Source organism: Acomys russatus, chromosome 26, assembly GCF_903995435.1.
Source record: "Acomys russatus chromosome 26, mAcoRus1.1, whole genome shotgun sequence".
In the NCBI taxonomy this organism is placed as follows: Eukaryota; Metazoa; Chordata; class Mammalia; order Rodentia; family Muridae; genus Acomys; species Acomys russatus.
This window is the reverse complement of record NC_067162.1, coordinates 46392864-46537042: the sequence shown is the minus strand read 5'-3', so window position 1 is coordinate 46537042 and position 144179 is coordinate 46392864. Positions and strand designations below refer to the sequence as shown.

Here is a 144179-nt window from a genome sequence, read left to right as displayed (position 1 = left end):
CCATGCGGCTTGGGCAACAGGCATGTGCCACAACACTTATCTGAAACTGTGATTTTTATGGCTCAGGTTTTACTTCCTTGGGTTGCCTTACACTCTCTGTCTTCACTTGGGGTGTGAGGCCATTTGCATCTAACCAACAGCCTGCGCTCAGGACGTCTAGATGCTATTTGTTTTCTGTCCATCCATCTGTTCTTTGTCTCCTCGTTTCATCCTTCTAGGTTAATTCCAGTCTTGTTTTACTAGTTCTCTTTTATCTCCACTACTTTTTTTTTTTTTTTTTTTTTTTTTTTTTTTTTTTTTTTTAACTGACAGGGCACTTTCAGGAGAATAGCTGATCTTCAGACAATGTTATCCCAATCTGCAGCATCGGGAACAGTCAACAGCACACTTCCACCCCTCCATCTTTTGAACTAGTCTTACAGATTTTGCTTCATGTAAGGTAGACACTCAAATGACACATTGCTGCTACTGGTTTTCCGGGGGAGGGGGGCTGGGCTCTTTTGCTTTGGTTTAAACAGTGGATTATCTCATTTAAAGAGATCTCTAAAAAGAGAGAGAGAGGTCACCTTGGATTCCATTTTCTCCTCCCTCTCGCATCACTCTTCCCAGCCCCTCTGCAACTCTGCATAAATGGAGATTTCCCATCTGGAATCGTTTTCCTTCTCTGGGAAGGGTTCCCTTTAACATTTCCAGTGCGGCTGATGCGTTGACAAGAAGTTCTATGGGTTTTTATTTGTCCAAAATAGCCTTTATTTTTTTCCAATTTTGCATATTACTTTTACTGGGTGGAAGACAAATCACTCTTGATGGCTCCTCCCCAGGTGCTTCAGGAGCCCAGGGTTCATCTTCTCACCTGCGCGGTGTCTGGCCGCATGTCTGTCTGATCCTGGTTCTTATACATGGACTGTGTGTGCACATTCATGTGTTTGGAAAGGTCTGGGGCATGTGCACATTTGTGCGTTCATATGTGTATGTGTGCACGTGTGCATGTGTTTCCTTTTAAAAATTCTGGCTGCTTCTAGGCTCTGCCTCTGACACAGCTCTCAGCAGTGTTTGCATCATGTCATCACGAGGCTCCTGTCATGTTCACCATACACAAAGCCTGCTAAGCCGAGTGGACGGAAGAGTTTAAAGTTTCATCAGATTCAGATAAATTTCAGTCATTATCAATAAACGACAGATGGTTAATAAGAGAACTGCCTGCCTTCCGTCTTTTTCTAGAAGGCACACCGCACAGTGGCCGGAGGACTTGCTGTAACTTCAGGCAGCCACTGGCCTATTTGTTTCATGCCTTACTTTCATTCTTTCCCCATTTGGTTTGAGGCCGAAATTTCTGCAGAATTCTGTAAAGCTTCAAATTCTGGTCTTCTATTTTATTTTCCAGTGAACTTCATCTAGTGTATTTTTTCCATATATTTTTTCATCTCCAAATGTCCAAGGTTTTCTGCACGTTTCACTTCTCTTTCCACATGACCTCTGTTTCCTCTTTGCTGAGCACACAGAGTGTGTTTCTAAAGCTGTTTTGGCATTTTTGTCTGCGAAATTCTGTCACTTAATGGAGTTCTAACCGGCTGGTCTCCCATTGTGAGTCTTCATTTTCTGCATGTCTGGTTGTTTTTGATGGAATGCCAGATGCTGGGATGTCTGTCCCAGCTCGGCAGCTTCTGTCATCCCCCTGACAGCTCTGGGTCTTACCCTGTTGTGCTGTCACTTGGCATCAGGTCCTTCTGGATCTTGTGAGGAGCTAGAGCAGCCTTAGGCTAAAACTATGTTGCTGCCAACACTGAGACAATAGTCCCTGAAGACTGAGGCCCACCCCTGTGTGTTCTAAGGTCTTGCCACCTCAGCTGGTGGGAGCAAGCCACCTCACCCCTCTTGGACTGCTCCTTCTCAGCCGTCAGTGCTTCATCACCCAGAGGAGCGGTCCTCAGAACATTCAGCTTCTCTGAAGATCCACGGAGCTCGCTGCTCTCCCTCCCCAGGACTCTGAAGTGTCCTTCTTATTTGGTGTCAGAGACTCCAGTTTCGGTGAGCTCTGCCCATAGCCTGGATCCTCTATCCCATTGCCCTCCCTGTAGAAATGATGCAGTCATCTGACAGGCCTCTCCTCAGCTACCAACCTTGCGCTGTTTATTGGTCAACACCAGACAGGGGTTGCACCCCATGTCACACTCACAAGAGAGGTGCCACATCTACTCCCCATCAGGGTCACGACCTCTGTCCCTGGGTCAGTGGGATGTTTAGAAGGCTCTGCAGGCAGATACAGGGCTGATGGTCCTTAGTCCTTGTGTTTCAAGAATAAGCCTTAAAAGCACGTTTCCCTGTTCTGCAATGATAATGTCCTTCCTCCATTCATAGGAAGGACACAGACTCAGGGCAAAGGTGTCCTCCAAGGCAAGGCGGTGGCAGGCCTTCACTATGGTGTGTGTGCTATGCAACTTTATCTACACAGGGGTACAGGTGCTTTCCACAGGTGGCCACTGGGGACAGGTACCGACCAGAGAGAGAGAGAGTAAGAGGCACAATGACTGGAAGTGCACATTAAGAAGATTTTTCATGAGGCTGGGAGCTGTCGCAGGCAGCAAAGTGCTTGCAGCATAGGCATGATTACCCGAGTTTGATCCCAAAGACCCATGATTTAAAATAAGGGGGTCGGAGTGGGGAAGAAGCATGGCCATACGTGCCTTAACTCCGGTGCTGAAGAGGTTAAGACCGGAACAAACTGGAGCATGCTGACCAGACAGGCCAGCCTACTTGGTGAGCTCCAGGTTCAATCAGAGACTCTGCTTCAAAACTAATATAAAGAATGATAGAGGAGGGCTGGAGAGATGGCTCAGTGGTTAAGAGCCCTGCCTGCTCTTCCAAAGGACCCAGGTTCAATTCCCAGCACCCACATGGCAGCTCACAACTGTCTGTAACTCCAAGATCTGACACCCTCACACCAACACACATACATTAAAATTAAATAAAAATATTTTTAAAAAAGAGTGATAGAGGAAGACACATGATGGAGGAAGATACGTTGGAGAAGACACACAATGTCAACCTCTGCCCTCCCCGCCCCACACACATGTGCACATGCCACTACACACACATGCCCATATGCCCACACAAGCATGATAATATGGTCTGTTTATGCTTGTTTATCTGAAGCCGAGATGGCACCTGACCTTCTGCAAGATCCCAGAGCCGAGGGCTGCTGGTGGGGGCTTTCTGAGGGGTGCCACAGGCGCCTTCCAGGGATCCATCACCACCATGCCTGATCCTCTAACCACTGCACCCATAATGACCAGGGTCCTAGTTAGCTTAGCACAGCCTAGAGTCTTCTAAGAGGAAAGCCTGGAGCAGAGCAGACTGGCCTGGAAGCAAGTCTGTAGGCACAGTTTTGTTGTTCATTGATGCAGGAGGACCAAGCCCACACTGGGCAGCACCATTGCCTGAGGCTGTGTGAGAACACCAGATGAGCGGAATTCTACGAGTGAGCCAGCAGACAGTGTCCTGTAGTGTCTGCTTCAGGTTCCTGCCCCAACCTCCCTCAGTCATGAACCGTGACCTGGAACTGTAAGCCAAATAAATCCTTTCCTTCCTGAAGTTGTTCTTGCTCATGGTGATCGTCACAGGAACAGAAAAGCAATTATAAGCCCCAGAGAGCAAACAATGTGTCCACTGACACACAGCACATCCACGTCACAGCGGGGCCAGCAGCCTCGGTGCTTACCCAGGAACTGGGTTCAACTGGGGTGACCCCACGCCCACAGTGACAATCCATGGCGGCACCTCCAGGCCAGCTTCCCCTTTAATAACACACGAGGGTGAAGAAAGCTCTGGATCCAGCTGAAGAAGTTCTACTGGGACTTGGAGACAAGATGACCTTCCAGGCCCACACCTGCTGTCCCCACGGGACACCACGCGACCTAGCGTGTGAGCTGTCTCATGGCCACACAGTGACCATTTAAGCACTTCCCATTTCACAGTGACCTCCGCCTTCACAGCAGCTGTGAGACGCAACACTGTTAGCACTGTGGGCGGAATAGAAGCCTGGCACACTGTCTCTGTGATATCGGTCAGGTTGGTCATTCTGGAAAACAGTATGGAGAATTAAAGTAAGAGCTACACATGGCCAGTGATTCCCCCTACTCTGTTCAAGATCTAAACCAATGGGTTAGAAATCCCAGGGGTCACTTTGACTAGTCTATGGAAGGGACATGCATCCATATCCAGCATTGTTCACAAGAGCAAAGAGCCACACCCAGGTGGCCATGAGCAAATGAAAAGGCAACGAAGACATGGGGCACACACCATGGCATACTTTTCAGCCTTTAAAAAGAGGGGGAGTCTGCCATTGTAACAACTCTGCTGAACTTGCAAGCACTGCACTAACTGAAACAAGCCAGACACTAAAAGACAAGCATGGTGGAATATGAAAGTCTAACTCATTGAAAAAAAAAATGGGATGGCAGTTTCCAGAGGCTGAGAGTGGCTAGGTCACAGGGTGCGAAGATTCAGCTGCAAGATACCAAGCACGTACTGGGGTCTAACACAACGATGTGACCCTAGTTAATGCCCCTGCATTTCACACTTGGAATTTGGTAGAGGGTCAGATGACATGTGTTCTTACACACACACACACACACACACACACACACACACACACACACACACACGAGCACGTGGAATGGTGTGAGGTGGCTCAGGGGTCAGTTACCTTGATTGTAGTGGTTATTTCACAATGTATAAACCAATGTGCCTCCAATAACACAGAAAAGCATTGCCAATTGCATTTCTTTACAAAAAGCTAGAAGAGCAAAACTCTAGCAGGAAGAGAGGTTGAGAGCCTCGACAAGGCCACATGGGGCTCAGAAGGTCCAGAAGGAAGGTCTCTGGCTGCCAGCCAACTATCTCCACCACACTCAGTGCTGGCATTATAAACTCAGCCACTGAGGCGCAAAGAACATGCACCCGAGTCCCCACACCATGCGACTGCATACCATCAGGCCCACTGAAGACAAAGGGACATGGAGGACACATGTGGACAGATTGAAGCCTCATACTTTTTCATGAGGACAGCGTCCACTACTTTGGAGTAGGGTCTGAAATTTCTTAGAAAATGGCAATGTGTGCTTCCCGAAATATCTACGCATGCTTAGAATCACAGGTAGATGCTTGGCAGAGAGAGAAAGCAGAAATGAGCATTGCAGAGCTCACAGAGGCGCTGGTGACAATGGCTAAGAGCTGTCATGGCTGAGACCAAGCAGGGGTGACTTTGATGATGATGAGGTTGATGATGTTGGCTGTGCACAGGGTATAGTGACTGAGCCACAGAGAGGGCAGCTCACTGGCATGGCTTATATCTCAAGAAACCTAATTTCAGAAGCAAAAAGGCCACACCCCTCTCCCACCCATGAACCCCGCCCCTCCCTCTGCATGCTCACTGAAATGCAATTTCTTTACAGGATCTGACATTTCTTGGTCACCCTCACCTAACTCCCCACTTGCCAGTGTGTGAGACAACAGCTACGCATCCCCCTTCTGGGTCTGATAGTGTCTCGTCATCCTGGATAGGCTGTTCACACTCAGGGTGCCCTCCCCCTCCCCACAGAGTCCGAGGCCCGGTTGTCCGGCTGCCTGCTATAGGGTGTAGGAAGTGTGTCCCTGTGTGGATGAGCACTCATGACATGAGCACAGCCATGTCAAGGATGCCAGCACCTCAGACTCGGGAATGACCGAGGCTCCTCCTGGCCCAAGTACAGATATTGAAAAACTACCAGCCTTTGGCTAAAAACTGTGTGTACAGAAAGTACCAACCCCAGCTTCCTCAGCCCTAATGGCCGCATAGCCGTGCCCTGAGACTGCTGTCCTACAGAGAAGCCTCCTACCAGGATTAGGTAACCCACCTCCTAGTTCATGCTATATATAAATGCTGGCATGTCTCTATCTGAGTACACAGGTCCCTGCTCACTTTATGTTACTGTGTCTGTCTTTCTTAGTTTCCCAGCACTCCCAGTCAGGTTTTCAGGACTCAGGCTAGTGATCTGCCCCAAGGGAACTTTCTACTTGTCTGTCTATCAGTTTCTTTCCCTCTGAGCAGCACGACTATCTGTCTGTCTGTCTAGCTTTTAATGTTCATTTGGATTTTTGGTTTTTGTTTTGTTGTTTGAGACAGGGTTTCTCTGTGTAGCCCTGGCTGTCCTGGAACTAGCTTTTTAGAGCAGGCTGGCTTCGAACTCACAATGATTCACCTGCCTCTGCCTCCCGAGTGCTGGAATGGAAGGTGTTTGCCATCACCCTGCAATATTTAGTGCTCTGTCTGGGTAGGAATCTCTCTGCTCATCAGAAAAACTGTCCAATGGCTTCATTGACCCCTGATGTCCGGTCACCATAGCTCAGCTATGCTTGTCGAATGGCAGCTGGTCAATAAAAAGTGACTGGAAGATGAACAAATTAGGTTCTGAAGAGAGAGAGTTGAAAACACTTCTCAAAGTCACATTCCTTAGCGAAATAAAAACTCAGTCATTACAAAGAAGAAAATTACCCAGAGCCTCAAGATCCCATGCCAGCCACATGTCACACACAGGACCATCTCAAGCCCCCAGGGACGGAAGGATGTGAGTGGGGCCCATCCTAGCAAAGGCTCCCAGAGTCCCGGCTCAAAGCCCGCATTAGCCCGCAAGGGGGGAGCTGCTAACAGCTTAGATGGCCCCTGGATGTGCTCCGTTACTAAGCTGATTGAACATGGGTCCTCTTAGTGCTTGGCTCACAACAAGAGGATTGGGACGAGGCCTATAAACCAGCTTGAAAGGCTGTCCCGGCGCCGATCAGCTCTTACAAAACGGTATTTTGATCAGCAACGTGTAAATGAATCAGCAACACATGGCTTAAATTTCCCTAAAAACACACAGGGCTTGGAAGTTACAGGGTGGCTGGGGAGGAGGGGGGGATCTGAACAACACACAAGTTTCAGGATTCGCCCCATTCCAAACAGATAATTTAAGACGTCTGGCTGACTTGGGAGCCCTGCTGGGTTCCTCCCTCTTTAGAGAGAGTATTATTCTCATTAAAACAAAATCAGATCATCTGCCTTGAGGGCCAGCCATCCTGGATAGCAAGAGAAGACTCCTTCCGCTACACGCAGCTGCTTGTAGAGCTCCATGAAGGAGGCAGGCAGGACACTCACTACCTCTCACCCACTGCCATCCTTCAAGCTTATGTCTGCTCTACTTCTTATCCCTGAGAGCCATTTGCCCATGGTCCCATCAGAGCCGGGCCAGAGGGCTGAGCTTGGAGGCCATAAACACACTGAGATTCACTGACACAGCTAGCTGTTGAAGGTGTGGGACAGAGGCATGTTTATCATGAACACTTGCAGCTTCTCAACAGCCACACTGCTCTGCCTCACCCCACAATCCCACACCCTAAGGACAAAGCAGGTTTCAAGAGACATCTCACTGGGAAGGCGCTCACAATGTCGGGTGAGATGGCACTTCCCTAGCCTCCTTCCAGACCCACTGTTCCACCCAATGGACACTCTAGACCTTCCACTTGGAAGGAAGACCCAGCTGCTTCCTTGCAAGGATCCCTGGGGCTTATTTTGAGCAACTCTTCTCACTCATTTCCCTGGTGACAAGCTCTGTGATCCCCATCACAGAGCTGGGAAACCCTAAAAAGTCATGTGCCAGTTTGAGGAACATGCTGCCACAACCTAGAACCTGCTCACTCCTGTGTATCACAAAGGCTCTCTTCTAGTAGCTAAGCTCAGTCCTCAGCCTTTGCTCCCCTCCAACCATTTCTCTGCATATGTATCCATCTGTCCATCCTATCTGTATAGACACATGCCATCCATCTACCCACAAACTCACCCATCCATCCACCTATCCAATGCCTGTACATTTACCTACCTACCTATCTACTCATCCATCTGCCCATTCTTCTATCTGCCCATCACCCATTTATTCACCCATCTACCCATCCATCCACTCACCATCCATCCACTCACCATCCATTAACCCATCCATCCATCCATGAATCCTTCTACCTAGCCATCATCCTTCTAGCTTTCACCTACTCATGAATCCACCAGGTGGCCATGTGTCTATCTACTCAACTACCATCCACATATCCATTGTGGCACGCATTTAGATATCCACGTGTCAACCATTTGTTATCTGTCTACACACTCATCTACCCACACAACCATTTCTTAAATTGCTAACCATCCACCTGTCCACTCACCTGCCATTCCTCCACCTAAGTGACCACCCGATGCTCTTGCTGCATGCTGGGTGTAGGTCATCCATGCCTTGCATAAAAACAGGAATTAAGTATTGAGTAACTAGCCAACACAAGAATGTGAGTCATCTGTTCCCCTAAGTAGCAAGGACAACAAAAGTAAATAAAGCCATTGTGTCACACATAGGATGAAGGGTTCATCAGGTGACAGTGTAGCTTGTCAATCAAACCAAGACACTGTGAGAGAGAAAGTCACTATCAACACAGGTACCTTTTCTGCAATATCAACTTTTCAAGTTTTGGTTTTCTTGAGATGGGGTCTTACTATTTATTCAGTCCTGACTGGGCTTGACCTTACTTTGAGTCTCCCACCTCCAGAGTGCTGAGATTGTAGGCATGAGCCACGGCAGTTGGCTGAAACACCAGCTTATTGACCAAAATGACATATGTGCTTCATTGGTGGATCTATCAAATAGCTCTATTTCAGATCTATTATCAAGCTGGGTGTAGTGGCCTTTAGTCCCAGCACTCAGACACACAGAGTTCTCTGTGAGTTTGAGGCTAGCCAAGGCCACACAGAGAAACTTTGCCTAAAAAAACAAAAACAAAAACAAAAAACAAACCACACACACACACAAATCTATTATCAAAAGTAATTTTAATAATTAAAGACTGTCTGTATATTAAAGCAAAAATTTTGAAAGTCATTGTCTCGGTGATCTAGACAGTGAAAAGATAATGTTTCTTATTTCATGTTCAGACATTTAAATTGTTTCCCAAGCCTGCTTTGCCCTGACACTGTTTATGGTAAGAATGTCTCGTCTTCACTATCACCTTTTCTTATAAAAAATGTCGTCCTTCTCCATCCATGTTCTACTTTATGATTGGCAACTCAAAGTTCCTGACCTTTGATGGACAGCATAGGCAGAGTATTAGATGCTGCTGAGAAAACACAGTCCTTGTCTGGGGAACTGGTCACCAATTCTAGTTTCCCACATGGGACCATGTGGCTCTTTGAAGAAGATGCCTTGCTGTTTATACAGATGCAGCACGTGTGTCTGTTGAGAGCTTCCCGTCCACTAACATTTTACAAGCCAAAATAGCCCGACACATTGCTTCGCTTAGTCTCCTTAGCATTTTTACCAAATCTGAATGCTTCGGCATCTCAGGCTGTCTCAATGACATTCTATTTGGGTACAAAACATAAATCCACCCAATTAAAACCATGGACTTCATCAAGAAATTATCTACATGTCCAGAACAGAACTGAAACATCGCCTATCAAGCCCTCAAGCCCACAAACCAAGCAAGGCTGTGCACTTGACGCCCATCCTCCCATCCCAGGCTTGGTGGACTGCACAGAGCACCTTGCTTTGAGCCCTTTTTATGAAGCACAGCACATCACTGCAACGAAGCTTCGTACACTGGTGCTGTGACACAACCCTCAGAGAGTAGTTGAAATTAGTATTGTTTTAAGTATGTGTATGCATGTGTGTCTATATGCGCACATGAGTGCAGGTGTCTGTGGAAGCCAGAATACGGTGTCTCTGGTCCTGGAACTGGAGTTACAGGCAGTTATGAGGTATCATGTGGGTGCTGAGAACCAAACTCGGGTCCTCTGAAAAAAGCACTCAGTGCTCTTGTGGTGGTTTAATAGGTATGGCCTCCACAGACTCATGTGTTTGTATGCTTGGCTCACAGGAGGCGTGGCCCTGTTGAAGTGGGTGTGGCCTTATTGGAGGAAGTGCGTCACTGTAGGAACAGGCTTGCTCAAGCTATGCCTAATGTGGTACACAGTCTCCTTCTGCGGCCTGCAGCTCAAGATGTAGAAGTCTCAGCTCCTTCTCCTCCACCACCGTGTCTGCCTGCATGCTACCACGCTTCCCGCCATGACGATAATGGGCTAAACCTCTGAAACAGTACACCAGCCCCAATGAAATGTTTCCCTTTTTAACAGTTGCTTTGTTTATGTCTCTTTGCAGCAATGGAAACCCTAAGACAGCTCTTAACTGACGCATCTTCTCTGCAGCCCCTTGTAGCAGAAATGCCATCAAAATGTTGGGAGTTCATGTATAAAAAGGCCCAGTGCCACGTGGCCACTTGACTGACTTACAAAGGGACGCCCAAGCCATCGCAGCTTGTGGCCCTATGTTCTGCTTTGTAGTGAGGCACGCTGATGGCCTTGGCTTCTCTTTGGATAGAGACACTTCTGACGCAATTATTGCTTATAGAAAGCCTTAACCACACTCTCTGCCCCTTCCCCAGGGGTGTGCCACCAACACCAGGCTTGTACCACCAGAGTTTGTGTCTGAACCAGCACCATGAAAATAAGTTGCTGTGCGTTAAATATGGAAAACTGTATTGTGTGCATGCGTGCATGTGTGCCTGAATACTATCTTGGGTGTTGTTACCTAGGAACCATCTACTAAGTTTTTTTGTTTGAAACAGGGTCTGTGGCTGGTCTGCCACTTACTGTTGGGCTGGACTAGGCTGGCCAGTGAGCTCCACAGATCCAGTCTGCACCTCCCCTTCTCTGGGATTACAAGCGCACACCACCACACCTCGCTCTTGTCTATGTGCATTCTGGAATAGGACTCTGATCCTTAAGCTGGCACACGGCAAGCACGTTAATGGATGGGCCATTTCCCCAGCACTGTGAATGTTTCAGATGGAATTAACAAAAGCCGCCATCACATTGGTATCCAAGGTTGGTAGGCAGCGGTCTCCACACTGTCCCCAAGTCCTACACTCGAGAGCCAGAGTCCTAAATGCCATCAGACCGCCAGATAAGACAGAGGAGCCTCCTGTGAAGCTCACACCGTCCCTCACCACCCCCATTCTGATGCAAAAGAGACATCCTTGTCTTGCCTCCACTGGCCCACTTGTCTGTGGACATTTGGGGGGGAAACCACTATTGTGTAATAAGGGGAGTGAAGTGTCCCCTAGCACATAGCTAAGGTCTTAAGTCACAGGAAGTGGGCTGGGGGAGGTCATCAGTGTTTGGATGAGATGTCTGCTTGGAAGGAAAAGCCAAAGTCAGAAGCAGGTCAGCCATTCCTTTCCTTCAGACAGCGACGCTGGACCAGAGACCGCGGGGAGAAGTCATCTATGCTCACCCTCTCCCCACACCCACTCCCGCCTCCCCACACTCATTCATTCATCCTTCTAATCCCAGCAGCTCACAAGCTCCGTGCACATGGTTTCCTGGGAAGGGCTCCATGATCCCATGAAGAAGAGGGCAGACAGCCTGAGCCTCACCTAGGACTGCTGCCCAGAGTCCTCCCATTGTGCACTGCACCAGTTCACACAGGGATCTTAACTCTTAGTCCACAACCCTCTGCAATTTACCTTCATGGCCATACTCTCAGGAAAACTGAGACCAGACAGGACCCACCTACAGCTTGGCATCACACCAGTGAGGGGTAATCGCCTCACATCCTGTGGTATCCTGGTTCTAGACAGGCCATCCGGGGCAGTCCTAGGATAACGGACCAGCTGCTTACTGCAGCCCTGGATGGAAGGGAGAGCCTCCTGACCAGTAGTGAAGGCAACAGGAACTGGTACAGCGTGTGCAGAGATATGGAGGAGTCAGTGGCAGGGCCAGTTCACCAGAATGGAGTGAAGGGGGAGAGCTCAGAAGCTGCCCATCATCCTGGGGAGTGAAAGGGAGGATGAGGGACATGCTCACATGCTCAGGGAAGAGGCACCACTGGGGGGAAAAATCACAGGAGCCTCTGGAACATGTGGTCTTCCTACCCAGGCTTATGTTCCCAGTCATGTCAGCATACAACTGCTATATACATGAGGGACCCAGGTACTGCCCCCAACAGTTGGCAGCCAGCAGCAACAATGCCAAGCGTGGATGCCAGATCAGGCATCACCCCCTTGCTAGAGTATCTGATGCTAAATTCCCTGGTGCCAAAAGCTCTGAGCCCAACCACCGCCTTCCATTGTTCTAGTAGGAGGTGGAGAAAGCCCACCTCAGTGTCAAACTGGGCCAGTGGGTGAGGCAGGGCTAGAGAGTCCTCATGGCCCCAAAGGACGAGACCCCAGCAACATGAAAAACTGTGACAGAGAGGTGACCTGAGCAAAAAGGCTCAAGTGATCCCTGGCTCACTTCAGTGGCTGAGAGGACCTGTTTTCTCCCTTTGTGGAGACACTGACGCCTAACCACAGGTGACACTGACAGTCATGGTCTCGGAGCACACACCTGAAATTGCCTGTGAGGCACAGATTCTACAAAACCACACACACACAGCCACCAGCCCCAAGCGGCCCTGTTGTGAGACATATCTGGAGCTGAAGGTACTGCCTAGTATGGAAGGCACTGTTTGGGACTGTTTTCTCTGAGGCTTTGTTACCAAGGATGTCCTGTTCCAAGTCCCTGCCCCTCACCTGAGGTCACCGTCCATCTTTGCAGAAAGACAGTCATCATTTCCATCCCTGCTGGCCAGGTTGGTGCTCATGGGCCAGGCTGTGGTTGGCATGGTGACAAGGCAGGGATGGAGAAGGGAAGTATGAGATGTGGGCCGTGTGCCCTAGCGCTTCCATGGTGGCTGCACTGTACTGTGCATGCAGAGCCTGTCCCTGCCTTCTCGTCTCCAGCATGTTTTCTGCGGTCAGCCACACTGAAGACGCCCTGCATGTGAGTTGTGGCGTTGAAACCTCCCTGCAGTGGCCTGCAGCTCTCCATGCTCACCCTAATTATAAAGATGTAACCCTGGCAGTCAGCCTTCGTGTTTGCGCTCAGTGGGTTTTCAACACATCTGTCAAAGGATGTTCTGTAGAGAAAGGACACACTTCTACAAAAGGTGCGGGATGCCTGGTTCTCCCTGTAGGGAAGAAGGAGCCTGGACCCTGCCTCGCACCATACAGAGGTCAATATATATGGAAGACTTGACTACAAGACTTGAAGCTTTAAAAGCCTCAGGAGAAAAAAGAAGACACACATTTTCATGACCTCAGATTAAGCCACTGAGATAAGACCAAAACCAAGATGAGGAAAACAGATCGCCACATCAGAACCAAAAGGTCTGCGCTAAGGACGTCTGCACGAAAAGAAAAAGACACACGACGGGAGCCTATGCCTGCCCATCATCAGATATGGGGTGTGCTTCTAGAACATGTAACGGATCCCTGTAGCCCAATAATAAAAGAGAAACCAGATTAAAATATGGGCAAGGGGGGTGAGAAGATGTTCAGTATGCTTTGGAGCTCTGTGTTCCGGCTGCTGTTCCAGGTTCCAGCAGCAACTTTGATTGAATTGCTGGTCTGCTGAAATCCTGATGACTACACCAGGGGAATCACTCCCAGGAATTGAGTCCAACAAGGTCTACTTCTCCTGTTCCCATTAACCTCTTTTCTCTCCAATCTAGGGTAGGTGGGTTGGAAAGAACGTATAAGCATTAAAGAACCCCAAATAAAGTAGGTTTGGAAAAGGTCGAAGCCTACAGGTGGTGCCCAACATGCTTTGGGCATAATAGGTAACTTAACTTCTAATGCTGTGGAGGAAGATGCAGGTTTGAAGATGCAGAGATGCTGTTTCAGGGTGTCAACAAAATCGCAGCTGCTGCAGCAAAGTTCTTTCCTGCATTATACCAGAGGGAATGTTCTGGTTTTTTCTTTGTCTTTTTACTATATTACATTTTTTAAAAGATTGGAAGAAAGACCAATAAGATATGATAACCAGAAGGGCCAGTAAATTCTATCGTTCTGGAAAGGATTGCAGAGTTGGCTGTACAACTAGAGAATTTGTGGGTAGAAGTTGGCATTTGGAAAGCAAAAAAATGCCATTGGTAAAGAGAAGACACTTGGTAACTGAGGGCCAGTGTCTCCCACAATTGCCACTCTGCCCTTCTCCACGTGCTAGGTGTTCAGAGCGACCAGCATGCAGAAGAGGGTGGAGGAAAACAGGAAGCCAGAGAGGCTGTAAAGACTCTAGAGGAACGGGAAAGCAGACGGGCCAAAAGGCCTTTGGAGACAAGTGCTGTGACAGAGGAATTCTCTAGGGCTGCACAGACACCATCAGCTTTTCCAGTCTTTGTGCAACATAGCCCTGCTAATGATGGTGGTGAGGCTTGTGGCATGGCGTCCAGTAGATATGCTAGATTTAAAGCATTTTAAAGAGGCTATTGTATGGTATGGAATGCAATCATCTTTTGTTAAACAAATGTTAAGTAACTGGGCTATGCAGCATAGACTTATTCCCCAAGATTGGAAGGGACTGGTGTCAGCTGTGTTAGAAGCTGCTCCACAGTTACGGTGGTTATCGTGGTGGAGAAATGAAGGCACGAGAATAGGACAACAAAATATGACAAGAGGGACAAATGTTGTTAAAGACCAATTGCTTGGTGAAGGGCGTTATGCTGACTTAAGAGAACAAACCCGATCTGAAGATGTAGTAATTGAAAAATGTCATGTTGCAGGCTTAAGAGCTTGGGACATGGTTGAGGAGCCTGGTAAAACAACCAACTCATTTACTGAGGTATTTCAAGGCCCTGGAGAAGCCTTCACAGAATTCTTACAGAGATTGAGTTCAGCTCTAGACAGTGCCACACCAGATCCTGAGACCAGACAGGCATCAACACTGATCATGGCGTATGAGAATGCGAATACTGAATGTAAGAGAGCAGTTAGAGCATTAAAAGCATGAGGAGCCCCACTAGATGAATGGGTAAGAGAGACAGTTAATGCTCTCCAGAGAATCAAAACAATATCATAGGCCAAGCCGTAGCTAGAAGGTCTTAGATGCAAAACACCTGTGCTTTGGGCCATTTACAAAGAAACGGTAAGATTAAAAGTTCCAGACCTCAGAATAACAGGAGCACTAACTTTGGAGCAAATGAAACTCATAGAAGACTACAAGGAGCTTCTGGCCATGGTGACAATGATATGCCAAGACTTCCAGGGTATTGTAGCCATGGTGGTAAGGGAAAACATTGGCCTAGGGATTGTCAATCCAAGAGAGACATACAAGAAATCTTTTGCCATCAGGAAACAAAAGGAGGGGCCTATTAGTTCAAGGCCCTGCAGCAAACAATATGAGCCATCTTTCTTTGGTCAGTCAGGAGGTAACAAACTTGCAGGAAAATGAAGACTAGGTATCAATGATTTAATGCATGCTATGGAAGGCAGCACAGCTTTGGATCTGGCCTCAGATAAATCTCCTACATTTTCCCCACAGGTTAAATGTTACAAAATAACAGAGACAGACAATGATAAAATTAGGGGTGATATGGTAGATGCTTCTGGGGAAGGTATTGACGTGTATAATCAAGGACAGTCACAAGCTGTGCCCATTGTCCAGACACAGAACTTCACAGGTACTGAATTTACAAATTTATAAAAAGGGTCACTGCTGATATAGCAACAGCCTTAGCGCTGAAATGGGTATCAAACAGACCTGTGTGGCAAGAGCAGTGGCCTATAACAAAAGAAAAATTGCAGGCTCACATATAGAAGAGTATATTTGTTGTAAAAGAAGAAGAAGAAGAAGAAGAAGAAGAAGAAGAAGAAGAAGAAGAAGAAGAAGAAGAAGAAGAAGAAGAAAGAAAGAAAGAAAAGAAAAGAAATCATGAAAATGGAGGATGGTAATGGATTTAAGAGCAGTGAATAGAGTAATTCAAACCAATTGGTCCTTTACAGCCTGGAATTTTTTTTTACCTTCTTTGTTACCTAGGTCATGGCCTATAATAGTAATTGACTTAAAAGATTTTTTTCACAATACCTTTGCATGAGCAGGATAGGGAAAGGTTTGCTTTCTCAAGAACAGTAGTGGTCCAATGAAGAGATACCATTGGAAGGTACTTCAACAGGGAATGTTGAATAGTCCAACTTTATGTCAATATTTTGTGCAACAACCGTTAGAAATAATTCATAGGCAGTTTCCTCAATCTATTATTTACCATCACACAGATGATATTTTGTTGGCTGATTCTGATACAGATACTTTAGAGAAAATGTTTAAGGAAACACAAAGAATTCTGCCATGCCAGGGGGGTTACAGATTGCTCCAGAAAAAAATACAAATAGGAGATTCAATTACCTTTTTGGGCTATAAAATAACTCAACAAAAAATTTGATCACAAAAGTTACAGATCCATAGGGACCAGTTGCAAACTCTTAAATGATTTTCAAAAATTGATGGGAGATATTAATTGGCTAAGGCCTACAATTGGATTAGCTACTTATGAGTTAAATAACTTGTTTCAAACATTACAAGGGAATTCAGATTAAACAGTCCAAGGTGTCTAACAGCTGAAGCAGAAAAAGAGTTAATTCTGGTAGAACAAAGACCACAAGATGCGCGGCTGGAAAAGATGGCTCAGAGGTTAAGAGCACTGTCTGTTCTTCCAAAGGTCCTGAGTTCAATTCCCAGCAACCACATGGTGGCTCACAAGCATCTATAATGAGATCTGGTGCCCTCTTCTGGAGGACAGGCACACACACAAGCAGAATATGTATAAATAATAAATAAAATCTTAAAAAAAAAAAAAAAAAAAGACCACAAGATGCATATGTGGGTAGAATTGATCCTAATCTTGATTGTATTTTGGTTATTTTGCCTTCAACTCATTCTCCTACTGGGCTCATTATGCAAAGGGAAGATAAAATCATAGAATGGATTTTCTTAGCACATAAAGTAAAAAATTGAAGACATACATAGAAAATTTTTCTGAATTGATTATAAAAGGTAGAATAAGATTGTGCCAACTGTCAGGAACAGACCTGGTGGAAAGTGTAGTGTATTTTACTAATGCTAAGATAATGTCATTATGGGTAATAAATGTAGATTGGCAAAGAGCTTGTAGTAACTACTTGGGAGAAATTAATAACAAATACCTGAAAAGCAAATGTATACAGTTTGTAAAAAGAACTAATTGGATCCTTCCTCATATTGTAAAGGGAACACCAATTCCAGAGGCACCAACCTCCTATACTGATGCAAACAGGATGGGCATGGCAGGTTATAAGTCAGATAAAATAACTAAGATGATCAAAAGCCTATATGCCTCAGTACAAAAAAAATCAGAATTGTTTGCAATCCTTATGGTACTGTTAGATTTTCCTGAATCTCTTAATATAATTACTGACTCTCGATATGCAGAAAGAGTTTTTTTGCATATTGAAACTGCAGAATTTACTCCTGATAACTCAGAATTGACTTTGTTATTTATGGAACTGCAATAGGCCATCAGAAGTAGAAACTCTCCCTTGTATATTACTCATTGTTGGTCTCATACAGGTTTACCATGTCCATTGGAACAAGGAAATGAGGATATTGACCAATTACTAATAGGAAATGTGTTAAAGTGTCAAATTTTCATGAAAAGCATCATGTTAACAGTAAAGGTTTAAAAAGAAAATTCTCTATTACTTGGCAACAAGCCACAGGCATAATTTAAAAGTGTCCTACATTTTCTTTGTATAGCCAAACTCCATTACCTGCTGGAAGTAACCCTAGGGGTACCAAACGGAATGAAATCTGGCAGATGGATGTTTCATTTTGCAGAATTTGGAAAACAAAGGTGCATACACCACACCCTTGATACACACTCAGGGTTTCAATGGGCAACTGCTTTAAGTTCTGAAAAGGCTGATTGTGTAATTACACACTTATTGGAAATAATGACAATCATGGGAATACCTGCACAAATTAAGACTGACAATGCAAAAAAAAAAAAAAAAAAAAAAAAAAAAAAAAAAAAAAAAAGACTGACAATGCTCCTGTATATGTATCCAATAAGATGAAGAAATTTTTGCATAATATAATATAACATAACATTACTGGTACACTACACAATCCTACAGGACAAGCAGTTGTAGAAAGAGCTAATTGTACCTTAAAAGAGATGCTTATTAAATAAAAAGGAAGGATAAAGACCCCCCCCAGGGACAGATTAAATAATGCTTTGTTGACTTTAAATATTCTTAATGTTGGGGAGAAAGGGACAACAGCACCTGAGAGACATTGGGTTATAGAAAAACTGAGGAACTAGGACAATCAATATACTATAAAGATCTGTTGACAGTGGAATGGAAACCTGTAATAGTTTTGAGATGGGGATGTGGTTATGTTTATGTATCTACAGAGAGTGAAAAAAATGGTTATGACAAAACTTATAAAGATTAGCTCTGACCAGAGGAAGACCTCCTACTACCTGAAACATGAATGTGTTCATATAGAAAGGGAATCATAAGGGCTGCCTGGTTCTTATGACATGCCATTCTTTCATACAGCATGAATATTACAGCTCAAACAGATGTATAAAGTTGATGTCTTACACCAGCCTGTGTCACACATGGTCATCTGTCAGAGAGTGTCTAGTGTCCAACACACAGTGGGGCTCTGGAACCCCAGGAATTCTTACAGGCAGACGTTTATCTTTAGATAAGTTGTATACCTTACATATTCCATTGGTATATAGAAGTATACCTATACTAATACTTTTAAAAGTTTGCTTATTTTCAGAGGAAGAAAAAAAAAACAGATAATAATGACGACAAAGCAGGTAACCCAGGTGATTCAACCTCGAAGACTGCCTCACCTACTGTTTCCTCAAGAATTTGCATGAATATCAACTTTTAAAGGACTTGGCCATAGGATTGATCCCAAAAAGACTGGACAGAAACAAATACAGCTAGCTTTTCCAGTGCTTGGCCAATATCTTATTTTTCTAAGGGTACCCAAAAGATGTTTTTACCCCCAGGCAGCAAAAAGTAATCTTGAGAACATGATGTCCTCCATTCCTAATAGGTAGGGTGGGTGGTTTTGGTGGATTACCAATGTTTGTTATTGTCTAGAGTGGTTGGTTATAAGTTAGTAAAGGTTACATTTAGGGATTTATTTCTTTCTCCCCTCTATCCTTCTTTCTCTCTTATCTTTCTGTCCTATCTAGTGTTAGGGGAAAGGAGGGAAAAAGGGAAGGGTAAAAGGGGAGGATATAGAACTATAGAATAAAAGGTAGATTATTGAATCTATTAGCCTCAACTATTTTACATTGATATTGTAGATTGATAGAAATTTAAGATTATTTTGTTCAACTTTTGCTTTATGTATTGTACACATTGTATTTTGACAGATATTATTCAATGCTTGCTTAATATATTGTACATATGTAACTCATTTAAAATGTGATGTAAAGTTTTAGCCTTTTGAGAGCTTACTATTACAAACTGTTCAGGACGGTTGGAGATACAAGCTAGTAGTTAGTCACTTATAACTCTTACTTGTGGTCTTGCTAGGTACTAGTTTAGTTAATTACAGAATAAGCTTTATTAGCTTCTTGTATATGTTTTCAAGGTTAAACAAATAGTGCATAGCTAAAAACAAGCAATGCTTGTCTATTTAGATATACTGAGATAGATAAGTGGCTCAATCAATAAATAGATATATACCATAGATAGGTAAATATGATTACGCACTATAGTAAGTAGATAGATGGTCTTCAAACACTTCAGAGATACACAGAATATGGCATTTAATACTAAAGGGCTTTTCTGACTGAGAAGCACATCTGCTCCTGGCAGTACCTCCAATCTAGCTCAGTGAAGATGATGGGCATCAAGGAAACAAATGTAGCAGAAGAGTCATGGACCAAGGAACTGTTCTTAGCTCTACTGCAGACAGCAGACTGACTGTCCAAACTGTGACCATGCATGACACTGAGGAAGTAGATGTCCAGTTTTGCAGAGACTAGGTGGGCCAGTCCTTCCAAATTCCTGCTTCACAGAAAAGTCTGTCAGATATTTTGGGCTAGCAGTCTGAAGACTGGATGCCCCAATGATAGCAAACAAACAAACAAAACAAAACAAACAAACAAAACAAAAAACAACTGTGACAATCCAGGCAGTCAAAACTCTCTGTTCTGTCTATACTTTTGGAAGTTGCTTGCCTGCATTTCCTACATATTAGATAATATTTCCTTTTTAAGTCTCTGATGGGGTTGAAGATCAGTTAGCTATAGTATTACTATAAGCTTTTGTTTAAGAGCTGAAAACATATTTAGAAATTGATAAGTATATCAAATTATAATAAAGTGATTTAGGAAAACTTTAGACAGTAAAATAGGATAGATCGTGGAATACTTTCTCAAAGACTGACAAATACAAATGGACTGGTCCTTGTAAATGTAACATTTGCTGGATAATTCTCATAATTATTTTTGTTGTATATAGTTTGTTTTATTTAATAGAAAGGGGGATATGTAGTGGATGTAAACTTTTTTTTGATCCCAAGTGTGGGATATGTAATGGATGTAAACATGTTTTTGTTTTGATCCCAAGTGTGGGATGGAGCACAGACTTGTGAGAGAACAGGTGATGTTTATCCACTAGAAGACAACCAACCTCGTGTGGGGGCTTGGTTTCTGCCAGCTGAAAAATATCCTAGTACAGACTCTGAGAGGATATATATATATATATGAGCCCAAAACAGGAGGCAGGGTTTTTAGGGTCTTGGTATTGTTTGGCTGTTCATGGCTCCTGGGGAGGAGATGCTCCTAGAGAGAACTGCTCCAGAGAATGTTTCCGGGCTCCAGGTTATGGCTGTTGTTCCAGGTTCTAGCAGCAACTTTGATTGAATTGCTGGTCTGCTGAAATCCTGATGACTACACTAGGGGAATTGCTCCCAGGAACTGAGTCCAAAAAGGTCTACTTCTCCTGTTCCCATTACTCTCTTTTCTCTCCAGTCTAGGGTAGGTGGGCTGGAAGGGAGGCATAAGCATTAAAGAGCCTCGGATAAAGTAGGTTTGGAAAAGGTCAAAGCCTACAGCCTCCCCATGCAGAGCTGTGTGCTTTCGGAGACCAGCCACAGAAACAATTGTCACAGGATCCTGCTGGCTACAGGATTCTACTCTGCAATGTCTGGTTTCTGCGTGTCCATCACACAGGGACAGAGCTGGTGCTGGTGATGGGGTGAGACCCACATGGAGCAAGCACTAGCAGGGATGTTGGCAGGCATGCAGGGTACCGCCATGACCCCATGTAAGGGATCCTGGGGTCCCAGAACCCCACTGTGTGTTGGACACTAGATACTCACTGGCAGATGACCATGTGTGACACAGGCTGTGTCTTCCTCAGGAAGAAAAAAAGAAAGTAACAGCCTCAGACAGACACACTGTAGAAACTGCTGTTTCCTCCTACTCCTCTGTACTGCCCAGCCTTCGTCACCACTTATGTTGCAAAGGAATGGAGAAGAATGAGAAAAAAATACCCCAGAGCAAGCTGCTGTGAGGTTGTCCACAGTGTTCACACCTCCCGCTGAAGACATAACTGGGAACCACAAGTTGCTGCTGCGTCTATATCATGTGTCCAACCTCCATTAGGGAGCATCGGAATTAGACTAACAGCCCCTGGTGGTTTCTCCCATCTCAAGTCTTGTGCAGCTTTCACAGATAGAGCAGCCACCACAGCACCCAGCTCATAGCATCTCACTCCAGAGGCATTAGGAGCCAAAGGTCCAGCCACAGCACTGTGCCACAGGACCACACTTCAGTGCCACGCAGCCACATGTACCAGGTAGCTCGCATGACTACTCTCTTGCTGGTGGAAGAATAGAGTCCCTCACCACTAACGTGGTTTACTACATGCTGTCTTTGTGGTGCTCCTGCTGAGGACCATGAAGAGCAGCACAGATAGGCTCAAAGGCCCTATATACCAAGGCCTCCAGGTCTGCATGCACCTGGGCACCACTCTTCAGTCTTTAGCTGGAACAGTCGCTTCCACCAGTGACTCTCATTTTTCCTTCTGCCAGGACCTGTGTCAACAAAGCAAGCTTGGAGGGACCACTTGTTGCTGATCAGACGGACAGCTGGTTTGCTCAGCAACACCAAAGGCTTAGGGCCCTGCAAGGCAGAGCATCCTATGTGCACACTGATGCAGAGATGCTTGTGCAGGGCTGCCCTGTGGAAGGCACTCCTGTTTGAACCCCACCATTCTTCTCTATGGAGGCAAGGCAGTGTCCCCAATGGACAGGCTGTTTATTAAAATGGAAAGACGGGGACAGAACAGAATGTCAGGTGGGAGAAGATAGAAAATCAGAACCCTGGGCCCCTGTGTGATGTAAGTACCAATGACCTCAGTCAAGTACTCAGGAAGGAAGGAGGGAACGGGATGGGGAGGGACGCCCTTCTTGAATACTCTTTAGTGGCCTCAGGAGTTTTAGGCAGTGCCCATGTGCCATGCTCAAAATAATGAATGCTGACAACCATCTTATACACAGCACAAATGCCCAGGAACTAGGAAACTTGTAGACTGGAAAAAACTGAAAATGGATTCTTGCCAAACTTTATCTCTCCTCCAATCAAGAGGAAGAGCAACTGGATTCCAGTATACCTGAGCTTTCCAGACTGGAGTGGGGGCGGGGTGTGAGGGGTAAGAGGATGGTGTGTTATAAAAAACATGAAAGTAAGGAGCCCCAAGACGAGGCTGCAATGTATTATAAGGAAGACAGACAAGAATGTGCACTCATACCTGCCGCTGGCTGACCTGTGCCTTGGTGACCCCAGTATGACTGTGTCTAGGCTTAGAGGCTTTTAAGACAACTGAGGTAAAGGGATGTTGTGGGGATGAAGCCCAGCTGCAGTGAGACTGACAGCCTCCTGAGAAAAGGACACTAAGGACGGTCTGTCTCTGTCTGTCTGTCTGTCTGTCTGTCTGTCCTGCCCTCTAGAGCAGAAGGGAAGCTACCTGAAGACTAAGGACAGAAAGAAAGTGCTCTTATTTTTTGAGACAAGGTCTCATGTAGCCCAGGCTGACATTGAATCTGCTATCTGCTTTGTGGCCAAGGATGGTCTTGAACTTCTGATTCCCCCTGCCTTCACCTCCTAAGTGCTAGGATTATGGGTGTACACCACCAAGCCCGGGCTTCATGGATACAAGCCAGGCACTCTACTAACTGAGCACCATCGCCAGCTACGAACCTTCTGAAAGCCCTCAAAAAAGGGTTCCTAGAGAAACCAATATGGTTGGTTCCTTGGCCACGACCTTCCAGACCCAACAATGGCAAAAGGTAGGTTATCTGTTGTGTTTAATTTGAAATAGCAGCCTAAGCACCTAACTGGAGGTATCTGAACACGTTGGGTCCTGAATTTGCTAACAATGGCTATGGCCTTCAAACCTTTCTATGTCATACCCCAAGCCTCTCCAGAGACTGGCAGTCACTTCTTTCCCAAGATGGAGAAAGTTCCTCAATCACTGCTCATCCTTATCTCTCCACTCACTGCTCTCTGCCAGATCACCAAGTGACATCACCACTCTTTAATGACAGTCTGCTTTGTGAGCCCAGGGCTTGAGAAGACAGTGGGGACAGAGCACAGTATGAAGCTCTGGCATCTCTGCAGGCCCCATGAAAGTGAGAGAAATACGCTGGAGCATGGCTGGTGTGGAGCCTGCTCTTCACAGCACCTGCCCAGCTCCTTCACCCTGTTCCGGGTGGTGACGGTTGTGTCTATAACCCCAGTGCTGGGTGGGAGGCAGACACAGGAGGATACGTGGAGCTTATTGACCAGCCAGTTTAGCCGAATGGATGAGGTCAAGGTTCAGTGAGAGATCCTGTCCCTATGTGGAGAGCAGGGACTATGACATGAACTCTGGTGCCCCCTATTTGACCACCTCCCTTGGTGGGGAGGCCTGGTGTCACTCAAAGAAAGAATAAGCAGGCTACCAAGATGAGACCTGATAGCCTATGACCATATAGTGGGGGAAGAGGTCCCCCTCGGTCTTAGACCTAGAGGAGGGGAATAGGGTGAAAGTGAGAGGGAGGAAGGAATGGGAAGATACAAGTGATGGGATAACAATTGAGTTGTAATCTAAATAAATTAATTAAGTGTGTGTGGAGAGAGAGAGACAGAGAGAGACAGAGACAGAGAGACAGAGAGAGATCCTGTCCCCAAAATTAGGGTACTAAGGTGGCGATCAATATAAGATGACACCTGCTGCCAACCTCTGGCCTCCAGGTGCATATACACATATGGGCTAGCACACCCACACATGCATGTGCACACATACATAACACACACACACACACACACACACACTGTAGCTATTCCCTCTTAACTGAAATATTCTCTCCTAAAGGAGAAGAGAGACTCATAAAGACTTGAGACAGACACGCTGGGCCAAAGTGGTGCACGCCTTTAACCCCAGCACTCTGGAGCAGAGGCAGATGGATCTCTGAGTTGAAGGCCAGCTGGTCTATAGAGCAAGTTCCAGGTCATCCAGGGCTACACAGAGAAACTCTGTCCCAAAAAACAAAATGAGAGAGAGACAGAGACACAGAGACACAGAGAGAGATAGAGAGGAAGCTGGGAAAAGTCACAAGGTCCTCAAGAGCCACATGCGCCCCACCCCAGTTATGTAAGGAGTGACAGTAGTGGGGAAGACATGTCTCTCTGTGGAGCCGCCTGCCTATAAGATGTGCAGGGAGCTATGGGGGTGCAGCTTTTGTGAGTCTCCACCTGTGCTGGCCTGTGCTAACCTGTGCTGGCCTGTACTGGCCTGTGCTAACCTGTGCTGGGCTGTGCTACCCTGTGATGACCTGTGCTACCCTGTGATGACCTGTGCTGGCCTGTGCTACCCTGTGATGACCTGTGCTGGCCTGTGCTACCCTGTGATGACCTGTGCTGGCCTGTGCTAACCTGTGCTGGGCTGTGCTACCCTGTGCTGACCTGTGCTGGGCTGTGCTACCCTGTGATGACCTGTGCTGGCCTGTGCTGATCAGGGAGGAGTGAGGATTCTCCTTTAAAATGGGTCAAGTTTTGAAAAGCAGTCCCCTGGAAATCAAGGGAGGCATTGAACATTTCAGGTGCCCGTTGCTGGCTTTGGATTTAAAGGTCATGTCAAGCAAATTAAGCTAGTTACCAAAAGACAAATGCCACCTTTTTTCTCATTTGTGGGACCTAGATTTTATACACATACACGGTCTTATATGCAGTTCAATGCTTTACCACTCAGCTATCCCCTGCAATCATACATGCCACATGCACTGGGGCCGCCCACTGCACAAGGCCTGCCACTCAGTATGAGACCCCGTCTTGAGGAGGGGAGCCTCTGCAACCTACCTCTTGCAAGCTGTGGCTTACTATGAGTCCCTTTAAGCAGAAGAGCCCACAGTGGATCTTTCCTTTTCCAGAGGCTGCAGTTGCCCCAGGATGTCAGAGACCCACCCTAACAGAGTCTCTCGCTCATGCAGTTCATCAAATCCCAGATCTCCAGATGCCTACTTAAAGTTGATCTCATCTTAACCCCCGAACCTTCCCAACCGTGAGAGTTTACAGAAGCCTCTGGGTTTCAGAGGAGACCCATAAACCCAGCCTTACTTTACGACCTGAGAAAGAATGACCACCCAGGCAGCTGCTGAAGAACCTAGCTGGAGAAGCAAGTTACAGCCCTGCCAGACGCCTGTGGCTCCCCACCCTCCAAAGCCCAAACTTGGGATCTCTCCCTGGGGGTGTTGCCGCCATGTTTGTACAACACAGGCTTCCAGCAGGATAAGGCACCACCTCTAGCTATAACCTACTGCTGAATCAGAGCCAGCCACCAGGGTCCCGTCAGCATCAGGCCAGGCCTCCCCCTTCAGCATCAGATGAACGGGTGAAGACAGGCGTTGGATCATACAAAACAGAAACACACATGAGGCTGGTGCCAGGCAGGAGCCTCTAGCAGACAGATGTCACATTCTGAGGTGGCTCTAGGATGAAAGGAAACAGCTAAAACAGCCCCACCCAACTGTGGGAGCCAGGAGATGGCTCAGGCAGTAAAGCACTTATTGCCTGAGCATGAGGTCCTGAGTTAGGTCCCCAGCACTTGTATAAAAACCAGCTGTGGTGTAACATACTTGTAATCCCAGCCAAAGGGCAGAGACAGGCAGATGCCTGGCCTCTGGCAAGTTCTAAGCCAATGAAAGATCCAGTCTCCTACCACCACAGTGGATGGAGCATGAGGACCGACACCTGCTATTGCTTGTCCTCTGTCCTCCACCAGTGAGTGGCTCTTCCTCTTCACCTTAAGAGAAGATGTGTGAGCCAGGCGTAGTGACACGTGCCTTTAATCCCAGCACTTGGGAAGCAGAGGCAGGCAGATCACTGTGAGTTCAAGGCCAGCCTGGTCTACAAATTGAGTCCAGGACAGCCAAGGCTACACAGAGAAACCCTGTCTCAAAAAACAAAACAAAAAACAAACAAATAAAAAAGAGTAGATGTCTGAACAAGGCTGAGAATTTGTAGGAGATGAAGGCTTTCATGGATCGTTTCTACATCCTATTTTTTAAATATTTATTTATTATGTATATAGTATTATGCCTGCATGTACTGCATGCCAGAAGAGGGCACCAGATCTCATTGTGGATGGTTGTGAGCCACCATGTGGTTGCTGGGAATTGAACTCATGACCTCTGGAAGAGCAGTCAGTGCTCTTACCCCTGAGCCGTCTCTCCAGCCCTACATCCTATCTTTTAAGGAGAAACCCCACACCAGGTGTGAGGAAGGAGTCTGCCAAACTATATTAGACCAGATGCTGGAACTGAGGCAGAGGCTTAAGACCCCAGCATTATGGGCATCTTGGGGAGCCACCAGAGGCAAGAGGGATCCAGAAATCTGTCCCCTTAGTACCTTTGGCCTGAGCACAGTACACAGCGGCATGTGTCTCAGTCTAATTACCACCTGAAGTGCAGCCCACAGAAGGCAGAGGCCAGCCCCAGAAGGAGCTGCTGGCTGGCCCTGTGGAGACAGACAGGAGAGCCCTGAGGGTGGTGAGTACCATCTGCCAAGATACAGACATACCAGACAGAGGTCACAGGTTTTTCCATGAAAATGAGCCCAGACCAATGAGATTATCCCTAGTTCAAAGGGCAGAATCTCACAGGGAGGTCCAGAGGCCAGGCAAGGTTCCTTCCAGGAACAGCTGAGGGATACGGCCTGGCTGGAGATGCCTTTGGTGACAAAGAGTAGCGAGGCCCAGATGTGGCTATCAGGAAGCCTGGGGTGACCCCGGGGGGGACTTCCCTGTGGATGAGCTCAACTGCCCTCTCTGAGAAATGGCAGGAAGATCACATCTGGCCCTTCCTAACCTTGGTGAGAAAGAAATAGGGTTGATTTAAGTGTTGAGCAAGCATGGAGGGATCTAGAAAGGGCTTGCCCTTGCTGGAGGGGCCTCAGAGCCTGGCAGCAAGGCTCCCCACCCACCAAGGGCAGAGCCCTGGGAACTTGCCATGCACCACACACTGTGTAAGGCCTGGAGACCTAGCAGAGTCCCACGTGAGACTCCTCCCACCCACCCCCACCAGCCACCCTGAGCTCAAGAAGGAGGGACCAGAAGCCAATGCTGGAAGATACTTCCTGCTCCGCAACAAGCATGACCCCGAATCTCAGGGAGGTTGGATGTCACTGAAGGTGGAACAGATGGTAAAAGGCCAGCTGTGCAACAGGGCACCTGCCTCAGGACAGCAGTGCCTCATCTGAGGCACAGGCAGTGGTGGTGTAGGTGAAGGAGGGTACATGGGGACCACAGCCGGCCCTCTAAATTGCTCTGCTAGAAGGTTTTGCCCACGGGAGTCAGCTTTCCTGTGGGTAGACTGGGGGTGGGAGTGGGGCAATTTAAAGACTAGACTGGGTAGCGGGATGGGCAGAGGTCTTGAGGAACCCCAGAAGCTTGAGGCCCTAGAAACCCTAGAGAAAAATGAGCAGGCAAAGTCCCAACTCTGCCTCATGAGGACAGATGGCGTGAGGTAGCCACTGTGATGGGAGGGACACTGCCACACTGTGGATGCCACAGGAGTGAAGACAAGTGGCCACATGTTCACAAGTGACCAAGAAGGGAACCATGGCCACAGCAGCTAAAGGGCCCTGTCTGCAGCTAATCATCAACACTGTGTTATCCTGGTGTGGAACATTCCATGGGCTGGTCCCCATGGCCACCTGCACACAGTATATTTCTACCTGTGCAAGGTCCCAGATCTGTGCTGGTCACCACTGATGTTTGGGAGCTATGGGGAACCAGAGTCTCTGAGTGCTCCAACTAGAGGGACCACTGTCCCCATGTGCTCAGGGCTTGAAGAGCCTCCCCCAGAGGTCAGGCAGCTCTGTGTTCATACATGGTCTTTCTGTTTGGCTTCTTTTCCCATGTCATTCATATCCCCAGAGCCCAGAGTCCCTTAGGCCTAAATTTACAGCTGACCTGAAGCCAGAGGACCCAGGACTTGCTCCCACCATGTGAACCACTCGTGTCAGCCATGACATGACCCTGAGCTTAGCAGCTGAGGCAACACAAAGTCAATTCTCCTTGACTAGCTCCCACCCTTGTAGTGGATCCCACTGTTTAAAATCAAATCTTGGGGCCCAAGGAAACAGTTTCATGGATAACAGCATTTGCCACACAAGTTTGAATCTTAGAACCCACATTCAAACTGGAGGCACGGCAGGAAAGCTGTGACCTCAGTGCTCCTGTGGAAAGATGGGAGAGAGACAGCAAAATCCCCAGAAGCTCTCAGGCCGGCCAGCCTGGTGTGCTGCAGAAAAACAGGACCTGTCAGAAAAAAAGATGGCCGCCAAGGATCAACCCCTGGGGTTGTCCCTCTTACTCACACTCACGTGTTGGAATTCACACGTGCGCACAAGCACACATGCATACAAGCGTGTACACACACCTTTTGCCTCACACCTCCCAAGGCCATGTGTTGGTCACAGTACAGATCTCTTAGTGACACACAAGGAGTTGAGAGATGGCAGTCCCCACCCAGGCTCAGGGTGAATGGGGATCTGAATGGCAATTGATTGATGTCCTTGAGCCCAGACACCACGGAACCCCAGCTTTAGCCCTAAGGCCATCACGAGAATCCCAGCTTCTCCACGTTTTTCTAAGAGTAGGGCCCCTCAAGTGCTGGTCCGAAGACCCATTAGGACACTTGCCACCCAATGCCCTACATCTGCAACTACCCTCAAACATCTTTGGGACACACAGGTACCAACCTCCAGCCTCAGGGGATCTTCTGTCTCCCTAGCATCCAGGGGCAGCACAGTTTGGATCCGAGAAGCTGTTCAGCACCTGAATCCAGTGGCTAGGGTTCCAGAGAGCCCCAGCAGGATACTGGGACAGGGAAAGCCACCCCTGAAACACTGTCCCCACCAGGTCCTGAGGACCCTTTGGTGAGGACTCATCAGAGGCAGTAGCGGCTCTACCTGAACACTGAGGAGCCAAGCTCTAGCAGTCTGTGCCATCACTGGGCCTGTTCCAGACAGTTCCACATTGGTGGAGGCACTCTGAGGACAGACAGCTCATCCCCAGGGCTACGGGGTTTCCATGAGTCCCCTGAATCCGGTGGGTAGATTTGCCTCCAAATGGCCCAATGGGACAAATCAGGGACAGTACACAGATGACAGCACAAGAGGTGGCTGTGCCTTTGGGTTGTGGCACAAGTGAGCTGAGTGTATCTGTGTGTAGGAATGGACTGTTTCTGCTTGAACCTTCCCAAAACAACTGTAATTGTTTTTCTGGATCCCAGTTGGTTTGCCTGCAAAGTCTCAAAGCTCTCTGCAGCATGATTCATTCCCTCTCCCTCCCGAGGACTTAAGGTCACCCAAGGCTCTGGATTTCCCCCCTAATCTTCACAAAGGCAGTGCTGGCCTTTCCCAAGGGTCTGATGAGGTTCCAGGTTGGAGCAGGGACATGAGAGAGGTGTCTGCCAAGGGTCTAACGTGACAGCTTTGTTTCCTTGTTGGAGGTTGAAAGACGCAGCAGAGCTTTGCTGTCTGCGTTTTTTTAGGCATTTGCCTGCCACGCAGATGACCACAGAGAACCACAGGACACACTTCCTAATGAGCCCTGGAGATCGAAGGCCAAGATCAGCCCGGCATTTCAAACACAGCATCACATCCTCTCACAGGCAGAACTTTAAACGTGGCGTGTGAACCATAGAGGTGGCAGAAGATGCGCTGTGTCTCCTCCTTTCCTCCCGCCCACACGGAGGCAGCTGGCTTTAATCATGCATGCCCCTTATCTCCTGCCTGCCTCCCGGTAGAACATCAGAGGGCTGTGTCTGCACCAAGCAAATATTTGGCTGCATTTTTCGCTGTGGCATCTTGAGGCCAAGGCTATGCATAGCTACTGGAGTTAAATGTCACCCAATTTACACCCGGCTCCAGCTGGCAGAGCAGTATAGTGCCCCAAGGGATGGGAGCCCATCCTGGACCAACCTAAAGAACATGCTAGAGAGTAGGGGGTTCTGATGGTATTATGGGGACACAGCACAGATTCCAGGTTCAGAACATGGGATTTCTGGGTCAGACCTGGAAAGGAATCCAGTCTGTCCTCCCTGAAATCCATGCCCAGCTCCATGTCAGTCCTGCAGCCCAAACCATGCAGGACTCAGACTGGACCACTCTGCTTTACTTCCAATGCCTTGCCATCCTGGCCCAATACATTTGGTTGGCATCTAAGCAAAGACAGTGGAATTTAAATTCTACATCTGACGCTAGAGAACCAGGTTGGGACTGCTTCCTCTCAGCACCCCAGGCTTCCCCGGGCCAGGCTGTGCCTCCACCTCTCACCTGTGTCTCATGCTGAAATGCAGTTGTTAGAAGTATACAGAGGTTAGAGGTGAGCGGCGGAGCTATACAGAGGAATGGAATCACACCACGCAACAGATCCACTTAAGAGTTTTAATAAAGGGATGCAGAGACCATCTCTGGAGACACACATGGAGGGGGGGCGGTTAGAGCGAGAAGTAGAGAGTGAGAGCCACGTGGAGGGTCTGTCTTTTATAAGGCCCAGGGCAGGGCCACGCCCTCATGGCAGGTAAGCAGTGACATCACAGGTAGGCAGACTGAAGCAAAATCCTAATAGCAGTCACTTCCTTCCTTCCCAGCTAGTGTCATTGTGCCAGCTGCCCATCCACCCCTCTGCTGCTCACTCCACCAGGCTGGACCAGGTGTCTCCTCTCTGTTCCACACCTGCCAAATGCAGCTTTCTTAGCACCCATGCCCAGATCTGACCCCTGGCTCTGGACTGTTTCTACCTGTGGCCAGTTGTCTAGCATATGGCTGACTCTTGTGAGTGCTCACTGAAGATGGCAGCAGGGTGATGGGAGAGGTCAAGATCTTGGGAAGAGAAAGGCAAGGAGTCACAGAGTCATACACAGCAGCCACTGATGTAGCTCACTTAGTCACACATCTTTCGCTCAGCAGCAGCTTAGTAGGGCCCCAAGACCATCTGACACTCCAATCCCTCACTGTTAGCCTCTTTCTCATTTGAAATGTCCTCCACGGTAGGAACTGCTCAATCCCCACTTTTGCACATGTGAAAACTGAGGCCCAGGGTGATCAAGAACTTGCTCGTAGTCTTTTGACTCATGAGATCACAGATGGATGTCATATAAGCCAGGTATGTCCCTTAAACTGCTCTGAGCCTCAGGGCTTCCCCTGGTGGCTGACTTCAGCAGATCCAGGTTCAGTCAACACATGGAGTATGGACCAGTACCGTGTACCCTGTCTGTCTGTGGAAGTCAGATAGCACCAGGTGCTCTGTCTCAGACAGTGTCCTCCCATTCTGGCCATGGCTTGGTGAGGTAAGTAAGGTGAGGTCTGTGTGCCGCTTTTGGAGGTTAGGAAAGTGACTCTGCCCTGGGGCTCTCCCTGTAGGCCACACAGCCTGAGTTCACAGCTCATGAGCACAAAGATTAACAGTATGAGGCGATCCATCCATGACTGGCCAATTAAGCTCCTGCTTGTATGTCAGGGACCACGAGCCATACAGTGCACCCATACCAGGCACCAGCATGTAAACACCGGTAGGCCAGGTGGCCACTGGCTCAGCCTCCCCACTTCCCAGTCCGGATGCTCAGGGCAGGCATATCTGCTGGCTCTGCTTACAACTCCTTCGGAGAAGAGGTCTTTTCATGTTTATATTGTAGAATAAACAGAGTTGCCTGATCAAAGGCAGCCCAGGCCAAAGATGATTTCCAGGAGTGTTTTCTCAGCTGAAGCCACACGCGCATTTGGGGGGATTGACCCTGGATGTGTTTGAGCTTAAGAATGACACCAGCAAGTTCCAGAAAGGGACAGAACTCCATGTGTCTACAGACTAGCATCTCCTGGCTTAAACTGTGACAGAGCCCAGGTGGTGAGAAGCAGAGCTGTCCGCAGCAGTAGCTTCGACAACCCTCCCACCTCAGAAACAGACAGAGGCTCTGCCCGGGGAACACACCCTGAGCCTCAAGAGAAAAGGCAGAACCCAGAAGGCCCTGGAGACATAGCTAGTCCTGTTTTCCACCACCAGGTGACTTCATGGGACTGGTCTACAGACAAAGCACATGGGAACAAGTTTTCTGGAATTTCCACTGGTAACAAGAGCCCAGTGCCAGGCGTACAGCAACTAGCACAGTGCAGGTGTTCCAAGCATGTGAAGAATTCAGGGGGCACAGAGCAAAGAATCGGGGGTGGGAGGGAGCCTCCACCCAGCAGATACAAATCACTGCACACACCGGAGACACCATAGCTGGCTCATGGTGAGGCCTCCCGCTGAGCTGTGCACACTGGAACACTGCCTTCTGGCCTTTGCAAAAATACTTCTGTCAGTATTCACCTTCAAGTCTCAGAGCCCACCTGAGGATAGCCTGCCGGGTGGAGACAGCCAGGGATGTGAAATAATAGGCTTGGTAGTAACAACACAGTGGGGGCAGGGCCGTGCAGACCCACACTAAGGGCCGTGCAGACCCACACTAAGGGCCGTGCAGACCCACACTAAGGGCCGTGCAGACCCACACTAAGGGCCGTGCAGACCCACACTAAGGGCCGTGCAGACCCACACTAAGGGCCGTGCAGACCCACACTAAGGGCCGTGCAGACCCACACTAAGGGCCGTGCAGACCCACACTAAGGGCCGTGCAGACCCACACTAAGGGCCGTGCTACCCACCTAAGGGCCGTGCAGACCCACACTAAGGGCCGTGCAGACCCACACTAAAGGCCCATGCAGACCCACACTAAGGGCCATGCAGACCCACACTCTGACAATCTCTGGGTCAGGAACTTAGGCACTTATCCACCCTCCCCTCAACACTTGTAAATCAGCACCATTTCAAATATATCGTAAAAGCTCAGGCTGACCTTGAACCCACTATATAGCTGAGGCTGATCTTGAATTTCTGATCCTCCTGCCTTTACCTCCCAAGTGCTGGGATTACAAGCGCAGACCACCCCACGAGGTTTACTTGGTGCTGTGGATGGAGCCAGGACTTTGCTGCATGCTAGGCACAAGCTCTGCCAACCGAGCTACAGCCCTGGCCTCTTCTCTAGTAGCTGCAGTGTGGCCTCTCTCACAGCCTACCATCCTGCGGAAACAGCCCACAGCACTCCCTGCACTGGCCCGTCCCATCCTTGAAGATTTTGGGGTTTGTTGTTGTTGTTGTTGTGTGTTGATTGGTTGGTTTTTGTTGTTGTTGCTGTTGTTTTGTTTTTGTTTTTGTTTTCCGAGACAGGGTTTCTCTGTGTAGCCTTGGCTGTCCTGGACTTGCTTTGTAGACCAGGCTGGCCTCGAACTCACAGCAATCTGCCTGCCTCTGCCTCTCGAGTGCCGGGATTAAAGGCGTACGCCACCACCGCCCGGCCCCATCCTCTGAGTTCTAATGGGATCCATCACAGCCTCGCTCTAACTCCCAGCTGGCTGCTTCTCCCATCAGCTCTTTCAGAGCTTGGGTTTAACTCAGCCGATGAGGGTGGCTTTTTTCCCATCCCATTTTTCTTTTCAAAGTTCTGCCAGTCCAATTCCAAATGCATTTATCTTGGTATTGCCTCTTGTGAGGAATGCTTGTCTTATGATTAATAATTTAAATAAGCACATTCATTCCTACTATTCCCAGAAAGTAATCGTGCATTTGTTGCCCTTGGTAATTATTCCTGGTGACAATTCTTCCTAATGTGTTTTTATGTACATGAGTCCCATAGGCATTGCTTCCAGAAGGTCCCTGAGGCCTGTGCTAAGAAAGCATCATTCCTTTGTCAGGCCTCGGGTTCTTCTCCTGGGCAGTTTAAAGCAGCCCAGACCAGGCACAGCAAAGGCCTCTGCTTCTTAATTTCCCCAGCAAACTCACTGCCTAGCTACAAAACCCTGAGAGACAAGTTTGTCATTTCTGTAGGTCAGGAGACAAATAAGCGTCTCACCTGCCTTTGCAGTGTGGGCAGAGTGTGGGCAGCTCCCAAGCCAGGCTCGGTGCCAATTCCCAGTCGGTGGGATGTGGGGTACTTTCCTCCCAAGCCCGCAGGACAAGATTCCTGGGGCCTTGTAGCTTTTCTTTTCCCTTCTATCTGCCATACCAGGAACCCAGAGCCTCGGAGAGCCATGACAGCACTCTGCCACTGGACTACACATAACTCGGACACACCCTCACTTCTCACTTCTGACCCTACATGGCTCTCAGTTTCTCTTCCACAGTCTCTATGAACTTAAACATCTACTCAGCCCACAGCATCCCTACTCGGCGTCGTCACACAAGCTTTTAATCCCAGTACTCAGGAGGCAAAGACAGGTGGATCTTTGTGAGTTCAAGGCCAGCTTAGACTTTATTTACAAGTTTGAGGCCAGCCAAGGCTACATAGTGAGACCTCCTCTCAAAAAATTAAGATAAAAATAAAAAAATAAAACAATGTGCTGTATTGACTCATCTAAGTGTGCCATTGCCTGGCGGTCTCCGCATGACCTACAGTTGCCAGGCAGCCAGATGCAGCTCACCATCCCTTAGCTCCTCCCTGCTGCCCCAGCGGAGGGAAGCATGCAGGCCTTCACACAGCTCTGCCTCTTCTTCCTTTGGAGAGATTTCAGACTCCCCTCAGCAGGAACAGTAAGGCAAACCTTGTTGTTTCACTCCTGACCTTAGCAGAGCTGCTAAGAGAGATTTCCAGTGGGAATTGAGTGGGTGGTAGTTTAGTAAAAATCAACTGAGGTCTGGCAAGGGCCTCTGGTGGGGGCTGTTGTGCCTCCTGCAAGGATGCATGAAGCCCTGGGAGGTATCCTCCACTCCCACCCCCTGCCCCCGAGTCACTATGAAAGTAACTTTCTGCCACCCAGTCAATGGTCAACACTTACAATGGAAGGAAGAGATATGGAGACGCCTGTGTGTGGCATTGCTGTGGAAAGTACAGTGGCTGCAGCCTCCTCTCATTGTGTGTAACTCAGCCTCTGCCAACATCTACAGTTGCATTTTTAAAGGGCTTGAGGTGGGAAGACAGACCCAGCAGCAAGACAGAGGTCATACAGGCAGGTAGGTGGGAGGAAGGAAAAGTCAGCATCCCTGGCCAGTGAGTGAAGACACCCTGGGAGTCCATAGAATATTCTAGGCTGTTGGCTACACCCACCAGCAGATGGATGAAAAGGGCCTGTGTGAGGAAGTGCTGTGAGTGAGAACTAGGAAACACACCTGTCAACCTAACCCTCACTCCTCTCAGCTGTTGCTGTCGTAGCCCACTCCATGGTCTTGAGCAAGATGGCTGGCTCCCCCAGAGTTTTCCAGGCCCTCTTCCTCTTCCCATCTATGTCTTCTGAAGCATCCTTTGTCTCCCAAGCAACTGCAAACCCAGCAGCCATGACCAGCTTCCCATCAAACGCACTGAGCTTCCTTCCTTCCTCCCCACTGGAAAGAGCCACTTCCTCTAACAACCAGCAGGGCCCTTCCCAGTGAGCCACCCCATGGCTTCTGCTTCACTACTCAGAGTGACGCACACATGTTTGCTTGGCATGGTGGCGCACGCCTTTTACCTCAGCTCCTGGGAGGCAGAGGCAGGTGGATCACTGTGAGTTTGAGGCCAGTCTGGTCTACAAAGTGAGTCCAGGACAGCCAAAGCTACATAGAGAAACCTTGTCTCAAAAAAACAAAAAACAAAACAAACAGAGTTGCCTATTCACACGTGTGTGTGTGTGCACACACACAGTTGCACCCATGTACAGGTGCACAGCTGTGGGCTGACATGGCTGGATACATACACCATTACACACAGTCAAGAGCCCACACTCATATCTTCTTCTACGTTTATACTTGTGTGCATCCCACATAGTCTCAGACACACTTATAGAATACTTTGTTGCATATATATCCCTGCCCATGTAGATTATCTTTAGGTGCAGAGGACAGGAGATATTTTCATGCCGCCTTTTCCCAAAAGGCAAGCTATAGACCAAACTCTGTACACCTGTGTCAGTCTAGCCACCAGCAGAGCCCTCACTGCGGGTCCTGTTCTACACAGGCCTACACAACACACCAATACTGTATAGCCATCTCCATAGGAACACAGGCCTAAGTGCACGCTATCAGAGAAGGCCATCGCGTTCCAGACCAACTAAACAGCTCCACGCTATCTTACAGACAGATGGTCAGCCAGGTGCTGACAGGTCCCAGGGTCATTAGGAATATGTAACTGAGTACCAGTAGGCGGCAGCATCTGAGCTCTGGCAGGCTTATTCTGAGGGGCAAACAGCAGTGCTGCACAATCTATCCATGGTCATAGCCCCTGGCATGTTTCCAAGTCACCGTGTAGCTGAGAAAACTTAGGCAGAGCTGGCCAGTGAATGAGCAGATGGCACTGCCAACTTGCCCTGTTGATTCTTCTTCTCCCAGAAGAAGATGGTCAAAGGTGATCTCCTTGTGTAGATGGGGAAGCTGGCTCTCCACTCCTACTGGACCCAGGCTGGACAGACTTCTGTAAATCCCACTGGAAAGGTGCCCCACCCCTACTCAGGCCCTTAGATCCCATGTCCTTATGCGCTTTTGATCAAGGCTTGGCAAAAACAGTGCCTGGTGGGCGTCTGGCAGCCATCCAGGCCCCTCTATTCATGGGGCAGCTCCCCAAACCCACCAAATGGGCAGGGAGTGTCTGATGGGCTCCTCCCCATTCCCTGCCCTGGGGGGGGGGTGGAGAGTTATTCTTCCCCACAAACCAAGCCCTCTGTCCCCCACTGATGGGCTAATAGACCTTCCAAGAGCTGAGCACTTCACACAATGCCCAAGACTCGCAGCCTTTTCCAAGCACATAGCAAACTCACCCTTCCTGTAACCAGCAGGACAGATGAGGGACATGCAGAAATCAGCCTCCTCCCACACTCGTTCCCACCCAGCCTTCTACCCAAGCTTCACACAGTACCTGGAACGAGATGAGAAGCCAAAAGCTGACCCCACAGAGACCCATCAGGGTCCAGCCTGAAGACCAAAGCAGAGCTGGTCCTCTCTTACATCACCCCCAGGGCTCGGGACAGCAGCATGCCTCAACAGTGGTTATACCATACCCCAGGAGCCAAGTTCATAGGAAAAAAAAAAAACAATGCATAAATAAGACACCTATAACTGTGGAGTAGGGCTATAGGGACTAAAGAGAAAACAGAATAGACATGCTCAGTGGGCCAGGACAGCACTGTCCATCACCCTCAGGGCTGCAGCCAGGTGCCCTCTCCAAGAGTTAAGAAGATGCTACAATAGTTACATTCCTTGTCTCCGTGACACAACACCTAACCAAAGCAACTTACGAAGGAGTCTATCCCACCTCATGGTTGGAGTTAAAAAGTCCATCATGGTGGGAATGGCACGGTAACAGGAGCATGGGGCAGATCGTCACATGGATGGCATCCACAGTCAGGAAGCAGAGAGCAATGATCCCTGGTGCCCTGCTTACTTTCTCCTTTTTATTAGGTTTTAAAGCTAATGCCACCCACCTATCTCAGTTAACCTGGTCTAGATAGGCCCTTACAGCCATGCCCAGAGGCTTGTCTAAGTGACTCCAGAGTCTACCAGGATGAAAGTAGTAACTAGCCCCACACAAAGTACTGCTGACCACACATGGTCAAATGTTCCACTGTCCCTGCCACAGTGCAATCCCTGAATTTCATTGTAGCAGGGTCCCAGAGCCTGGTTAGCACTGAGTAGGTGACAGCATAGACAGTCCTAAAGTTTCCCAGTGGGATGAGCCTCGCTAGCAGCCACCTGGCAGGACCACAGCACATGGAGCTTCCCCAACCCCAACCCAAGGCCAGTGTCCCAAGTGCTGAGTCCCTCATACTCTCCTGGTTGGCCCTGCTCCGCCACCAGTCTCAGCCAACCCAGCTGGCTCCGTTCAACCCCAGACTCGTGCCACCTGGAATGAACCCTGATGGCGTGTTGCTGACGACCCAATCAGACCAGCCTCAGGATCCTCCCCAGATGACTCTGAGAGAGCCTGAATGCCAGACATTGAGCAACAGAACAAAGCAGATGACAAATGACTGTGCCAGAGAGAATTCTTCAGTGATGCTGGACACAGGATAAGAAGCCTTTTAGAGATAAAGGAGAGAGATGAGGACACTGGAAACCGGCTGGAAGATTCTTCTGCAGCCCCACCCACAGCTCTGGCCACAGGCAGACAGACCATGAAAGCTGATTTCTACTGTCACCTTGCCTGGATTAAGAAACACTTCCTGAGCCATAGGTTGACACATGCCTCTAACCCCTGCACTCCGGAGTGTGAGGCATGTGAGTTTCTGGGAGTTCAAAGCCAGCCTGAGCAACATAGCAAGTTCCAGCACAGCCAGAGCTACATAGAAAGACCCTGTTTCTCAGAAAAAGAGAAAACAAATGCCTGCCACTTGGAGGGGAGTAAAAGATGGAGAAATGAGAAGTGAGGAAACATAAGGTGAGGGTATGTAAAAAAGACCACATGGAAACCTATGATATTGCACACAAAAACACAATCACAGGTCATTGTGGGAGAAAATGACACAAAAGAACAGGGGAATATACTCTGGGTTAAAGGTTAAGTAAAGATGGGGGTAGGGAGGTAGGGCACAGAGGGATAGGAGGTGGGTTAACCATAACTAAGGGTCTGTGAAGAAGCTCCATGGGAATCCACTAGTTTTTAAAAGTATTACATCAAAAATAGAATTTGATTAAGGTATCCCACATAGGTGGACAATTCCGGTCCTAGAAGACGGGTTATTCAATGAAAATCTAAGTGCCAAGAACAAGACACCTCCCTGTGAGTTATTGGTAAAGAGAGGCCCAGAAACACCCAAAACAAGTCAGCTTCCTGCCACTGCTCTTGGTTGCCATGGTAACTAATGACACCACACACTTCGGTTTCAGGACATTGGGAAATTGATCTCAAGTTGGCTAGTCAATTCTCTCCCTGCTGGCTACCTCCCATGGTTCTAGAAGGGACAAAAGACACCAACAGTCTTACTCGGTGCTGGGCCCTGCATGCCGTAATGCTGTCCAGCCAGGAAGGGCGGGCATGACACTGGTACAACTGTGGCATAATGGTTATGGGGGTAACCAACTGCTTTCTACTTGAGTTTGAAGCTTGCTCCATGAGAGAGATTTCCTATCTGATACTGTACACTTGAACCTACATTCATAGAAAAGGATCATTAATCTGTGTCCTACAGGAAATGACAGCAAAGTCTGGATAAACAGGTTCAAGGTTGGCTATGTTACTAAAGTTTTGAAAGCAAAATCCCAAGCTATGTCCTTGGCAATCCCAATATGGTAGGTTTTACCACCCATCTTGACTTACCAATTTAAAAAAATAAATAATAATAGAAAGAAGGATGGGTCTCTTTTTCTAGAAGCTCATGGATGCTGGAGGAGGAGAAAGAATTGATGGCAGTGTTTCATAAATGGTCCAGCTATCAAACTCTCCTCTACATATGTATGTTTATACCCACAGATCTATATTGTCCTTCATGGCATCGAGAGCAGCTACTTTTTGCAGTGAGCAGTAGTTAACGCAGAGACTCGTAAGTAACCCTGAGTGCCTAGCTATGATGGGTCATTTACATAGACCTCCAAAACAGAGGGAAGCTCACAGTAGTAGAAAGAATACAGGAGCCAGAGGACAGGAGGAGAGCTATGAACGCCTGTTTCCTGGACATGGCATAGCTGGTGCACATATCAACACACAGCAGCTGCCATTGCCTGCAGGAGATCTATACAAGATCAAGCAAGTCAAAATTCCAGTATGGTGGGGGAGAGGCTGCAGGAGGCCCAGCTCTAGCTGAGAAGCTATCAGCAATTGATGGCTGCCGAGGAAGGAAGAGTCACTTTTCTCTGGGGCTGTGGGTGCTGGCAGGTTGTCTATACCACAGAGGACAGACCCACACACATGCACGTATGAACAGCGCCAACTGGGCTCAAGGGTCTGTTAGTAGTAATAAAAAGAGTCCATGAAGTCAGAAGAGACAGAAAATGGAAGGATCTGGCAGAACCGGAGCTGGGAGTAGGTAGTCAGTACACCCCAGATACATTGTATACAGGTACAGATACACTGTATACAGGTACAGACACATTGTATACAGGTACATTATATACAGGTACAGATACATTGTATACAGACCCATTGTATACAGGTGCAGGATACATTGTATACAGGTACTAAGTTTTCAAAGAAGAGATAAAACTATTGTTCTTAAGAAAGGAAATGTGGAAGGGCAGTGGTGGCGCATGCATTTATTTAATCCCAGCCCTGGGGAGGCAGAGGCCGGCAGATTGCTGTGAGTTCGAGGCCAGCATGGTCTGCAAAGCGAGTCCAGGGCAGCCAAGGCTACACAGAGAAACTCTGTCAGGAAAAAAAAAAAAAAACAAGAAAAAAAATCCCTGTATATTAATGAAGTGCACCTCTGGGTGTGTCTCTGAGGGCTTTTTCAGGGAGGACTGACTGAGGGAGATCTGCCCTGGATGTGGTCAGTGCCACAATACGTCCTGGGGCTCCAAACTGAATAAAAAGGGGGAAAGGAAGAGAAGTGTGTCCTGGCATTCCTGTCAGGGTGCTGAATCTGCCCAGATGTGAGCAAGCACCTGGCATTCCTGCCACCATGCTATCCCCTCCACAGTGACCCACAGCCCTCATTCCTCAACTCCCTTCTTGGGAGGCATTTGATGACAGCAATGAAAAAGGCCAATAATGCACGTAGCCTTCCTCTAGAAGTTGGCAGAAACGACCTACCACCTGGGCCATCCCAGGGATGGCGAGTAGGAACAGCTGCACTGACTGCTGGGGTAGGGGTGGGGCAGCTTAGGAGCTGTAGACCCTGAGATGGGATGCGCTGGCTAATGGAAAATGACAGGGATCAGTAGCCACAGCACAGTAAGAGCTTCTATAAGTCAGTGGGGAGACAAGGAATGGTTAGCAAAGTTTAAAGAATAAACTCTTTCCACACTCGGGACACACACTCATTCCCCTCATCTTCACTGACAACTGATGACACCACCAAACACATGTGGCATGGGACAGTTTACTAAGATAGCAGCACTCTTTGGAAAGGGTGGCAGCTCAGCAGCACTACCAACATAAACATTGCACAAGCTTTTTAGGGGATCTTTGAATACCTGTGCAATTTTTAAAAATTTTATTAATTTATTCATATTACATCTCGATTGTTAGCCCTTCCCCTGTTTCCTCCCATTCTTCCCTCCCTCCCACTTCCCCCCTTCTCCCCTCCCCTATGTCTGTGATTGAGGGAGACCTCCTCCCCCTATATATGCTCTTAGAATATCGAGTCTCTTCTTGGTAACTTGCTATCCTTCCTCTGAGTGCTGCCAGGTCTCCCCATCCAGGGGACGTGGTCAGAAAAGGGGCACCAGAGTTCGTGTGAGAGTCAGATCTCACACTCCACTCAACGGTGGAGAATATCCTGTTCATCGGCTACGTCTTGGTAGGGGTTTGAAGCTTACTGCCTATATTCTCCTTGGCTGGTGCCTTAGTTTGAGGAGGACCCCAGGACCCAGATCTGCCTGTCATAAAGTTCTTCTTGTAGGTTTCCAGGACCCTGTGGGTCCTACTATTTCTTCTTTCTTCCATGCTACTCTCGCCTAAAGTCTCAATAGGATGTCCTTTTCTCTGACCCACTTTCTTGGTAAGTAAAGTTTTTCATGGTACGTATCCCTTGGACTAGTGTTTTGACATAAGTGAGTATATACCGTTTGTCTCTTTTTGCTTCTGGGTGAACTCACTCATTATGATAATTTCTAGATCAATCCATTTGTCCACAAATTTCGGGAATTCCTTGTTTTTAATAGCTGAGTAGTATTCCATAGTGTAAGTCATCAGAGAAATGTAAATCAAAACGACACTGAGATTCCATCTTACACCCATCAGAATGGCTAAGATCAAAAACTCAAATGACACCACATGTTGGCAAGGACGTGGAGAGAGAGGAGCACTCCTTCATTGCTGGTGGGAATGCAAACTAGTACAACCACTTTGGAAAGCTATCTGGCGTTTTCTCAGAAAAATGGGAATAGGGCTTCCTCAAGACCCAGCTATCCCACTCCTTGGAATATACCCAGAAAATGCCCTACCATATAACAGGGACATATGCTCAACCATGTTCATAGCTGCTTTATACATAATAGCCAGAACATGGAAACAGCCTAAGTGTCCCTCAGTAGAAGAATGGACTAAGAAACTGTGGTACCTGTGCAATTTTTAAAAAATTTGTTTCTATTCATATGTACCTGTATTATGTGCACATGAGTGCAGTTGCCTTCAGAGACCAGTAGAGGGCATCAGATCCCCCAAAGCTGGAGTTATAGGTGTCTGGAAACTACCTATTTCTATGTGGCTTATAGTGGGGGGAAAAAAGCAAAACTAAAACTAAATTTCATAAATTCATCAGCCAATGGATTCTTCAAATTAGCACTGATGCATCTGCCCTAAGTTCTGTCCCTTCCCTCTGTCTCTGTCTCCCACAAGCATGTGGCTCATGATACACATAGCATAGACTTTTCAGGAAAAGAAAATGAATGAAACTATATACCTTGCAACTGTTAAAGAGGAAAAAGAAGACAGCCAAGCATGGTGGTGCTCACCTTTAATCCCAGCAGAGGCAGAGGCAGGTGGATCTTTGGAGTTCGAGGCCAGTCTAGTCTCCAAAGAGAGTTCCAGAATAGCCAGGGCTGTTATACAAAGAAATCCTATCTCGAAAAACCAAAAAGGAGGAGGAGGAGACACACAGGTATGTCCTGAACAGGAGGACGATTGTAATATGTAGCTAAGCAGGAATGGGCAGAAGCAATACAAGAACTGTGCAGGGTGGTTTATCTCCCTGACAACAAGTATCAGACAGCTTACTCGAAATTTCACCAATTTCCTCTTCTGTAAATGCCCATCACAAAGTCAGAAAACACATTTGCAATACAGAAGATGAACCAAGTCCTGCTTTGACTATCCCAGAACAAGCAGAGAATTGCTCCCTACAAGGACACAGAGATCACACCTTCTCCATCCTCACCAGCTCTGGGCCACAGCCTGCTTCATTCTCACCTGGCAGCCCTCTCCTCCTCATAGTTGAGGTTAAAAACATAAATGCAGCAGACATGGCCCGTCTGTAGGGCGCTGGGCAGGTCATTAGCAATAACGATTGCTGAAAGGAAACGGCTGCACCCAGAAGGGAAGGGCCCTATGTGTCTGTGTCAGTGTACAAGCTTTCCTATGTGCCTGTAAACTGCCCTAGGTACACAGGGGAGGGTGATCTCTCAGTGAAGCTACAGCATGGCCAATGTGGCCATACCAGACCCCCCTGATGGACTTGATCCTGGGACCTGCAGACATCTCCCCTGTCCACCCCTCCTCCCACGGCAGGGACCTATCTGCATGTAAACACATACTCTATACTGCTACCCAAAAGGCTACTCTGTGGCGCCCCCTGCAGGTGTGCCCACATGCCTGACATTGCCTTCGTGTCCATCAATCACTGCTGTAAAGTGGACTTAAGATGAAAGCCAGACTCACAGGCCACCTAGTAACCCAGTCACCGATACCAGGCTGCCCTTAGAGCCTGCCTATGACATCCACTCTGGATGCTTCCATTTCATTTTGCCAGAGAAACATCTGCGGCCACTGCAAACGTTCACAAGAGTGAGACGCAGACTCCTTGAGCAACCCTCCAAGTGCTTTGGGCAATGGTAGTAGAGCTGGGTAGCGGGCTCCGGTCACTCGAATCCCCATGAGTATGTGACATTGGAGTGCAGTGTTTCCCACTGTGGGGAAGATCTAAATCACTCAATGTCACAGGGAGATAGGGTGACAAAGCCAGTTAGCCATCCAGGGTTCTGGCAACACAGAGGGTAGAGTACCGGCCACATACCCAGTGATCATCAATATGGGGACAGACCGCCAAGCCCCCCGGTGCCTGGGTGCAGAGGGATGGGTCCAGGTGCTCCCGGGCTTCAGGCAGGCACAGGCTTGCCATGAAGCGGAGTCCTACCCCAAGAGTGAACAGCAGCCAACTGAGGTCATTGTGAGGCTGGGCTGAGGAGGGTAATTTCCAAAACATGTGGACACAAGCGGCCACGGAGCATCAGCACCCCAGGCCATGAATCAAAGCAGATGGAGAGGCTGGGAGTGTCCCCACAGATGACAGGCCTCCCAGGGATGGGGAGTACAGGCCCTGTCCTTAGCTCCCCTGAAGGTGTGGCTGGGCACAAGCTGCTCTGGAATAGCATGCACACGCTACCTGGCACTGCTGGGCCCTGTGTGAGCAGCAAGGGCCTATGCCACTCACCAAGAAGTCCCAGGCAACAGGCTAACACCTGCCAGCAGAAAAAGAGAGGACACAGCCAAACCCAGGCCCTGTGCCCATCACCCAGAGGAAGTGTCCACCTGACACCAGTGGGTTCCACTCGGTTGAGCCAGCAGCATCTGCCACCATCTCCCCAAGTCCAATCAACACACACTGGACCCCAGTCAACAGGACACAGGCACCTGATACTTAATGTGCTTTCAGAACTGTAGGAAACTAGATCCCCCTCCTGGGCAGAGATACTGGAAGACTGGAGGGAAGCTGAGAGAGGGACCCTCACCTTTCAGAAGGGAGTCTGGGCGATGTCCCCAGAGTGACCTGGCTGCCTCATCATGGGGTGAGCAGCCTCCATTTTGTTTTGTCTTCTTTTGCTTTGGTTTTCACTTTCAACAGTGTCTGGCTGAGAAAAGCTGACATTTAAAAAAAAATTTTAACGCGATGTGATTCGGGTGTTAGTAACTCATTTACCAGAGAACAGCTCAGAGAGCAGCCTGCTGTTGCACTGGCTTTGGAGACATTGTGTAGGTATGTGGGATGACAGTCCCCAGAAAGACCAAGTGACTGCAGCCCTGCAGGAATGAACACACACACACAGACACATGCACACGCACGCACACACACACACACAGCAGGCATGCACATATGCTCCAATACCCTTCAGTTCTACATGGCCCCCACCCATCCAAGCCTTGTACATTCAGAGCTGGCAGCCTACCTTAGCAGACCCTCCAGCCCCTTCACATCAGCCCTCCAGCAGTCCCAGCGAAGTTCAAGTGCCAAATTTATGGTCATATTGGTGATTCCTGACCACTGAACATAGGGTGAAACTGGTTTTCATGTTTTCTTCAGGGTGTCAGTCACTGATAAGGGAGTTTTATTTGATTGTTTTTAATTTTATTGCTCTGTGTGTCTGTATGTGTGTCTGTGTGCACATGCACACGTATGCACACCATGTCACACACTTAGAGGTCAGAGGACAACTTGCAGTAGTCGGCTCCTTCCCTCCGCTATGTGGGTTCCGGGACTCAAAACTGGGAATCCAGGTTGGCAGCAAGAGCTTTTCCCCACTGCTTTATCTCCCTGGGCAGTTGATGAAGGTTTGGGGTTTTATGTCCCACACTTCTTCCTTTACCCCCAGAAGCCTATGGTCTAGAATCATATGAAATACAATTTCATATGAAATACAAATGCCGTGTTTTAACAGAGCCACTCCTACTGCATATAACATGTGCGTGTGGCAGAAGCCCCTAAACAGTCTAGAGAGGTGGGCTCTGCTCCTGTCTCTTTGGGATAGACCCTGCTGAACTATGACCCTACACTCATAAGGCATGCCTACACCCTGGCCTTGGAGCTTGGCTTCTTATATTTCCTAGGCCACAACGGCATCATCTCCTGAAGCAACCACAGTATCCATGGTCTGGAAGGTGGAAATGGTTAGAAAGGAGGGGGAAGGAGTGAGAAAAAGAAAAGAAAAAAAAAAAAAATCTAACTGCTCAGTTAATTTTAAATCATTTTCGTGTCTGCAAAACCAGGAATCTGTCCTAGTTAGTGTTACTATTGCTATGATGAAACACTGTGATTAAAAGCAAGCTGGGGCACCAGGTGGTAAGGGCACCAGGCAGTGGGGGTGCATGCCTTTAATCCTAGCACTTGGGAGGCAGAGGCAGGCGGATCACTGTGAGTTCGAGACCAGCCTGGTCTACAAAGCGAGTTCAGGACAGTCAAGGCTACACAGAGAAACCCTGTCTTGAAGAACAAAATAAAACAACAACAACAAAAAGCAAGCTGGGGAGAAAGGGTTTATTTGGCTTACTCTTCCATATCGCAGTCCATCACTGGTGGAAGTCAAGACAGGAACTCACACATGGCAGGAACCTGGAGGCAGGAGCTAATGCAGAGGCCATGGAGGGGTACTCTTTACTGGCTTGTTCCTCGTGGCTTGCACAGCCTGCTCTCTTATAAAACCCAGGGCCATCAGCCCAGGAATGGCTTATTCACAACGCGCTGGGCCCTCTCCCATCACTCACTAATTAAGAAACTGCCCCGCAGGCTTGTCTACAGCCTGACAATATGCACATTTTCTCAACTGAGGCGCCCTCCTCTCTGATGACTCTAGCTTGGGTAAAGTTGCCATAAAACCAGCAGCACAAAATTGGCAAAACATAGAACTGTGAGAAGTGTCATCCTGTAGGCAGCTGCAAGCCTGTGCTCCTAAGTGACCCAGGCCACCCACTCTTCCCAGCTACCCTAGAGGAAGAGTTGTATTCTGCACAACATGGCCTCCATGGACTTCCTGAAGGGCCAATGCCAACATGCCCGAAGTGGACTCCTGCTCTGACCACTCAGGCATCTGTGGAGCATGTCCTTGTCCCTACTGGCCATCTGGTCACCTGACAGCCTCTGTCTCCTGCCCTCCTCCAGGGGCAGGGATGGGTTTAGTGTTACTGAGTTTCAGGTCTGAGTATGTTCTAGGTTGGGATTCAGAGCTAAGAGTGCTGTCACACATGTCCTGAGTACACATAGGTGAGCTGTGGGCTGAGACTCGGGAGCATTACTCTGGGGACAGTATTTGGTGGAATAGGAGCTTTGATCTTCACTGGCCATTTAAGGTCCCCCCTCCACCCTGAGGAGAGAAGCCAAAAACCCAATGGGAATGTGGGGGGAGTGCTGCTTCACCAGCAAGTTTTCTGCCCAGCACAACTCTGAGGTCACCAGATCCCTCTGCTGCTCTGGCCCACCTTGTTCTCAGGAGCACTAGCTTTGTCTTACAAAGGCCACTGCACTAGGACTCATCTTTAAACAGACTGTATAAGCTGGAATACATGCATTAAGCCATCAAGCGTGGCCTTGCTACTGTGAATAAAATGTAGAATAACATTTGAAGCTCAGTGGGGATGGGGGGGGCTTGTAATCCCAATGGGCACCTAGAGAGCAAAGCAGGAGGAATACCACAAATGTGAGCCCAGCCTGGCCTACATAATGAGATCCTGTCTCTAAATAAATAAATAAATAAATAAAAATAACCCAGGTCTGGTGGTCCATGCACACCTGTAATCCTCGCACTTAATAGGTGGAGGTAGAAGGAAGAGGACAAGTCACCCTCAGCTACATAGCCTAGGCTACATGGCACCCTACATAGCCTAGGCTACATGGCACCCTACATAGCCTAGAGGAATGTTGTGAGCACCCTCCACTGAGCCATCTGACCAGCCCAACAAAACCACAAGGAAAGAAAAGAAACCAATAGAGTAGCCCTCCTGAACAGAAAGATATACAGACCCTAAACAATGTGTCATTCCAGAAACCCAGAAATGCAGGAGGGGGGGTGGCTCACCCAGGGAAATGGTCCAAAAAAAAATCAACCAACTTAGCTCAACGAAGACACAGTGAGAGCATCTCAGAGAGGCCACAAGCACCCTTAACAAACATCATCCAATAACAATATTTTTATAGAAAAAAAATTAGAAGTTCAGACAAATGAGGATAGAAGAGAATGTGAGCTCTGACGAAGGGCTCTGAGGTGCAGAGCTAGTATCCTCCACAGCACTGGACACCAGACTCTCCCCGCAGGTCAGGTCCAGAGCAGGAAGGTCTGTGCTCCCCCTCCTTATGCTCAGTATCACCCAGGAGGTTGCAGCCAGCACAGCAGGACAGAGGCAAGCATGGGGGGCAGAGGCTGGTCCGCTCAGACAAATCCCTGCACTGCAGAGATAATCCTAAGGAATGTTTGAGAACTAGAGCTGCGCACAGCAAGGGCTTAAAGAGAAGGTCCATTCACAAACACCCACTGCCTTCCTCTACATAGCACCAGCGATGGGGAACTGAAGTTGTGTATTGTTTTAAATAACATGTTACCATATCAGCATGCTTAAGCACATGCTTAATAAAATAGGAGGTAGAGTCAATCATTACAGACTGTAACCCAGGACTGGGGAGGCACTCAGTGGCTTGTGTGAGCTTCTGCATTCCATCCGCAGCACCTTAGAAACAAAGAAAAAGAAGAAAGGACAGAGGAAAGACAGAGAGGGAGGGAGGCTATAAAGCCAAAGGAAATAAAAAAGATGGTTTAAAAGGCATATTTTTAAAAAAATAATTTAAGACATTCTATCTTTTTTTTTTTTTTTTTTTTTTCCTTTTTGGGTTTTGGGGTTTTTTTTCCCCCCAAGATAAGGTTTCTGTGTAGCTTTGGCTACCCTGGACTCACTTTATAGACCAGGCTGGCCCCAAGCTCAAAGTGATCCATCTGCCTCTGTCTCCTTGAGTGCTGGGATTAAAGGTGTGTGTCACCACGCCTGGCGTTAAAGCCTATTCTAAAAACGATGAACAGGCCATCCTCACCAGAATGCCCAGGAAATTCCCGGGGGTGGCGTGGGGACAATCATCTCTTCTACACAGCACTGAACAAGTTTCCATCTGTATGGAAAAAGAAGACACTTCTGCCCTGACTTCACAGCATATTATCCTGAAATGGTTTATAGATTAAACTTATTTAAAAAAAAAAAAAAAAAAAAAACAGCCGGGTGTGGTGGCGCACACCTTTAATCCTAGCACTTTAAGAGGCAGAGGCAGGCAGATCTCTATGAGTTCAAGGGCAGCCTGGTCTACAAAGAGAGTGCCAGCCAGCCAAGGTTACACAGAGAGACTGTCTTGAAAAACCAAACATAAATAAATTAATAATAATAATAATAATAATAATGAAAAATTTAAAAGCCTGATCTACACAACTTCTGGAAAAAACAGACAAATTATTCATGATCTTGGGAGAGACAAAGATTTCTTGAAGAGAGAGAAGGCACAAAGCATAAGAAAAAGATAGATACTATGAATGTCAAAACCCACCACTACTCAAAAGGCTGTGCTGGATAAGGGAGTTCGTTCCTACAGTCCCAGCACTTAGGAAGTGGAGGCAGGAATACTCGGGTCCAAAGACAACCTGGGTAACATAGACCCTGTCTCAGTAAGCCAAACCTAACAACCTACACTGCCCCCAAATAAAAAACTACATTATTTCAAAAACTAAAAAGGAAGCCTTGCTGGGCATAGTGGCGCACACCTTTAATTGCAGCACTCGGGAGGCAGAGCCAGGTGGATCAATGTAAGTTCGAGGCCAGCCTGGTCTACAAAGTGAGTCCAGGACAGCCAAGGCTACACAGAAACCTTATCTTGGGGGAAAACAAAAAAAACAAAACAACAACAACAAAAACCCTGTCTCAAAAAAACCAAAACAAACAAACAAACAAACAAACAAAAAAGTAAATAAATAAAACAAGCCTCAAACTGGAGGAACTATTTTAATGATACAAGTCTGATAAAGGGCGTGCACCCAGACAATGTTAAAAGGTGCCTCAATGGCAATATGAACACCCAATAAAATGAGGAAGGACAAAGAGAAACACTTCATCTGGTGACAAATAGATGTTCAGAGTCAGGAGTCACCATGATAATAAGCCTGCCTTACACCTGGATGACTAAGAAGTAGTGACAATGACCAAGTACCAAGGGCCAGCACAGATGCGGACTGGAAGGCCAAGGAGGAACGCCACCAGCTAAGTGGAAGCCACAGACAGCTGTCATTTGTAGACAGCCAACCTGTAGGCACAGTGTGTGCCGTGCACCCAGAACTCCCTATAGCACAGCATAGCACAGCAAAGCTCCTGGCAAATGTGCATCTTGTAGGCTGCGTGCTAATATCCACAGCAGCTTGTGACTGGGGGCCCCCAAACTGGAAGCCACCCAAACATCAACAGGTGAGCCACAAGCAAATCGTAGTTGACCAAACCATGGGCACTCACACAGATAGGACCACAAGCTTCTCTCAGAGACACCAAGCGATCAGTCTCAATGACATTGTGCTGAGAGAGAAACCAGATACACACCCAGTGTATACAAAATGAGGGCATTTATTCAACGCTATGGGAAGTCTAGCTAACAAAAGCCAAAAAAAGGGCAGGTAAAGTCACTGGGTGGGTTGGGGAGGGAGTGGCATTCTACCATGATGAGAAAACTGGCCCAACTTAATATGTACCCAACTCACTGAGCGATACAGAGATGAAAAGTATTTAACATGAACACCCAGGTTAAAGCAGGGTCGACCTGTGCAGCCCAAATTAACTCAGAACTTGTGATCTTCCTGCCTCAACCTAAAGCTGTGATGGCAGGTGTGCACAACCACTTCTGACACACATAAAAAAAACTTTTAAAATAAAAATGGTGGCCAACAGAGGGGAAACATAATGAAAGCATAACTGGTGAGCTCACGCAGACACGCACCACCTTGCACCCAACCTCCAGTGACTCTGAAATGCAGCCGCCTTTGGAGGGGCTGGTTCTCACACGTCACTGGGCCTGCCTCACCCCCTTCAGATCCACCAGGTTCTGAAAGTGAAATGTTCATCCTAAGAGGACTTAAGGTCAGGGTATCTCAGCATCTGAGGGAAGGACTGTTCTCTATAAAGACCCACAACTGATACATTAAAAAAAGGGACAACAAAGAGAAGACTCCAGCATGTGATACCATCTGCAATGTACATAGTCAATGCCTTTAGACACATAAAAATAGCTTAGTCAGGAACTTCACTACATCCAAGGCTGCACCCGATAACCAGAGCCCAGTGACGTCACTCAAGATGACCAGACACAGTCCTAGAACCCCGTGATGCTCACTAGACAGTATACATGCAGAGACCAAGAACGCTGCTCTGCTCTGCACATCTGGAGAGACGCCACCTTGATCTGCCCTGTGGCTCGAGAGTCTCCCCCAGGATCCTGACCCTCGAGTCAGAGACTTCTGTTAGAGACTGGACCTGACCTTCAGCTAAGATACATCACACGAGTGAGCAGCCTTGAGGAGACAGGCTTAGGACTGTGGTTAGAAATTTAGAGTGTGAACATTCTGTGATACCTCTCAGCATGATAAAATATAACTTCTGTTATACTCACTATGCATATGTACCTTCTTGCTCGTGACACCACCATCCCAGGACCTGGTGACAAGGCCATTAACCATCAGAAGAAAGGTCAAGGCCACTGGCCCTGGGAGAGAAGTGAAGGCTTTCACTGCAGACTGCTCAGGCCAACAACCAACATCCAGTAAACAGGAGCCCCAGCTGAGCGCAGTGGCACACTCATGTAGTCCCAGCTACTTGGGAGGCTGAGGTAAGAGGATTGAGTGAGTCAGGGAGTTCTACTTCAGTGTCCATGATGCTAAGTTAAGCATCAAAAGGGTGGCCTCCTGGGTGTCAGGGACCACTTGGAAGGTCAGAGCAGCCCAGGGCAGCAATAGAACATGTCTTAACTTGCAAGCTGATCAAACAGAAGGTTCACACTTCAGAGGCATCCTGGTGACACATGCCTGAGCTGCATAGAGCCACCTACCTATGACATCTTCTGACCAGAACAGATTTTTTTTTTTTTTTTTTAAGTAGAACCAAAATCTAACCCAACCTCTGTCTCTACTGGGCAATTTGAAGGAACACAGGGAATAAGAAGTATATTAAAGGCTACGAGTGAGTTTGACCAGCCAACCAAGGATGGTGGACCACTTCATCAAATCTGCAATGTCTACCGTCTGAGGGGCATCTGGGAATGGAGAACCCAGAGTCAGATGATTGCCTGGATTGGATGTGCTTTGGGTTTTAGGCTTTCGTCTGTCAATATCTACAGGCAAGTGGCTTGAAGGTTGTGCCACACTGGAAAGCAACAGTGACTGGGCTGGAAGTTCGCACCTGGCACAGCTGGGCAGTGAAGAGTCACCTGTCCTGTTTTTCCTCTGAGATGCCCTCATCCCCATCCTAACCCTGGGTACACTGTGACACAGCTCTGTCCATGGCCAGGAGAAGAGAAAGACACAGAGTGACATAAGGGTCCTGACTGAAAAAAAGCAAACCTGCTTTCGGAGGCCCTGTCCTGGACACGTCACAGCCGTGCAATGTGCAGCTTTGCCAACTCAGGATTAGGAAGACAGGATGGGGAGGTCACGGAGAAACCAGCGAATGATTTATCATCCTTAGGTCATTGGAATCAATTAGAGATGTACAAAAGTATGTACGGCATTTCACCTACTCAACTCTCCCAGAGGCCCAGGGCTGGGCCTAAACATGGAAGCCAAGACCCAGTGCTATAGCCAAACTCTCAAGGGCTCTGGGCCAAACTAAACCCCCTTCAGAGTCAGTGTCATATCTACATAATGCATGACATTCTGATGTTGACGCCTGACCAGGGCTCATGACCAATACGGACTTTCAGCTCATGGTGTGCTGGGGGCCCCACTGCCCTGGTTTCTATCCTCCAGTCAATTCTAGCCCATCCTTTCAGCCCCTGGAACCAACTTCCAACAGCAGCTCCAAGGCAGGTCACACTGTCCCCAAGGGGAAGCCAGAGGACTCAGTGTACCATGCCAGCCTTCTGGCTGTGGTAGCCTGACCAATCCTTAGCAGGAGACACACTGGGACACCCACATACATCTTTCAGCAGTGCTCCCAGCCTTCCCCAGTGGGGAGGTGACAAGCAGTGGACCCCTCGTCTTGAGTGGAGGTGACTCCACTTTCTGTGCAGGTGCAGTAACTCTGGCTTTCTGGCCTATGGAGGCTCCTTGTCCAGCTGGGGACGCTCTCTTCCTCTCTGCTGCCATCCTGGGCTCAAGCCACACCTCAGCCACGGGAAGCCCAGGGTGCCCAGTTCCCGCTCATCGTCAGTGAGTATCCAGGTGCCCCAGACCACTTCCTCCAGCTGTCCTTAGTAATGCCACCCATCAGCTTTGTCTCCCAGCCCTTGCACAAATGCTACCCTCTAACACCCGATGATGTCATCTAGGAAATGAAAACGAAAGCAAAGCACAGAGCAGCTTGTCAGCTCTATCTGTCCTGTGTGGAGTAGGGAGGATCTAGCCTCATACCCACACCAGGGGCCACCACCTGGGCTTCTGGGTCCCTCTGAAGAGCACACCCAACCACAGGGTGAATCTGAGTCTATTCTGTGCCCCTGTAAACAGGCCAAGCTGGGAAATGAGCCAGGGCAAAGTGTTCTCCTTTTTACAGGTTGGTCCCCCTAGCATGGTGTGCTGTGTTCTCTCTGTCCTGTCTCAGGGTAGGTTCCCGAGCTGCTTGATGGAGTTTGACTTCCCCTACCCTAGTCTTTCCAGAAGAGCATGGTCTATGGGTGAGGCGAAGCCTCGCTTTGCTAACTTGGCTGGCACTGATCAGGGAACAAAAGCCAGACCTCCCGTACACACCCCCACAATTCTCTCCGTTTACCAGGAGCAGGGTGAGTGGCTGAGCATCCTCTCCCTGTCAGTCAACTGCCCTCTCTTCCCTGAAAGAGACCTCAAATAGCAGGGAGAGGGGAAGCACGCTGCAAGCTGCAAGCTCAAGACCGTCCATAGCTGTTGCCATAGACCTGCCCAAAGGGTAGGTCACCCCCACTCAGCAGGAGCAGTTTCCTGCACCAGAGCCTCAATCCTCTCCCCCTTCCGGAGCATGCATCCAAGCCATAGACCCTGGATCCCATAGCAGGTGTTGCCTGTGGCCACACCTGCAGCTGGATTCCAACGGAAACCTCAGGGTTTGGCTGCTCTAAGCAACTGGCCGGAAAGGGAATTGGTGACCTAGAGAATGGCTGAATGCTTCCAGAAGAGCAAGGTCAAGCTCATCGGGACAGCTAATGATGATGGATGCAAGCAAGGCTGGAGGGGCTCCTGAGGAGGCTCCAGGGAGGTCAGTGGGCGAGGCCTCTGAGCCCTGGGAGCTGCCCTTAAAGGAATAGGGAGGAGGTGAGGAGCAAAAGGGAAGCGCATCCAAGAAGGTGAGTCTAGAACAGATTCCCAGGCCGGTTTCATGCCCCCTCAGCTGATGTGAAGCAGCTGGACTTGCTCTCTTCTCAGTCCACGCTCCACTTCCCGGAAGCTCAACAAACTGAGGTGAGGGGGCGGGGGGGGGGGGGGAAGATGCAAAACAATCACACCTACTCACTGCCTAGCCTACCCCTCCAGGGCATTTTCCCAATCCTGCACATCACAGGGGGAAATGAGAGGTAGCAGAGTGCTGGGAGCAGAGAGGCAAGGGAACTGTATCTGGTATCTTGCCCAGCACAGCCTCTTCAGTACTGATTAGTGAACTCACGGGACTTTACCCCCACGACTTGGCTCTCCGGATCCCTGAAATGCTGGCAACATCTTCCCGGCTCCCTCACAAGCTAATGCACTAAGATCGCTGACATGTATGCCTTTGGTATGTGTGTGTGTTAGGACATCATCTTTTAACACTGGCCCTTTAATAGAGGTCACACTGCAGAGCAGCACTCTAAGGCCAGATCAGTCCCACATCTGCATGTCATTGCTCTCTGCTCCATGGAGGAGGAAGTTCAAGTTCAGCTTAGAGAGAGAAAGGAGAAGCTAATGCTGACAGGCTGCCCCAGGTGTTGCCTGCATTTCCTGTTGCCCTCCTCCAAGAGGCATGCAGGTGACCACCTGAAAGACATCACCTTAGGGCATGAGAGGGAGGGGCTGCCCCAAGAAGGGCAGAGATTACAGAAGGATTAGTTTGGGAAAGAACACCAGATGTTGGGGCTCCAGGCCTTGTCTGGGTGCAGAGGAGCAGGTGGGTGCTAAGTAGCTGCTTAGAGGGTCCCCACAGCAGGGTACTAAAAAAGAAAGGGGCTCCCCTATTTGTCTACAGCCCTGGATAGCTTTGTCCTTCCTTATTTGTGAATATGGATGACTGCTCTCCATGCCCTCAGTATATCCCTAAACCCTAACTTGTGAGCATCACCTAGGTGGCCCTTTAAAACACAGGCGTAGCCAGGCATGGTGGCACACGCCTTTAATCCCAGCACTTGGGAGGCAGAGGTAGGCAGATCGCTATGAGTTCAAGGACAGCCTGGTCTACAAAGTGAGCCCAGGACAGTCAAGGCTATACAGAGAAATCCTGTCTTTAAAAAAAAAACACAAGCATTCTTCCTCTGCAGATCCTGGATTTGGGCATGCTGGGCTCTGGCAAGTCTCTGACTGCTATCCACTCGTAAGCTGGGGTCTGACTATGGGTCTCATCCAGGGTCAGAAGAATCTCCAACCAGGGGAGGCAAACTCTGGAGCCCAGCTTAAGTCTGGGCCACTGAGGGCTTTCCTTCAGCCCAGCTGTCCACACTCAGTCATGGGGCAGTGAGGGTTGACCATGGGAACTAAGAGACTCCTCCAGAAGCCTCAAGCTACTCCAAGTGGTGAGAGATGAGCTCAGTGTACATGGCTGGAAGCAATAATCCAGGCAGGCAGCAAGAACACAGAGGCCTGCAGCGTACAGCACTGCCCTCTAAACACACAGCCCTGAACACAAACACACGGTCCTGTACCCTAATCACACAGCCCTACACCCTAAACACACAGTTGGTCCTGTACCCCAGGGACACAACCTCAAATCCTAAGCATGCAGTCAGTGCTATACCTCAAGTGCACAGTCAACACTGCACTCCAAACACACAACTCCACACCCTAAACATGGCCAATGCTACTATACCTCAGAATTGTATGATGAACAAAATGTCCAAATATGCAGTCAGTCCTGCACCCCAAACAAGTTAGCTCTGTACCTTAAACACATTCCTATTCCCCAAACATAGTTCTGTACCCTAAACACACAGTCTGTTTTATATCCCAAACACAACATCATTCCTGTACCTTAAATACAGTCAACCCTACATCCGAAACACACAGTTGGCCCTGCATAAGAGACTAGCTAAGAGGGACATGTTGGCCTATGAAATTAGGTTCTCACTCACCCAGAGCCCCTGGAAACTGTTGGTCTGGGACCTACAGGAACACACATGCAACATAGCCCATTTCAAATGCTTATGTGTGTGTGCATGAGCATGTGCGCACGTGTGTGTGTGTGTGTCTGTGTGTGTGTGTGTGTGTGTGTGTGTGTGTGTGTGTGTGTGTGTGTGTGTGTCTGTGTGAGCATGTGCAGAGGCCAGCAGTCACAATGCTGGGTGTCTTCCTCAATCACTCTCCATCTTATTTGCTGAGATGCATTCTCTCACTGAATCTGGAGCTTGCCATTTCAGCTTAAGCTGTCCAGCCAGTGACCACCTGGGGATCCATCTGTCCCTTCCCCTTCAGCACTGGTTTAAAGATATGTACCACCATACCCAGCTTTTGGAGATGGCTCAGTAGTTAAGAGCACTGTCTGCTCTTCCAGAGGACCCAGGTTAAGTGTAATTCCCAGCATATACATGGCTGAAAACTGTCTGTAACTCTAGTTTCCAGGGAATTTGACACCCTCACACAGATATACATGCAGGAAAAATACCAATGCACATATAAGAAATCCTGTAAAAAAAAAAAAAAAAAAAAAAGTCCAAAACTGACTGATGCCATATTCAGCTTTTACTGGGTGCTGGGAATCCACACAGGTCCTCACCTTACCAGCTGAGTTCTCTCCCCAACTCATCAAATACTTATTTTTAAAAGTAGACGATAAAGTCAGAAAACTCTGCAGACCTAGACACACTTGCTCTTAGTGCTCCCTGAGGCTGTGGGTTGCAATCCCTTACTGGGTCTTATGGGATCATAAAAAAAAAAAAGTCTGGCATCAGCAAAGGGCTTCTGAACAGACAGCACTAAAAAAAATTAAATCAAAATTAAGTGCATAGGGAATCTGGGGTGTTTCTGGTAATGCTCGCCATGTGTCATGAGACTTCATGGTGGCCTGGGTTCTGAACACGCATGTGCACTTTGCCCTGAGCATGCCATCACCCAGTGCCAACAAATGCTCTCGGGTTGTTATTGTACGTTGTGACCAGCAGCAGCAGTTGGGCAGTGCATCTGGAGTCTCCTGCTCTTACAGACATAAAGGCATACGGAACAAAGACTTGGATATTTTCCTGAGTCATCCCTCAGCCCGGAGCAGAATCTAGATCTTTCAATTGTATTGTACAGAATGTTTCACTTAAAAGCTATTGTTTAAGTTGCCTACTTGTGCTTCACAATAAAATAACTGCTACACGAATGAATTCCAGTTGGGGTTAGAACAGACTTCCCTGCAGTTTCTGAAGTGGCTACTGGCTACTGACAAACTTCTACCATTTTGTACAATGTGCTTTATAAAAGGTGGCTTGGTGCTGATGATTACAAAATCAAAATATCAGTCAACTGCCGGGCGGTGGTGGCGCACGCCTTTAATCCCAGCACTCGGGAGGCAGAGGCAGGCGGATCGCTGTGAGTTCGAGGCCAGCCTGGTCTACAAAGTGAGTCCAAGACAGCCAAGGCTACACAGAGAAACCCTGTCTCGAAAAACAAAAACAAAAACAAAAACAAAAAAAATCAGTCAACTAAGAAAAGTGAGTGGAGAGCTCTGTGTCCCATAGTATCAATAATCAGGTAAGATTTATCCCTTTATGTAAAAGTAAATAAGCCATATGCATTTCATTAATATGCAAATTGGTTCACATCTTTAATAAGTGGCAAGAGTTTATATACATCAAGAGTCTCAAGATAAACTTGTGTGCTAGTGAGATGTGCAGTGGGCAAAGGTGCCTGCCAGCAAGCCTGATGACCTGCATTTGATCCCTGGGTCCCACATGGTAAAAGGAGAGGACAGATTTATGCAAGTTGTCATCTGTCCTCCATGCAGGTGCCATGCTATGTGTGCACCCACATATAAAACAAACAAACAAATAAATGAAATGTAAAAAAGTAATTAATGCTTTATTATTCAGCAAATAGTTGATTTGTTACCAATTCTACATACTGGAGTTGTATAAAAGTGTAACCTCGAGATGATAGGGGTTGTCAGTAAAACCGGCAAATGGCCCTGAAAGAAAGTCCAACAGCATCTATCCACCTGTCAGGGAGGAGCCACCAGCATCACCAGTCTGCTACCCAAGGACATGGCATGGAAACAGAGGAACGGAAGGAAAGGTCCAGCGATGGAGCTACTCAGCACCCCAGAGGCTTCTGAGGAAAGGGCCTCCACAGCTCAGTGGTCCATGGCCAGGCCCAGCCACTGAAGCTGAGCAGACAAGGAAGACAAGACAGAAAACAGTCTCCCATCCAACTCCCAGCGCAGATAGGCGTCAACACAGAAGAGGCCAGGGCATGGTTGAAATTTTAGAACATGGGGGTCAGGAGAAAATATTCAGACATGGGGTAACATGAAAAGTCTCAGCTAGACCCAAACTATGTCCCATAAAAAGGGAGATTGATGAATTGGGCTTCATCAAAACACAATTTGCTCTAAGGGTAACCCAATTAGAAGGATGACAAGAGGGCACAGTGGAAAGGGACATCTACAGAGGCCCCTACTGAGGAGCTCCCAATACAGAACACACTAAGAGGTCTCAAAACTCAAGAGTAAATACAATAGGTAAATCAAGTGGAAAACAGGCAAAGGGTGTGAACAGCACTTCCCTGAAGAGGAAGCAGGCGACGAATGGGGCATGAAAGGTGTCAAGGCTGTGAGGAAGTACAAATCAGTGCTCAGCCACCAGAAGCCTTGGAATGAGATGGTGGCCATCAACACTGCCAGGGACTTGGAGGAGCTGCCCTCTCCATTGCCAGGGATGGAGAATGGGGCAGTGACTACAGCACAGTGCTATCATGTCTCCTAAGATGAGATGACAGGCACAGCTGGCACCCAAGCCCAGCATGTGTACACATGGGAAGCTTGTCCCAAAGAAAGACAGACCCATCTTCACATAAAAACTACAAAAATGTTCTCGTATTAGTTACTCTTCTTGTTGCTATGACAATGTACCAGTGAAGAAGTCGTTTTGGCTCACAGTTGGAGGGGGGAAGGCTCGGCAGCAGGCGCGCAGGACAGCTGGTCACATGACATCCAGTCAGGAAGCAGAGAAAGGCGAATGCTGGTGCTGAGCTCACCGTATCCTTTACATGTAGTCTGAGACTCCTCCCAATGAAATGGTGCTGCCCACAATTACAGTGGATTTTCTCATCTCAAGTAACACAATCTAAAAACTCCTTCATAGCCACTCCCAGGGGGTTGTCTCTTAGATGATTTGAGAACCTGTCAAGCTGTCACTCAATAGAAACCATCAGAAACAGCCCAATGTCCCTCAGTAGACAAGCAGACCTCCATAGCTGTTGATTCTTTAATCCACCTCCCTCCTCAGTGGGTGTACACTCAGCACCCCACATTCCGGGACTCTGAGTGAGCCTGGACGAGGACTGCTGAAGGGACAGTGGGCCTGACTAAGCCCGCCTCCAACTATAACCAATTCTACACACAAGCCAAGAGCCCCAGGGAGCTGAGGAAGGGATCATCCCAGAATATTTCTGCACCATAAATGTGGTCCCCAAGATCCCAGCACTGGGAAGCCTTCTGCTGTGGTCCTTTGCCCCTTAGTCTAGACTTCTGTGCTTGGAAAGCAGCCATGACCACACAGAACACAAATGCTCTGTCCTCCCCAGGTCACGTCTGGCAGACCTATGTGAAATCCACTCCAGAACTGCGCAGCGATCCATCAACAAGCCAGTCCCAGGGGTGCCAGGCCCACCCGGAGAGTCAAGCACTGTTGACTATGAAACAGGAGAGAGCCAAACCCCAGCATGAGAGCCTCACAGCATGGCTGTCTCTGACCCTGATTCTTAGGCTGCTTCCGTAGACACGGTCACTAAGAGAAAGGACAAGTGCTACCAGACCGAGGGCCCTAGACCTCACTGCACTGCCAAACCTGTGCAGGCATAGGCCAAACCCAAACACCCCATCCACCTGGTGCCACAAAGTAAGGGAGCAGCGGTCTTCTGTGCCTGGGTTCTGGTAAGGATATGGATCTTTGGGAGGACTTTGCAGGACACATATGTACAAATGCTGTCCTACTTCAAAGCTGAGCAGAAGGAAGCTGGAGTCACAGGGCCCCCATCCAAGGCCATGCAGCAGCATCAGGGCAGACTCTCTCATTCAGAGTCTCAGGACCTTGCGCCAAAAATAACAGAGACCTTGGGTAAACAGAGCCATGTGCCACCTCCAGCCCAGGATGCTTCCGTTCCTTCCTAACATGCCTGGAGCCCCACAGACCTGAAGTGAGAGAGAATCCCGCATCCTGTCTGGTTTGGGTATGAAGTGCTCCCCACCCTCCAAGAGGCTCATGTGTTGGAGCATGGCCTCAGCTGGTGGTGCTCCCCAGCGGCAGTTGGATAATAAGAACGCCAGCTTCAACAGTCAATCCACTGGTGATTCCCTATGGGGGTGCTCCATTAGAATGTAAAGCCTGGGTAGAAGAAGTAGGTCCCTGAACCCTCTCTCTGTGTTCTTTCTCCATTGCCTGGCAACTCTGAGCTAAGCAATCCCCAGCGCCACACACTCCTGCCATGCTTCAGTCTTTCCACAGACCCAGAAGCAGTGGAACCCCAGCCATGGGTGGAACCGCTCAAGTCAGGAGCCAAAATCAATCTTCCCTCTTTTATGTTGATTGTTCTTGGGTGACAGAAACCAATACGCCTTCCAGGACGTCCATGCAGTTGGCCAGCCACAGCTGTACCTGCACCCTGCAGAACCCCCTGACTTAGGCAAAGTCGGCACTGTTGACTGCATATGTGTTCAGAGGTGCCAGGCCTCGTATTTACTTATTTTCCCATTTAAGAAAGAATCCGAGTGACCACCCAGTGACCATGTCCAGGCCTTTAATGTCTCCCAGTTTTCTAGTCTGGTTTTCTCGTTTTCTAATTAGAAGCACCACCCCTGGTGGGGCACAGGAGGTAACAGGCTCCTCTCTTCAGTGTGCATGGGGCTAGCTAGAGCTCCTCAGCCTCCCATGACAGCCACTGGTCCCCGGTGTGCCAAACAGGCAAATGGAGAGGACATGGAAGCTAAGGCTGCCTGAGCCATCATCTGGCCAGTGGGCGCAGGGAAGCTGCATCCCACACATGACAGAAGAGATCTGTAAATGGAGGTGGGGGTGACAGAAGCAGCCTTAGGCTAAGGAAACAGCCCTGTTTCGTCTTAAGCATTGTTCCAGTTGCTCAGAGCATTGAAAACGTGTTGAGACTCTGCACAGGCCTCACAGACATAAGGCATGGCATAGTAAATACCAGGTCCCTCAGAGGCTCTAGCAGGCTTTGTTCTGCCTCTTCCAGGTAGCCCTAACATCCCTTGGCCTGTGGCTACGTCACATCAATCCCTGTCCCATTGCTGCACGGCAACTCTCTATACACTTGCATCAAATGTCCTTTGGTAAGGAGCCTTGCTGTTATGCTGGGTGGCTTGGACCCTCCAGAAGGAGTTCCATCTAGGCTGTGTCCCACCCGCAAAGCCATTTGCTATAAAAGGCAATGTTTCTGGCCGAGGGTCACAAGGTATCATTAGCATCCATGTGAGGTTTGCCATCATCAACTTTTCTCAAAACGGGGAGGTCACAGCACCACCCTGGTGAGTGGACAGAGCAGGCCCCGTGCCTAGCAGAGGTGGAACTGAAGCCAAGCTGGGCAAGTTGATGCCTACACTGGGCTAGTGGCCCTGCTTGCCCACTCCACTGTGGTACTGAGTGGGTCAGTTCTGAAATCTAGGGGTTCTAGAGCCACTGAACTAGTGTCCCTAACTAGGGCTCAAATTCTGACCATTTTCCCCAAAATAATTAATGGGGCTCCTCTGTGAAAATAGTGGCTCTGACCAGGTGCCTCTCAGGGCCAAAGGGGGCATCTGTGATGATACAGCTCCACTTGACCACTGCCATGCCAAGAAAAAGCCCCGTCAAGTACCCGCACACCCCAGTGCCCCACCCAGCCCAGCCTCTGGGAAACAAAAGCAACTATGGACAGGCCGTCCCAACTTAGCCTTCATAGGGAAGGGAAGACCACTGAGGCCAGAGTGAGGTGAAAGCAGATGGCCGTTAGGGTGTAGGTGTTTGCTTTTATGCATGTGTGTGTGCATACCCACAGGGGTCAGAGATGACACTGGTCCTCCGCTGCTAGAGTTACAGGCAGTTGTGAACCACTCATTGTGGCTTTAGGACCCACACACTGGTCATACAGAAGGGCAGTACGGTCTCTAACCACAGCACTCTTGCCAGGCCCTGCTTGGCTCTTTGCTGTTCTTTTGTTCTATCAGGTATTTGTTCCTGCTGAATTGAAAACCTGGCCTTCCAAAAGGAATACATTAGAAGACTACAAAAACAGAAGAAAAACAAATAGCACTGAAAGTTCTAGAACGCAGGCAATGTCCGCCAGACTCTGCTCCCTCGAAAGCACATGGATTTCCCCCATTAGATGGCCAACTGCAGCTGTGGGGTTCCTCTGAGAGCTCTTTCCCAGGGAGCCCCTTTAATCCCTGCCAAGCACAGTGCAGTAATTGTCCACAGTGGGATATGGAGGTGGGGTGTACAGGAAGGAAAAGACATAGGTCCTCTACTGTCCTGCATCAGAGGAGGGGCTCAGGGGAGACAAGCCTGCTGGACACTGGCACCCATCCATTCTGTCTCCTTCCACAGGGACCCAGCCAGAAGAAGAAAACACACTGTACCTGCCAAAGCCGTTAGATGCTGCTGGCAGGGCAGTGGTTTTAGATCCTCGATTACTAGGAGGTAGCTGACCTGAGGGAGGACGGCCTCTCAGCTCCCTGGAAGCAGAACCTTGGGTCTTGCCAAGACTGTGACCTAAAAATTCCAATGCGCCTCTGGGGCCTGGTGGTACGGCTGGTCCAAGAATATATCTTTCTGTCCCTACTCACGAGTTGGTGTGAGCACTAGCCTCAGGGCCTCAGCCATGACTTCTGGAATTCAATGACTCTTCTTTTCCTTTTATTAAGACAGGGTCTTACGATGTAGCCCTAGCTGGTCTGGGACTTGCTATATAGACCAGCCCAGCTTCAAACACAGAAAGATCTCTGCCTCTTGTATCCTGGGATTAAAGGTTTATGCTACCATGTCTGGTCCAATGGCTTTCTTGCTTGTGTTTGCAGCTTGCTGAGGCCCTCTTCCCACACACAGGGCCTCCGACCTTCACTCAGCACCTCCAGCACTCTTTCCGTACCTACTGATTTTTATCTGCCAGCCTTGCCTGCGATGCCTGCCTAAGAAGGCACTATTTTTAAATGCCAGGATGGGACTGAGGCTCAATTGGTAGAATGCTCAGCCACCATTCAAGAAGCCCTGGGTTTCTCCCCAGAACCCCATAAGCTCAGTGTGGTACCCCATGCCTGTAATCCTAGCACTTGGGAGGTAGAAGCAGAGAGATCACACAAGGTTAAAGCCATATTCAAGTACATCGTGGGTACCCTGTCACTCGGAAGAAAAGTAACACCAGAATATGCACGGGTGACAGAGACCTATTATAGTTTCAAGGATCAAATCCTTCCTAGTGACCAAGTGGTTTCTTTCCAGGAGAAAACCAGCCAGAGGCCACACATTGAACCCAGCCAACAGCTCAGGCCTGAAGAAGACATCACTGAAAGCATCCATGTAGGCACAGTCCTCTGATTACCAGGGGAGGATTGAACTGGAGCATCATGGCAGAGCAAGGGGTACATGACAGACAATGGGGTCAGCTACTTGAGCGTGGAGCTGGCCACCCCAGATGAAGCCACTACAAGCCCACATTCCCTGAAGAAAATCCTCAAATCTAGTGGGCTGGGAGCAAAACACTCAGACCTCATCTGTGGTGATGGAGGCTATATGGAGGAGTGTCAGAGTCAGACACCATGAGAACAGACAGGCATGTGGGCAGAATGCCATGTGACCCCTCAGACACAAAGATGTGTCCAGACAGACACAAATAAAAGATAGGAAAGGGATGGCCAGGGCTACAGATATTGGCTGACTGCCTAATGAAGATGAAACTCTGTTTGGAGTGAGGGAAACACTCTAAAACAAAAGTGGTAAAGGAAGTGGGGTTGGCGGGGCAGTGGCACATGCCTGTAATACTAGCACTCTGTGAGTTTGAGGCCAACCTAGGCTACAAAGTGAGTCCAGGATAGCCAAGACTACACAGAGAAACCCTGACTAGAAAAATCAACCAAACAACAACAACAACAGTAAAGGGTACACAGCTCTGCAAGGACACAGAAACCCAGAGATCTACACACTTCAGTAGGGAGAACTGTACACTACATGGATTCTATCTCAATAAATCTTTTTTTGAAGATCCCATCTGGAAGGCAGATGCTTCACAGTGGGACAGCCCCGGGCTGCAGGCGGGGCTCCGCAGCTTCCTGGCCAGGTGGCTCTGGCTAGTATCCACACTTCTCTGAGGTCCAAACTTCTTTGAGCATGAACCAAGGTTACAACCATTTGCCTTGCTCAGTTGTTTGGGACTCTGTGAGGCCCAAACTGCCCAACATGCAGGAGAGAGCAAGGCTAGAAGCCCCAAAGAGAAGCCCTGGCACTGTGAAATGCACTGAAGCTGAGAGCCTTGTGGGTGATTTGCATCCAGGCCACCTGAGGTAAAACCAGCTCTGAACCACTCAGAGAGGGTGCTGTCCCAGAGCTGTCAGGAAGAAAATGCTCAGGAAAGTGCATGCAGGTGTGTGCGTGTGTGCACATGTGTGTGCGCACACATGCAAGCATTGTACACACACACACGGTTGCTCCAGATCAGTGAGAGCTTTGAGGGCAAAGAGAACAATAAGAGACACTACTGTGGAGTCTCCAAGATGGTCCTAAGGGAGGTGCAGCCCTAAGCAGAGTGATACCTCAGGTTAGCTGGTACAGAGCTCAAACCACAGAAGAATGCACCTAGCATGTAGGTTCTGAACAAACTGCCTCATTCTTCCTATACTAAAGAAATGAGGCAGGGGCTTTTGTGCGACAGTGAGAACAGGGCTGGAAACTGATAGCCATCCGTCCCAAGCTTAGGAAGTGGAGGCAGGCGGAGCATGTAAAACACTCAGAGGCTGCGTCAGGGGCTGCATCAGGGGCTGGAGGACAGAGGACAGCAGTTCCTAGGTTGGGACAGTCATGGACTTCTTCAAATTAGGGTGCCACTTCCCAAGATAGCAGAGCTGGGACAAGCTACATGTGCACAGAAAAGCCCCACAGACACAAAGCTAAGAGGGCAAGGTGACAGCAGCGGGCGGGGGGGGGGCGGGGGGCGGGAAGCTGCACAGCAGCTGGACACTGGGGATGAAATGAGGACACTCAGCACCTTCTAGTCCAGCACCTGCCATGCTGATCACGGAGGCCAAGGGCACTCAGACATCCTGGCATTCTCAATGCAACCACACTGGGGTGGGAACTGCTGGTTTGGGCCTGTGTTTTTAAAGAAAAAACAAAAAAACACCCATGCCCTCTTGCTGATACTGGGGATACCAGAGGACACGGCGAGTCATCAGCACATGGGTACCACTTACACACGCATTCACCCCGGGGTCTCTGCACAAAGTCTAATCACACTGTAGGGAAATGAATACAAGACTATGCCGAGGGCAGCCTTAGGTGAGCCACAACCACTTTCCTCCCTCTATGAATTTTCAGTAACAAGCCAGGGCCCTATCCATCACCGCCACTACCACCCTGCTGAGAAACAGTGAGGCAGACCCCATGAGGAGGGGCCCTGGTTCCAGTTGTGCCCATGGAGGAGCCTTCCAAGAGAGGTCCAGGAAGTTCATGCTTAAAAACTGCGATTGTCACTTTCGTTCGTGGCCCAACTTCTTAATAGGAAGCAGACACTTCAAATAGCTACCAGAAGGGGCCTGCTTTGAGTCCTGTCCAAGGAAAGGGGTCGTGAAGAGACCAGCACTTAGAAATGTCGTAAAAAATGGGTGGTTAACAGAAACATATACCCAAAGTAGATTGTCTGTGGTTGTAAACTGTCTGGTCTGGTTGGCAGGTTAGTGATTTGGGAGCACCCAGCCCTTCTGGCCTGCTACTTTTTCAACGAATAAAAAAACTGTAGCAATAGGCCCAAGGGTATAATGTCTAGCTAACCAAGGCTGCTTGTGGCATCAGTGCCCAGTACTGACAGATAATCCTGACACCTGGAAAGTATCACAGAAGAGAAGACGCAAAAATAGCCGTCAGTGAGGCCCTCGCAATGCCAGACCCAAGGTGTGCCCAGGATGCTTCCTACTGGGCAAAGGCGCCTTCTGAGTCTACAGACTTTGATCCAGCAACTGAGATCTTCAGTAGGAAAACAAAACACTTTGTTTTGCCTTGAAGATGTTTCCAGATTTCGAGCTCACATGACTGGCTCACAAGTCTGAATGTATTAATAATAAGAAACACAGATTGCCCTGCCCGCACCAGATCCGAACTCCTAACAAACGGCTGCAGCCCACATCCTGGCTGCCCCCGAAGCTGGCACCGGGTGCTCCACTTACCAGAGTCGGAGCCGTGGCATGGCTTCTGTGGGCTGTGGTGGCAGCTATCCTCAAGGCCTGCATTCACGACCTTGGTGCCCGCTGCAGCCTGTCTGGGTCCACATCTCGCTCGCTGGAGCTGGCTCTCAGCTGGGAAGTCTCAAGTTCCAGGCGGCCTGGGATCCCGTCTCTGCTCACAGACACTTAACCCTGCTGTGCCTGGGGGAAGGGGTTTGGACTGAGCTGTCTTCTCTGTTAGGACTCAAAGTCTGCTAAGCATCCAACTGGCTTTCCTTGCTCCGCTCACACGTGGCTAAGATGCTGGGAGGCGCGGCTCAGAAGTGGGTGGCTTCACAAAGGCTGGCTCTCCTCTCCAGGGAAGCAGAGGAGTACGCACCTGCTGACAGAGCTGAAAGGCCCTCACTAGGAGGCAGGGGAGCTGCACTTATGTCTCGGGGCTATCTTTATGGAGTATGGGCAGCAGAGTACGCCTGGGAGGGTTAATGCTCAGATCCCCTGCCTATTTCTTATTTCTTCATGAGGACCCTAGCCCGCCCTTAAACTTCAAGCCGCAGCCATCTGTGCAAACTGAGGTGAAAGTCACTGGCCACTGACTACCCATGCTTGTGAGGCGGAGGCCACACTGGCTTCCCTCTGAGCTGAATGGCCCATTCTTTTCACTTACAGCCGCTCTGGTGCTCCTGAAATACTAGGGAAACTGCGTCAGCAGCTATAACTTATATGGGTCACACGTATCTACCACATTTCTGCCCAGAGGTTAGAGAGAGGCAAGGTAAAAAGGTAGCAAGCAGCCTTTCGGCTAAAAAGGGAGCAAGCAGCCTTCCAGCTACTGACCCTCAGCCACATCCCAAGGGCAGAGTCACAGTCTTTACCTTCTACTGCTTTTGAAGTTCTCTTCAGTGAACAGTTAAAGCTTTACTGTCTGGGAAGGGAAATGCCAGCCCTGGCTTCCCCACTTGCTGCTCTGGCTTCTTAGAGTAGTTATGTCTCTGAAATTCCTTTCGTTGTTTCCACTTTCCTGTCTCAAGCCTTATCTTCCTATTGGGGCTTTATTCCAAGCCCCCGTCCATCTGCCTGCAGCTTCCCAGCAACCGCTGTGCCCTCAGGGCTGCAGCCTGGAGCACAGCAGCCCTAGCTATGCAACATGAGTGAGCTCTGTGAGGTCCATGCTCTGGGCAGGTAGAACCACAGAACAGGGAGGCAGGGTAGGGGGAGGGGAGCTTGCCATAGGCGTAGCTGAGAAACCACATTTTGTTAATGCAAAAGTGTTCTGCATCCTGGAAGCTTGTAAGCTTTTGCCTCACAGACAAAGATCCACCATCAGCCAGCCAAAAGGACCTCGGTGGCATGGAGGAAAGTGTCTGGGGAACAGCAGGACATACATTGCACACGTGCTGTGGAGTGCAGCCCCCAAGGAGCAGCTGTAGCCAAGGCGAGTGCACATGCTCAAAATATGCATGTGACACGAATGCACTAGAAATCCCCTGACATTTCTCTTCCCTTGATTTAGGTGAGATTTAGCATAAAATTTGACTTTTTAAAAGTATAATCACTGGCAGTTATCCCACTACCTTTTAACAGTTCCAAAGTAATTTTTGTCTCCTCAAAGATTCCATGTCCTCCAAGCTCCTCCAACCCTGGCAGCCAACAATCTGTTCTGCATCTATGTGGAATGGCCTGTGTGATCAACAGGGTACTGCACAGTGGCTAGCTTCTGTCTCTCTGTACCAGGTTCTCAGGGCTTACCTGTGTGTCATGGCTCAGAGCTCCATCCCTTTTCACAGGTGGGTCTTGTGTAGCCAGACCCAGATTTGCTTATCTACTGTTGGTACTGTTGACAGTGCCAGAGTGCTTCCAACCGCTGGCGCTCTGCTGAGCTCTGCTCTCCCAAAGTCTGTGCCAGCTGTGTGCTGCAACCCTCTAAAGTTCCCGCTCACGCCGGCCTGCTCCTTGCTACAGTCCACTGTTCTATTCATCCAACACTTCCACAGTCATAACTCCTACAAGAATTCTCTGGGCCACATTATCCTAAGTGACAGGTGAGCCTATACCGTCTGTGCATACTGCTCAAGGCGGGGACTGGGCGAAAGGAATCCAACCACTGCCCTTCCAGAGGCTGTTGTTCTCAAAACATGAGTCCTCATGCTGAGAAATGGTGCATTATGGGTCCAGACCCCTCTGAAGGTTCGTGTCTTTGGGTCAAGACATGTCCTCAGGCTGCCCTCTGTGAGCCTCATGAGGCCAGGGCATTGCGGAGTGTTGTGGAAACCTCCCTCTCTCCACGTGGACGCCCGGAGTTTATGCAGGAAAGGCCTACAGGATGTGGAAGCAGCCAGAAAGAAGATGAAGAGGCCTAGAGTGCTCACCCAACAGGGCCAATGAGCTCATGTGGCATGGCCTACATTTTCACATATGAGCCCAAAGGAGCCTTAATTCCTCTTCTATTGCTGTAAAGAGACACCGTAATTAAGGCAACTTAAAAAAGAAAGTGTAATGGGGGCTGGCTTCCAGTGTCAGTCGGTGAGCCCATGCCACCATGATGGAGAACAGGGTAAGAAGTAGGCAGGCACAGTGCTGGGAGAAGAGGCTGAGAGCTCACATCTGATGCAGGAGCAGGGAGGAGAAAGAGAAAGAGATTGGACCTAGCCCCGGTGACACACCTGTTACAATACATTTGTATCGGTTCGGCCTAAGAAGGCTAAATAATGACAAGGAGTCTGAAGCGTACTTTTAAAACTGTCAGCACTATGTGCTGGGCAGAATCTAACTAAAACAAATCTACCCGTAAAATAAACAAACTACTCAAAACCTCATAACGTACATATACCCCAAGCACTTGCCACTATGATGGTGCTAGGCAATTTCTCTCCTCATCCTCGTCCTAGTCAACACTCCCTCGTCCTCCCCGAAACTTCAAACTTTCTCCTCCTCCTCCCGGAAGTCCCACCTTCCACTTCCTGTCCTTCTGCCCAGCTGATTGGCTAAACCGCGCTTTATTGACAGTTGATACATTCACTCAGCAGTCCTACACACACACACACACACACACACACACACACACACACACACCCCTCCCCCAACAAGGCCACACCTCTTCATCCTTCTTAAACAGTTCTACCAACTGCAAACTAAACATTCAAATATATGAGTCCACGGGGGCCTTTCTCATTCAAACCTCCGAAGCGGCAGAACAAACAGATGGGCTCCATACTGTCCACACAGCCCTCCTAGGGTGCACCTGCTCAACACAGACTTGTTATGTGTTCCTGTCTAGAAGAAACAGTGGGCCCAGTTGGCACAGACCACAACTTGGAGCGATTTCTCAGTAACACCAATGGCTATATTTCCTGCAAGGACCACACTGCTGTCCACCTTCAGAGGCTACAGTGCTATCTATCTCCCTGAGTGTCCACCTAGTCCCTCCTCAGCATCATGTGGCTGCCTCCCAGTGATGATGGCAGCAGGACCTGCACCCTCGTCTCTCCATCCTTGAGGCAGGAGGTGAACAGAGGCAGGAGTTCTGCCCTTGTGAGTCATCAGAGATTTTTGAAGAGAGGAACAGCTGAAAGAAACAACAGGCTGGGCATATGCGCCCTATACCTGTGGCAACAGCCCTAAGGGAGCTGGGAGCTTCTCTCCCAGAACCCTGGCACACAGAGGGAGGCCCACATGGCTGCTCCCTGTTGTGCCATGCTTAGGGATCCTAGGAGCACAGCCAGAGAACCAACCCCTCCTCCTCCAGTCCTTCAGGCTGGAATTCCTAAGTACAGGTGTCAGTGATGCTCCCTCCACAGCTTACACAGAGCCACTTGGCTTATGACTAGGTCGCTCTAGTCTCTCCCTCTGCCTTCATGTGGCTTTTCTCCAGTGCTGTCTCCAGCTCTCCCTCTGCCCCTTAGGCCCACCCCAATCACAGGATTAGAGCTGTGCGACCCAGCCGACCTCCTTCTATCTTGGTCACAGCTGCTCAGACCATTTCAGGTGAAGCTGCACTCACAGGTGACTCCACAGGGTCGGGAGTGACTCTCAACTTTTTATCTCTGTGGTAAACATCTCACTAAACACCTTAAGTAGGAGTTGTTTTTCCCATTGTTGTGATCAAGCATTTGTTGTGGCTCAGAATCACAGCAGCAGAAGCTTGAGGCAGTTGGTCTCATTATGTCTGAAGTTAAGAAGCAGGAGACAGTGAATGCTGGGGCTCAGTCCCTTTTCTTGGGTTCCTTCAGGCCAGTGAATGGCACTGTCTATAATAGATGAGCCTCCAGCCTCAGCTGATGGCATCCAGACAATCCCAGGTGGGACCTCAAGCTTCTGCATGACTCTAGACCTGTCAAGATGACCATCAATAGTAGCTGCCACAGGAAGGGAGGAGGACTTTTGCATCATGGCTTCCGTCCATCATGGTGAAATGGTGCTGCTCACTTCATGGTGTCCAGGGAGGGAAGAAGACATGGTTGCTCTTGGACTACCCCTCCTGAATTCCCTTTTGTCAGGCGTGTGCAGTTCAGGCTAACTTCTACTGCTATTTTCCAAATGCTAGGATTACAGGCATGGCCAGCACACTCTCTCGCCTCTGTGTCCTCTCTTAATCCAGCCTGGTCTTCAGGGAAGGTCTTTTTCATTTAGCTAGTCCTCTCTGGCCCTGTCCTCACAAACACAGCCTACAGGTGTGCCTTATTCATTTCCTAGGAAGACTTTGTGGGGCGGAGGCCTGAGTGGACTGAGCTTTGCTCTGATTGGCTACGGAGAGAAGGACAGCCAAGTGTCCCTGTGGCTGCAGGGGGAGGGCCAGGCTGCCAACTGGCTCCTTGGACCATATAGATTTGAGTCTGTCTCTCTGGAGGAACCCATCTTACCCCTTCCTCAACCCACAGCAGACCTCACCAGCATGGGGCATTGTTGACCTCTTGGGAAGGCACAGGAGTGGAGGGGTGGAAATAACGGTGACCCTGGAAATCAGGACAGCCTGGCTACCCTTAGACAGAGGCCCCAGGCTCTCTCAGATGTTTTGCCAAACCAGTCTCCCCCTCCTGCCCCCTCCTACCCCCACCATTCAGCCTGAGATTTCCAGTCATTGTGCCCTCGACATTGTGGGCCTCCATGATAACTGAATCAAGTCTGTAATATGTGGATTTCTAACTTCTTGTCCTACACAGCCTGGCAAAGACCAGAAGGACTTCATCTGGGTCTGGTTCTGCCTGGGGCTTTGGCAGGCCTTGCACTTCCCCATACAACACAGGCTAAGCTAAAAGTGACCGCCTCCAGGACCAGGCCTCTGGCATCTGGTGGAAAGGATCCTGTGCATCTAACAGCTGAAAGGCGACAACTGGGGAGAGAGAAGCCAGCACAGGCGATACTCCTTGGTGGGTAAACGTGGACATAGCCATGCATGAGTGCTCACACATGTGTGGGCCATACCCATTTCCAGCTCCCTCTGCTGCCTTCGGTCTCTGACACGCAGCCTTGATGGTCACCAGTATTGTGAAGTACGAAGATGGGCAGGCTTGGTGAGGTCTGGAAGGAAATCTGCAAAATGACATCATGGTGTGGCTCTCAGCACACACAGGCACGGCAGAAGCTTGAAAGGGTGCAGGGCATGTCCACAGCCTTCATGTGTCCCACTAGATGCCGAGCAACAAAGAGAAAAGAGGGGCTGCTGGTGGGTGAGGGGCTGCCAGGCACCAGAGCAATTCAGCCCAGCATTCCCTTTGCCAGGGGTGAGCGAGAGCTTCATCTGCCCTCAGATGCGTGGAGAGAGCTTTACCTCCCAGTTCATCCCGAGAGGAGGTGCCAGGCTCAGTACCACTTGCCCAGATAGACAGAGAGGATGGGCAGGACAGAGCAGTGCGGTGGATGACACTGACCCTCGGGGCTCTGGGTGCTACTGGGCCCAGGGGGCTGTGTTGAGTCCCTGGCTCTGGCAGTTGATCCTCATTTTCATCTTGGCTGGATTCAGAGTCAGCATGAAAACACGCCTCTCGGTGTGCCTAGGAGGCGGTTACTTAGAAGATTTAACTGCAGAGAGAGCTCATACCCCTAATACGAGTGGCCCCATGTCGAGGAGGCCATGCGCATGAGAAGCTGTTAACAGGCGTGGGAAGACTCCTAAACGTAACTGAGAGCATTCCTTGAGCAAGGGACCCTGGACTGTGTTGTGTGAGGTGGGCAAAACAGCTCGACACTAGCATGCGCTGGCCGTTCCCTGCTTAGCTATGTGACCAGTCACCTTCTAGGTCCCACCGCCCGCCATGCCTCCCCTACCATGACAGCCTGTGACCAAGAAGGGGGAGTGAAAACAAACCCTTCCTTCCTTTAGTTGCTTTGGACAGCTGTTTTATCACAGCAGTGAGGAAACTAAGTGGGCAGATGGTGCCAAGTTTAGGGGGGACACTTATGGCACCCATGGCTCTGTCCATGCTCATCTTGGCCTAGCTGAAAGCTACTGGCCACTGGTCTCACCTCTGCTGAGCTGCCATTTTGCAAGTCCTTTGCTCACCACAAAGTCAGTGTTGCCTCTAGATGTGTCTTGGCCTCACCTGGGTGACTCTGGAAATCTGGAGAGGCCGATCTGCCACAGATCCTCCCCATACCAAACCCAGCTGTTGAGGAAACGCCTCCCAGTGCCATGGTCTTCTAAGGATGGGCAGGCTGTCTGGACTGTGGGCCTTCATGTTAGGTCCCTGAACTCATCTGCCCCCCGGGCCCAGTGCAGGACAAAAGCTTCTTGGGCCAAGGTATTCAGAAGGACCCAGCTGGGCATCCCCTTGGTTCTTCCAGCCCTGTCACGTCAAACCTCCACTGAGAAAGCAATGGGTGGCATGCGAATGGAAAGCCCAGCCTCTGTGAGAGAACTGGGAGTCTTTTCCTCCTCGCTCCTTGCTTCTCTCTTTCCTCATAATCCATACACTCAGACTCCCAGTCTCCCTCCCACACTAGCAGGAATACCTCTCCAGCCCTGACAAATGCAACCATCTTTAGACACAGCCAGAACTATCAGATCATCTTATGCCCCTTCGCCCAAGGGTAAGGCCTGGTCCTTGGCCTTGGTCTCACTCTCATTGGCTTCACCAGCTCTGGTACCCACAGCCGGTTAACAAGATGACACCCAGAACTCTATGGCTTGGCCTAGGCATAGGAGAGAAGAGTAGCCGCTGTCTGGGGGAAGCATGAGAAAAAGGGCCCTTGCAGGGCTTGCTGTAAACTCCAGTGAAGAGCAGACTATGGCTCTGTCCTGCGCCCACGCCCACGCCCACTGGGCTGAGGTCATTCCTTAAAATCCCCCTCTAAACAAGGATAAGGCAGAGGCAGGAGCTAGTGCCCTCAGGGACTTCTGGAACTTCTGGCCTCCCAAGCTGCTGCTCCCCCAAGGTGCTGCTCGCCACCCCCACATAGAACTTAGCAGGCATGAGCGGCCTCTCTGGCCCCTAGGACCACAGAGATGCTGTGCCCACTCAGCCTGACTGGGAGCTAGTGGGCCTGTTTGTTCACACCCGGAGGTCTTCACAGGGTGGCCAGAGGACAGGCCCCGAGAGCTGCTCAGCCTACAGCCTGGCTGCCCCAGGCAGGGAGTACAGGAACAGAGAGAGTGACCTTGTGGGGTCTGAGCAGAGCAGCCCTGTTGAGGAGGCATGTTCCTGGTAGAAGCTCTGGGGAGCTGCGTCCATTTCCTGAGACAGACCGGCCTAGGATAGACTGGTGTCCCACCACGTGGGCACAGCTGTGGCTCTGAGGCAAGTTCTATGCTCAGTAGCCAGAAGGGCCCCGCGGTCATCACCATGCACCGGATCCATGATGCAACATCTGCTGGTCCCAACCCCTTTGTGAAAGCCCATCAGGGCTGAACTCCCAGAAACTCCTGACCTGAGGATTCCCTACATTCTACAGGATCCAGGGAACTGGAACTCCTCTCCAATACCATCATCCAAACCATGAATAGCACCCTCGGCCAGGGTGAGAATGAAGCTACGTTCTGCCACTGCCAGTGTTCTGGTGGACATTAATCCAGAGCTCTGTCAAGTATGTCAGTCATGGGCAGCTGGAACCCATATTTGAGCAGCTGCCTTCCTGCTGGAAGACGCGGCAAACCCCGAGACACACCCACAGACCCAACCACATGTGTCCCCAGCTCACTGCCCTGGCAAATTCCAGACATACTGCAGCCACAGCAATGTCAAGAATGGGAAGGCAAGGGTGATGGGGCCTGGGGGGCGGGGGGGGGGGCGGGGAAGCTCGCCTGAACAGGTGGCCCACACGGAAACCCTGGGGAGTCTCAAGTGGTTCCTGATGCTATGGCAGGGCTGCCTCCCATCCCTGACTCAGCAGTGTCGGCTGGACAGAAGCAGATACAAGAGTATGCCCCAGAATGGGCTCTGAAAACAGATGAGGCCCAGGCCCCTGTGGCTGGAACCTTTCTGGACCTAGTTCCCTTCCTGTCACTTTGGAAAATACAGCCAGCTACCTGGCTTTGCAAGATGCCATCTCCTTCCTGCTCACTAACTACTGGTCCAGCCTGCGCCAACCCTCCTCAGAAGCTATAAAGTCCCTTTGAACTCTCTCCAAAGTTTATTCATGCACCAGGATTTTGGGGTGGATGGGGACATGAAAAAGAGCCATAACCAAACTGACCAGCAGAAGCCAGACACTCCCATGCCAGACTGGTGGCCTCTGTGGCAAGCAGCCTACTTCTCAGTGGGGACAAGAAGTGCATAATCATCCTGCCACCTCCACACATCCAGGAAGAAGGCCCTGTTAGCTCCCCAAGTGGATTTATCTGAGCTGCAGGCTGTAACAGGAATGAAGCCTTCCCAAAAATGAGGCTCAAAGAGGCCAGGAGGCAGAAGGCTCACACAGACGAGGCAGCTCAGCTCTGAGCACCCGCCGGGACCTAGCGGCAGTCTCAGAATTTCCTGGCATCTGTTCACTAGTGTTGCAATGGTGAAGGGTGAGCGTCAGAAAGAAAAAGAAGATTATTAAGTGGTTTTTCTCCTGAGCCACAGGGCCAATTGGGCACACTGAGACCATCTGCAAAACCGCTTCAGCTGACTACCAGGAACAATGTCGGCCTGAGAATTAACCCCTCTAGGACCTGGTAGCACTTCCTGGGAGCTTCCTGCAGATGGCAGCTGTGGGCACCTCTGAATGAAGTGTTGCAGGGCATAGGGTTGGAGATGGCAGTGTGGGGATTTGCACACACCTCTCTGTGCCTTCCTCTCCTCACCCAGATGTTAAGGTGGTGTTTCAATGGACACAGGATTCGAAGGCATGGTGCTGCAGACAACACAGTTCCTATCTCTGAGCCCAGTGTGACAACAATTGGCCGCCTGGAGCCAGGTGGAACTTGGAATTTGCCCATTTGCATTATAACAAAGCAGCCAGATTTAGGGCCACCTGAGACTTGGGAAGGGCCTGAGGGAGCCAGGTGTTCCAGCAGGTGGCAACTGAGGCAGCTGACAAGGCACCTGCCCACCCCACCCCCTTTTTTTCCTGTCTTGTCTGATTTTGTTTTGTTTTTTGTTTTTTCTTTGGCTGTTCTAGAAATCTCTGTAGGCCAGGTTGCCCTCGAACTCACAGAGATCCACTCAGGGATCCACTTGCCTCTGTCTACTGAGTGCCACCGCCACCACTCAGTGCACCTGATTTTAAAGACAGGGTCTCTAAGTCCCTCTATATGTCTGTGTCTCTTTCTGTATCTATCTTTGTAGCTCTGTCTCTCGCTGCCTGATCTCTATGTCTTTCTACTCTTACCTGACCCTCTGCTTCCTAGGGACTTGCCGGGGTGGGTGCTACTGGCCTGTCACTGTGTGGAAGCACAGTGGGGCCGTGGGTCTCTAAGTCAAGTAGCTTCTTCCTGGGCAGGCAATGTGATCAGAGGTGGCACATATCTCTGGGATCAAAGGTACAGATGTGACTGTGGGGTCATAGGAAGGCTCAAAGAAACCACAGAAGGGCTATCACACACCTCTGCCAGCCCCAACCTGTAAGCTTACCAGCCATGTTCTCCAAGCTCCTTCTTGAAGCACTTGGTTCTGTCTACCTGCCTACAGCTGCTGTTTTGTGTGTATGTGTTCACATGTGTGTGTGTGTGTGTGTGTGTGTGTGTGTGTGTGCGCGCGCGCGCTCACATGTATGTGCGTGTATATAGACATCAGAGTTTGACATTGGGCACCTTCTTAAGTTTTGTTTTGTTTTGTTTTTCAAGACAGGGTTTCTTTGTGTAGCCTTGGCTATCCTGGACTCACTTTGTAGACCAGGCTGGCCTCAAACTCACAGAGATCCTCCTGCCTCTGCCTCCCGAGTGCTGGGATTAAAGGCGTGCGCCACCACCGCCCGGCCTTCTTAAGTTATTGTCCACTTGATTCTTTTGAGACAAGGCATCTTACTAAGCCTGGAACTTGCTGACTCAGCTGGATGGCGGCCAGCAGGCTTGAAGGATCCTCCTGCCTCTACTCCCCCAGCTCAGAGGTTACAGACATGCACTGCCATGCCTGGTTTTTAATATGGCTGCTGGGGACTGAGCTTGGGTCCTTGTAGGGAATATACTTTACTGACTGAGCCATTCCTCGAGACCCTGTAAGTATTCTTTGTGGGGTTATTCTGACCCTGTTTTATCATTTGCAACCCAGGATTTGCTTAGATTTTTAAATGTTATTTTACTAAGGAAATAGACCACAAACCTAATAAGCACTCACAAGCCTTCCTGATTCTCCATGATACCACCATGCACAAGGGGACACCCATGGAGCCCACATCCAACTCAGAAAGACTTTAATGTGCCAGCCTACTTGTCTCAGCAGACATATGAAAGTTGGCAAGGGACAACATCCTGGGCCAGCACCTGCCACTGCCAGGCTCACTAGGATCTCAGTCCTGGGGCCTCAGTTGAAGCCGATGGAGTGGACAGGAAAAGCAATGAATACCCACGATGTTTCCTGGGAGGACGCACTATTCACCAGGTGGCACTTGGGCCCAGGACCTCAGCTCCAGCTCTTTCGGAGCTAATCATGGACAAAGAGGCCCCACAGCACCTAGAGCTTGTGACCTCAGTCTTGAAAGTGTGGAGTTGGGCGGTTTCTTCCCGCTGTGCAGCAGTGTTCCTCCTGGGTAACTGTGACCTTGGCTCACTTGCTTCCGCAGCTGCTGCCGTGGCCCATCCATCATCCCCTGTCTGCCTGCCAGGCGTGATGATCTCAGATAAAACTCCATGGGGATCCACTGCCAGCAAGCCATCATCCATCCTATCCTCCTGGGTGCCAGATAGATGGTGACAGTCTGGTCTGACTCTAGAGGACAAGAGATCAAGATGGGTGTTGTTGCAGCCTTCAAGCGTCTACTGGCCAGCACCCCACCTTCTCCCCTGCCCAGAGCTGGGCTCTCAGCTCTATGCCCTCCTCACTCAATCCCTTGTGCAGCTGACCTATGTCCAGGCTGAGGGCCATGCCTGCTGTCTGCTAGGCAAAGGTTTACTTTCTCTAACTTTAAGGTACAAGGAAGTGGAGGGTATAACCCAGGGATGGCAGTCGTAGTTACTTGTGGCTGGAGGCCACTGGTGCCTGTGGCCTATGGTATAGGGACAGGCCAGCCTGTGCTTAGGGGTCTTTACCTCAAAGCTGTGCCATCAATTTCCTGTAGCACCTGATGTGCCTTCAGCTGCATTCATTTCTTGACACTAAGATTTAAAGCTACTTCGGTTTTGTTTTGTTTTGTTTGTTTGTTTTTTTTAAGATAGGGTCTTGCTATATACCTCAGCTGAACCTCAAATGTACAATCCCCCTGCCTCAGTCTCCTGAGTTCTGGGATAGCAGGCAGGCAACACCACACTGAACTAAGGCTATTTTATTTTATTTTTTGGTTTTTCGAGACAGAGTCTCTCTGTCTTGGCTGTCCTGAACTAACTTTGTAGACCAGGCTGGCCTTGAACTCACAGCAATCCACCTGCCTCTGATTCCCAAGTGCTGGACCACCAGGCTGCTAAGACTATTTTAATGGCAGTTTTTTGTTGTTGTTTGCAGTTGTTGTTTTGTTTTATTTTTAAATGCCCACGGACAGAAGGTGGAAGCACAGTAGCATTTTGCATGTTGATTTTTGAGCCAATAACTCATCTCTGGGAGCTACAGACGCTCTAGATTTCATCTTTGGCAGCTACCTGCAGTTTTCTGAAGTTGTCTGTGAGTGAGTTTTCCTTTTTCCTAGGCCGCTTGTTTGTTTTCCTCTCCTGTGCACACCCGCACTGAGGTGTCACCTGGCCTGTTTCTCATCACAGATTGCGGTCCATGTGCTCTGGGTTCCAGATTTTCCTAAAAACCCTCATGGAAATGAAGAAAGTTCTTTACACTTCTAGAATGTCTGGGTTTCTCTAATATTTTAAGTGGATGGTAAATTTTATTAAAAGCAGTTTTTGCCAAGATGTTTTTCATGTTTTAACAGTGAATGCCATCCCAAATTAGACCAAGGCACACTTGTACACTGGACACCATGTGGCTGTGATGGGCACCTAAAGGGCTTGAGTTACTGTGTTCATCGGTCTGTGACTTAAACAATGAGTTTGGAACCTCCCCCAGGACACTGGAAACACAGAACCCCCGTGAGCACTCTCCACCTTGTGGGATTTGATTTGCTAACCTTTGGCTACGTCTTTGAACCGGGTCTGAGGAAGACTTCTATAAATGTCTTTCTCTGCGGGCCTTAGGTCTGTAAGTCAAAAGTATGCCTCCCGTAGAGGTGTGGGGGATGTCTTGTGCCCTGCCTTCTGGAAGACAGAGAAAATAAGACATCCCCACCCACCATGGTTTGGAAGAACACATTTTATCCTGAGTCTTTTCTACTTTCTTTCCCATTCACAATTGCCCTCGTCTGACAGGCTCACCTGCTGCCACAGCAGTTATCTGTGCTTCTGTCCAGCTGTTGTCTAGTTGCAGAATCACCATTTGGTTCATTGCTCAGAGTCTCCACAAGTCCTTGAGCTCGGTGGTGCCAGCAGAGCTATTCTGAAGGCCTCCTGGGGCGGCTGCAGCAGCTGCCTCTCTGGGTTGCTTCTGTTGTCTGTGCTGCCTAGGTTTTCACTGCGCTTCATTACTTCTGTCTGCAAAAGTTGCCTGTGGATATAATCTGATATCCTTCTCCTCCTCCTCTAAAAAAGATTGGCACTTGTTCCCATCAGGCTGCTGGTGACACCAGCAGGCTCAGCTATGCCTGCCAGCCTATTATCAGCAACTGAGACAATAGAGTTAGCTAAGGGGCTACCCTGAAAGCCAGGGTAACTGAGTCCATGGGTTCTGTGTGCTTTGCTGTCTGGTCCCAGTGCCTGCCCAACTAGCTGTAAGGATGGTAAGGCCCCACACATGCACTTAGCTGCTGCCACCCAGCCCAAGAGAAAACTGTCCCCAATCACCCCCAACTCCCAGGTGGCCCTTCCTCACCTAAGCCTCTCTTTCTTCGGTGCTTCCAATGTACCTCCAGGGCCCCCACTATCACCATAACACTCCCTGTGCCCTGTCCCTTCTTTGGACAGGCTGGGTATTTTTGCTGTTTGTAATTATCTGCACCCTATTTGGACTTCCTCATATTGTCTATATCGTGTGTTATTTGGACAAAATACACAGTATCTTCTCTGCCACCGCTTTAGCCTGCCCACAAGGATGCCACTCTGCTCTTCCTTGTGTCTGGTACCTTGTTCCTTCTGCCACAGGAACCCCTGCAGTGCAGACCTGCTAGCAAACAGTTTCTGTCCTGTGTGCCTAGTGAACACACTGGAAGAGGGTGCAGTACTGCCAGGCACAGTCCTGTCTGTGGAGCTCCTCCACCAGCAATGGCTTGTAGGTAACGAGGCAGGTGAGGCATGTTGCCTCAGTCCACACCACGTCAATCCAATTGGTCAGCGTGACTGCAGGGTTCGCCTGCTCCTCCTCTCTGCCCTGGGGACAGCACAGTGCTGACTGGAGGCAATCACAGGCTGGGGATGGGCCATTCCTGTGCCAGCAGGGCTCTGGGACCTAGCCCTGGACCTGTGCTCACTAGAAATCACTAGAACAGGACACTGATTAAGCCACCACCTCACCCACGGGAGGCAGTTGTTCACTGTTCTCCACAGGCTTGGATAGTAAACCATAAAAGCATCTCAGTGCAGCAAGGCTGACCCTCTTCATGTTTACTAGGCATATGGAGATCTGGTGGATATGTTTCAGTCTTTTGCCTTTTTGTTATTTTGGGAGAACAGAATCTCAGCAGTAAGTGGCAGTCACATTGTCTCTTGGTGACTGGAAGGCCTTTGTGAGGCCAGGCCTCCTTGGCCCCTCAGATCCTCTTGAACTGTGGAGTCGTCATGTGCACAAAGAGCCAATCTCTCCTAGGTGTTGGGATCTCCTTTAGCGATTTTGTTATTTTTAAAAGACGGGGCCTTATGTAGGTGAGGTTGACATAGAACTACTGACTCTGCTGCCTCCTCTCCCAGGTGTTGTCATTGCAGGCTGTGCCACTGCATGCACCTAAGTAGTGTTTTCTAATGTGAGCTTTGCCAGCTTTTCCTTCACTTTTATACCCAGCTCAAGTCACCTTCCCTCAAGTCTCAGCCCGAGTTCACCACCTAGTTTATTGCACCCCTTGTGAAATTCCAGCTGCCATGAGCTTCATTGTGAATTTGCGTCCCTGGTCCCAGCACCCCCGCATCCTCATGGTGGGTCTCTGTCTTAAGTTCTCAGTGTTCTGAACCATCTGTTGCTGGGCCACACACAGGTCCATCAAGACAAGTAACTGTCCTTCTTAAAGATTTGGGTTTTTTTCATGTTTGTCTGCTATGGGAGTATAGGGAATCAAAGAAGCATCAGGTTATAGGCACTGGGCTCTCCACATTAGGAGGGGAGCAGTAAGCACTCCTAGGCACTGAGCCATCTCTCCAGCCGTCTTCATCGTGCCCGTCCACTGCCACAGAAGGCCTGCTTGGCTTCTGCTTGAAACTTCACTGGCTGCACCATTTAAAGAGCCCACACCTTCACCAATGAGGCTTTGGTTCATGAGCAGTGACCTGTGTTTGCTTAGCTTTTCTCTAGTTCAGTGACATCTACCTCAGTTATCTTTTGTTAGATTTATTTCTGTTAGTGGAAGCTTCTGGAAGTCCAATATGCAGCATTTAAGAGCATCTGTGCTGATTCTGATTGACATAAAAGTTGATTCTTAAGTGGCCTGTAGCTAACACCCAGAAAAAGCACACTCACAGGTTTCTTGGTCACTCCTGTGATGTCTGCCACGTGTCCACATCCAAGATCTTTACAGACAGAGACAGTCTCACTTCTGGCTTTGCAGTCACACTCGGCTGCTCAGTGCTCACAGTCCTCGCCATTGTTCAGAGTAGCTGAGGGGTCAGCTGTCCTCATTTGTCACACGTCAGAGAGGCTTTCCAAATCCAAGTTCAGGGGATATTTGTCACCGGGTTCTTATAGATGCCTCTGATCACACCTACGGTGACTTTGCTCAATGTCCCCTTAACCATGAACAGGTAACTCTTACATAAAGTTTGTCTGCTTAAGATAGCCATGTGGTCATATTAGCATAGTGAGTCACAATGACTTTCAAATAGTATACCAAACATACATGCCTAAATCCAATTAAACCAGGGGGGAAGTGGGGCTACACATCACTTGATGTCATGCTTTGGGGTAGCTCAGACACAAGCAACAATCTTCCTTTTCTTCTTCTTCCTTCCCTTCTCTGCTACCGCACGCCAGCCTGGTGTCAAGGCAGCATGTCATTCCGTCTGCTTTTCCCCAATCCATCGATGCTGCAACAGTCTGGCTGGTTGTAGCAGGAGTTTATCAGCTGTCTGGAGGTTTGTGTAAGTGGGATGCTCTGGTTGTAGTCTTCCCACAGCACCCATGTTGGTTTTGTCGCTTGAATCTAGACTTAATTCACTCCAAGTTTGTCTTAGCTTTTTCTCAGCATGCCTGACATATTCCACGTTTTGACATTTCAGTCTGTCATTAAATGAAGAATATCTTCATGAGTCCATTTCTATTTATTTGACCCATGGGATGTTTTTTCCTCATTAACATTGACCTTGCTTCCATTTGGTCAGAGAGCACACAACACGGCTCAGAACTGGTGGCAGGCTGAGTTCCTCAACAATGCTCCAGAGAATGCCTAGGAATACACCTTCCTCAGGCTACTGGATCATGTCCTACAGGGACAAGGCCAGGGCTAGTGGCCACTTCAGCAAGCATTCTAGTCTTCATCGATAGTTACGTTTCTATAGTTTTCAGATACTGAAGGCTTAAAGTTGCACACCAAACACCAACTTTCTTTAATGCAATTAAAAGAACTTTAAAATAATTCACTTCTCTTCTTGCCTGTCCTGAGTTAGTTAGGTTTTCCACTATTTGATTTCTTTAATCTCAGACAGTCAATTTTTACATAGATCACTTAAGATCCATTTCTGTTCCAGGTGATCCAGCAGTCTTTTACTCAGAGAACCTTCATCTGGGCCTGTGGTGCTAGTCTTGAAAATCCCCTACAATCTCCCTTCCACAGAGCATCTTTAGCACATGGCCTCAATTTTCATGTTTTTGCCAAGTGTGATCCACTTATCAAAAATAACCTTGAGATATAACAAACACCAAACATTTCACCTTTTCCCCCTTGAGACAGGGTTTCTCTGTGTAGCCTTGACTGTCCTGGACTCACTTTGTAGACCAGGCTGACCTCGAACTCACAGCCTGCCTCTGCCTCCTATATTTCACCTTTTTGACTGACGAATACAGTGATCTGGTGTACAGGACAAAAGCATGCTATCCGATCCAGGCCAGTCTCAGCACCCCACAGCGATACACTGCTCCCTGTATGTTACCACCTCAGTCCCTCTTCCAGATCCCGACCACTTGTTTCTGTGAATCTGTCCATTCATTCATATGATCTCACTAATGTTTTCAAGTTCATCAAGCTACGGTGTGGGCCAGAGTGCCAACAGTCCTCTGTATTGAGAGGCATGCCTTTGCTCCCCTATTCATATGCTGGAGCTTTGGGCTATTTCCACTTCAGGTTGTTATGAATGGGGCTATTACAGATGTGCACACACAGGTATATGTATGAACACAGAGGGTGTTCCCGGGACTACAACTGCAGGGTCACACGGTACATTATTACTAGCTTTCTGAAGACCTGACTGCTGAAAGCAGTTACCTCCCAGAACTCAAGCTTCTGAGGTGTGGGTCTACTGCCATCTCCCATCCTGTGTATCTGGGGTCAGGATGTGCTCTTGCTGGGGTGTGCTTTCCTTTCTGGATCCTTCTGGAACTGATCTTCTGTTCTTCACTCTTGCCTGGGATCCTGCCCAGATGTAACCCCAGCCTCTGTGCCTTTCCCCAGTTCCCACACACAGGGCCATCTTCAACAGTGGCTGCTCTCTTCTGCTACCTCAGTGTACTCTGGTGAATAACCAGCCCAGGAATTCAGAATGCAGTGGCCTGAGACAGAGGCATGATGATTTGAGAAGACAACTTTGAAATCATCCTAGGAAAAGCCTCAGGCATGCACTGTCAGCAAGGACAGCTTTACTGGCGCTTCACAAGCCACTGATTGGCTACTTGAAATGGCTTTCTCTGTAGCCATGGCCTTCTCCAAGAAGCCCCAGGGCTGCACTCAGCCTACGCATTCAGAAGAGGATGGGTTGGAGGAAGCAGCTGCCCCAGGGGTGCCTACAGCTCACATGCACCAGCAGAGAGGGCCGGAGTAGGAATCTCCTGGTAGCATGGACCTGGAAGTGAGTATTCTTCCCAGTACCCATCTGGGCACAGGCACCCTGGGGAAGTCCTCTCATGGTGCAACAACACTGAGCCTCTGTGGCCATAAATACATTTTATTTCATTAGAAATGCATAATTACACCGTGGAGCACTCCCCTAGCAGCGGGTCTGCAGTGCTCCAGCATCGTCAGTTGCCTCCAACACCTATGTCAGGACCCCGAAGGGAGTACACGGCCAGGCTTCTGTTACTCCACAGTTGTGTTTCTGTTCTGGCTTTGTTTTTTGTTTTGTTTTGTTTTGGGTTTTTTTTTTTTTTTTTTTTCCATTTTCTCTTTTGTTATAAACACCATAGCAAATTAAAAAAAGCTGTTTAAACAAAATATTGTAGTTCTTGTTTTTCTGAATGTACTCAGCACGCTCCGCACTACACTTCTCCTCTGGAGACCAGCAGTGAGACTCAAATCCTGAGGCGCCTTCCAGCAGGGGGTGGCCAGGACCTTCCCCCAGGAGGAAGGACTCTCTGATGCCCTGCAGAACCCACAGTTGCTGCTGAAACAAGAGAGCAGGACGCAGGGCAGGGTCAGTGAGCAGCTGTGGCGTGGCTCCTACAATGCCTGGACTCACTGGATCTGGATGGCTCCGTGTTCAAGCTGCATTTCCGGCTGCAGAGTGGGCTGCAATGCTTCAGCCGTCTACAAGGTGGGGAAGAAAGGAAAGCTGTTCTAGAAAAACACAGCAGCACATGTGTGTCAGCAAGCCACCTATGCGTTATACAGAGCCACAATTTCCACACACAAGTAGAGAAGGTACAGCAACTTCAGAAGTGTGCATACCAGGCTCCCCGTGACCAGATGGGAAAGAAGCAGACCTCACACCTGCCTAGGAGAACTTGGGTAACTGAGGCCAAACTGCTGCTAACTCTCCATCCTTTCCTCAAGGTGCCCTGAGAAACAACAGGAATTAGACATGCCATGTTCTTAACCTGACATCTTTCTAGACGCTCATGGTCATATTGACTTCCTATAGAAACCCCCTAGTGCTCTAAAGTGGCACCTTGAAACAGCTTAAAGACATGGCGCCTTTCAATGAGGGATGTCACAAAGACTGCAGGCACTGCTTCAGGGTGAGAGCGTGCAGCCTTGGGAGGACTCACGGAGCTTCTGTGTCAGCTCCACTGCAGGAGCACAGAAGGATAAGTAACTGAGCCTCAGTGCTGAGTCAGGCATAGGGCCTTCTCCACTTGAGGCTCACAGACAGGGCTGGCACCTAACGGCTCTCACTGCACATCAAAGACTCTGATGTTTAAACACAAACCAAACAAAACCAAAAGTGGCTTCTTTCCCTTCTCCCTGCTGGGGACAGTATGTCTGAGGCTATGTTCAGTTTACTTTGTTTTTTAAGATTTATTTATTATTATGTATACAGTGCTCTGTTTGCATGTACATCTGCAGGCCAGAAGAGGGCATCAGATCACATTATAGATGGTTGTGAACCACCATGTGGTTGCTGGGAATTGAACTCAGGACGTCTGGAAGAGCAGACAGTGCAGTTAACCTCTGAGCCATCTCTCCAGCCCTCAGTTCACTTCTTAAAAAATAAAAATAAAGCACGGTGTGGTGGCGCATGCTTGTAATCCCAACACTTGGGAGGCAGAGGCAGGTGGATCACTGTGAATTCAAGGCCAGCCTGGTCTACAAAGCAAGTCCACCACAGCAAGGCTACACAGAAAAACCCTGTCTCTAAAAACCAATGAATGAATGAATGAATGAATGAATGAACGAACGAGGATTTCAGTTCAGGTGGAGGGATGGGGATTGTAGATGCTTTCTAGGAAGCTCTGTGCTCAGGCAGGCAGAAGAATGTCTAATACTTAATCAAGTTTGCAAAAATGAGATCAGGTGGGCAGCTGTGTGTCAAGCTGAAGGAAGCAGCCTCTTAAGGCTTTGCGGGGGTCATAACCTAAGCCCAGGTTCCTTCTCTGAAAACCTGGAATAGGAATTCCTAGGCCTTCAGGGAAGGAATCCCATAGTGCCCTCTCCTCAGATGCCTGGCCTAGCAGTTCCATAAGTCCTTCCAATGCCTGAGGCAGAGAAGCCTCAACAGCTACTGGGATAAGTAAAATCATACCCAGCCTAGGGCCAAGGCCTGGCTCTCAGGCTCAAGGGACCACAAACTTCTGTAAGAGCCTGCATTGCTCACTGTACCAGGCCCATCATGCACAGAGGAAGGAGCTCCAGAAAAGTTTCCCGTGGTAGGCAAGGTGCACAGAAGGAGGTAGGAGACCTGACAAACAGGGTACAGACTCAGATTGTCTTGAGCTTTCTGCCTGCCAACCACTGTCACTTCCCCTGACTGGGATGAGCCACTGGAGCTCGCAGCTTCTGGTACCCAGGATGGGCTGCCAGGCAGAGGGGCTGTGGCTTCTGTGGCCTTCAACAGAAGGGGCAATGAGTTCTCAGGAAACAGAGACCCTGACTCTGGGCTCCCCCAAGAACGGCTCTGAGGAAAGGGAGCAGGGAAGAGATTTGGTCTGGTGTTAGATCCAGACAAACATTTCTAGACAGGTGTCTCAAGTACAGCTTGCATTTCAAACAGAAAGGTCTCTCTCCAACGGTTCCTACCTCTAGAGGAATGTCAGGCACAGCCCCAAGTCCAGTGTCTACTAGCAAGGCTGGTGGGACCAGGAAGGATAGGACTCACCTGTGCTGCAGCTGTGTGGTCACTCACAGGCGCCAGCTGGACATACTGAACCTGAATGTCACTGCCCTGAAGAGGCGACCCGTCTACTCCCGTAGCAGCAGGGTCTGAAGAGGCCACGGCTATGAGTTGAGCACCCTGCAGTACCTGGGTTTGGGGACAAAGCCAGGCTGGTCAGTGGAGCTTGGGTCAGTAGACCCCCATCCTCTTCTGGCTCTGAAGCAGCAGGAGGCCCCAGGCCCACAGCACAGATGCCAGTGCAGTGCAGCCTCACTGCCCACTGCAGAGAGACACCTGTTTAGGTGAGTGTCATGGAATCTGTAACATCTACACACAGCCTTGTTACACATAGACATTAGTCTTCTAAAGCCCATGTAAAAACAAATAGGCTAGAACTTAAAGAGGCAGCTAAAGAAAACTGCACAGGCACATTGAGGACACAGCCAGAGAGCTTAACAAATCCTGGGCAGAGCCACCGTGGAGTCAGTAGCTTTAGACAGAAAAGCAGAAGGAGAGGACAGGGCTGCAGAGATGGCACAGTGGGCACATTGCTTGTGTGAGGGCATGAGGATTTGAGTTTGGATCTTCAGCATCCACACACAAACCAGGAGTAGTCTATATGCCCATAATCCCAAACAGGAAGGCTGCTGGAGCTAACTACCCAGCCAGCCTGGCCAAAACAGTGAGCTCTAGGTGCAGTGAGAAGCCTGTCTCAGAAAAAATAAGATGAAGATAGATGAAGACAGCATCATCCACGTCTACATGTGCAAACACAGGCACTCGTATGCACACATACATGTACGCACGTGTGCACATACACATACACACACACGCATATGCACACACGCACATGCACACACACACACACACCAAAAAAAGAAAAAAGAAAAAAGAAAGAAGAGAAGAGCTACTATGGCAGGGAGACTGGAGGAGCAAGCAGGCTCCAAGGGGAGGGTGTGACCAAAGAGACCCCAGGGGCAAGTAACTATTGAACAGAACCTTTAGCCCTTCCATTATTCTGACCCTGCTTGCCCAAGGAGCCTGCTTCAGAATGGGCCTGGAGGAGGGGGAATAGGCTTGGGTGATCCCACCCCTGGATCCTTCCCAGTGACTTACTTCCCACAAGCTGCCCCTGGTGCTCACACAACTGGGGAGGTGGCTGGAGGCAGGCAATGCACAGCCTCTGTCTGGCCATTTATAGTTGCCAGGAACCATGAGGCCCTTCATTGGGGCTGAGGGAAGGCCAGGAGTCCCAGGCATGGAACTCCAATAATGGACAGACTTGCCCATATCAGAGGCACCCATGGCAAGATGGCATGCCTATCCTGTGGTACAGAGAAGACTGAACGTGACATGGTTCCCCACAACCAGAGATAGCAGTACAAACTCACCCAGTAAACTTCTACTAAGAAGAGCTGTCCTCATACAGTGTTGGCTTGACTGTCAGATGACATGTGCCTTTTTAAAGGACACACTCCAAGTAAGGACAGTGTTTTTATGCTAATGAGGGTCTGCCAAACCTGTGGCTCAGGTTCACAGGCAGTGGAAAAAAAATATTTTTTTAATGACTGAAAAACTCTTTTTAACTTTTCTGAATAACTGAGAAAAAATGACACAACTATTTGGGGATATGACTGCCAACAGACTGAATATAGCTGTCCCCTCAGAAACTCATGCTGGACTCTAATGCCACAGTAGCAGTATCGGGAGGTGGGTCTTTCTGAAGGAATGGACACCTAGCATTTCTTTGGAAGTGGTCCACCTCCATCTTGGAGAGCGCAATGGCTTCTGGGTCAATCTCTCTTCCAGTATCACTCTGCTCACCCACGGAGGCCCTGACAGACTGCTCAGGAAGGAGCCAAGAGACAAGATCAACAGTGACAGTCCAATGGCTAGCCTGTCTCTGCACATATCTGGCCCTCACAACATACCTCTCTGGACCTGCTTAGTGCTGCTCTTCTGTATGTCAACATGTGGGGCTACGAGGACAGTTTCTTGGCCTCATAGGAGCCACACATCCTGGTCAGCCGCTCCATGGGCCATGGTGACAGGCAGTGGGCTGTGCAAAAGCAGAAAGGCTAGCCCTCACCCCTCTCTAGGTGTCCAAATTCAAGTTAATTAAAAAGAAAGGGACGTACACACACACATCCAGGCAAGTTTAAAACTCAGCATAAACACTTGCCTGGTACTTGCACCCCAAAATATCTTAGCAGTGCCCTTACCCCACACCCAGCTCTGGCACAGCAACTCACAATGCTACTGGCCACTCCCTCCCTCTTCAGGGCAAAGCAGGGCAACAGATGCTTATTTGCCCAACAGCTGGCTGAGAGTAAACACACCTAACTAAAGTAAAATGACCTGGTTTTTCAGGAGTCGTTGACAGAAACCTCTGGGTCCCTCCTCCTACTCTGACTTATTTTTGTCAGAACTACATCTCTCCAGACAGGGTTCAACTTTAGACAAAACCAAGACTTTCATATTTAGGGGAAAAGCAAATGGAGCTCTTATTTTGGGGACAGCCTTTGGTGGCACACTGGGTGGGAGCCTTGGCTCTTCCAGACCCTCCCACTGTGTGAGCTGACCCTAACCTTTCATGGGAAGCCAGGGTAGCCTAGGACTTCTCTTCCTCTGCGTTTACTCACTCAGAGTCCCTCCTGCCCACCCACCCCCTCAGCAGCTCTTGTGGACTCAGGGGGTCCCACATGCTCCTGTGCCAACACTGCAGCCTACCAAAGGCAAGCTCTACAGAGGAATGGGCTATTCCCACCCAGCAGCTGAGGCACAGGAACTTCCTGGTCTCACTGTGAGACAATGCATCAAACCAACAGGATAGTATCTATGGCTCAGTTGTGTCCGGCTGTCTCCCCTGACCTCCCTGGGGTCATCCACCAGGGTAACCCAGCTAAAGGCAAAGGGTGTCTCCTTATGTGCTCCCTGAACAGGCAGAAGCAACAGGCTTCAGAAGGAAGGAGAGAGAACAAACACCAGAACTGCTGCGACAGCAGAATGGCCCTACCTCCATAAGTGAAAGGTTCTGTGGGGTGAGGGCTCTGAGCTCATCAGATGGGCCTGACTTACTAGCCATTCATCAAACCATGTGTCTTCATATACCATCAATAGTTTCAAGTATGCCTGCACACATGCATGCATCTGCATGTAAGGCACAGATACTACATCAGCTCTGCTAAGCCCCTAACATTCACCTCTCTTACAGTGTCTCTGGCTGCCAAAGTAAGCTCTTAGCTGCAGGCCTCTGTAGGTATCCCAGCATGGACAACGGCAGTTATATGGCAGCCTCTGCAAGCCTGTGCTCACAAGTGTGTGGCACTCACTTGCTGTAAGCTCTGTAAGGGCCAGCTACCTGTGGCAAGCAGGCCCTGCCTGCTGTCCAGGGCTCTAAGCTGATCCTTCTTTCTCGGTCCCTGAAAAGCACTGCTCAGGCCACCCACATCTCCCGACAAAAAACACTTACAAACCTGGATCATCTCATTTCCAGCAGGCAGATCAAGTGTGTCTCCTCCCAGAGGCCAAAGCTGGGAGGGATTAGCCTGGGCCACTGAGTCACCGCTGACAGGAATGGGATTCTGGCACAGGCCCCACGACTGGAAGAGATCAGAATGGGGGCTATAGGCTTGGCAGTGACTTGTCAAGCCACAGATCCCCACCTTGTGGGGAAGAAGTAGGAAAAAGGGAAGGTGCTGGCACACTGTGGCTGCCTGGTTTGCTATCTCCTGAGAACTCAGAAGCCAGGCCACCTTTAGAAACCCCAAGTCAGGAGTTATAACATAACCACAGTTTCCCAATCATGTTACATTTTTACAGATTCTTCCATAGTGAGTTTAAGGTAACTGCAGCTGTTTTTTAAAGAAACTTCTGCCATCATAGAACTGGTGTCCCAGAAAGCTCTGCCTGTGCTGGGAGCAGCAGAGCAGCACCCTCCCTGCTTAGCAACCCAACAGCGCTGTCCTGCCAGCACTGCCAATAAGACAGACCATCTTCTACATGAAACATGAAGCTGCTTAACCCTGGGGTGCTGTACTGCAGGACAACCTGGATTGCAATATTAAGACAAAAGTGTAACTCAACCAACCATAGTGAGACAGAGGTGTAACTCAACCAACCGTCAGTGAGTAGAAGCAAGCCTCTCATGTGGAGAAAACTGAGAAATCAGGGTTTCAAAGACTAGAACTACTAGGCCTGACTAGCAAACTGTCTTCCAGTGCAGAGGATGTGAGGCCTGGACCCTGGCTATGGGATCTGACCACATCTGTATCAACTGTAGGAAGGCCTGCTAAGCTGTCACCTTAGTGGGCTGCTGTGATGAGGAACTTGGAGACTGAGACATATGTCAGGGTGCTGTCACCATGCTCACAGGAAGGGCACTTGCCTGGGAAGGCCTGGCCACACCTAAATTGGTTCTGGCCATGTTTTGGGGGCCTGCCACTGTGTGTCTATGGTCCACATTCAGGAATTGTCATCCTAGTGACCAGTCCACTTCTAGCAAAAGAGGTAGACACATACCTGTTCTGCTGTGTGAGCCATTCCTGAACCTGCCTCCAGCACCAGAGGAGACAACGTTCCAAGGAGCTTCCCAGGCAGTTACCAAAGCAAGCCCTGTTTAGCCAGGCACTGCAGCTGATCATCCTAGCACTTGGTAGGGAGAAGCAGGAGGTCAGGAGTTGAAAGCCAGTCTGAGCTACATGAAACCACAACGGCCCAAGTATGGTTTCTCTGGAAATGCTACTCAGCCATGAGGACTGATGCAGGAAGAGCCAGCTGGGTGAGCACAGCCTGTCCATCCCAAGAGATTCTCTGAAATACTGAAGCCTGGGATGGCAGCCAGGGAAGGGAAGATGACATTTGGCATCCATCTCTACATCCCACAAACAAGGCTGAGGAAGATGAAGCAACAGTGGACCACTTGCTCTGTGACTGACACAGTTACAGTGGACTCAAGCACCCATATGTCTGTATTACAAATGTTAAATGTATGGTGTGTGTGCTCTGCCATGTTGTGAGCATCCCTGCAGCACTGTGCAGGAGTGGTGCGAGCGTGCCACGGTGCGCACACAAAAGCCCGCTGCATGCCAAGTCTCTGGCATGGCCTAGCAGAGCTTCAAGACAATAGTGCAGGTTGTGTTTGATCTTGATGTTAAGTTGGTGGTGAATAAAAACCCACAGTCAAATCCCAGCTACAAAACAGCAAAAGTGAGCTTGGGTTGGGTGACCAGGGTACATTTTAGCTGCCTAAGACCAAGTACTCCATCTGCTTGGGGGATCCTTGCTGCTGTAGGCAGTAGTCTGGCAGACATGAGCCTTCAGCTACAAAAGAATGCAGCAATGCAGGTCACCATGGCATGGCACACAGGGACAAGTTTCTAGTATCTCCCAATAATGAACTTTCAATTCCTTCACTCTTCCTGCTCACTTTGCATCTGGAACAGAGCCCTGATATGCAGGTTCTCCAAACAGGCTCTGGAATGTGGAAATGTCTGAGTGCAGTGAAGTGAGTGTTGGCGCCCAGGCCAATAGCCAGACCCATCACCTCCAGGAGGCCAACTCTAGCTAGCCTGCAGCTGACCTCCAGTGGGCTTCCCAAGGGACAGCACAGCACTGACACGCCACTGATGGGGACAGGAGCAGGCATGCACTAGATTCTCAGCTTCATTGGTAGCAGCTTCCCTAACACATTTTTGGAGCAGTGCCAATTATTTTCAGACATAAGAAAAAGTGGCAGCGGGCAGGAGTTCGAAGCAGTGCATCAAGGGAACCTGGGAGCACTGTGCTTTGGAACACACACCATCTGCTGTTCCTCCATCCGCTGCCAATTCTGAAGCTGTACTTAAAACACAACTGAGATAATGCAAAACTGGTGCAAACCCTAAAATAAATGCAAGAAGCCCCAGGACCTTTCAACAGTATCTGCACATGAAACTGAGTCCCACCAAGAATCTACAAGGAGGCACAACCAAAATAAAAGAAAGGAAACACTTGTGACAGGAATAGACACTCTTCCCAGTGTTGACTAGTGTGTGGCCAAAATAAAGCCTGGCTCACAGCTGCAGGAAAAGCCCAAGAAGCTTGTTTCTTGCTAACGTGAGCCATCCAAACAGGATCTTTTCCCAATCCAGGTGCTAGCTCAAAGGGTAGTTTTCTCCAGAAAGAAGGGTGAGGTGCTAGAAAGACAATTCTCCAGTAAAACCTCCAACCACTGATCCGCCCAGACAGCTACCATCCACAAACTTTTCATACATACATACATTCCTATGACAAAAGTCTAATTTATTATGCACTGCTGTATCTCAGTGTGTGTGTGTGTGTGTGTGCGCGTGCATGCATGCACACACACGTGTACCAACCAAAGATTAATGTAAATTGCTCTCCACCTTACTATGTTGAGATGAGGTCTCTCACTGAGCCTGGAAGTTGGTGATTTGAAGAGCCCAGCTGGCCAGTAAGCTCCAGAAAACCTCCTCTATCTACCTCTCCAAGGCTGAGTTTCAGATGTTCACTGCCACACCAGGCTTTTTTACATGAGTATAGGGATGGGAACCCAGGTCCTCATGCTTGTGTGGCAAGCACTTTACCAAGTGAGCCATCTCCCCAGCTACTAATTCTGCAGGTCTCTCCGTCCTAGTTGGGAATACTATTGCCATGATGAAACTCCACAATCAAAAACAAGTTGGGGAAGAAAGGGTTTCCTCGGCTTACACTTCCACATTGTAGTACATGACTGATTGAAGTCACGACAGGAACTCAAACGGAGCTAGAATCTGCAAGCAGGAGCTGATGCAAAGGCCATGAAGGGGTGCTGCTTACTGGCTTGTTTCCTCTGGTTTGCTCAGCATGGTTCTTGCCCCCCCCCCCCCGCCATCAATCACTATTTTTAAAAAATGCCTTACAGCTTGTCTACAGCCCTAAGAAAATTAGAAGCTTGTCTACAGGATGATCTTATGAAGGAATTTTGTTAGGCGAGGCTCCCTCCTCTCTAATGACTCTAGCTGTGTCTAGTTGGCAAAAAACTAAAAGCACATTAGTCCGGCCTGTCCTCAAGAGGTGGACGAGCGGCTGTCCACCTTGGCCTCTCAAGTGCTGGGATTAAAGGCATTAGCTCACGCTCAGCTCAGCTCTGGATTCTTTAAGCCCTCTAAGGGAATGCTACTGAGCACATGTCCTTGAACTCTACTCTGTGTGTGTGTGTGTGTGTGTGTGTGTGTGTGTGTGTGTATGCATGGGAAAGGGGTTGTGGCACACACATATAGAAGCCAGAGGACAATGTCAGAGGCCTCATTTCATTGAGATGAGGCATCTCACCAGGCATGAATCTCACTGCTCTCCTCCCTGTTTCTGCCTGTCCCTGCTTCAGACACTGGGGTTCCTAGCACACATGGCCATGCACACTTACATGTGCACTGGGGACTCAGACTGAGGTCCTAATGAGCTTAGGGCAAGGGGCAGGGGCTATCCCAGACATTCCCTTCCAGGCTATGGTCTAGAAGGCCTGTTTTCAGGTGATTCTGCCTACCATCTTGTCCCCAGAGACCTTAGGCAGGTATGCCCTTGCACATGGAGCCAGGAGAGGACCCGGGCTGCATGAAAACAGATGGTGTGGCAGATCGCGTGCAGGCTGCCTGAGAGACAAAGCCTATCCACACCTCCAATACAGAGTTCTCCACAACAGAGAGTGGGCTTCCAACCCAGAGTTAACTACAGAGTCCAGGTAGGCCTTGCCACTAAACTGTAGCGGAAGCCAGAAAGCATGGTACCAATGGTGAGGTGAGGTGAGGGATCCTGTGGGCCTCCATGTCTTAGTATAACCTCGCTTAGAAAGAGGAACCTAGAGGATAAGGGTAGGCCCTAAGCTAAGGATAAGTGTCCTTCCAAAAGTAGGGATATCTAAACGCAGACACAATTCTAAAAGGCCACACACCAACAGAAGCTATTGGGGATGATGGGACCATAAGTCAAGGACTACCAAGGACCTAGTGCAATTGCTAGAAAGCCCCTCTAGAGCCTTGAGAAGTAATGGGGGCAGCTGGCCTCTTCTGCATACTTCTGAGCAGGCAGTCTGGCCTCCATTGACGCCTCTGTACAGGTGGCTGGCTGGGGTTCCTCTGCCTCCTCTACAGGAAGCCTGGCCTTCTCTACACACTTCTGGTCTCCGGAATACTGGTTGAGGCATTTCTTTTGTTCTAAGACCTAAGTAGGGACCAGGAGTTTGGGGGTTCAAACCCCAAAATACAAAAGAGCTTTTCACTTGAGGCCCTCAATGGGACCTCCCAGAATAACCTGAAGCCTCTTTCTCCTGTGGCAGCTTTTGGACCAGCTCACTGCCCTTCAAAGGAGCTGCCAATGGTCTCCTCTAACTGCCCCACTGGGTCCTCTCCACACTTCCTATGGCCCTTTCCTAGCAGGGGTTGACAAAGATGAACTCTGGATCCCTGCTGGATGCCAGTAGGAATCTGCAGCATCTTAATGTAAAGGAGTTACCAAAATCAAAAAAAACAAAAAAAAAAAAAAAACCAATAATGATTTAAAAAGGCAAATTCCAGTTCTGAACTGGGCAGAGCAGGCCCAACAGATAGCCTGCAGAGGCATGGGAAAAGAGCTTCACATATCAGTAGAGAAGGGAAAGCCCTCCCACACACAACAGAGCACGGCCCATTTGGCTGGCAAAGCGGGGCACTTGAGCTGCCCAGTCTCTGTCTCACTTGGAACTCAAGTGCTGCCGGGCCCATCCTTTTCACCTGAGCCACATACCTATGATATGGCCCAGGCCTCCTGATGTCCAAGCATTTCTCGGAGCTCTGTGCCCCAGGACTCTGCTAGCAAGGAGTGCAACACTCAGCCCTGAGACCCTAGCTCTGACTCTAGAGCTCAGAGAGTCATGTGAGAAGCAGGAGAGGGTGGGGACTGACCACTCTTGAGAAACCTCCCAAGAAGTATCCCAGCCTCTCACTTGAGTGCCGCTCACCCCCACCTCAGAGGCCCTGACCTCAAAGAGGAAAACAGCAACTATGTTCCCATTAAAGCACAGTGGCTGTTCCCAAACACAGCCACGTGGGAAAACCAAAAGCTCCCTTACTTGGGATAGCAGTTGGTATTTATGTTAAGTCTTATGATGTGGGCAAGAGACCACTTTGACTTAACTAAGATCAAGAGTCCAAAATGCCAACACATCACTTATTTTGGGAGTAGAAAAACTCTGAAAGGGGAAGGGGGGAGCACTTCCAAGAGTGGCCTAGGGGTAAAAGAAGAGCCTATGCCCTGATGCACAGGTGTCCTTGTTCCCATGGTAACACTGGGCACTAGAAAAAAGCCTCAATACAAGAAAAGGCCCCTGGCTCGCTGTGGCTCCCTATTCCAGAGAGAGTTCAAGCTACAGAGCACCCACTGAGGAAGCCATGAACACTCTTTCCTCCTGTCCAAGGCTGGCAAATGAAGGTGGCCAAAGAGTGGGCACCTAGTGAATGAAGGGTCTTAGAGCCAGAGGGAGCTGCACGGAAACAGATGGGAAGAACACCCTGCTGCTGGGGGCAAGGCAAAGCTGGAGACCACAGTGGCTATTTCTCAAGTATATGTGGAATATCTAAATTTCAGAGGATCACAGATCTGCCATTCAGCCTAGCCAGAACAGGAAGAACCAGGGTGCCTTGGGTACTGGAACGGGCTTGGGTGACAAGTCAGGGACCTCAGGACCCCAGTACAATAGCACCTGGGCTACTTGAGGTTGGTGCTAGGCAAGGGCTCTGGGTACTTGGGACAGATGTTGCCCTGTTTGTTAATCCGAGCTGCACTCTGCCCATGAGGAAACACAGCTCAGACACTGACTCATTTGTTCGAGGTTCATAGGGCCAATAAAGCCAAATGAACAGAGGAGGCCTTGAAGGCAGTGTCCAGCCTGCTCCCCTCCGTGGTTGCAGTCACCTCTTACTTGTGACAGCTTTGTTAGAAAAGAGCAAGGAGAATGATGCCACCAAAAAGCTGCAGAAAGTGTCACTGGACCCAAATAAGAGGGCAAGTATTCACAGTGAATATGTCTTCTCCTTCAGCGTTTCTTATGAAGGAGCACAACCTCAGGACTAGGACAGCTGCCGAGGCAGCCTTTCTGCACAGCATGCTCCCCAGCTCTCTAGAGGGGCCTGTTGGAAGCTCAGACAAGGGGCCTCTGAAGCACCCCCCAGAGGATGGTGGCCAAATCACTATGTGGTACTCAAGTGCCAAGCTCTGCCCCTGGCATCTGAGAATTTTCAATTCACTGCTTTGCTTCTGCCCTTTCCTATTAATGACTTGATGCTCTTATTAAACATATCACTATGACCATACAATTTCAACTTGGAATCCATGGACAACCAGACTGCTGGTGCCGGCCGATAACCGCAAGGCTGGGTCAGGGGGGTCCCAGGTGCAAGGCCTTCCTGGACTACATGCTAAATCGAGTCCTGAGCTAGAGAATGATAGGGTCAGCCTGTACAACTTAGTGAGACCTTCTCAGAATGAAAAACGCAAAATGAAACCGGGTATGGTGGCACATACCTTTAATCCTAGCTCTTGAGAGGCAGAGGCAGGAGCATCTCTATGAGTTTCAGGCCAGCCAGAATTATATAGTGAGACCCAGTCTCAAAAACCAAAACAAAGCCAAAGATTAGAGAGAGAGAGAGAGAGAGAGAGAGAGAGAGAGAGAGAGAGAGAGAGAGAGAGAGAGAGAGAGCGAGCTAGTTATACACCTCAAAGTGTATACTCAGTGGTAAAGCATTCTAACAAGGGCAAGAGTTCAATACCCAGTATCTTAAAAATAAATACAGAATCCATATACATAGACAGGCCCTGGCTTGTGGATTCTCAGCTTTAGGGAGGTATGAAAGCATGCCCACACAGCCACTATTTTCTTCTTTGAGAACTATCACTCAGTAGGTGGGGAGGCACCACACCTTAGTAGCAAATATTTTTTTTTTTAGATGACCTAAGTGCTCTGAGTCAGAATTAGGGAAGGAGTGAGCATGTGTGAATGCTAATCTGCAGCAAAGTGCAGGCCCTCACTCAGCAGTACTAACGGTCCCGAACTCCCCATGAAGGAAGGGCAGAAAAGAAAGGAGCTGAGCCTGTTTCCAATGACAACAAGAGTGTCATAGTTAGCAATTTTCAAAGTGCATTGGAAGTGGGGGATGGACTGGAACAACTTTAATCCCGGCACTCAGAAGGCAGAGGCAGGCAGATTTCTGAGTTTAAGGCCAGCCTAGTCTACAGAGCAAGTTCCAGGACAGCCAGGGCTACACAGAGAAATCTTGTCTTGAAAACAAACAAACAAAAAAGTGTAGTGGAAAATAATAAAAATAGATCAAAAATAATCCTGTGATTACAAGGTTTGTCCCCTGCCATGGCTGACCAGAGTCCCTAGAGAATGGAATGTGGGATATAAGAGGGCACAGCGGGTGGCAGCAGTGCCACCTGACTGACCTCAGCTATCCCCTTACGCAACTAACACAGCTCCTGCAAAGTCCCCTGGCCCCAGTGACCAGAGGCTGAAACCACAAACATGAGCGAGAACTCCTCCTAGTTATCTTTAAAAAATCACAACACACTTCCCAGCCACAGGCTCTGTCCAGCTTCTCATGGGACTCTGCCTGACTTCAAAGACTTCTGTGTCACACTGTGACAGCAGCAGTCATCTATCATACTGTGGGTCACAATACACGTGGTGTGTCAGAACCAGTATTCAAGAGCTACTAGGCGGGGGGGGGGGCACACGTTGGCGGGGGGCGGGACGGGACGGGACGGACGCTGTTGTGACTTATGAGGGTCGTGTAAGATCATTCTCACTGAGGCTGGAAGCACAAGCACAAGCGAGTCTGAAGACACAGCAATCCTGTCCAGGAATACTGTCATCCACTACAGAGCCAAACTACCCTTCCTAGGTAGCTGGCCCAAGCAGCAGCTGTCCTTGTCAACAGCCCACAGAGGATGCTCAAGGGGCAGCAGTGCCTCTCATCAGAGCTCAGGTCTATGGGCAAAGTGACTGTCCAAGAGCAAAGCCAAGGCCAGCCCCCAGTGGCCTTCTCAAGGCAGCTACTAGCTTACTGGCTTCAAGAAGTCCCCATGACCTCAAAAAGGTGACTCTCTACCATTTTCAATGTACCCAAGAGAATACCACCCACCAGTCTACAGCCATCAATCCTATGACTCTTGGCATTTAAGCACTTTTAATTTCCAGAACCTTCTGACAACCCACACAAAGTAAAGACTCCAGTACACTGACACTGTAAGAACTGAGATCCTCTACCCTCACACCCACAGCCCCCACTCTGGAGCCCTTCCTTTGCATGAGGGCCCTAGATTTCCCTAACCCTACTTTGACTTACCACCAAAGCTCCACCCAACCAATTCCATCAGACTACTCCAAAATGGTGCTGGCTCTAACCATGCTCACAGCTACAAAGACAGAGCATGGGCAGCAGTGTGTCACCTTCCAATGGTACCTGTGGCTCCAACTGAGAAAAAAGAAATCACCAGCCTCAATCAGTTTAAATAATCTGCCAATCTCCCAGAGCTGACTCAACAGAGCCACAGTGCAGTGAGCAGCTGGAGGCACAGGCTCAGCCCTAACCCTCACTTCCCCCACAGTCCAACTATAATGAGTGCCTGCATATCAAATCCAAGTTCAGTGTGCACGGCAGCCAGCGTCCTCTGCAACCTAAGAGCACAGAAAGGATGTGAAGCCATTGCCACAGAAGGCACACGGGCCAGAAGCTGGAGGGAGACGATGGCCTACATGTGCGGGTGCTGCAGCTCCTGAGCTCAGTTCTGATGTGGAGCCGACACAGAGGAGCCAAGATGAAGCATGGCTTTGAGAGCCCGGGCAAAGACCCTTCAAGCCGTGTTTAAGAAATCCCGCTGCAGTTTACACTGCAGTATCCAGGGAAGCCCTGCTTCCTCCCTATGCTGCCCAGAGATGCTGAGTACTGGCCAAGCAGCACTGGAATGCTGAAGTGGGAAGACAAATGGTAAACAGCAGCAACTACTAGAGTAAGAACGGCCAAGAACAAGCAAAGGCCCTCCTGGGCTGCTCAGTGCAGACAGAGGAGGAGACATGGAAAGCACACGGCTCACTTGTTCCCACCCCAGTCACTGAGCACAGCCACTGAAGCTTCAAATGTCCCATTCTCCACTAGCCTTCCTGACTGTGCTTGCCCACAGTGGCTGTACACACTAGAAGCAGCTGTGCACCTGTCAGGCCAAGTTCAGATGGCTCCCTCCTCAGTAATCCTGAATCTCTGGTGCCCACAGCCTCCTGTGACAGACAGCCTCCCTCTGAGGACACAGCCATCCTGTCGTCCTGCTGCAGCCTTGATGCAGCAAGCCTTACCACCTTCCTACATCTGATTGACAAATAATGATGAATTTATGAACATTAAGAAAAGGTCAGTCACATAGCTATCTTCCAGAGCTTTCACAACTGAGGATGGTCTCCTAGTCAACACCTTCCTACACCCTATAGCCAACGCATGCAGTCAGCCTTCAGTAACGCATATTCAGTAACACAGTATTCCCAGCAGGATGAGGAAGACATGACAGCTCAGCTAAGGAATCCACGATCAATAGGCAGAATGTTCTAGCGGGCCAGGAATAGGTCTGGGCTCTTTAGTTCACTGAGGACATCAAGGTAAATGGAGGATTTGTGCCTTTGCACCCTAAATGAAGCCATCCTGAGTAAAGTTACTGAACAGACTTACTAACAGGCCAGATGATAAGGTGAGGACAGAAAGCAAAGAAAACTGGCTAATGGTCCAGCCAGAAGGCAGTTGCTTCATGAGCACATGTTGTACAATCCCAGCTGAAGACAAGCAATCCCTGGGAAAGCCAGGGTCTGCCAGCAGTCCCAGATACAGTGACACTGGGAAGCAAGGGATCCAAGAAAGTGCAAAGGGAATCAGAGATGCACAAGTTACTTCTCCATTCGACAAGTGACCAGCATGGCAGTTTCTTGTAGGGAGGCTGCTTAGAGCAGAGTGGGTGGTGAATCACAGCGGGCAGCAGTGACAAGCTCTGAGACACTGGAGGCCAGGGCAAAACCAGAGGTGTCATTGCCTGGAAGCTCAGGCAATGGTTCTTTCACAGCCTCCCTGCCCCTGACTGGAAGCCTATGGCCATGGCCTAAGCTGCCACACCTGGGTTAGACGCTGGGATCTTTGCCCTCGAGTTAGGTGAATATGGCAGGCACTTCTGCCTACAGCTGAGGACAAGTAACACACTAACACTGTGAAAAGCCCTCCTGTATTTTTTTTTTTTTTCAATTCTAAGTGGAACTTTATCCATGACAGAAACAGTAAGGAACTGAGGCAACAGGCTTTGCTTTCCTCATCCATGAAAAGGTGCATCCTCTTGGGGAAGCACCAACATAACAAACACAAAACACGTCATCAAAGGAAAGAGAGGGGCACCAACTTCAAGCCTGGGCCTCTGCTATCCCAGACGACAGCAAGAAACTCCCCACAAGGAAGGCTATGAGAACCAACTTCTGCTACTTGTTGCCAACTGCTTGAGCTTGGCAGAAATGACCTGGGCCCTCCTCTTCAGCTCTGACTTTTTCCCAAAGTGAGTGGCACAGGGAAGACTCATGGGTTTTCCAGCACAGAGAGTGGTAGTTTTGGAAAACAAAGAGCAGATCCTCCTGTGCAGTGAGTGAGCTGAGTGTCTCCACAACTTAAGCTACATTACACACACAAGAGCCTGTCTTGATTATTCATAACCCAAAGCTGGAACCATTCTCCACAGAAACTCCTTAAAGGCCACAGAAGTGCAAATCGTCACTGCCACCACCAGCTTCCCTCCCCCCAGTAGTACATCCCTCCTGGGGACCCATAGCCTGGGACACTTCACTAAGCACAGAAATCCTTCCAGGTATATACAATACAGGACTGTGCTCCTCATCTCAGGAGAAGAGGAAGGTGTTTAAGTCTGACAGCAATAAGCAAGAACCAAACCTGCCTTGTCCTACCTTTGTAAACAGCAACAGATTTTCATGGAAAGATGCAGAAAGCCAAGTTTACTAACTTGGAGGGAATTTCTTCTCCGATGCAAAAACTAATGTGAGAGCCATGAAGCACAAATGCAGGATATAGCCCACCTGCATACACTCCGAGACACCTCAGCCCAGCTCCCTCCCACTGGAGGAACCCCACCCCACCCCACCCCACCCCACCCCACTCCACCCCAGTGCCTCATGGTGAGAAACATAGGTGTGCCTAGGCCGTGGGGAGAGGGTATGAATGGGAGGGGGTGAGTGCTCACCTGTCCGTCCTGACCAACGTGATGGATCTGCAGATTGCCCTGCACAGTGAAAAAAAGGAGACAGCGTGAGAACTTCCCTATACTATTCAGAAATAGCCAGGAAACCACTAAACCTACAAAATTCAACCCCTTTTAGCAATAAAACTCACAAAAACAAAACAAGCATTATAAGCCGAATCTCTAGCTTTTCCTCTTGTACTGAAAGCATGAAACTCTAAAGCTTTCCCTCCAGTCTGACCCACAAATGACAATGTCTATTTTTTGTCTGTTTTTTCCCCCTTTTATTTTAAACAGCTGTAGGTTCACAAGGCATGTACACAGTAGCACGGCATGGCCCACAGCAGAGCTGCATCCTCACAGTGGGAATACACTAACATTGCCTGCTTGGGTCACAACAGGCAAGAAGCCATTCCCACTGCTGGTCCAAAGGAACCGCTCTGCAGTGTCTCTCCACAGAGCTCATGCTACACCACCATAAACTGCAAAGGACACCAGAAAACCGTCCCATTCACCACACTGTGCAAGGCAGACTTCCTTACAGAGCTTCCAAGCCTTTACTGGGATGGCACTGGTTCCACACACTGAGTACATGGCCACATGGCCTTGTGACCTTGTTGGGACACCTGACTCACCTCACTGTCCTGCGTGATCTGCACCTGCTCTCCTTGAGGCACCTGGGCAATGTGGAGGTGGCCCTGTGGGATCCACAGCAAGAGAAGACACCAAGAAGCATCAGAGGAAAACAAACCAAAGGAAGCGACAAGCACCTTCTGCCAGCTTCATGCCTATCTGCTCTCAGCCCAGTGGAGGGCAGGGTCTGGCCAGCTGGTGCAGTGTGTGCACAGCCTGAGCTCATCCCACAGCCTCTGAAAGTAAATGTTCATCACGTGATTTGTGCAACTAGCCGAACCTTTAAATGTTACTCAACATTAAAAATGTGCTTTCCCTGGGGGAATGCTGATAAGAGTGGTTGGGGTGGGGGGAGTTACTTGTGTGCACCTCACATTTAAACAACTCTTGTAAACACTAATAAATGTGGCTCCACAGAGGCTCAGCAGTGCGACTCCCATCAAAATCCCATCTGGGGCAGAGGAGAGGAGGGCTGAGGTTAAGAGCACTTGTTCTTGCAAAAGACCTGAGCTCAGCTCCCAGCGCCCATGCTGGGCAGCTCACAATAGCCCAATAGTTCCAGAGGATCTGAAGCCCTCTTCTGGACTCTGTGGACACCTGCATTCACATGCACAAATCTCACACATAGATACACAAAAATAAAAATTAATCTTTTTTGTTGTTGTAGGTGTTGGGCACTTCTGCCTCATTGTTCACATAAACCTGTGCCAAAGAAATCTGTTCCCTGTGCTTTCAAAGGCCTCCCCACTAGACATTGAAAATACCTGTTGGTGTCTAGTCAATTACACAAATCTTGAACAAGCCCATGAAACCCACCATTTATAGTCACTCCTTAAAAACAGCCCCACAGCCCAGTGGAAAAAAAAGCAGCACCGCTGCCCTCAAAGCTCCTTGCTCCTCCAGGTTCTGAGGTGCACACTTCCTATTCTGCCACTTCCTACTGTGTGCTCAGATATGCAGAAGGCTCTGCCTAGCCTTTGTACTGTCCACGGCTCAGAGCACAGCACCCCAACTGTGGCCTGCCTCTCCACTGTGCAGTGCCCATAGGAGCCCAGCACGTAGTAAAGAAGTGCTGCATAGAAACCAAGGCATCTTAGAGCCTTGCCATCATGAGAGGCTGCCTGAGGTCAAGAGCTGAGAAACATGCTTCCAGGGAGACAAGCAGAAGCAGAGTCCCTCCAACAGGCTGCAAACATACGGGTGCCAGGACCAAGGCAGGAACCATAGGGACAGCAGCCCACAGTGGCAAGGTTGCCATACTACTTCTCCAAATGAAGTGCGCTGCCTCTCCCTGTGCCGTCAGCCGTGCCCAGCCACCTCCCCGGCCACCTCCCCGGCCACCTCCCCGGCCACCTCCCCGGCCACGTGAGTAAGAAGGTACATACTACTTGTACTTGCCCATCCTCTCCGATCTGGTGGATCTGCACTTGCTGTGCATTGGCCAAAGCGTAGTGTAGGGCCTGCGGCTGCGACTGCTGTAGCTCACTGCTGGGTGGAGGGGTACCCATCATGGTCTCTGTGGAACATGGGACCAAGTGTTAGAATCCCCAGGTCCAACACACAGGGTGACACCCGGTCATCTTAGCTCCCTCAAGTGCCCCCATCAATTTCTGCATAAGAGGAAAGGTACCTGGTCCCTAGACTCAGGTCAGTGCATCTCTGCTCTGTAAGTTGGGGAGCTGAGATTCTTGACAGAGGCAAGCATTGTTAAGATTCGCTGACACCACTGTAACAAACTCTTAGACAAACTATTGCAAGCAGCTAGACAAACTACTGAGCTACTGCAGGGCTTGGGGTCCGTCCACAGAAGTGACCCACAGGGTATGCTGGGATCAATCCTGCATTAGCTCTGCAAATACGTGCTATTTCTCCAAGGTAAATTTAACTGTCAGTACGTATGGAAGAAGAAATACAAGTGGTGTGACGCTGGCTGTAAAGAGAAGCTGCAGGTCCTCTTGCAGCAGCAGCAGCAGCAGGGAGCCCTGGGTCCCATGTGCTTGTGAAGCCCATGGCAACAACTAGCCTAGGAACCCACACACATGCACAGGCTGAAGACGCAAGAGGCAGGCCCTCTGACACGCTGAACTACCTGCCACTGCACAGATGTCATGTCCTGTGCCATGTGCAGAAAGACCCAGCATGTTTGAATGTTTCCTCAGTGCTGACAAATAAAAACTCTATGAAGCCGATTTCCAGAAGCTTACATGAAACTTGACTCTGTGGTTTGTATCCAAACTGACAGTGGCTGGGCACAATGGCACATCTGTAACCCCGGCATTCAAGAGGCTGAGGAGGAGGGTCACAAGCTGGAGGCCAGCCTGGGCTACACTGTAAGGGATGAAGACATAACTCAGTGGTAGAGCACTAGCCTGGCATGCACACTGTCAGAGGCTCCAGCCTGAGCACCACCAAACAGACAAACTAGCTCTCTTAGTTATTTCTACTGCTGAAAAATATCATGACCAAAGCCACTTATAAGAAAAAGTATTTAACAAACTAGTACAACCACTTTGGAAATCTATCTGGCGCTATCTCAGAAAACTGGGAATAAGGCTTCCTCAAGACCCAGCTATTCCATTCCTTGGAATATACCCAGAAGATGTTCCAGCACATAACAGGGACATATGCTCAACCATGTTCATAGTGGCCTTATTCATAATAGCCAGAACATGGAAACAGCCTAAGTGTCCCTCAGTAGAAGAATGGATAAAGAAACTGTGGTACGTTTACACTATGGAATACTACTCAGCTATAAAAAAAAAAACAAAAACAAAACAAAAACAAAACCAAGGAATTCCCTAAATTTGTGGACAAATTGATTGAACTAGAAATGATCACAATGAGTGAGTTAACCCAGAAGCAGAAAGACTCAAATGGTGTATACTCACTTATATCTGGACACTAGCCCAAGGGACACGTGCCATGAATGTCTTCACTTATCATGAAAGTGGGAGAGAGGGGAGTACATCCTATTGGGACTCTTGGTGAGAGAAGTATGGGAGAATGGGGAAATAGAAGGATCCAGAGGGTCCTAGAAACCTACAAGAAGAACATTATGACGGGTGGATTTGGGCCCAGGAGTTCTACTCAAAGTAAGGCACCAGCCAAGGACAACACGTGCAATAAACTTCAAACCCCTACCCAGATCTAACCAATGGACAGGACAGTCTCCACAGTTGAGTGGAGAGTGGAGAGTGGGGACTGACTTTCATATAAACTCAGGTGCACCATATTTGACCCCGTCCCCTTGATGGGGAGACCTGGTGGCCCTCAGAGGAAGGATTATAGGCTACCAAGAAGAGACTTATACCCTATGAGCATATACAGGGGGAGGCGGTCCCCCCTAGTCATAGTCATAGGGGAGGGGAGTAGGGGGTAAGCGGGAGGGAGGGAGTAATGGAGGATACAAGGGATGGGATAACAATTGAGATGTAATATGAATGGATTAGTAAAAAAAGATATTAATAAAAAAATAAGTACAAAAAAAAAAAAAGAAAAAGAAAAAGCAAAAGCATTTAACTGAGGGCTTGCTTACAGTTTCAGAGGATGAGTCATGGTGGGGAACACGGCTTCAGGCAGGCAAGCATGGCACCAGAGCAGCAGATGAGTGCTTACATCTGATCCACAAGCACCAGGCAGAGAGAAAGAGACTGGGCTTGGCATATACTTTTGAAGGCTCAAACCCATCCCTAGTGACACATCTCCAACAAGGCCACACCTTCTGATTCTTCCCAAAACAGTGGACCAACTAGTACCAAGCATTCTCATTCAAACCACCACTCTGGCCTTGGCACAAAACTCATATACAGGGCCAGTGAGATGGCTCAACAGGTAAAGGCACTTACCACAAAGCCTGCCAACCTGAGTTTGATCCCCAGAATCCATATGGGAAAAGGAGAAAACCTACTCTGGACCTCCATTCATGTGCAAGCCACATGCTTTGTCACTACTATGATTCCCCAACACACACACACACACACACACACACACACACACACACACACACACACACAGAGAGATGTGCACATGAAAGCACACATACAAAATAAATAAAAGGTGGAATTCTTATCTATATAAATATTTTAAGCCAGGTATGGTGACGCATGCCTTTAATTCCAGCACTGGGGAGGTAGAGGTAGGCGGATTACTGTGAATTCAAGGCCAGCCTGGTCTACTAATAGTGCAGGACAGCCAGGACTATTACACAGAGAAACTCTATCTTGAAAAAACAAAAAACAAAAAATAAGTTGTAAGCTGAAATATTTTGAGGGAAAAAAAGAAATTCATTTGCAGTATTGTGTGGTGGTTCCTGCTAACAGCTCTAAGGTAACAAGGCAACCCAGCTGGAATCAATACCAATTCCAAATTTACAAAATTACATTTTACCATCACCAAAATAGCCTTGAATACCAGAATAGCTTTGCTAAGACAAAAGCAGATGCAGACAGAACAATGACAAAGATTCCAAAAGTCCCTTGGCCTAACCACCCACTCTACTTAGTCAGATCTTTGCCAGGAATGTGGCATGTTAGGACAGAGGATAAATGTCTCCTCCCCATCAGTTTACAAAGCAGTGCCCTTCCACAAGACCCTGTGGATGTTGAGTGGCAAGGACAGCCCCACGCCCAGGCCCTCTTCTGAAAGCAAGTGCCCATCTGCCTCACCAGCCATGACCTGAAACTAAACTACTAGCTCAGAGGCAGCTGGGAGGTAGTCCCAACCAACACACAGGCAAAGCCACAGAAGAGGACTACACTGACCACACCTCGTGGTGGTCTGCAGCTCCTGCACCCCTTGAACAGCAGCCTCCTAGTGACAGGTTCCCTGTACTCCAAATGAGAGCACAGAATGGGTCAGTGTAGTTCCTACTCTGCTAACAGTGTCCACTGGCAGAAAGAAAGAGAGCACAGGTCCAGAAGAACACAGAATAGCCACTTGGCAGTATCTTCTGGGAGTGATGCTGAGGTCAGACCAGCGCACACACTGTAGGGTTTACCCATTCCCCAACAGTTACTCTGGGAGCTGACAGCTGCTAGGGCTTCTCAAACATGCCACTCCTGGGGACCTGCCAGAATTTGGTCATTTAATACATTGCACAGTGGCTGGCCACCCATACAGGAAGCCAGCACCCACAGCATCTCAGAAGTACTGCAAAGCAGCAAAAGTGCAACTAGCTACTAAAGATTTGGGGGGGAGGGAAGGAAGCCGGGTGGTGGTGGTACACGCCACTTGGGAGGCAGAGGCAGCCAGATCGCTGTGAGTTCGAGGCCAGCCTGGTCTACAAAGTGAGTCCAGGATAGCCAAGGCTACACAGAGAAACCCTGTCAACAAAAAGAAAAAAGAAAGAAAGAAAGAAAGAAAGGAAACCAAGAAGCAGAATATAAATATCATCACACTAAACTACTGTCAAGCAGCAGAAAGAAACACAAAGAACTAGTAGAGCTCGACCACTGCACTGACTAGAGTGGGAGCCACAGAAAGAGAGACACGGCCACCTGAAGCTCCACCTGCAAAGCAGCTGTTGGCTTACAGACCAGGAGGCCCCACTGATTTAAGAGCCTCAAAGCTTAAAGTGTGGGCGTGGGCCAGCAAGGTGGGTGCCAGCTGGGGACTGGCTTCAGGTCCCGTTGCTCTACCTGAACTAAGTATGAACTAAGTACCTTCAGAGCCACACTCATGTGCCCATAGGCAGCCCACCTGTAGAAGGAGTGTTCTAATGCTTCTTGGGGTATGTAAGGAGCACTGTGCTGCTGCTTCTATGCCAACCCCTTGGCATCTGCACCTCTGAAGGCAGTCTAACTCCCCAACACCACCACACCTCAGGCCCTTCATAAACACTACCAAACCCTGTACAGCTGAGTGTCTCACCCTTTCATTCAAGTTTCACTGTCACCATGGATGCTGTCTCTGGACAGCCATCTCAGTGGCTCACAAACACTGCCCAGGGACCACGTGTCAGACCATCACTGTGGTGGCTCAGGCAACATCTGCAGTGCACTGTCCACTTGCACAGGTGCCAGAACTCAGTATGCACATGAATGCAGCAGTGGGGCCCACAGGTGCATGCTTCTGGGTTGTATGTGCACCTGAGCAGGTGCTTTGAGCATGTCTTCAGCCACAGAACCCTGGCTTTTTCCATTCACTCTGTGCTTGCCATTAAGGTAGTAAGGCAGACCATGACACTTGCTGTGTCAGATTTGGGGTGAGACCTGGCTCATCAAGGCCATGTCCAATAAACTCTCCTTGATTAACTCATTGTAATGAAACAAACAGCCAACTTCAGCCTGCATGAAATGCTGGTGCCTGGCAACTGTTCCCTCATGTTTCATCTCTAACTCTACTTGGCAATTTTTGAAAATGTATTTCCTTCCTTGCTACTACAGTCCCATTCCTTTTTTAAGTTCCTGAACATAACTTTAATAACATTTTAGTGACAAGGGCTGTTAATTGCAGACTGAGTCTCTTTAGCCACTTGGCTTGTCTGTTTGTTTGCTTGCTTGGCTGGTTGGTTGGTTAGTTGGTTGGACTTGGGTTTTGCTTGTTGTCTCTTTTGGTCATTTCCCTGTTTCTTGGTATTGGAATCTAGACCTTATGAATGTTCCCAGGTTAGGTTCTGGACTTGTCTTCCTTTTAAAATGCTGAAATCTGTGGCCCAGTATGATCATCTCAGGTTGTCTTTAAGTTCTGGCTTTATGAGGCTGGAGAGATGACTTAGCAGTTACAAGCACTGGCTGCTCTTTCAGAGGACCTGGGCTCAGTTCCCAAGCCCCACATGTTGGTTCACAACCATCCATAACTCCAGTTCCAAGGGATCTGATGCACAGACCTAGGTGTCCACTTGTCTGTGCAGCGGCTTTCACAGCAAGAAGGCTCACTCCAGTGCCTGCTGTGCAACCTGACAGAAGCACACTCTCCCTACTCTTTAAACTAGCACATGGATGCAGAACTCAGGGGAACCACAGGAAGTCAGACAGAACTAACGAGCCACCACCAGAACTGCCAACACGAAGATGCCGCTGCTCAAGTAAGGAAGGAGCAAACCACAACCAGCATGGGTTGGCAGCTCTCAAGAGCACATCTAAGATTAGCCACACCCGCCTCAGTCAGGTAAAACTTCAGCAACCATGCTTGACTCATGCCTAGTGGCTCCCTCAGTTCCCAGGACAGAACGCAGACTCCTCATTTAGCATGCCACTCGCAGAAGCCCTGCCCTACAGGGGGCAATGTGTATGGCCCACGCAGCCACCACCTAAGGAACCTTGGCAACAGTTAGAGCTAAGTATGTGATAACCACCAAAACATGGGAGGAAGACCACTTTCTGGAAGACTGTCAAGGAGGGCTCCAGGTGACCAGCTTTGTAGTTCCAAAACAGAGTCCCTGGAGAAAGCCTATACTGAGAGAATGCCCTGCCAGCCCTCTGCCCATTGTTGTTCTGGGTCCTGAGCTGACCCTCAAGCAGGACTCAGCTTTCAGGAGCTACTGCTAATGCCAAGAAAGCTACGGGGAGGGGGGTGGGTGGTTGAAAGACAATTTTAGGATTGAGAGCATAGCTCAGTGGCGAAGCACTAGAGCCAAGATTGCCCAAGACCCTGGGCTCAAGCCCTAGCACTAGAATGAAGGGAGGAACAGGACAACAGGTACAGTTCACAGAATTTGTCCCTCGCACTAGTAATGAAGAGCACAGCGAGGACCCGCCACGCTTCACCACGTAGCTCTGCAAGTAACAGTAACTACTTACTGTTGAGGCAGCAGGACACTCAAAAGATGAGGAAGCAGGCAGCACAAGAAGATCCACATAAATCTTCCTGCTTAGCCTACAGCATAAACAAGCAGGCCTCGCGCTCTTGCCACTGCCTAGGAAGCTCCTAAAAGGCCCCTGAGTGGGGTCAGGACCGATGAGCTGCTGGGCTGCACTGTGTGAGAAGCTTCTCCTCAGCCTACCTGAGGCACTGTATGAGGATGACGATGGTGTCCTCCGGGAGAAGCTCTTGACTGCCAGGCTCTGGCCTCGCTGTTTCCGCCGCCAAGCTGTTCGGCACTTGGAGTCAATGCTCTGTTTGATCCGATACCAGTCAGATTCCGTGATTCCAAACTTATAGAAGAGGTGACCTGAAAGAACATGTCCCAGACAAAAGCTGTCACACACAGGTCTTGTCCTGGGCCCCACTGTTGAGAGTACCCAACAGAAGCTGAGCGCTGCTGAAAGACTAGCTGGCCTGCTCCTGAAGGGCTGACTCGTCTTCTAGAAAACCTCACTTCGTCAGGGAAAGATCAGATGCAGTTATTTACCACACTTCCTATCTATTTAACCTTTAAATAACCCGACTTCATTCCAACAGCAAAGGACTTCATTTCTCATAGGTTCCAGATTTTTAACTTCTCTTGCCCTAAACTCACAAGACAACACACCATCCTGATTGCCTAGGGAATCAGAGCCGTCCCACGGCACTCACACAGGCCTTGCCAGAGCTGTAGTCTGTTACCCTCTGCTTCTCTGTTAGGCTCACCCTACCTCTGTCAAGACCAGCAACAGTATTTTGTTCTCCCTCCTCATCCAAAACTCTCAGCACAGCACACTTGCTTTCTAGAATGCCCATCACTTCCCTAAATGTATAGGATTCTCAACGGTGTTTATACCCATTCTCCCTTATAAATGCAGGGAACCTAGCTTTGCTCTCTGTGTCTGTCAGGAACCAGAGGGCCTTGGCACTCAGTAAACACCGGCTAGCTGCTCAGTGAGTAGCAGCCATCTGAAGCTATCTGGCCAGTGCTCTTTGTCAGCTGCTTGCCCTGTGTTCTTTCCAGGCTGTCTCCTAGAACCCAAGTTCTTGAGCGCAGGGACTGCTATCCAGAGTTGCTTGATGCCCCAGGGAAGGGCACTACCCACCCACAGGAAGTCATGCACATGGCAGAGCACCTACTAGAATCCAAAGTGCTAATCCTTATGAGTACAGAGCATGCCAGGAGCCTCATGGAACAGCATGCAGAGACTGTCACTAAACAATTAAAAAAAAAAAAATCAAAGACACAGAAAGACAGAAGGCCACCAGGAACAGGTGACAGAATAGAGCTGACAGACTATTCCAAGCCTGGCCCCATTTCTCACTAGCCTACGAGATGTTTTATTGTCACTACTTGACTTTGTCAATTAAAAGTTATTTTTACTAAAGAGTGTGTGTGTGTGTGTGTGTGTGTGTGTGTGAGCGCGTGCGCGCGTGCATGCGTGTGCACCCATGTCTGTGTGTGTATGTGTGTACCCATGTCTCTGTGCATGTGCACCATGGCTCTGTGTGTGTGCACACATGTCTTTGTGCAGGTGCATTCATGGCTCTCTCTGTGCATGTACACCATGGCTTTGTGTGTGTGCACACGTGTGTGTGTGTGTGTGTGTGTGTGTGTGTGTGTACCCACATCTGTGTGCATGTGCACTCACGGCTCTCTCTGTGCATGTGCACCTGAGTGCAGGTGCCCTCAGAGAGGTCAGTCATTGGATCTCCTAGAGCTCGAGCTACCAACAGTTATGAGCCACTATGTGGGAGCTGGGAATCAAACTCAGGGCTTCTGGAGGAACAGTAAGTGCTCTTAACCATTGGACCATATTTTCAGCCCATGGTCCTTTGCTTGCTATGGTCCCAATGGCAGCAGGAAAGACGGTGGTGAGTGACATCACAGGACATTCTCTTCAGCACACTGACTTCTTTTATTTTTTTTATTTTTTGGTTTTTCGAGGCAGGGCTTCTCTGTGTAGCCTTGGCTGTCCTGGACTCTGGAGACCAGGCTGGCCTGGAACTCACAGCGATCCGCCTGCCTCTGCCTCCCGAGTGCTGGGGTTAAAGGCGTGGCCGCCACGCCCGGCTGCTCACTGACTTCTGTAGTTGCCTCATACAACTTCACTGATTAATAAAAAATAAGTGAAAGAAATCGAAACTATACTAATCAAAAGCCCAAGTTGGAAAACTTTCTGTTTTGGAAATTAGGGCCACTAGGCTTGGATCATCTCCTGAGAGCTAAGTTACCACCCAAACTATAAAACTGCTTCTATCACTCCCAAAAACATCAAAAGCTCACGCAGAGGCTCAGATGATCCCCAGCAACACCCAACAACCCAGCTACGCCCTCCATGCTAAAGCAGCACCACATCCATGCCAAGGTCAGATCAGCACAGAGTGGTCGGTCAAGTTCCGAATTCTCCAGGAAAACACTCAAGCCAGTCAAAGTCATGCTCCTGTTCTTTCTGCACACATTTTCAGTGGCGACTCAAATCCTGGGGAGCGAACCAATCCTTAGCAGAGCCAAAGGCCAGCTTGTCTGTCTCTCCATCTTTCATTGTGACGGTGTTAAGAGGACTTGCTGGATAAGGCCAGCAGCAGGCATTACTGTGAGACTCTGAAGGACAAGCTGAAGACTCGGGGATCAAAGATGACAGTCATTTTTCAGCCCTGAATGATACCACATGAGCACTAACAGAGTACTGATAGGTGCCCGGGGGGGAGGCTAGGGAGTTTTGACCCCATCAATAGCTTCTGAGGGTAGCACTGCAGCCAAAGGAGGAGGCTGAACGGCACATCAACCCCTGATGAGACCCACACAGGTGGAGGTATGCCAGCAACTCACCAAGTTTTTGTTCTTACAAAGCCAAGGAAGCCATGCACAGGAAGGCTGGTGGAGAGCCAAGGCCACAGACCCACAGTCACTATGAGCAGCCTGCATTCCCTCTCATGGACTACAAATCTAGCTGCCAAGTGAGCACAGTGCTCACATGGTTTGGGGAAGGCAAGGCAGACTCCTGTGCCGATTCCCAGAGCCTCAGTGCCCTTTTCTCCCCCACCCACCACAAAACTCCAGAAATTAGGCCAGGGTGTCTAAATGTGGGGCACACTGCCCCAACACTCTGAAGCCAAGGCCAGTCTCTCTAACAAGGGTGTCAATTACCTACCTTCTGTGGGATACTTGATAGAGCTGCGCTTCCTCTGGCCCCAGTACTTGCCCATGTGCTGTCTCCTCGGTAAGGAGAATGCAGCTGCCCCCTCTGGGGTGATGGAAAAGCCAAAGGTGTGGCCCCAGTGAAACTAAACGCAGCCATCCCAGGAATCACCCTGCATGTGAGCAGAGGGCCCCACTTGCCAGCTCATTCCAGGTAGATCTGGAATGAACAGTCTAGGAAGTTGGGCATCAGACTGGGTCACTGAGAAGAAGGGCCTGAGCTTCTTCCATGCTTTCCAAGTATCAGCAGAAAGACATAGCGGCAACCAGCATGAGCAACTGGTGTTCCTCAAACAGGAGGAGAGCTGGGTACTAAAATCAGTCCTAGAGTGCTACTGGCCCCCAACACAGCCGGAGCAACTCCTGAGCATGTCACAGTGCAAAGGCTACTGTAAAGGGGGTATTCTACCAATGCTACTGGGAAGCTCAGGAGCACTGAGGACAGTGACACACAAGCCTATGGACACAAGGAATCCCACCTCTGCTCTGTCTTCTCCAAGAGTAACCTAAGGAGGAGTGACACTGGGATCTCCCAAGTGTCCCTCTCAGCACAGGTGCCACACAACAGCTTGCCAAAGCAAATCCTGAGTCCAAATCCCCATCTCTGTAGTGACTAAGCCTGCCATCACCCCCGGCACTGGAAACATGGGCTGGGGTCAACTCCCTGACCCCCTCAGCAGCCTCACAAGCCAAGCTGTTATCAGCTATGGGAACTTACACCGGATGCCGTAGATGGTGAGGGGGTCCAGCTGCTTCTTCCCATGCTTGCCCTGGCCTGACAAGTTGGACACAGCCTGCACCTCACGGTGGAACAGGTAGTCCAGCAGCGTCAGTGCCATCTTCTCAGCTGTGCGACAGTTAGTGCTGATGTGCAGCATGTCAGAGGGGATGATGGCACAGCGTACCCGCATCTCAGGGTTATTCTCATCACCCAGCCATGTGCCGTTGGGATAGTCCTCTGAAGGAAAAGAAAGGCCTCAGTTAGCAAAGCTCAGCATCATGTTCAGACAGTACCGCACACAGCTCAAGTATGAGCTCCCTGGAGCTGTTAAGCCAGGCTCCTAACCTCCATCCAGTTGCCAGGAACACCAGAGCTGAGGTGCAGCCACTAGTGTTGGCCAATAGCAGGCCCAAGCCATCCTGACGGTAAAGGAATACATCAAACAAGATATGAGCTCAAAGAACAGGACCTCTTGGGCAAACAAAATGAAAAATGAAGTCAAAATGAGACAAAATCCAAGTCCTGCCAGTCTCTAGCACTCATAGGTCCAGCTCATTTGACCACACGTGAGTCAGTATTATGTACACCTCTCCCAGACAGCCTTTGTCAGGGCCCTGTCACAGTACTGCCTGAAAACATCGAGGAGAGACACGCTAGCAGGGTGGAGAATGGGCGTGAGCTCTTGGCTAAAGGGAAGGATGGAAATAGCTAAATGCTGGAATTCAGAACACGAGTAAGCAATCTCTTTCTCAGTGGTATCTGTGGTTTGTAAGTGGAGAGATGGTGCTAAGGGACAGTAGGTTCTGTTCCAAAAGTCACTGCTATACCCAGGATGCATTAAAAAACAAAACAAAAAAAAAAAAAAAAAACAAAAACAGTAGAGCCGGGTATAGTGGCATGTGCCAATAGTCCCAAAACTTGGAGGGTTGAGGCAGGGGAGTCATGAGTTCCAGATCAGCATAGGCTACATAAGGAGACTCTATCTCAACAAACGACTGCTGAGGGACAGGAGAATCATCTCGTATCAAGAGAGGCCTAAGTTTGCCGCCATCACTCAGTGACACAGGCGACAAGCAGGAGAGAGAATTGCCACCCACTGGGCCATGCTGACTCACTCAGTGCATTAGCTTCCACAAACACACAAATCCAGTGTCCTCTGACCTTGGGTAGACACCAGTAGAGTCCAGGTTCGCCCTGGTAACATTGAATCATGTCTCTACACAGAACAAAACACAACATCTACCCACATCCCTATCTGAAACACACCTTCTGTAAATCCAGGAACATACTAAACTAATCCAGTTTTAGCATCTGAATACACATTATTGTAGATTTACTTTACAGTTCAAACAAAATGAGCCTGCTTTCTCTTCCAGTCATATAAGTCTTCAATGACACCACTACTTTTAAAAACAGTTAAGATGAAAAACTTCCAGCAGTAATTTGATTTTCTTTTCTTCTTTAAAGCAGAGAATACAAGCACCTTCTCTGAGAGCCTGTCTTAAGTTCCAGAAGAATAAAATGCACACAGCACACTCCCAGGTGAGCATCTCCACCTCCCATGACACCCGCCAAGCACCAGTGCAGAGCCAGTCTAGGTCTGTGTTCCAGTTTCCCTCAGGAAGGGAAGCAGACACTTGAGCCTGTTATCTCCAGGGCCTGACCCTCTATTATCTCCTAGTTTATATACCTTGCTGGACACATTGGGCTCTGGGACAGCCCTGCCTCCCAGATGCCCCTAGTCCCTGGTCAAGAGCACCAGTCACACCTGTGGGCTTCCTAAGCCATTCTTGGGCTCTGTTGAAGTCCTGGAGGCCAATGACATATGGCATTCTCCAGTAGAAGGATAATAAACAAACTAAAGAAGATGTGGCCCATGGAAGTTTCTGGGCTACTTACATAGTGCAACCCTTAGGTCAAATTAGCTACCTGGGGTCAGCCTCACCTTCCTTCAGGCAAGTTTTTAGACAGACAAGTTAACTTGTAGTCACGAACTAGTGTTAAGTATATTTTCCATCCATATGAAAAGTTAATTCCCAGCCGGGCAGTGGTGGCACACACCTTTAATCCCAGCACTCGGGAGGCAGAGGCAGGCGGATTGCTGTGAGTTCGAGGCCAGCCTGGTTTACAAAGCGAGTCCAGGACAGCCCAGAGAAACCCTGTCTTGAAAAACAAAAAACAAAACAAAAAAACAAAAAAAGTTAATTCCCATCTGGTATTTGTAAAGCAAATTCAGTTTATCAACATTAAGACACACGCTCTGTGAGATACTAGTGGTTCCAAAAATGAAGATAACCACAATGAAGTCCCCTGGACCTTACCAGACAGGAAACAAGAGCCAGCATCCACCGCCTTCCAGGCCACACTGCCACACAAAGCCCAGTCAAGGGCTGATCGCATTTATTTAGCCCAGTTCTTCCAGCAAGTGAGCAAGAAGAGACTCTCTATGTAGTCCAGGAAACAACTCATTCTTGTGCACTTACAGCATCTTCCCTGAAGAGTCCCTGACGTCACCCAGGGGTCAGAAGGGACCCAGGAGTGTGGGGCTGTCTGTACCTACACATCCATTCTGATACCTGCAGCTGGATTTCGAGGTGCTTTGTTTGACATAAACCCCATGCATGTGTGGATGGCTAGGTATCTAATCAATGCTCCATATAGGAAGGGGAAGCAGAAAGACTAGAAGGTGGTACACGCCCTGAACCAAGGGAAAGCCACATGCTAGGGGACAACTCTGACACCCAGAAACTACTTCTATGGCACAGAAGTGGAGACTTTTAGAAGTTCATTCCATGAACTACAAACTGCGCATTTCAACTTAGAAGTGGCACGCTCACTCCACCATTTCCTTTCAAAAAGGTTTTGGGGAGCCAAGCATGGTAGTGCACTTGGGAGGCAGAGGCAGGAGGATCGCTGTGAGTTCAAGGCCAGCCTGGACATAAAATGAGTCCAGGACAGCCAAGGATACACAGAGAAACTCTGTCTCAAAAAACCAAAAGACAAGGAAAGAAAAGGGTTTTTGGTATGTCTGTGGAGGAATGCTGAGTGAATGTATCAACCATCAATAAAGCGCTGTTTAGGCAATCAGCTGGGCAGAACGACAGGAAGTGGAAGGCGGGACTTTCTGGGAAAGGGGAATTTTTGGACGGTTGGAGGAGGACGGTGGGACTGGACGCGGACCAGCCGAGGGGTCATAGTGGCAAGTGTTTGGAATATATGTATGTTATAAGGTTTAGAGTAGTTTGTTTAGTTTATGAGTAGATTAGAATCAGTTCAGACTCTGCCCAGCGAAGTGCTGGCAGCTTTAAAGTACGTTTTAGTCTCCCTGTGTCAGTTATTTGCTTTGTAGGCCAAACGGATGCAAAATACTGTAACATATGAAAGATTTTTTTTTGTTTTTCTTTTCTTAGTAAGCTATTTTAAATCAACAATTCTAATATATAGCTGTGATTACTACCCAGTAATACATAAACCACAACCAAGGACTCTGTTACTCTATATCATATGGTCACTTGACAAACAAGATCCATCTGCTGTCAGCTCATCTCTCTATGGCTGGGCATCTCAGGGGTTGTAACAATAAAGCAAAACAAAGCAATATTTAAGTTGCAAGCCACTTGGAGCCTTCCTAGGCTGCCACCAGCTTCACATCAGGGACCCAAAGGACATTTGTCACCGAAGGTTGTCAGTAAGTCCTGAGTGGTCAGGAGAATATGGCATCAAACATACTTGCGGAAACCATGGGCCACAGAGGAACACTCTGAGCCAGTGGTAAGTGAGACACAACAGGTCTTCACTGTAATAAGTGTTCAGCATTTTACACGGAGGATTCGCCTGTCCTCTAGGAATTACCCAGTGCTCACACTGTAGGAATGGAAACCCAACTAAATCCCTTAATTAACAGATTCCGTTTTGATGCATTTAGCCAGTTTGTATCTGTAACTCAGCCAGCTTGGCCTGTGGCCTGTCTCTCATGTTCTCACTGCTCAAGAATGGGGTGCAGGAGGACCTGACCACCCACAGAAGACATGGCAAAGACTAGGCTTAACAAGCACTGCTCTAGCCAGGCGTAGTGGCACACGCCTTTAATTTCAGCACTCAAGAGGCAGAGGCAGGCAGATCTCTGTGTTTGAGGCCAACCTGGTTTACAAAGCGAGTTCCAGACAGCTAAAGCTACACACATAGAAACTCTGTCTCGAAAAACCCAAAAACAAAAACAAAAAAAAAACCCAACAACAAAAAAACAAAACACAAAACCAAGTAGTGCTCTAACAACTGGGAGACAGATTCTATCTCACCCAAACTAAGCTTACATCACTAACAAATCGCTTAAATAGAAACTAGAATAAGATGAAATGGCACAGGCCTGCCATCCCAGCCACCTCAGAGGTGAAGGCAGTAGGAGTAAAATGTCAAGGCCTGCCTAAACTGAGGAGCATGTTCGAGGCCATCCTGAACAACTTAGTAAGGTACTGTCTCAAGATAAAGAGTGAAAAGAGAGCTGGATGCAGCTAAGTGGTAGAGTGCCCAATCCCTAGCACCCTACAAACAAATCAGGAGACAGCACCCTTATAGGATAGCCAACTGACTTAAAATTTTATATAAAACATTTGGAATTCTTAAGCAATAACCATTTCGAAGTCTGGTAACCCAGACCTCAGGCAAACATACTCAAATAAGAAAAACCATCTGTCTGCTTGCAACTCTTGGCTCTTTCAGGGGCCAAAAGGACTAAATCCTACAGACTTATCCTCCATAGCATCCCTTATCAAAAATCTTTCTATGACATGAGCCAGATGACTGAACACTCCCTGATAAGCAGCTACCCTGAAGCAAAGAGGAAAACTTTAGCTGAGTCCACAGGTTAGTGGACAGGATGAGCAGGCAATGAGTATGAAGTGAGAGACTGTCCTGCCTGGCAGGCCTCTGAACACTTCCATGTAGCAGTCACTAGTAATGATGCCATCTGTCTCCAGACACTCTTTAAAGATCACTGTGCCAACACATGGTTCAGCAGGACAGTTCACACTGCTGGTAAGACACCGTGATCTATCTTTCCCAAAGAGCAAGAAAACCAGATGGCCCTGAACTATGACCTCTTCTTTAAAAGGAAAACCCTGAGTTGGGAAACGTCCAGTCCTGTCACTGGAGAATGGACAGTCCTAGTGCTGCCTGCCGGCATCATGGTGGTGGACACAGGTATCCTTTAATGTGGCTGTGACAGTGCTCCAACCTCTACTAACAACAAGAGTCTTCCTCAGAGACACTGCCTGTAGTTAGAGCCTCAACTCAGACACAAGTCCCTTTTCCTCCTCAGGACACTAGTAACAAAATAAGTGCCAAGCTTGACTCCTTTCCTTGAGTTCATTTCAACACAATCTGTTATTTCCACAAACAGAAAGTATGACACACTGATTACACAGATTCAGAAGGAGAAATTCTATTCTTTTTTCCTTTTTGGTTTTTCAAGATAGGGTTTCTCTGTGTAGCTTTGGCTGTCCTGGACTCACTTTGTAGACTAGGCTGACCTTGAACTCACAGAGATCCGCCTGCCTCTGCCTCCCTGAGTGCTGGGATTAAAGACGCATGCCATCACACCCAGCTGAGAAATTCTATTCCTGTGATAATGTCAGACTTCCCTACGTATCAAGATTCTGTTCCTTAGTAGTCTACACCAAGCCTCCAGCAGCTGGCCAGGCCAACAGCAGTGCTTGCACAGCTCCCGCAGGAAGAGATAAGTCAGGCTCCTTAGCTGTTGCAAGTGTGATCCTGCCAGGGTGGTGGTGCACAGAGAAACCCTGTCTCCAAAAACAAAACAAACAAAAAAATCAAGTGTGATCTTTATGTGGCTTCCTTGAGGAAGGAATGATTGGCACCTGTCTTCTTAGCACAAAAACAGCCAGCTGCACTGGCCTTGAGTTCACATGGATGCCAAAACTTACACACATCACAATGTACAGCAGCCAACAATAGAAATAATCCAATGCCTGTCAACCAACCATGTCACGCAAAGGCAAGCCAGCCTGGAGCATGCAATCGCTGTCATAGAAAAGGAGGGCCAGAGCATACAGAATGCAGTCCCTGCCACACAAGGGAGAAGCACAGAAAATGTCACCCCTGTGTACACAAGGAAAGGGCCAGAGCAAAGGGAATGCAGCCCCTGTCCCTGTGATGAGACGGTGAGAACAATGACAGCCTGCCACCTGGATGGCATGACCCAGGCGCATGCAGTACTCATAGGAACTCCCATTCAAACAAGAGGATCAGCAGCTGAAAGAGCCGGGAGGGTAAGGAGGGGCTGCTAACTGGGCTGAGGTTTCTTTGAGGGGGTGATGACAAAAAAAAAACATTCCTTATGCAGTAAAGGTGACGCTGTATAAACACGTGGATACACTAATGCAGCTTGTCACTGTAACAGAAACGCAGTTCTAAGGAGAAAAGCTTTCAGAGGGATCATGGTCACTGGGCCTGTGGTAGCCAGTCATCATGGGGGAAGCTCAAGGCAGAGGAGGCTGCACATCCCATTAAAGCTGGGACCCAAAATGAAAGGCCACATGGGGTCAGGACTCCACTCTCGTCCTCAGGACAAGCCCTCATGGCCCATTCCTCCCCTAGCCACCCACCCCACTCTGAGCAATAGAGCCGTGAGTGGGGTCAAGCTCTCAGCATACAAACTTTTGGAAACAATCTCAACTTTAGCAACTGAATGAAAGTGTGCTGTAAAATGATCGAGTGTGTGGCATCTGGCTTCATAGAAAATGATGCCCTCACTCCCTTCCCCCAACACTGCAATTTTGAAAGACATTGTTTCTAGTATTTCAGATACAGTAACACATCTAAGACCAAAATCTTCCTTAAGTGGGGGGAATGTGCTTCTAAGAAAAAGCAGTAATTTAGATATAGAAGCAAAAACTTCACAAGGTTTCACAGTAAAGAGTATGTGCTTAGGACTCTCACAGAGCTCAGTCTGTCGAAGTTCCTTCCTTCCTCTTCACATTACAGTCACTTCATGAGATGCAAGGGGACACTTCAGACACTTGAGAGAAAAAGAACCTGTCCCACTATGGGGACCCCAAGAAATCATGGGGAGGAGTCTGGGGAAGGCAGACCCCAGCACTGGCTCCCTCCAGCTCCTTAGAGATTCCAGCACAAGAGGCAGCTCAGGTCAAGGGGACTGTCCTCCCTAAGCCTGACAACAGCTTCTGGAAACCTGCAGAGAAATGCCAAGGACAGTGAGTGAGAGACTATCAGTGCTGGGAGAAGAGCACGGGTGCTAGGAAAAAACTATAGGTCTTGGGAGAAAGGCACAGGTGCTGGGAGAAAGGTACAGGTGCTGGGAGAAAGGGCACAGGTGTTAGGAGAAGGGCACAGGTGTTGGGAGAAAGGCACAGGTGCTGGGAGAAGGGCACAGGTGCTGGGAAAAAAACACAGGTGCTGGGAGAAGGGCACAGGTGCTAGAAGAAAGGCACAGGTGCTAGAAGAAGGGCACGAGTACCGGGAGAAAGGCACAGGTGCTGGGAGAAGAGGACGGGTTCTGGGAGAAAGGCACAGGTGCTGAGAAAGGTGTACTCACAAAGTGACTGGGAGAAGGGCATGGGTGCTGGGGGAAGGGCACAGGTGCTGGGAGAAGAGCACAGGCAATGGGAGAAAGGTACAGGTGCTGGGAAAAAGGCACAGGCGATGGGAGAAGAGCACAGGTGCTGGGAGGAAAACACAGGTGCTGCAAGTAAGGCACAAGTGATGGCAGCCACAGTGGGATTCACAGTTGCTTTAGCTTTCTTCATCACTCTCTATCATTCTGCTTATCAACAATAAGCTACATGCCCAGAAAAAAAGAAAAGAAAGAAAGAAAAGAAAAGAAAACAGAAAGCCGGGCGTGGTGGTGCACGCCTTTAATTCCAGCACTCGAGAGGCAGAAGCAGGTGGATCACTGTGAGTTCAAGGCCAGCCTGGTCTATAAAGTGAGTATAGGACAGCCAAGGCTACACAGAAAAACCCTGTCTTGGGGAGGAAAAAAAAAAAACAGCCCAAAGACACAACTATGGCAGCCCTGGGAACGTACCTTCAGAGTTCAGGGTGATGAGTGTGACGTTGCTTCCAATGTTCTGGCTTCCTGGCTGGCCGCAGTTGGACACAGAGTCACTGGCCTCTGACCCGCTCTCCCCATCTTCATTGTGGCTGTCATCCTGACCAGGTACTTTCACCACAATGGTGTTCTGCCGACGCCCAGGAACAGCGCTGGCGGGAAACAAACACAGCAGCCCAGGCTGTGAGAGGGACATGAGTGGCACGCTGAGACTAGCCCTGACTCAAGCTGCTATGTAGACTTATCCCAATGCACAACGTGGGTCCCCCAACACGTGGTGTGACACACACCCTCCATGGAGATGAGAAGCAACATGACACAGAAACAGTCTGAGCCAAGAAGACACATAATATAAAGCAACTGCATACGAAATATGAACAGCAAAAGAGAAATGAATCATAACTCACTGAGATTCGGCCTAGAGCCTTGCTTTCAGCTCTTAGAGGTCATCCTAACAAGGCTGACTTGCACAATGATAATCATGTCAGAAAGCCCACATCCATCCATCATCCATGCTGTCAGGCACCCAAGATGACTCAGCTTCCAAAACACCTCCACACTCCCTACACTCCCACAGACAAACCCCAGGAGGAGCTTCCAAGGCCATCAAGAATGCCAAGAGTCCCCTGGGAGCCATTCTTGGTACAGGGCCCTGAAGTGCTGCAACAGCCAAACAGCTAGCAGCAGACAGTGCTCAAAAAAGACCCAAGACTCATCTGTCTTCTGAATGACTCTGTCAACAATTTGGACTATGACCTACTACACACCACAGAGGAAACAAAGCTCTCGTTCCCCTCAGCAAAGTCAAAGGGGCCTTAAAACTACGGCCATCCCCAGAGGCAGGAGCCGCACCAGGTCCCTACTGAACTTGACCTCACAGAACTATCCACAGAGAACTAGCTACTCCACACTCCACACCCATGATCTCAGCGCAGGCCCAGAAGCGCATCCTCTTCCCAGTATTGTGGCTGGCCTCCAGCGCCCCACACAGCACACCCCGGGTGTCCTGTATGCTAGAGAACTGGACCAGGACAAGAAGCCAGAACAAAGCTGGAAGGAGCCACACCCCACAGAAAAAAAAAAAAAAAGCAAGACAGGAATCTGTGAGAACACTCCTGGGAATCGAAAGATGACAAAGCTTTCCTGAGGCCCAGAGCAGGAGCCAATGGCAGAGGCCCCACAGGGCACACGCACTGTGCACTTTCAATCTGACTGAAGTTCCGTTCAATACAGCGCAAAAGAAAAGGGTAAGGAAAATCAAACATCAGCCTCAACACATCGACATCATTTACCAAACTCAGAAGAGGTCAACCGCAGGGACAGACAGACGGGAGTGGCCAGCTGGCCACATGCAATATACTCTAGCATCTTCACATACCAGATCCAGCCCAGAGGTCCTCACAGCCGCCCATCCCTTGTGCTGTCTCACCCCGCCATTGCTAAGCAACAGGCTGGCCCTTCCTGACCTAACAACTACGCTTCACTAACAGAATCAACCCTGTGACTACAGACATGGACATGTGCTCGGACTGAACCCTAGCTCAGGAATGCTCACTTATCCTCATGATAGTGGCAGGGGAAGGTAGGGTGGTGGTGACTACTGACTTGCTAATGATATTTTCCAGGGAATCCGGTGCCCTGTTGCTCAATGGGTCTTCCATCTTGGCTACAATGGCGTTCTGCCGATCATTGTTGAGTATTACTGTAGTCTGGGGGACGACGCTATGGAACAAAAGAATCACAAGAAAAAGAAGACCTTAAAATAACAACATTCATTGTCAGAGCACATCAATCATTCAACACGGTGAGCTCCTGAAGCCGGCACCAGAGGTGGGGTGTCCAGACAGGGACAGCTACACTGCAGATGGGACTCTTAGCTTCTTGCTGATTGATATTCTTGGTTGACACAAATACATAATGTGGGCTGGCTGGGCTGTGGGCATATAAGAGTAGGTAGGACAGGCTAAGGCACCCTCCTGTCCTGTGCATCTGCAAGCCATCTCAGCAACACATTTACATGAAAACCAGCTTCCTTTTCATTGTTTCCCCTTGTGTGTCTGTGTGGTGTAGTGGGGTGGGGGTGGGCGGTGAGTATGCACACAACATACATTTGAGCTGTATGCAGAGGCCAGAGCAGAACATCAGGAACCTTCCTCCACTGTCCTCTGCCTCATTCAAACAGGCCTATCATTGATAGTAAGCTAGTTCATTCAGATAGGCTGGTCATCAGCAAGCTCTGGGATCTGCCTGTCGTGCGCCGCCGCCCCCCAACCCCCCCCCCCCCCCCCCCCCCCGTACTGGGGTTACAAGATAAGTACAGCCATGTCTGGCTTTGCACATGAGTGTTAGGGATTTAAACTCAGATCTTTATACTTGCAGAAGCATGAGTTCTCACCCGCTGAACCAGCTGCCAGCCTCTTTCAACCACATCCCTCCCAAACTATGAGAAGGCACAGTGGCCTCACAGCTGCCCTCCTCAATGTCATTCCACATCTGCCTCTAGAAGGTGGCAGTCAACCCATGGGTGGCAGAGGAAACATGCATATGCCACCCACAACCCTCTGCAGAGTGCAGGACCAAAGCAAGAGGCCTTGAAGATTGGATTTGAGAAAAAAATCCAAGGAAAAAGCAAGACCCAGCAACCCAGCAACAGGCTGGAGGCAGCATGGAATGTAAGTAAGCAGAACCAGCAGCTGGCAGTCACCATGCCAATGCTCAGCATGTCGGCACAGAGTCCTGCTCTGAAAAGCCAGGCTATAAAGAACTGCTGCTTGATGCAGCCAGCTATGTATACAAGATGGCTTGTATGGCCTGGTATCTATACAAGCCTATCAGCCACAACTATACCAAATATTTGGTTTTTCTAAAATTAAGGAACTTCCCTATCACACTTAAAACGAAGTAGCTGCCGGGTGTGGTAGCGCTTTAATCCCAGCACTTGGGAGGCAGAGGCAGGTGGATCTCTGTGAGGTCAAGGCCAGCCTGGTCTACAAAGTGAATCTAGGACAGCCAGGGCTGTTACACAGACCAAGCCTGTCTGGAAAAAAACTTTAAAAAAAAAAAAGAGAGAGTATTTGACAAAATGGCTTCCTAGGAGACCACTTGCCTACTGTTCATGTTCTGCTTTTAACCTAGCCCTGAATAACTAAAAGAATGTTGTTACCTAAGGGTTCACACAGAAAACACCCAATACTATTAAGTGGCCAAAAAGGCCTAAGTGCCAGAGAGTGACACAAATATGCACAAATGCTTCCGGAAACATTTGTCAGCAAACCAGGATGGGAATTAGTAAGGAACTTCCATGCTCCTGAGGACTTGGGCTTTCTGCACACAGCCGTATGACTGCACATGCTTCCTCGTTCTCCTGTGACTTTCTGGACCATCTGGCTTGAACTACCATTCCAGTGTCTCAGCCAAACACAGAACTGGGAGATGCGGGCGGTGGGATCTCATTAGTTCACCGTGGTCTGTCAGGGAGAGGTGACTGATGGGTAGGGTTGACCTCCACAGGAGCCCTTCAGGGAGGCCTAGGCTCCCTCTGGCCTGAGGCAGCCTCCTTCTACTGCCTCCTCACATGCCACCCCCAGACTTCACATCGCTCAGCAGCTCCATACCTGAACCAGCTCCTAAAATAAGCCACATTTACACCAAAGAGCCATGTGTACACAGAAGCCCCACACACTCACACTGTGAAGTAAGCACAGGTTCACTGGGAGCACACAGAGACTTGTGAACATTGTCCCCAGCTAGGAAACCTGTGTAGCCTAAACCCAAAGCAACAGCAGCAAACAACTCTGAAACAATGCATGCGTAAAACTGCAAGCCTCTTTTAGACGTCATCACTCTCCACATGTGCACCTATGTGGCTCTGTGAAGTGTGGTCTCCTGCACAGAACTGCTCTGCTGCCTCCTGGGATCTCTAGAGAACCATCTGTGTTTGTCCTTCAAGAATGTTCTATAAAGGAACTTGCAGAAGGTCCCCAGAAGCAGCTCAAAACTTGCTTCTGTGGCTGGGGATGGCTCTGCAGCATGGGAGTGGACATCAGTCTCACCCACTGAAAAGTAGTGACAGTGTTGTAGGTTTCTTCATGACATCTGGGCCTTCGTCCTGAGCACAAATGGTCCTGAGCACAACTGCTGCCACACTGGAGCTCCTGCCCCTCCCTGTTCCTTCCAGCATCAAGAGCTATCATCCTTTGTTTCATCTTTATAGTGTACAAGCACCCTAGCACCCTACCCCACCACCCCACACCCCACCACCCCCCACCCCCAGCCTGACTGGCATACTCTTGTGGCCAAGAAGCTGAGGATTTGCAGGCATCCTTCGGGCTGCTCTCTTCACAGTAACACAGTGGTTCATTCACTACTGAGTATAGCTCATTCTGGCTTCAGAACATCTTCTCTTGTTCTTTCCATGCTCTTTTCAGCTCTCCCTGCCTGCCTGCCTGCCTCCCTCCCTGCCTGCCTGCCTCCCTCCCTGCCTGCCTGCCTCCCTCCCTGCCTGCCTGCTTCCCTCCCTGCCTGCCTGCCTGCCTGCCTGCTTCCCTCCCTCCCTGCCTCCCTGCCTGCCTGCCTGCCTGCATCAGACTGAAGGATCCTTTGCCTGGTTCTAGACCCCAACAACCTCCTGTGACTTATACTTGGCTCTGCAGTCTACCTTACAAGGGGCTCCTGGCCAGGTCCTCTTCTACTCCAGTGCTGACTGTAGAAAGCTGTCCCACAGTATAATTCTCTCACATCTCTATTCTGCTCCAGGAGCCAATGGTCTATTCCCCCTTGGTCTGTACTTTCTAGATTCTTTTTGTGATTTCTACTTATTCTTTTACAATCTTGAATTATCTGCTTATACTTCTACCCATAGCTGTCCAGCTTTCTATTAAATAAATACGTAATGAAATGAGGACTGAAGAGATGACTTGGCAGTTAAGAGCACTGGCTGCTCTTGCAGAGGACCCAGGTTAAGTTTCCAGAATCTATATGCTAGGTAATAATCACATATAACTCCAATTCCTGGGGTTTGATGCCCTTTTCTGGCCTCCCTAGGCGCTACATGCACATGGCACACTTACAAACATGCAGGCAAAACACTCAGACAAAACAATAATAAAGCTTTTCATAAAACCTAATGAAATTTTTGAAAAAAGGAAATAATATGACCCATAGACTGTGGGAACTTTGAGGGAGATGTGGTCTTTGAGACAGCATCTTGCGATGTGTCCAAGGCTAGCCTCAAACTTACAACACCCCAGCATCCATCTTCCAAGTGCTAGAACTACAGGCCAGTGCAGTTATACTTAGCCTGACTGTTCAATTCTCAAGTGATGTTAATTTGTGGCTGAGTTACAGAAGCTGAACATTCTCACCTTAACATAACATTAATCAATAGTAAAATGTGCTCTATACAATGACAAAGAAGCAGCCGTGGGAGAGTCATGGACAAGGCCCTTTCAGCTACTGTGGTCAAAGAAGTGTCAACAGAAGGTGTATGGCCAGACAGAATGATGACAAGCACTGACTACAAAGACGAGAGAGAGAGAGAGAGAGAGAGAGAGAGAGAGAGAGAGAGAGAGAGAGAGAGAGAGAGAGAGAGAGAGAGAGAGAGAATATGAGAATTAATGAAGGACCGAATGAGATGTGGCACAGACAGGCCACTTAAGTGCCTCCTCCACCACAGACAGCAGCTCAGAAAGACAACTCACTCACCTGCCTGAGACCACAGAGCTGGCCAGGCACAGGTTAGACATGAACCCAACAATCTACACAGCAACTTTCTAAAACAAAACACAAGGCTGAGTTTACACTACTCCTCACAGATCAAAAGATTCTGGGGGAAAGAGAGCCCCTTAATAGAGCCTAAGACCGCTCTCACAATTGCCTGGGAAATTCTCATGAGAGCGCTGACTTTCAAGAAAACAAAGCTATCCAACAACCCCCAAATCATACACACACCAGGACACAGGTCCGGAGATGCAGCTCTGCTGGGCTGCCTCCTCCACTCCTGCTCCTCCCCCTGCTCCAGTGCCCACTTAGCACCTCTGGGTCACGGTGCTGTACCTTCAGCAGGGCCCATCTGTCTACTTTGTACCTCAAAGGCCACCAACCACAAATGAAGTGTGCTCGTTTCAGGCCCACATAAAGTCAACTGGGCTCACTTGAGCTAAAGTATCTTGGGATTCTGGGGTCTTCATGCTGCTGGCCAACACCTCAAGGAAGACAGGAAGGTGAAGCATCAGAGCCAGCATGCAGCACTCAGCATACACAAGCAGAGGGTGTCTCGACTTGCCTCCCCCAGATCAAAGACTTGAAATTCAGTGGGGCTCCTGGGGTGCGGCCAGCATACCAGCAGGCACGTAGTAAAGAACAAGTTAACTTAAGATTTTCACAACTCAGGGCCATGGCGCTCATTCATGGTTCACTGAGCCCTGGCCATGAGTCACCCTCATGACAGCTCTCCAGCCTTCCACTTTATCCCCGTCTTCTGACAGAAACACTAATGTCGGAAGTCTCCCACTAAGGCAAGTGCAGTGGTTCCTGTCTGTAACCCCAGATTGGGGAGACTAAGGCAGGAGGAATGCTTGAGTTCAGGCCTCCCAAATGAGAAATATCAGTCGAGATAGCTGCACTGGCAAATTCTTATTTGTAACCCTGATGCACTAGTATGCACGGTGCTGTATGCCATGAGAATAAAGAGTTTTCTGGAAAGATCTTGTAAGGATGAACCAGAACTCACCCTGTGAGGCCCCTTCAGAAAACAAGATCGTACTGAGGCAAAGATAAGATAGGGATGGACACAGGGGAATCAGCTCACAGCAGGTGCAGTGAAGATAGGGATGGTCACAGGGGAATCAGCTCACAGCAGGTGCAGTGAAGAGAGGGATGGTCACAGGGGAATCAGCTCACAGCAGGTGCAGTAAAGGCATAGAAATCTATGCAGAGGAGGAGAACTCCAGTCCACAGGGTCTTGGTACATAGCCCAGGTTGGCCTCCAAGTCACAGCAGCCTCTAGACTCAGCCTCCAAAATGCTGGGATTAAAAGTACGTACCACATGCCAGGTTCATTTCTTTTCCAATCCTAAAGAAAAGCTACTAAAATAAATGAACTTAGGGGCTGGAGACATGCCACAAAGGTAGAATGCCTATCCAGTATGTGCCAGATTCCATGCCAGAATGGGGAGATGAATTTAGAAATGAGCAAACAACTGGAAACTGAAATGTAAAAGATTCATGGGAAGGGATGGATGGGGTCATGGCTCTTTCAGGCCACAAGATTACTTCCCAGCACCGACGTCACAGGCTTCCCAACTGCCTGTAACTGTAAGCTCCAGTCCAGGGGAGCTAATACCTCTTCGGCTTTAGAAGGGCACACACACTCATGCACAGACCACACACATACATGTAAACAGTTTATTTTAGTATCTGTGGGAGATGGGGATGCAGCTCAGTCAGCAGAGAGCTTGCCTAGCATGCACACAGCCCTGGGTTTGAGCCCCAGCACCTCATAAACAAGGCATGGCGCCTGCACACCTGTAATCACAGCACTCAGAAGATGGAGGCAGGAGGCAGTCAAGAAGCAAGTCCAGCACACATAGGACCACATCTCAAAAGTGGAGCTGGAATCCATATGTAATTATAAAGCACTTAGCCATATCAAGAGCCATCCTGGGAAAACTAAAGGCCTGCCACATCTACGAAGAGATTCACTCTGCTCCTGAAACAACCCTGAGCCGACACAATTCCCTTCAAAAAACATGGTTTGTGCAGGTGCTGGAGAATTCTCCAGGCTGTCAGGACACTCCTAATTTAGCAGGATAGCTGCTTTGCTGTGTTAGCTTTGGGGGCTAGAACATGTCTGAGTCATCAGAGTTTGCTAAGGATTCCCCCAGCTTCGTGTGCGAACCGTGTGCCGCCTCTTTGGTTAATTCTCAGCCCTAACCTGTACAGAGGAACAAGTATGGCTGTGCAAGGAAGGTCAAGCATGATGTCAAACAGAAGCATCCAGAACTCAAAATCAGATAAGAAGTAAACAAGCCCATCATTGCCGAGAGACCAGGCACTCCACAGGCACCAGCCCTATCTTGAGCCTGCCACATTCTGAGCCTACAGAGTAGAGGCTTCTTACTGAGAATGCGATGGCTCCAAAGCGGAAGCCTGAAACAGCTTCTCACAGCACTCGCAGGAGAAGGAATGCTCATCGGGAGACCAGCTCTCCAAGGAGCAGGAAAGCTAGGAACCAGATCAGTTTCCTTTAAAAGGGAAAAAAGATCACTAGGAACTAAGAGTCTAAGAGTTGGTTGCCAGCTTGCTGGAGGAAGTTTAAACCACTTTCCATCATACTTCAGGTCTCTAAAGTCAGTTCAGAGAAAGGGAAAGAAAAGACTTTCCTGAGGAAGTTCTGCACCATTGCCCTGAAGCTTTAAATCACATTTTTTTAAATTTTGAAAACCATTATTATACAAAAACCTTTCTCGTGTGTGTGTGTGTGTGTGTGTGTGTGTGTGTGTGTGTGTGTGTGTGTGTGTGTGAAGCTTACTATGTAGTCAAGGATGACCTTGAACTTCGTATCCTCAGTTTCTACCTTCTGAATGAGGGGGTGACAGGCATGAGCTATCACACTGGGTTTACGCAATGCTTACAGCAATTGAACCCAAGGGTTTACCCACTGAACCATCTCTCAAGTCCTAAACTTTAAAAAAATAAAATAAAATAAATAAATAAAATAAAAATAAAATAAAATTACTCGGACAGTGGAGGCACACACCTATAATCCCAGCACTCAGGAAGCAGAAGCAGGTGGATCTCTGTGAGTTTGAGGCCAGCCTGGTCTACAGTGTGAGTTCCAGGACAGCCAGGGCTACACAGAGACACCCTGTCTCGAAAAATGAAAGAATGAATGAATGAATGAAAGAGGAACAGGGAGGGGAGGGAGGGAAGGAGGGAGGGAGAGAGGAAGGAAGGAAGGAAGGAAGGAAGGAAGGAAGGAAGGAAGGAAGGAAGGAAGGAAGAAAGAGGAAAGAATTTTACTGCTTTTAAACATAAGAAACAAACTCTGTCCTAGGTAACAGTCTTAGTTAAAAACAAACAGAAAGCCGGGCGTGGTGGCGCACGCCTTTAATCCCAGCACTCGGGAGGCAGAGGCATGCGGATCGCTGTGAGTTCGAGGCCAGCCTGGTCTACAAAGTGAGTCCAGGATGGCAAAGACTACACAGAGAAACCCTGTCTCGGAAAAACAAACAAACAAACAAACAAACAAACAGAAAAGCTGGGCGTGGTGGTACGGGCCTTTAACCCCTGCACTCAGAGGCAGAGGCAGGCAGACCACTGTGAGTTCGAGGCCACTCTGGTCTACAAAGCGAGTCCAAGACAGCCAAGGCTACACAGAGAGACCCTGTCTCAAAAAACCAAAACCAAACCACACCAAACAAAACAAACAGAAATGCCTGGGTCTAAAGGCTGTTGAGTTATTGAACAATAAGGTTCCACAAGACAGGGCTGGCGAGAGCCCTGCCCCTCTGTCTGGGTGCTGCCTGTGTGGCTGCTGGACAGCATCTGCGCTGCGCCAACACTCGCTGCTTCGTCATCAGTTTGTGTCTAGCTGCAGAGAAGAGTAGGAAGGTAACTTGTCTGCCATTTGTGTGGCAATGCCTGTGCTGGCACTTGAGACAACACAGCCCTGGCTTCATTAGAGTGCTTGAAGGCCAGCATTAAAGGCTGGCTCACCAAATCGCAGGCTTCCACAAAAATGCAGATGCTTCAATACCCACTGCTTCTCCAAATGTCTTCAGCATTAAAATACCTCATCGCCATCACTACAAGCACAGCTCTGTGAAGTCAAAGAGTTCCCAGCACACCTGCGCAACAGACCCAACGCCCATACCCATCTCTGGCTGAAGCCCCACCCCTATAACCTCACAAACAGCTTATCATGATTAAGCCTTGACATCAAAGAAGACAGGCCTTTTTTCTTTTTTTTCTTGAATTTACTCATTCAGGTGCAGAATCTGACAGTCTGGAGCCCATGCCAGCTGACGCTGGCAGTGCTCCAGGCCTCTGTCTGCCAAGGAGCACAATTAGAAGAGCGCCCTAGGAGCCTACAGTAGCCTCAGCCTTGTCCAACCAGGTGTCAAATGACCAGCAAAGGGTACAGATTTCCAGAGCAGAGAGGGGGCCTTGGGACCACCTCCTGCTGGACCTGGACCTCTGCAGCCTCTCTGAATAGGAAGCAGTGTCCTTGAGGAGCTGGATCCATGTGCTCTCTGGAGGCCACTAAAGCCCAAGGCACCTAAGTTATTTTTCAGAGTATATGACTTTGGACAGAGACCATTCAGCTTCCGCACTCCAAGTATCAGAGGCAGCAGGTCAGCAAAGCAGAGTACCTCATCATCCAGTACAGTGCTGCTTTTTAGCAGTTCTAGAAGCCAGTTTACGCCCCACGCCCAGGTTCCCTGTGAACAATTCTCATTTCTTTTCTGCATCTGTACAGCAGTGATTTCATCCATCCTTCCCTGAAATCCTGGAATTTACTCACATCCTCCGGGAGGCTCTCAGCTTTCCTGTTAACAGCCTTCTAGAGAATGTGGTCCTTGTCACCACCACACCCAAGCAGTAAAGTGTCCCAGCTCTCCATCTTTCTAATGAGGAAACTGGGACTTGGAAATGTCTGAGACCTGAGAATGGCCAACTGGGTGACCCTGACTCCCAGCGCTTGCAGACAGACAGAATTCCAAAGAGCTGCTTCAGACAGAATCTGAGGCCAGGCCATGAAAAGCCTGCCCTTTTCTATTCCTGTTCCTCCCATAACCTAGCAGAACTAAAACAGAGAAAAAGATGTCAACACTCCCCCAGTTCCTGAAGATGGCCTATTCCAGGAGTGACAAAGGACTGAGGTGTTATCCCCAGAAGAGGCAGTATCTTATGAGGAACAAAGACCACTAGTCTTTTATTTCACCCTGAGGACAACAGTGCTGTTTGGTGCAGTCCCAGAAGCTCTGGAGTCATTGCTGCAGACATGGCTACCATGTAAGATGCCACTAGAGTCTAGGTGTAACCAAGGAGGCTAAGGTGTCCTTCAGTGCCTAAGACAACTTCAACTAACAGAACATTCACATCAGGACCACATGTCTGACTCTGAGCCGTGCCTCAGGTGGAATGCACACACAAGCCATCCTTGTATAGTTTGCATGTAACTTGAACTTTCTAGAAACTCAACTACTGTGTCAGCCTATAAAGAACTATACTTTGCTTCATTGGAAATGGCCCAAAGAACTCTCCATTCTGGAATATTCCTCTGCCAGCTGGTGGTGTCTACAACCACAGCCTTGAGGCGCATCTCTGTCCTCCACTGCATGCCCAAGCAGACTCTACCACGCACTACTGTCTTTCCACATCTTCCTCTTGAGGAGCAAGCCACTCCATTAAGTCTTACAGCTGTGTTTCCACACATTATGTTTGGAGAGAAAGGGGCATTTTACAAAAACAACTGTCTTAAGAGGCAGTTGGTCAGTTTAAGAATTTACAGAGTGTCTGTGGGAAGACATATGGCGAGCTGTGCAGCCCACTTCAGTCATAAGAACAACCCTGCATCTTTTGAGAAGCTAGACACCCAAATTTCTCACCAGAGACGGAGGTCCGAGTGCAGCTGGGGTGCTCTTGAGAGTCACAGGAGGCACTGAATGAGTCCACCCAGCAAGCCTCATCAGGAACCATCACAGAAAGAGGGCAAGTAGTCACTATCACTCTTGAGCACCCCAAAAACACCCAAGGTTACCCCTACTCTCCCTTCCCTTACATCCCTTAAGATCCATAAGGCACAAACAGTAGCTGCTCTTGGTACCAGCACCCATGGACAGGGTGGCACCCAGCAAGCACCCACATTGCAGCACTGGTATCCTTTCGGGCTTGCTGTGGCTGGCATTGCCACCCAACTGTTCTGTTCTTCCTAAACACAACAGGCAAGAGGCTACAGGCCTTGGGGCACAAAGATAACACTGTGCCCACTGCCATAAGCAGACTTCCTTAGATACTCTAGGAAAGAATAAACTAGCAGGAGCACTGGGCAGGTGCTGCACCCAGAAGGACCTCATGGCACACTGCCTATGGACCCAGGTATGGGAGGACACCTTCTGAGGCACCTTTCCATCTGCAGAGCCAGGCATGCAAACTTTTGTGCTAGCAGAGTACAAACCATGCGGAGCTCACTAGGAGGCTGCAAACCTTCTATTTAAAAAATTAGGCACAATGCAAGTCTTAGACTAAGTGGAAAGTTTACATGATCAAGTAAAAATTATAAATACCACCCCTGAAGAAATGACCAGCCAGAGATAGGAAAAAGAAAAGAAGTAACACACATGGGCCAAGTTCACGGCCAGGTGCAAGGAAAGATGAGTCGACGACTGCTGAAGCCAAGAAAGCTAGAACGACCTGAGTCGCTCCAGCACAGAGCCTGTGTTTGGTTTCAGTCTAAGTGAAACCAGCACCATGGAGCCACCAGGACAGATATCCGGGGCTAGGGCAGATCAGTAACAGTGGCGCCTGGGCTGGCACAGGAGCACTTTTCCCAGGGTGGCCTGCAGAACCTTGGCTCTTCTGTACTTACCATCGCACTTTGTTGCAGGTCTGGGTGGCGCCAAGTGGGGAACCAGCCACCATGGGGACCTGGATAGGACTGTGTTGTTTGTTGGTGACCAGGTCTAGCTTCTCTTCCAGAGATTTGCAAGTAGCCTCGAGAGCTTGCAGCTTGGCCTCAATGCTATCCAACCGCAAACATATCGTCTGGTTAATAGAGTACAGGAAAGACTGGAAGTAAAAACAAAAAAGCTTCAGAGAGCGTGTCTTCCATGGTGAGGAGCATGTCCACAGGCCCTGAACTCCACCCACGGCTCCTAGTCCACCCAGTCTACTTCAGCTGACCGAGTCATGGGCCATGCCCAAGTACTCAGTGAGGAGCCCAGCCCTCTGTATCAAACAAGACCCTTTGCAATCTCACCTACACTAGGACCATGCAATGATTAGCTTAGCATTGTGCTCATCAATAGATTCACACACTAAAGCAATGGAATCTTTCTAATGATCACAGGTTATACTTACTATCCAAACAGCCTGGAAACCAAAAAAGATGGCTGGACATAAGTATACCCCCACTGAAATCAGTCAATAACCCCCTCCAGGGACATTCTAAATAGCAAGCATGCCACCTACTGGCCCACAAGAGGAGCAGCTTCCAACTACCAAGTTAGAAGACAAGAGCACACAGACTTTGCTCCCCCAACTGCCAGTCCTGTCAGGAGCCACCTGACACACACAGGAATTCTACTGTGAAAAGAGACCTCTAAGCCAGGCAGGATTCCAGGTGCTGGTTAACAACAGGAAATGTAGGCCAGCAACATCTGAAGAAAACAGATTGCGAAAGATTCGACTGGAAGAGAAACGTAGCCTCAGGGACACATCAGAAGAAAGGTGCAAGCCTATAAAAGTAGAGGTAGCAGCTCAGGCTGACCCTGGACCTGAGAGCACAGGCAGTCAGAATGGCCTGCCCTCTATACCTGGTCCAAGTTAGTAGGTGCCAATGTGCTGTCATTTAAAAGAGAATCACAGAATAATATCAAAATCCCAATAGCCACGGAGGCACAGCAGTGAGGAGCTGTGGAGGACAAGTCCTACACTCCAAAGCCCTCACATCTACCTCCACTCAGCGTGTCCTCTGCAAGCCCCAGAACAGCAAGACAGCATCCTTTTCCTCAGATGGTACTCCGTTTCCTGTCATTAGGCAGCACCCTGAAGCCTGGCTTAGAGGTCTCCTTTCATCGTAAGACACTAGTAAAACAAAGATCTTACGACCAGACCAAGGATTCTATTTTTCTAACTGGAGACATCGACTATTTTGCGGTCCATGTTCTCTTAATAGTTAAGCCATTATTTTAACTCCGAATTAAAAACATTCGGCTTGGTCAGGCAGTGGTGGCGCACGCCTTTAATCCTAGCACTCGGGAGGCAGAGGTAGGTGGATCTCTGTGAGTTTGAGGCCAGCCTGGTGTACAAAGTGAGTTCACGACAGCCAGGGCTACACAGAGAGACCCTGTTTCAGGGGAAAAAAAATATTCTGCTTGGAGTTTGGGTGAAAAATCACTATTACAGACTAATCCACAAAGAAAGAGGGGAGACAGCATTTTTCCTAACACTACCGCTCGGATGAGGGTGACCACAAACAGCTCTGATCTGTCTGTAGAGAATTGCTGTTGGCAACGAGGCACATGAATGTCTTCCAATCCCACGGCAGCACGTGGCTGTATGTGACATGCACAGTGTGCTGTCCTAGGAGGCGGCAGAACCCAGGCAGCAGCCACTTCCCTTTCCACGTGATCTGCTTCTCTAGTGCAGATAAAGGCGTTCTCGTGCTCTGTGATACAACCAAGATCAGATTTACTTTGAAATCTGATGCGATTCTTCTGTTCATTGGTCTGAAGTTGGATTTCATTAAATAGATTGGGGGGGGCTTGAGACAAGTGTGGAACCCTGCTTTTTAAGGTCAGTCTGGCATTTCCAGATAGCCAATGATGGACTCCCTTTCTCAGTGGATTTCTCTCTTCACCTGATCTGGGAATCCCCAGACCATCACAGGAGCATCACATAGGCCTCAGGGAAGATTGCAGGCCTGACCCTTTCCTGATAGAACCTGCTCAGCAAGCACCTAGGGATTCCTGCAAATACCCACCCTATGCTACGGAGATGCAAATGACCTTTAATCACACCTGGAAGACCTTCCCCACCCATAGGATAATTAAATACTGTGTTCTCCTTCTTGTGATAGGACCGGAGCTACTGCATGTAAATGAGGTGCTATACCACTGCATGTAAATCAAGTATCCTGGCACCTCTTGTTGGGAGTTGGCCTGGTTGCTGCCCATGTCAGCAGACTCACATACCCCAAAATGTTTGTAACCTTGCCTAAGAACTTATTCCTGTTTGACTAATAAGAAGCCAACAAACCCAGGCAGGGAATATGGGATGGGCGTGGCTGAAGCAGAAAGGTTCTTGGGAAAGAACAAGTCAGAGACCAGAAGAGGAAGAGATGAGGGTGGAGAAGGAAGGAGGGAAGACTGGCACCATGGGTGAGGTGGAGAAGAAGCACATGGCCAGCATGGATGGCGGACTCGGCCCAGATGAACATTAGCGAGTGTTTGGGATTATGGCTGGGCAGTGGCTCGATGGAAATGACTAGGAGCAGATGGCGTGGGACTTTTAGCAGGGAGCTATGGGAGGTAGTGTAGGGGAGTAATGTCTGCCCTGCCCCAGGCGAGCCAGGGCTATTTTAAGTGTCTATGTTTAATTGCTAGATATCAAGTTAGAAAATACCGCCGTAATAATCACAGAGTCAATAATATTATTAGGCCCTACCTCTAGCCCTAGTGAATTAGACACACTCACCCACAAGCCCCTCCGCATTGCCCAAGGTTTATAAATCCCTGATTCACAAAAAGAAAGACTAGGCTGGCTTGCTCTCATGGGCTTGCACCTCCACCATGAGCATCTGAGCCTCATCGTTTCTGGGGGAGAATCATCACTGGATGCCCAGAGCTTGACTGCCAGTCAGGCAGCAGTGGTGGAGCTGCCTTGGCAGCTGCTAAAGCCCACTCCATCAAGGCAAGGTCGGCGCTGACTGCATCTCACCAGACCTGCCTTCTAGCCAGTTACGGCAAGCCAGTTACGGCAATCCATCCGCCTGCATCCTCTGCCCCTCTGCCGTGCTCAGCACAGGAGCTTAACCAAGGAGCTGAAACACTTTTGGTATCATCAGAGGCTTGTGGAGCTCCCAAGTCTCTACTGCTGTCTGATACCAGCAAGCTCGTTCTCCCCCCCCGCACCAAGGTTTATTTATTATTATGTATACAGTGCTCTGTCTGCACGTATACCTGCAGGTGAGAAGAGGGCATCAGATCACATTATAGATGGCTGTGAGCCGCCATGTAGTTGCTGGGAATTGAACTCAGGACCTCTGGAAGAGCAGTCAGTGCTCTTAACCACTGAGCCATCTCTCTAGCCCCCAGCAATCTCATTCTAAAAGAGCTAATTGTAACTTTCAGGGGAAGCTCATTTCCACCAACTGCAGGTGAGACTGGGAGCCTCGCTTAGAGCATGGGCCTCACCCTGAGCACTCTAAGCCACCCCTGAGTGAGAAACAGGACTTTGATCTTGAGGTCAGTCTGTTCTCGTCCGGAAGCAAGCAGGGCCTGGAGGAAGCCACTATCAGACAATGAACAACACACAGGGTTTCTGTATGTTGCCCTGGCTGTCCCAGAACTCACTCTGTAGACCAGGCTGGCCTTGAACTCAGAGGTCCGCCTGCCTTTGCCTCCCAGTATTAAGGCTTTTGTATTTTTGTTTTTTGTTTTTGAGACAGCATCTTTCTATGCAGCCCTTGCTGGCCTTGAACTCACAGAGCTCTACCTGCCTCTGCCTCTCAAGAGCCAGGATTAAAGGGGTGCGCCACAACTTCTGGCCTAAGTAGGTTTTTGATTCCCCACTGTGGCTAGAGCTGCTTCCTGCTGCCACAGTGAAGTGGGCGTCTAGCTCAAGCAGATGCCCTCCTCACAGAGAAAGCATGAGAAGAGGGCTGGTGTCATCTGAGCTGCCCTTGTAAACGTCTCCAGTGCTAAGATTTACCTCTACTTCTGCAGACAGTGGGTCCCAAAGAAGCTAATGTGAAAGCAACTCACTGACTGACTGAGGAGCCTCCAAGCCTAGGCAGCAAACCTCAGGACTCAGGGGTAAGTTGCAGTGTCTCTCAGCTTTCCTCCCACCTGAGGCAGGCCTGTACATGCACAAGAGGACTCTTCACTTGTCCTCCTCCCAGTCCAATGTTTGCTGGGAGAACATGGCCTGTGCTTTTATGCCACATTTCAGTGGCATCTCCAAGCTGCAGCTCAGGCCCTCCTGCAATCTCATCTGGAACGAGGGTCTTTGCAGACATATTTAAATAAATGGGATCATCTGGGCCTGGGTGAGGGTGGGCCTCAGGCATGCACTACAGGGGCAAGGTGGACTACCTAAAGGTCACAACACAGAAGAGGCAAGAAGAGGCTCCCCTAGAATTCCAGAAGGCATGGCCGCAGGAGGGCCGGTTCTGCTGCTCTGAAGCCAAGTTGATGGTAGAAATTTGATACAGTGCACACAGGATCCTCATGGTACCTTTATAGAAGGGTCTTGGCAATTGATTTCTAGTCTCTGGCGCTTCAAAGCAGGTTCATCGTCATCTGTCACGACATGATTCTCCAAAACAACTGAAAGCAACCAGAAACAGAAACTGGAGTAAGCATGGTAGGTTCCTCAAGGCTCTTTACCCCTGCAGCCAAACACAGTGCAAGCACCTTAAGGCTGATGAGAAATGGCACAGCCCATTTCTTACTTTGTTAAAATTCTCAGCCAGGCAGAAACAGGGCCCTTTCTCATCACCTCCCCATACCCCCCAAAAATCAGACCCCCCAATCAGCACTCTCCAGAGCCCAGCAGGCGACTTCACACCAAACCTTCACTTATGATCTCTTCCCAGGTTTACTTAGTGTGTCTGCTGGCTACCTCACTGCAAAATCAAAAGCACCCTCACCTGGCCTGAGGGTTGAGAGGCACGTGTGTACTTACAGCCACAACCCTCTCTGCATGTCACATATGCCGCAAACTAACACAGCCAACATGCTGCATTGTATGGAAGCTGCAGCCGCTCAAGAGCCGACACGAGCAGCTCCTGCTGATCAACTAAGGCCTGCTTTCAGATAAGAAAGGTAACCAGCCTCTGCAGTACCATCCAACTCCCCACCTCATCTAAAACTAAGTACAAAACAGAGTTAAAGTTGTGACCAGAATCAAAGAGCAGCAATGCCACTGTGACCTTACCTCTATTGGCCAGCCAGTCCTTTTCTCTACACAGAAGCAATCATTTCCATGAGATTTATTTTTATTTATGTGTGTGTGTCGATGTGAATGTGTGCCATGTGTGTGGGGTGCCCTCACAAGCTGGAAGAGGGCATCAGATCTCCCTGGAGCTGCAGTTACAGATGGGTGTGGGAACAGAGCTCGGGCCCTCTGGAAGAAGCTAGCCGCTGCTCTGCCTGGCACTGGTCACCTTTGCAGATCTGCTTATCTATAATCACAGAATTCTGTCAGGATTTTTACTGACTGTTATTCCATGGATGCTTTCATGTAACCAGTTCAGTTTTTCTCACATCTTCTTGCCTAAAATAGGTAAAACTGACTGTCTATACATTTCCCCAGCCTCTGTGTGCTCACTCATAATGGCAAGGACAGACTCTAACGTCTACAGATCTGTGTGAGCCTCACCTCCTCCCTTAGCAACACACAGCAACCCCTAAGGGCAATGGCCTTAACTCCTCTTTGCAGGAGTGAATGGGTGTGTGTGCATGTGTGGGTGTGTGTGCATGTGTGGGTGTGCATACGTGAGAACATATTACATGTGTACACAAGCAACAAGTCAGCTATTCTGAAAGCAAAGGCTTTCATAAATGATGTTCCCCAATAGTCCTGGAGCCAGACTCTCACTGCTGTAGAGTCTCCTTAAATAGATGCTTAGCTAAGGCTTCAAAATGGTTGCTTTCAACATCATAAAGAAACAGCTGGCCTTAGCAGAAGATGGGGGAGAGGGGTCTGTTTTCAAGCAGTCAGTATAGGAATGAGGTAATGGTTTCTCTGGAAAATCTATCAGTCTTACATGCACACAGCAGCTCTACTTCTGGGAACTCACCCTGCAAAAACATTCACCCAAATGCATGAGCAAGGATCTTTCCTACCAGATTCCACAAAGAAGAGAAGCAATGGGAAGCCTATCAGATGCATCTGGTAGGTCAATAAACCAGGGCAAGCCTGCAAAAAGTGCCATGGTCTCTGAAGAAGTGTTTACCAGTTCTCCAGAGTAAGTCTTCACAGCCCACTGCAGCATCAAGTTGCACAGAGGAAGGTGTGGTGAGGTAAGAAGAGCCACAGGACCCACACATGGCAGGGGCACCAGGTGTCATGGGACAGGTGACAAGTACACAAGCTGCTGGGCATGAGCAGCCGCACTGCTGGGAATGGGCCTGGGGTCAGACTGGAGGAGTGCGAAGGTGGGGTGGGGGCGTGTGGGGGGGGGCGCGCCTGTGTGTACAGCCCTGCTTACATCCTATGGTTTGAATTTTCACACAGAGCTGGCAACACTGTTGTGTCTACTTTACTGAGGGAACAAAGTCCAGCAGAGTGGCTTCTGACACTGGAAAGACAGGGAGAGCGAGGTTCACCTACTGCCTCACAGCTGTACCTGGGTGGTCAGGACTCAGGTCTTCCACTGCAATCTGAACCACATCCGCCAGGTCCTGCTCTGACATCATCCAGAGCGCGAGAAAGGGGCACACTGACCAGCAAGAGTCCAGAGATCACGGGGTACAGGCTTTCTGTCACCTGCAGAACAAATGCCAAGAACCAAGGGAAGATTAAGGGTCAAAGTGTGGGACAGATCACTAGCCCTGTGCAGTGACAAGCTCTTAGAGGTCCGCAGGCCTTCACTCAGGGATCTACTTGTTTCTAAACACTCAGAAATGTTCAGAAACATGGCTATTCGGTTTTTTCTAAATGCTGTGGGATGCCCCCAGTTGAAAGCCTCACTTCCCACTCCTCATACCACCTCCAAACACATCTTCCTGAGCAGGTTTGGAAGCCTCAGGTCAAGCCTAGCATCCCCACAGAAGCACCCTGTCCAGCACTACCTGCTCCCCTTGGCACCTAGGCCTCCTCAGTGACTATCACATCCCAGAGAACCAGTCATAGATGCACGATCCTCTAGACACCCTGCCCCCATGAACTTCCCCTAATAGATCCATCCGTGACTTTTTTCCAGCTCCTGTGACATTTTGACTAAGCCACCAGAGACCTTAGGCTCCAACATGAAAGTGAGGCCAGGCCCATGAATCTAAATAAACGGTTACAAGTTAAGTTACAGAAAGACCAAGTTAGAAGAAACTCAAGAGCAAGCAAACACAAGTAGAGTCTAACAAAACAACAGGAACACAAGAAAGTAAAAAGACTAAAGAAAGTGTTCAAAACTGCAATACAGAAGACAGGTGAAGGAGACCCACAAACCCCCACTAGGAGACAACAGGAGCAAACCAGGGCCAGGGGACCTCAAAGCCATCACCCAAGAAATCCCTGGGGCTGGAGCACAGCTCAGCAATAACCAGCACAAGGCCCTGGGTTCCCCAGCCAGGACAGAAAGTAGGGGAGAGGACTCCTAGAAGTGGAAGTGGGCCGTGCGATGCTGAAACCAGTTATTAATAGAGCACACCAGATAGACACCTAGAGGGAAAAGAATGTTCCTTTAAACAGCCAAGTAAAAGACTGGATGGCTTATAACACAGAGAATTCAATCAAACCAGGCAAAAATAAAACACATCAAAATATCTTAGATACTATGAGGGACTGGAGAGATGGCAGATCAGTTAAAAGCATCGCTCTTCCTGGCCCATCCCCAGCACCCAGGGGGCAACTCACAACCACCTTTAGCTTCAATTCCAGGAGATCTGACACTCATTTCTGGCCTCTCGTGGCACAGCATGCACACGATGGGTAGGCATACATGCAGACAAAGCACTCATACACACAACAAAATAAAATGATACTATGAAAAAGAAATATGAGCCAATAATTTTCTATCTAAAGAAAAGTCAGTAAGCAGCCTAAAGGCAGCAGGTGTTGATCTGTGGGTATGCTGACACACTCGGCCTCATCCACTCACAGGGCAGAGGCAGCAGTGGGCCCTGCAACAGTACATGTCCCTGAAGCCTGGCTGTGGTGCTAAAGGGCCAGAGCTCATCAGGAGGAAGCCAGACTCCTTGAAGAAAGGGTAATTGCATATTCCAAGCAAGAAACATACAAAGTGAATCCAGATTTGTTAAGACTACATGAAAAGACACTGTGAAAATCACTAGGCTCCCATATGAAGGAGGTGGCCATGACACTTCAAGGACACCACAAACACTGCTAGTCTCACAACTACAGGACACACTGACCAACTTG

At 49.1% G+C, this 144179-nt stretch overlaps 1 protein-coding gene across 5 annotated transcripts; it reads right to left on the bottom strand.

Annotated features, from left to right (window-relative positions):
- Nucleotides 1-85020: 85020 nt before the first annotated feature.
- On the bottom strand, nucleotides 85021-142593 carry Banp (BTG3 associated nuclear protein). Of its 5 annotated transcripts, XM_051168774.1 has the most exons (13): nucleotides 142429-142592; nucleotides 140313-140404; nucleotides 135724-135923; nucleotides 124737-124853; nucleotides 123108-123283; nucleotides 115043-115282; nucleotides 111283-111450; nucleotides 104726-104856; nucleotides 103343-103405; nucleotides 102711-102749; nucleotides 90899-91024; nucleotides 87426-87569; nucleotides 85021-85417 (listed from the first exon to the last, which is right to left on the bottom strand). In XM_051168774.1, exons 1-13 carry the CDS (start codon nucleotides 142496-142498, stop codon nucleotides 85346-85348), a joined length of 1638 nt encoding a protein of 545 aa, XP_051024731.1. In that variant the 5' UTR covers nucleotides 142499-142592; the 3' UTR covers nucleotides 85021-85345. The 5 variants fall into 5 exon arrangements, with proteins under 5 accessions (XP_051024731.1, XP_051024734.1, XP_051024732.1 ...); XM_051168777.1 differs by lacking the exon at nucleotides 90899-91024 and having other exon boundaries at nucleotides 142429-142593; XM_051168775.1 differs by lacking the exon at nucleotides 103343-103405.
- Between the last annotated feature and the right edge of the window lie 1586 nt (nucleotides 142594-144179).

What these genes read in the sequence shown, in the direction of transcription:
- Banp (XM_051168774.1), bottom strand. Translation starts at nt 142,498, where the DNA reads ATGATGTCAGAGCAGGACCTGGCGGATGTGGTTCAGATTGCAGTGGAA. An exon ending in ATCCTCATACAGTGCCTCAG is followed by an intron (nt 104,857 to 111,282) that starts GTAGGCTGAGGA and finishes CATGTTCCACAG; the next exon opens with AGACCATGATGGGTACCCCT. An exon ending in CTGGAAATGAGATGATCCAG is followed by an intron (nt 87,570 to 90,898) that starts GTTTGTAAGTGT and finishes CCCCAAACCCAG; the next exon opens with GTACTGCAGGGTGCTCAACT.